Source organism: Cupressus sempervirens, chromosome 3 (genome assembly GCF_028749045.1).
Source record: "Cupressus sempervirens isolate cs-2001-9-10 chromosome 3, ASM2874904v1, whole genome shotgun sequence".
In the NCBI taxonomy this organism is placed as follows: Eukaryota; Viridiplantae; Streptophyta; class Pinopsida; order Cupressales; family Cupressaceae; genus Cupressus; species Cupressus sempervirens.
The window spans coordinates 549,600,197-549,744,375 of record NC_143120.1 but is presented as its reverse complement, the minus strand read 5'-3'; the positions used below and the strand labels follow the sequence as shown (position 1 = coordinate 549,744,375).

Below are 144,179 nucleotides of genomic sequence, written 5' to 3'. Positions count from 1 at the left end.
TAAATTGATTATTAGCAATTTGGTCTAGATAAATGATTAAATTAATTTAGCCAAAATGCTGAGAAGGGGGCTAATAGTCTAGATGACTATTTTTAGGTGATTACAGCACCTATGTCTAGCAGCCTCACTCCGTGCTCATTCATTCTACCATACATTTTCTAGCTTGGAATCACATGTTCTCCTTGTCTTGAGGACACAATTGCTTATCTTACCAGGGTTTTCTTGTGTATAGGGTTTATTTGGCAACTTCTATAAAATAGTGTTTCTCAAATACTTCTCCTCTTGGCATTGAGTGTTTCTCAACACTTTTTCTATACCATACCTAGAGTCTAGGATCCTAGCATATTTCTCACTATCAGATGTAAGTCTTAAGGAAATTTCCATGTGAATTACACACACATACACTTGAAATTTGTATTTTCTAAGACTTGATTGAACTTTGTTTTCTGATGTATGTTGTCCATGATGATTTCTTTGTTGAATGTTACCTCCCTAATAGTCTTTTAAGGATGTTATGGACTAGAAGAATGGGGACAATGGGGCATGTTTTACTTTTATCTTCTTGTGGGTATATTTTTTTATTCTAAGGTGTTGAGAGTATTTTATCTTGTCCTGCTTGACACTTTAGGCCTGTAATGTACCATCCTTGCATGTTTTTATAAGAACGCACTTGGGGGTTATCCTAATGCTTATGCCTTGATATAGGTGTAATCTATACTAAACTTAGGGAATATAACTACATTGGTCATCTTGACCTACATGTATTTTATTCTTAGGTTGGATTCCCACATACCTATCCAATATAGATCATATTCATATACTCATAGTCATACCAGTGAGAATTTTATGATCTTTTGATGTCCCTAATAAGGCTCAATGGTGAAATAAGAGTCTAAATGTTTTATGTCCCTTGCAAGTAAACCAATTTTCATACTAACTTGTGTTGTAGGATTATTGTAGCATAGTCTTGCATTATGGAGAGAGCTCTCTTCGTCTTCTATGAGCACATTAGCTAACAATTTTCATTCCCTCTCATTTCTTCCTCTTTATGATGTCCTTCATTCTTAACGAGGAGCTTCTTCACTCTAGAGCTTTCTTTCTCTTCCAAGGATACTCCTAGCCTACTTAGAGTTTTTATTACAAACCCCAACATAGAGGACTCCTTCCCAATCTCCTTTCACCTCGAAACACACTCAACAATTCAAGCATCCATCCTCTCTACCTTCAATTCACCAACTTTGCATTATCTGACCTAAAATGCCAATACTCCACCAAGTGCACCTAAAAGGAAAAAAATAAGTGTGAACCATCATTTTGAGTTTTTTGACATATTTCCTAGTAATCTACATCATTCTTTCAAGTTTCACACACATACATCTCCAAATTGCCTAGTTTGCCCTTGTAGCCCTAAGAGCCCTTATTAGCCCTCCTAGAAATAAGGGATGTGCAATAACTCACAAAAAAACTTAACAAGGCCATCTATTATCATTGGGACTTTTCTTCCTCGTTATGTACACTTGAATATTTTTCAAGTCTTAGGCTCCAGAGATGACCATATAGTACGGCTTCAAAAAATTCTCATTTTAAGGGTTTTAAAGGCAATGATATTAAATCCTTCTCCAATGGTTTCAAACTCCACTTCGAACCTCCTCCTCTGAGTTATGAACCCTCAACAACCTACTCCTTCATTTCTTAATCTAGATTGGCATGTGTTAATCATTTGTTCACCACAAAACTCCATTACAAGCATTCATTGCACCTTGCCAAGCCTTACTTGCTTGCCAAGGGCTTGCTTGCAAAATAGCTACTTGCCTTCCACAAACCCAAAAATAACTATCTACACTAAATAAAAAGTCTATTGCTTAATTTCCAAGAGCCATGGTGTTTTGACCATAGAAGTTCAAGCTATAGCCATTTTGGTACTGGAAGCACAAAATTAGACATCAAGAACACAAAACCTAAGCAATTTTTTAAACCTTGTAAAATGAATGCTTGGAATAAAAATAACTACATAAAGATTCAATAAATGAACCAAATCCACTATTCCAATCAAAATAGTAGATTACTCAATCAAATTTCTTCAACTAATCATTCAAAACACATTTACTATCTATAGAATTCTCCTTCAAACTGTGTTGTTTGTACAATTGAATATCTAACCCTTGGAAATGAGTTGGAAAATGTTTCAATATACTCCCTCCTCCATTCTATCCTTTGGTGCAAACCATAACTACTCAAATAGTTCATTCTTCCAAACTGGCCAAAAAGTTGCTTATGCAATTTTGCAAAAATTGCAAAGTTGTCAATGTAACTTTTTGACAACTTTTGCAATTTTTCACATTAAGCCCTCAAACTTTTCCAACCTATTTCCAAACCTTAGGAAATGACCTAAAAGACATAAAGGTCACTTTTGAACACATTTAGCCCATTTCTATGCCTTTTTCCACATTTTACATTCTTGAGTAATTTCAAAGCAAAATTTGACTATCAGGACCTAATTGACAAAACTTGACTCACATTCCACATCCTACCTATTCAAACTTCCTAAACTCACCTTTGGACTTTATTTCTAGTCCTTATTCCCTCAATGGTTGATTAGACCATTTACAAACCAAAACTTGGGTTAGGGCATTACCTTATCCTAGGTGCTCCTACACTAGTTCTGTGTCAATCACATCCACTCTCTTGCTTCTTCTATACCTGTCATCACATATATAACCTTTTGAACCCTGGCTAATTTCAATTTCCTAGATCCATTTTCTGGATCAAAATTGAAATCTGAGTTCATCTTGATAGTCAAATTTGCATTTTAAAATTTTGTCTTCTTCTATGCAGTTAGCAAACCTTTTGAGGTCTAATCTTTGAATCTTCATTGGGGCATCTTTATTTCTTCATGTCTTTATCATTTCTACATTTTTTACCTTCTTCAATTCACTCCAATTTACCTCATTTCAGCTTTCTACTTCATTGGTCTGATTTTCATACTATATCCTTCTTGGTCTACTCTAGAAAAACTAGGGCATTCTATCACTTCTTTATGGTCACTTTTTGGTTTTAAGCACCTATCTATTATCATGGACTTTGTTCTATCTCCATTTTATCATATCTTTCTCATTTTATTTATTCCATTACCTTATTTCAATTTTGATCCCAAGGGGTCAGGAATATTCTATCATTGCTTGCTTGCAATAGCTATCTATTTCTCATGAGCATATGCTTGACCTTTCCATTTTCTCTTGATCTATCTGCTTTTCTTGGTGTTAGTACTCTTCCTAAGTTATGGCATTTTCTCTTTCTCCCAATGTTCAGTACCGTCACTAGTAGGTTGTACATTTAGGACTTTCTATCTCGCTCTACATTTCATTCTTCAAAATCACATCTCTCTATTTGATGTTGCCTATTTGGATTCTCTATTATTTGATATAATGTGTTCCCAGATTGATCACACATTAGTCAAAAAGGGGAAAATCTAATCACCTAAAAATGGTCATATAGACTATTAGCCCTCTCTCAACATTTTGGCTAAATTATTTAATCATTTGTCTAGGCCAAATTGCTAAAAAATAATTTATTTGATTTTAACCTATAGGTTCACTATAATATCATAAGTCCATATTTAATTAAAATAACATGTCCCTTTTTAATTAAATAAAGACCCCATTCTTCGAACCCACTCAATGTACACATAAAGTCTTTTCCCCTATTTATAAATTGAAAGAAAAGACTTTGTCTCACATGAAAAGTCAACTCTCTCTCATTGGTTGAATTGATCTTGCATATGGATCATGTCAAAATTCAAAACCACCCTTTATTCTTCATTTCTTGATCTTGATCTCAACCTTCCATGCACCTTTAAAAGAGAGAGAGATCTCTCACTCCCTAAGCATCATGATTTTGAGCTATTGTCATGTTGCAAGTTTCTTGATAGGTTTTCTTGGAACTTTGTGGAGAAATTCTTACTTCCTATCTCATTCTTGCATTATCATCCTCATTTTATTCTAGATGCATTTTCAATAGCTTAGCTTTTTATTTCCATTAGAATAGATCACATAGGTTAATTTAAAATGGTTGTAACACTCTCATTTTTCTTAGTTTAGTTGCATTCTTTCATTTCACTCTAGCATAGTTCATTTCTTGCATTGCATGTTTGAGAGATCTTGACATTTGCACTCTTGCTCTTGTCTAAGGAATCTCTTATTACATGGGAGATTTTGCCACTTACTCAGCAAGGACAACATTTTCCAGTACTCTGATGGTCTACTGTCAGATTGTTTGATGAGTAGTTGTCAAAAACTAGTGCCAAGAATAGTATTGAGGTATTTGTAAGTAAGTAATGTTTTATAAAATTTAAGATTGGATTTTATCATGATAAATTTATTTTTGATATTATTCCTATCAATTGTTGTCATTTTTTTTGGGAAGGCCTTGGCAGTATGATAGACAAGCTATGTATAATGGTAGATTGAATAGGTCTACTATAGTGGGGAAAGGGATGAAGCAAGAAATATTGCCCTTAATTGGGAATCCTAAGAATGAAAATTACACCCCAATAGGGATTTTTTTGGTTGAAGGTAGGGAATTCTTAGATGGTATTAGAATGATAATAAAAGTTGTGTGAAGCTTTCAGCAAATCAAATTTTTCACAATCGATCTAAGCATATTGAGATACCTTATCATTATATTAGGCATATGATAGATCAAGATGTTTATCAAACTAGAGTACACAAGTACAAATGAGAAAATAGTGGATGTTCTTACCAAACCTCTTGCCAAGGTTAAATTGGAATATTTTAGAGGAAAACTTCATATGATCAAATTATAATTTTGGATATTGAACTTGAGTTTCAGTTTTTATATGTGTTTTTATGCTTCTAATTGAATAGTTACATTAGATATGTAAGAAAGATGGTGATCTTTCATAGACATATATATTCATAAGGTAGTCATTGTAAGGTTATGATCTTACAAATGATAGGCCTGTTATCATGACATATTGTGATATTATTTTGGATAAGCCAGAAGTCATTAATAAAAAATATGTTATGATCAATTTTGTTGTTGTTCTAGTGTGTTGCAGATCATAATACTTGTTATGATAGAGTTTATAACAATGTGGTTATAGTTATTTGAAAGGTCACTAATTTAGAGTGTTAAAATTTAGATAATATTTTTAAGTATCATTAATATTCATACAAATTGTATACTAGGTGTACTTGAGTAATACACTTATCCCTTCATAAGAGGGAGTGTTAAATATATAGCCTTGGGAGAAGTGTTTTTGTATACAACTCTCTCTTACATTCATTATGGCCACATAGAGTCATGCCCCTCTATGTATGTGTGTGTGAGAGAGAGAGAGACCCTACATGGCCATTGGCCACATAGAGTCATGCCCGTGTGTGTGTGTGTGTGTGTGTGTGTGTGTGTGTGTGTGTGTGTGTGTGTGTGTGTGTGTGTGTGTGTGTGTGTGTGTGTGTGTGTGTGTGTGTACATGTATGCATGTGTGTGTGTGTGTGTGTGTGTGTACATGTATGCATGTGTGTGTGTGTGCGTGTGTGCGTACATGTGTGTGTGTGTGCGCGCGCGCGTGCATGTGTGTGTGTGTGTGTGTGTGTGTGTGTAATGTCATAATAAAAAGTTAATCGATACTAAGAATCAATTAGCAAGTAATGTTTTTAGACTTTTCTAATTACATGTCCACATAAGTTCATGACCCTATGTGGCCATTGGCCATGTAGATTCATGCCCCTATAGGGGCATATAGTCATTTCTCTATTTATATCGATTATGCCGATGACCAAGGACATCAATTAAAGAAGCAATGTTCTAGTATTAATTGGTGGTCAACACTACTTCAAGATTGTTATATATGTTCATTATAACAGTGTATACTCACTATGTCCAGTCATTATATCAAACATCAATATACTAATCTAGTCTAATATTATTCATGAACTATTATATCAGACTTTCAATTTGTAACCATTATAATAGATATTCAGTTATTATCTATTAGATTAAAAGAATAAAAGCAATTAGAATCTCTATCAGAGATCCTTTATATTTACAATTGTCATGGGCATCTTGTTTAAACTCAAATCAATAAAATACATTCAAGATGTTTTGAGACTCAATGACAATGGAGATAAAACACTATGTCAACAAAGTGTCACAGTTTGTAAAGAGGGCATGAGATTGACCATGACAAATAACAATGCAAATTTGTAGAGCAAAAAATAATATGAAAATCATGATATATGACAGTTGCACAATGGAGTAAAAAGAGTGAAAACCCTTGAGACTATCAACGAAGGCACAGAGATAAGCTATGTAGTGATGTTAATAACATTCGACTCATTGTTGCCACATTTAAGAGACATTGGTTAATGTTGTATTTGAATAGAAGTGAGATCAACAGTTAAGACACTCATTGCATATAGACAGAGGATTAGGGGACAATGGTCACTAATGCAATCCTAACTATACAAAAGCAATGATCATACATGGGCAAGAATAGGGTTACAATGACACCAATCAATCCAAACCTTGTCATAAAGCAGTGATATCATGAGAAAAAGAAGATTTATTAAAATGTAATAAATATGTTGTTATATCAATTCATGAGCACATTGATGAGGTCATAATAACAAAGCTAGTTATAAAGTGATAAACTCTGCAATAGAGTAAAATAAAGTAGAAGATAGCAGTAAAAATAGGGCAAAACAAAGCATCACAAATCAGCAGAAACAAGATTAGTTATAGCAGAGATGCACACTAAAACTTCCATATATATTCACAAAAATACTTTCAATTTTTTTGTTCCATACATATGTGAGGTAAGGCTGGTGTATTTATAGATCTACGCAGCCTCTAGAGAATTTTATAGAAGCTTACGAAGATGAAGAATAGGTAATCTAGAGTCTTCTACTTTTAGATATTTCTAGAAATTACATTAAAAGCTCAACTACCAAGCACTATAAACAAGCATTATTCTAACACCCTCCCTTAATTTCTACCACTAATGGATCTATATGTAGAAGAAATTGATAAAAAATCAAATAGGATGGGTCCCAACATGAAGCCTTCTTAGGTACCCCTTTAAAACATAAAACTTTGGGTCCCCTTATCACTATCACTTTGTTCCTCTTGTCATTATACTTTGGGTTTTTAACTGGTTCACCCATAACCATTTGGGATTTTCCAACTAATATAGTTTCCTTTTGCTTTAGGTTTTTTACCCAGGCAAGTGATTTTGGATTACCAAAGACCCTTCAAGGACTTGGCACAGATATCATCTCAATGATGAGGAAACCATCTCTACGATTTTTTCCTTTATGAAATCTCATTCTTCGTGGATATCTTATTGGAAAATAATTCTGATTTTCTCAAACCATTTGTAATCCTTCTTGAGAATTCACACTTTGATGGATTTTTATTATTGTTTTAGATTAAGGTAAAAATAGGTTTTGAAGGGACCCAAAACCCTTAATAGAAAAGAAAAAGATATTCAAATGAGCACAACTAGGTTTTACAAGGACCTGAAACCTACAGTATAAAAGTTACAAAACCAAGTTTTACAGGGACCTAAAACCACAAAATAAGACCAGTAAATGAAACCAAGTTTTACAAGGACCTGGAACCTAGAGTTTGAACAAAAGGAACAAAAACTAGTTAAGAAACCCTGACTAGATACCAATTACTAGAACCATCACCAATAGCTATTGTAGCTCCTTGATCATTTTCACCACCTCCTTGCCTGCCTCCATAGTGTTTTTGATAATGTTAGCAATAGATCCCCCAGTTGCCTCAACCACCTTCTTCCTTGAACTCTGTCTTGTTCTTTTGCTTGGCCCGCTTGGAGACATGATCCATAGCTCCATCCAAAGTCCATTTTTAAGCACTTCTCCATTAAAAAAAAATTACACTCTCTATTCCAACATGTCTTTTCATTATGACTCTTTAAGCCACAATATTGCATGGATGTAGATCCCAACACTTGTCTTTCGTGTGTCCTTTCCTGTTACAATTTGAACATTGCATTTATTGTTTACTTTGAACAAAACTACTTAAACCAATAACATTATTTCTTTCATTTATTGTATATCCTAGTCCTTCATACTTTGGTCTCATTGTTGGTAGAATAGGTTCTATGATTCTTTGTTCATTTATTCCCAATCCTTTACCTTTGTAACTCATTTTCTTCATTATATTCCAACCAAGATTCTTATCATCACAACTAGTATTATTTGCGAACACGTTATCCTTTTTTTAAACATCCTTTATCATCTTTAAAAATGTATTTATCAAGTGATGATTCCAAATCTTTTGACTACACAAAATATCACATATTGATTTTGTCTTCAAGCATACATTCCTCAAAGTAACTGATTTAATTCATCTTTTAACAAGTGATTCTCTTCTTCTAATTTCTTTATTTCTCTCTCTAATTCTTCATTTATTTTCTTAACATCATCAAATGACTTTAATTTTTGTTCTAGCTCTCCATTTGCATCTATATAAACATTGATCTGATTTAAAAAGTTGCACTTTTCTACACTCATTTCATTTCTTAACTTTGTCAATTCTTCTTGCAAAAAACTCTTTTCACAAATTAAACCTATATTTTATTTCTTCGCCTTTATTAATTCTTGTTCTAAATTCTCTATTTCGGAAATTAACTTTGCATTTTCCTTTAACACTCTTTTACCTTGTTTTCCCACTATAATAGAAAAGTTAATCTACTCTCCTTCAAGAAACTTGGCATATTTTGTTTATAGTTTTAGATGTCCCCTTGTAATCTATAATACATTTAGCACCAATACTTTGCTCCACAATATGTTCAATGGAGAACTCTTTTCTTTAAAAAAAACATTCAATTTATTTTAAAGTAAATTTCTTACCAATTATAAATTCTATTAAGATTTTTTTTCATCAACAATTACATTCATTTATCACTCTTTCTAGCTAAAAACATTTAACACTTGTCAGAATCCTTCACTCCTTATCTCAAATTGCACTCCATTTTCATTTTACTCTACCTAATTAAGATCTTGAAAATTCAAAATTAAACTTTCCTTTTCTTTAACCTTGATTAATTAGCTACCTTCTTCTTGAGGCAATCTAGAAGCTTCTACACTTTTACACACAATTTGTTGTAGAATCCTTCCAACTAGTCAGATGCTTAACTATAGTCCATGGTGACAACAAACTCTAAATCAATTTTCTTAGAAGAGTTGGATTTATCTTCTCTAGTGGGGATGCTTCTTCATACTTAAAGCAGTAACTATTCTTTTCTATAGACCTTGCAATGATTTTTAACCATTTCTTGATCTTCTACAGCTTCACTTTGTAAACAAAAGTGCTAAGTTCCATTAGGTAGATGTCTCACAGCTAGTGAGCAGCTCTTTAAACTCTTCTTCATACCATGATAAAAATAGAGAAGAATAGAAAGAAGAAAAGTTTTAAATCAACTCAGAAATCAAAGTTTCACACACACAAAAAAACATGTCACAATCCAAGAATCTATTTTTGCTTTGATACCATGATAAGCTTTGTAATAGAGTAAAATAAAGCATGAGATAGCAAACAAAAGTCAAAAAGGGAGGAAATCACTCAAAGAACTAAGAGAGGTAGATGGTCAAGCAAAAGCACAAAAAAAGCTTGTCCAAATTCTAAAAGCTAGAAAGGGGAAGAGCCTTCCCATGTCAATATGAGGATTAGAACCTAGAATGCTAGAGGCCTAAATGCCCCTAGCAAAAAATACTTACTAAAGCGAAACATATCTGTATTTGAATTTGAAATCATATTAATACAAGAACTAAAACTTAATACAGAAGAGGGAAACAAATTAGAGAGAAAATTGGGAAGTTGGAGAATAGCACTAACACGAATCTAGAGGTGCATTAGGGGGGATAGGTATGATATGGAATCCAAGGAAAATAGCCCTAGAAAAGATAATCTCAAACCATAACTAAATGGGATGTAAAATTGAAAGTATCAAGAACAATCTCCAAATCATCCTAATTAATGTATATAGGCCAACACAAACCACAAATAAGAATCATTTATGGGAAGAAATAAGCATATTCATGAGAGACTATCACTACGAATATATACTTATAGGTGGGGATTTTAATGTTATCTTAAACCTAGATGAAAAGTATTGGGGAATGCAACACATCTCACAAGCGACTATTGAATTCAAAAGATGGGTAGAACAAAATAATTTATTAAATATTCCAATCAGCAATGGTACTTATACATGGAACAGTAGAAGGAAAATTTTCAACTACATTGTAGAAAAACTGGATATATTTTTTTCAAAGGAGAATTAAGAGATATAGACATGGTACTTCAGTTAAATATCTTGCCCATAGTAGGATCAGATTGTTATCTAGTAAGAACTAAACTAATTGAACCGAAAAGACCATCAAGAAACCCCTTTAAATGTGAAAAAAATGTGGTTTTTAGACACCATCTTTATGGAAAAGATAAAATAATGGTGGACAAAAGAAAACTTCCAAGGATCAAAAATGTATTGCTTTATTTCTAATATGAAAATAATCAAAGAAAATATTCTAAAATGGAACAACACACATTCTAATAACGTAAAAAAAAATGAGGTAATGAAGAAAATTTAAAAACACTAAACAATGATCTTATAAAAAAGAGAATGGACACTAAGAAATACCTAAAAGAAAAAGAATTACTCAAAAAATAGGAGGAAATTTTGGAAAAAGAAGAGATATTCTAGAGGTAAAAATCAAGAGATATGTGGTTAGTAGAAGGGGACCACAACACAAAAAGTTTCCACAACAGTACAATATTTAACAGAACTATAAACAAAATCATGAAGATCGAGGATAGGGAGAGAAACATCATTGAAAACCCAACAAATATTGCAGAAGTCTTTGTCGATTATTTTCAAAGCCTCCTAAACAACTTTGACTTCTCCAATAGGAAAGCATGAGAAAAGATGTTAGAATCAATCCCAAAACTGGTTTCAATAGAAGATAATAAATTACTTTAAAAACCTTTATCTTTAGAAGAGATCAAATTTGCACTATTCAACCTAAATCCTGATAAATCGCTAGGGCTAGATGGCTTTCATGCTTTCTTTTATCAAAATTGTTCGGACATAATTGGGATAGACCTATGGGAAGCTATAGAAGCATCTAGAAATGGTGGATCAATATTAACAGAGATCAATCATACCTTTTTTATTCTCATCCCCAAAAAAGCTTTGACAAAAGCACTTAGGGATTTTAGACCTATAGCACTATGAAATACTATATATAAAATCCTCTCAAAAGCGTTAGCTTGTCGCATCAAAATGATACTTCTTAAACTCATATCAGAGGAACAAACAGACTTTATACCAAAAAGATCCATTTTAGATGGTAAAAACAATATTGAAGAAATGATACATTCGGCAACTAGGAATAAAGAGGTGAACATGTTTATGAAACTGGACATATAGAAAGAATATGATATGGTTGATTGGAGATTCTTATGTAAAACATTAGAGGCCTTTATTTTTCTCGCCAATGGATCAACATCATCTTCAAATGTATATCAACACCAAAAATTTCACTCCTCATTAATGAACCCTGGAAGGCTATTTCAATATCTCAAGAGGTATTAGACAAGGATATCCATTATCACCATTCCTATTCATCATTATGGTAGAATCTTTTGAGAGATCAATAAAAAGAGTTGAAACGGAAGGTAAAATCAAAGGCATAATTGTTGCAAAAAATATCTCCCATATCACACACCAACAATTTGTAGATGATACAATACTATCAAGAGAAAGCTCTTTGGTAGAAGCCCAAAACTTTAAAGACATTGTGTATCAATATATGGAAGCATCAAGACAAAAAGTAAACACAAAAAAGTCTGAAATATTCTTCATTAACACAAAACCTGATCTAGAAAACCAGATATGTAACCTTATGGGATATAAAAAAGGAGGATTTCCATGCAAATACCTTGGTATAGAATTAGAAAAAGGAACAGGGCATAATAAAGGATGGAATAATATTTTAGAAAGAATTGACAAGAAAATAGGAAGTTGGAAAGGAAAATGGCTAACAAAAGTGAGAAAAGCTACAAAAATTAAAACAATCCCCAAATATCAAATGTCATGCCTCCCGCTATACAAAAAAGTGAATAAAATCCTAGAAGGAAAACTTAGAAGTTTCTTTTGGAATGATATGGACGAACAAAATAAAATGGCCTTTATAACATGGGACAATATTTGAAAACCCAAAGAGTTAGGGGGCTTAGGTATAAAAAACCTCAATTGAAAGAATGAAGCATTAGAAGCAAAACTGGTATGGTGAATATATCAAGAATAGGAACAACAATGGGAAAAAATCCTGTACAAAAAATGCTTAAATGAAGTAGATCCCTCATCCTTTTTAAGAATGCGAAATCTACCAAAAGGATTAGAAAGTTGGAACTTTTTGGTAAAATGTTGATCCCTTATTAGTAAATATGTAACTTGGGATATAGGTAAAGGAGAAGAAGCACTCTTCTAAGAAGATTCATGGGATGGACTTCCCCCCCTAGATAGCTTAAGCATCCCTGCCAATGTAAAAAAATACTTTAGTAAATATATGGGGTAATAAGGTAAGCAATTATAAACAAGTCCAGAAGGAAAATGGGAAAGATATATGGGAATGGAAATCGTTGGATAATATAGATCTAGAAGCTGAGGAAAAGAAAACTTTCGAGGAAATTCTTAAACAGTGAAAAGTCAATCATAAAGAAAGAAGAGACAAACTCATTTAGGGAGCTTCCAAATATGGAAGATACAATGTTAAAGGAGGATACAACCTAATAATACAATCAAAAAGATGGGAAGCTATTAATATGCCTCTCAAACTATGTTGGAACTCAGCATGCCTACCAAAGGTAGGAATTCTCCTCTAGGAAGCAATTCAAAAAAGGGATTCTAATAGCAGATAGACTAAGGAAGATAGGAATTGAGGGACCCTCTAGGTGCTATCTATGTAAACAAGACAACGAGACAATAAAACACCTATTATTCTAATGTTCATATGCAAAAGAATATCGGGAATGGCTCTGAAAAAAGCTTAATTGGACCTCTCCTATACCCAGGAATCTTGAGAGTCACTTGATAGGATGGCCAAATGGATGCTATTTTAAAATTTATTGAAAATATGGAACATAAGACCATCCATACTTATGTGGGAGATCTGGAAAGAAAGGAACAAGTGGATTTTTTGTGATTCAAAACTTAATACACCATCATTACTTAACAAAATAGAAGCTTGTATAATAGAAGTCATGAATAATCATTTAAGACAAACAGTAAAAGAGGAAGGATCCTTCATAGAATGGGATGAATAAATGAAATGAAATTGGATCAAACTTATTAATCCGTCACTAATATAGAATAAGAACAATTAGAAAGCTAGGATGGAATTCAAATGGGAACCTCCGCCAAAAGGATGGTCAAAATTGAATTTTGATAGAGCATCTAGGGGAAACCCTAGACTAGCAAGAATAGGATGTATTATTAATTTAGACTCTGGAAAATGGGTCATTAGAAGAGCTAAGCCTATGGGTATCATCACGAACAATTTAGCAAAATTAGAAGCCCTCCAAGACGAACTTCAACTGAGTTTAAATTTAGGAATTAAGAAGCTAATAATAGAATGGGACTCCCAAATCCTTCTTAATGCCTTAAGGAAAAGGAAAACCCCAAATTGGGTGTTGAATTTATAACTATAAGAAGTATTAAAACTATTAGACCTTTTAGAAGAAACCAAAATTCAGCATATATTCTGAGAAGGCAACATAAAGGCTAATTATCTTGCAAATAAAGGGAGCGGATGGAGAGGATTTTTTAATATATAAAGACAAATAAATACATGACTTAGTATTAAAAATTATTTATTCTAACTATAACTATCTCATATTCTATATCCTTTGAACATATCAACCTTTAAGCTTTTAATATTATTAAACATCGGTAATAAGTATCAAAAAATGGCAATCATGGTTGCGACGGATTGCAAACAATCATGTAGTGTACACATGATTATTAAAAAAATGGCAATCATGGTAGCAATAGATTGCAAACAATCATGTAGTTTACACATCAAAATTCCTAGATCCATCTAGATCCTTTGACTTTGGCATCCTTTTCAATCGCACGCTATCAGTCGCACTGGTCTCATGTTAAGTGTTATCAATCTTTGTGTCAAAATGGAAATGGTTGTAGTAGTCTTTCATGCCTTGGAAACTTGAACCATGGCATCTAGGGGTAATGTTAAACCGGAAAGGTGGGATAAAATCTTGAATCCAATGGATGATTTGTTAAGGGTATTATTAGCAGGGTCATTGGTGAGAAATTTTTCAATTACGACCTTACATGGCATACCAATAGCTTAGTCATAGGATCTTTCATTTCTTGTCTGGCTAGGGAAAATATTGGTCATGTAGAGATTATTAGCCTATGTTGTAACATCTTTGACCCTACATGGTTGGAGAGATTGGAGAATGCAGTACTTAGTATTAACCATCAGTTGAGGATTCCCCTTCCAAAGGTCTACAAGAGCCTCACTCCAGGTAGTTTAGGACAAGCTAATGTTCACAATCGTCCAATCCTGTCAATTACGGACAACATTTTGTTTTACCAAGAATGGATGAAGATGGAAGCCAATATAAACTTCCTTCTATGTTGGAGAGGGATCGTGGAGGAATAGAACACGGAATGGCTTCAGAAATACCTGAATATGTACTCTACATACATTAAACCAAGGGTGGATTTGGACAATCTTGATGATGTAGAATTCATTCTCCCAAATCTTTTCAAGTCTAGAAAAGAAAAGATAGCATATGTGTTTCCTCCAGGGTGTTTGGCGAAAAATATAAAGGAAGCATCAAAAATCATAATGGTATGCGTGAAGAAGGAGGAGGATTAGGTTTATTTGTTGGATGGCAGAAGGTTTGACATAGATAGAAATTTTATAGGTATTTGTGTTAACTTGGGTCCTCAACCAGTTTTCATATGTATTTGCGGGGACCTCAGTACTTATTGTTATAGTTCAGGGGATCTCTTGTTTCTACATAAAGCTATGTCAAATTTTAAAGATCTTTGGGTTTTCAGCAGTTCTATGACTCTTTCCCTTTTTTGCCCCACCCCTTTCTATTAAGGTTCTAATTTGGGGATATAATAGCATTGTGATGCTCATTTTAGCTTCTTTCTAATGTTTTCACTCATTTTGTAAATATCTAATGTTATATAATAATATTCTGAATTATTACTTGTCTTGAGTCATGATGAGGGAAAATTATTTGTATTTAGTCAATTCATCTCTTTGTTCCCCCTACGTTATGCTGAGATGAGTTGTTATCTATAAAATAGTTTTAAGCATTGGAATCTTTGAATCTTACATTTAGTGGTCATAAGCTCTACCTTCATCCTTTTTAGAAGTTTTAGAACAATAAGAATTAGTGAGAATCATCACTAATTAAGTATTCTAACCAGTGATAGTAAAGAAAAACACTAATAAAACTTATTAACTATAAGAAAATAGTCTACTAAGAAAGCATATTCTAAATTTACAATGGATCCTTCTATTATAAAAAATAAAAACTATGTCAAAATATATATTGGTCTTATTCACATAAAAGGATAATATCCATAATGAAAGAATAGACATAATCTTAGATTCGAAAGTGGCAACCTAGATTAAAGAGTGTCCTAGGAATCAGCTGCAATCTGATTATTAAATATTAAGATTATCCAACCTATCTTGAACACTAAAAACCAACCCTTATGGGAATAGAATCAGTGAAATTATTGAGCAGTTGTTAAGATGTATAACATTATGCATATTAACTAGAACACTTTTTACTAAACCTCATTCTTTTGAGACTTCCAACTTAACACAAGGGCATTCATTAATCGAGCTAACACTGATGTATAATATGTTTATATAGTTTTTTTTTTTATGTACTAATGTATAATACGGTTATATAGTTTTTTTTTAATGTACTAATGTTTCAAATGAGCTTTGAATCTATGGTAGCACACAGGGAGGGAGGAATTACAACATTCCAATTTCATATGGAATCCTCAAGATCAACAACTCTACTCAGAATTCACAACATAAAAGTAGACAAACTTGGATCTCTCTCAATATTGTTTAAGAGGAAGACTGATGTTACCATCAAAAATATGATATTGTAATATAGAGCTAGATATAAACAAACTAGGGTATGCCCCTTTTAATATGTAAAAGTGTATAGGACGAAAGTATAAAGCAAGACTGGAGGTTTTCTTCTCTATTCTTTCCTACCAATGCCCATTTGAACGAATTTACTTAACATTTGTAAAAAAAAATTAAAATTTATATAATCCAAAGGCTTCAGTAGTGTATAGATCAAAAAAATAGGAGATAGCAATAAAAACAAGGCAACACAGAGCATCACAGACCAGTAGAAACAAGATCAGATATAGCAAAGATGCACACTAAAACCTACAAATATATTCATAAAAATACTATCAATTTTTTTATTTCATACATCTGTAAGGTAAGGATGAATTATTTATAGATCTATGTAGCCTCTAGAGAATTTTGTAGAAGCTTATAGAGATGAAGAACTTTTAATCTAGAGTCTTCTACTTTTATATATTTCTAGAAATTACATTAAATGCTCAACTACTGAGCACTCTAAACAAGCATTATTCTAACACAGAGCATCAATTTTTTAAGAATAATAAGGGTCTCATGAATAAGGTGAAATCATATAAAGATCAGGGACAGGCATATGAGGTTATTTCACTATAACTACTTCAAATTATAATATCAAAGATTAGAGAAAGAGCATTCTAGTGAATATCAAATGACAAGATAGGATAATGTTCTTCAAACAACCCAAAAAGGTATCTCTCCAAAAAAAATATCCAAAGGGTATGTCTAGTTGTAGGAGATCAAAACAACAAGGAAAGAGCTCCAAAATACAAATGTGATCCTTCAACCCTGAAATGCTTTGTTCAGTGTTATTTCCAAAAAGGACCTACTACCCTTGAATGATCTCCCTTCCACCTCTTGGTGTTGCCCTTTCTCCCTCTTCTTCGTTGCATAATAAGAATGGACACCCACAAGAGATGAAAAAAACTATGCATGACACCTTATCCCATGGATAGATTATGATTTGTTTCTTGGCCCTAGGCCTTATCAAGCCTTATTGGGCACGCTTTTCTTTTTAAAAAAAACTTCCTGTGTTCGTCAAAATTTTGACTCCACATTTGCTTCAGAATTTTGACAAACATAGACAATATTTTTATTTTATTTTATAAAAGAAAATCATACAATGACACCTTCGTTTGAAAGTGCCATCGAAATTCAACACCAAATGTATTAGTGTTAAATCAAATAGGTTAGACAATTCCAATTATGTTACTTGGAAGTTCAAGATTTAATGGAAGGGCACAAAATATGGAAAAATGCAAATAGAAGGGTGCAATGTGTGAAACATTGTAATGGGCAAAACCTCCAAGACTCCAAGTTGGTTTCATTATTTAAAGGAAAAGAGAATTCAAGTGTGACCTTCTCTTGCGCATGTCAATAAAGGATTTTGTCACCTCTAATATAAGAAACAAAACAACTTCTACTAGTACATGGACACCTTTGAAACAATTACATGTGATTACAAAGCTAAATAAATTATTTATTTATTTCTAGGAGATAGTCACTTTCAACCAAAATCTAATTAAATAAAATTATAAATGATTATTTATCTAGAGTACTAGTAATCTAGTAATAGATATTTTAATAAAATTGTTAGTGACTATCATATTTTCATTACTAGTCTTGCTACAAGGAAAAAAACACCTTTTGAAATCTAAGTAGGTATCCTTCTATACGAAGAGGAGAGGAAGAAGCACATGGATAGAAAAGTTTAGACTACATATTCAATATTGATTGTGAAAGACAAGAAGTTGTCTTTTGGGAAGAAATGGATTTAAAATAAAGCAGGTAAATTAGACGACCAAAGGAATAAAGAGGACAAAAGGTATCATAATAAGACAACACCTAAATAAAATGTAGATAAAATAGAAGTTGTAATTAACGTGGTAAATTATATCATTGTACTTATGATGTTGAATAAGAAGTAGAAAGAGTCCAAAAACCAAAAAATATGAAGGCAATCATTTGAATGTTGTAGATGAGCTAAATGAAAACCTTCATAATTTATTGTAAAGACAATTAATTGTGATGGTTCTCCATTGGATAAACAACATAGAAATAAATTTACAATAAGGAAAAATCAAAGGCAAAGGAACATACTTGAATTAGTATGTTAGGATGTGTGTGCTCCCATGCAAACTCAAACACTTGTGGGAGCTTTTAACTTTCTTATATTTATTTGCAATAGATAAACTTGGATGTATTTATTAAGAAATAAGAGTAGAGTGCTTGAATATTTCAAAGTGTTTAAAATGATGTCAGAAATCAAATAGCTCACAATATTAAGATCAAATAAATGGATAATATACTTCAAAAAAAATTGTAAAATGTTGTAAAGCCCAATGGCTTTCTTAAGCATACAGAGTTTCCCATAGTCTGGAACAAAATGGTGCAGTTGAAAAAAAATAGAACAATTGTAAGTGTGTTAAGGTAATGTTGAAAGAAAAAAATCCCTAACAATTTGTGGATTGACACAATTAGTATAGTTGTTTATTTATTGAATATAAGATCTACCAAGTATAAAGAAAATAAAACTCCTTATGAGCTCTTGGTGGCACTAAACCTATTGTTAGTCATTTGATAATCTTTGGAAGTAAGGCCTACATGATGTATAACCCTACTACTCATAAGGTGTTTGCTAGTGGAAATGTTATATTTCAAGGATTTACATATAATGTTCAAGAAGAAGAAATGATGGACAATGTTCATTCAGAAAAACTAATTGAAGAAGACAATGAAAGTTTTGATATTGATCATAAAAATCAGGATCAAAGTGGGTATGATAACTCTCCCAAAATGAAGCATTAAGAAAATCAACAAGGCAAATCAAGGCACCAATTAGGTATAATAGTTATTTTCTGATGTGCTCAAGTGGTGATCATAGATGAACATCAAAGATTTGAAGAAGCTAAGAATCATAAGTAACAGATGAATTTGATGTGGTAAAATATGATTTGATTATACACAATGACACTTGGGAACTAATTGAATTACGTGCAAGAAAATTCCTATATGATTTAAATGATAGTTCAAAACTAAGTTTAAAGTGGATGGCATTATTGTTAATTTAAAAGCTATATTTGTTGCATAAAGGTATTAACTAAAGAAAGGAATTGATTATAAAGATAATTTATACATGTAGCTAAAATGAACACTATTAGACTTATGATTGCACTTGCTACTAAGTTTAATTGGGATCTTAATTAAATGAATGTTAAGTGAGAATTTCTAAATGGTGATCTAGAGAAAGAAATATATGTTGTTCAACTAAAAGGCTTTTAAAAGAAGGGGAAAGTACATTTGGTATGCAAGTTAAAGAAATCTTTATGTGGTCTCAAATAAGCAAGATGATCATGGCATGAAAAGATTGATAAATTCTTCTTTCAACAAGGGTATATGAAGAGTAAAAATTATATAAATTTGTACATAAAGAATGATGAACATAGGCATGTTAATTTGAATTTATTGTGTGTGGATTAAGTAATCATAACACAAAGTACTCTTGATTTGATAGATGAAGTCAAAGAAGATTTAACTCAAGCATTTGAAATGAAGGATCTTGGCAAAATGTGTTATTGGGAATTGAAGTGCAGAGACTATATGTTAATAAGACCTTCATTACTCAAAGTAATTATGCATGGAAGTTGATCCTAAGGTTGATTATTTCAATATTGTCAACCAATATGTACTCCATTTGAAAAGAATTTCAAGTTTTCTTGTGATATTAGCACTTCAAAAGTTAATGGACTTTTTATAGACAAATGTCAAGGAAAGTTTGAACTAAACAACTACTACTAGGCCTAGAAATTCATATGATATTAGCATACAAAGTTCATAGCTCATCCTCTTGAACCTCATTGGAAAGCTATAAAGAAAGTCACTTGATACCTATAGGGTACCCAAAAAAATGGCATTGAATATAGTAACCATTTAAATGTTGAGTTGCTAGGTTTTTCATATTCTAATTGGGTAGGTAATCCTAATGATTGTAAATCAACAACTAGCTATGCATTCAAAATAGGATCAGTTATTGTTTCTTGGAGTAGAAAGAAGCAACCAACTATTCCCCTTACATCTACTAAAGCCGGATACATAGCATTGTACAATGTTATCTGTAAAGCAACTTGACTAAGTGAATTCTTGAAAATATGGAATAAAAAGCAAAGACCAACTCCAATCAAGAGTGGCAATCAAAGTACAGTCAAGCTTGTAAATAAACGTGGTTATCATGCAAGACCAAAGCATATAGAAACTCAACATCATTTTGTAAGGGGGAAATTAAGTCTCAAGAGAGAATTATATTATTGCAATGCCAATGACAATGCAGCTAATAAATTTACTAAGTCGTTGGTCAAAATAAAGTTTGTAACATGTAGAAATATGTTAGGAGTCAAACAATTTTATATTATTCATTATGGGGGAGAATTCAAATAAGTCAAAAAAAAATTGTTTGAGTTATATGTATGTGTTAAAGAACTCTAGTTTCAAATAACATATAATTGTAAATATGTTCCTCATTTCCAATAAGTTGTCAAAAGTCAAGTCACCTATCCATCTTCATAATTGTGTTGTCCATCTATAGTTTGTGGTCAATATGCAACAATTCATGTTTTATTTTTGTTGCTCTATTTTTTATTCAATTTATCTTTTTTAAAGCAATAGAAAATCCATCTTAACTTAGGGGTTATTGTTTCCAAACACGGGCACCTAAAAAATATTTAAGTACATATTTTCTATATACAAAGTCATTTTTTTGTACAACATAATAATCAATCATTTTCATAACAATCCACTTGAAGAGACACTACATACGACCACTTAAGGTTATTTTATTAAAGACATATAATACTAGCTCAAAAGCTTCATTGGTTTGTGTTCAAGAATCACAAATGACATAAATGAGTCAATCCAAGTACTTTACACTATTGAAAAGGTTTACTTTAAATCATATTAAGGTTTGTACATAATAAGAATAATGTACTTAAAAACGATAAAAATAAAGCCTATATGGACTTTCCTAATTTATAAACCAAAGTCAAAAATTAAACCTTCTATGTCAAGGTAGCAAGTAGATACTAAAATGTGAATATTTGCGATGTGCATTGTAATGAGATGATTGGTGACACTCCCAAGAATCTGACAAGACCAAAACAACTTGCACAAAAGAGAATGGCTCGAACAACTTGCAAAAGCAATGCAAGGTTGAATGCTTGTGAATATAAAATATATAATGAGATGGTGTTGCTTATTAAAACATGAGTGGTAGGATTAGTCAAAGTGTTGGAAATGCTACAACTACCTCATTCAAATACAAAAAGATCTAAGAAACCAAAATTAAATAAAACACATAAAGACAAGATATCGTCTTACCTTGACAAATATCACTTCCTAGAAACAAAACCTATGACCTAAATGAACTTGTGTGAACAAGTCCCAACTAAGAGCTAATAAAAACACCAAAGGGAAGACCTTATGAAAGTATAGGACCTCATTCACACCAACCCCCCTTAAGTGCATCTTAGGGAGGAGACTCTTATGTAAAGATGTCAAAGTATTTTGATGATGGATCTCAACCACAAAATCATTTCTAGTATCCATGTATAATGCAAATCTCCAAAAACAAAGAAACGTAAACTCATTGGGACATCTTCTCCAAAGTAGAGAAAATCCCCATGGTTCTAGTCCAAGTAGGTATTAGTAGGAAGAAGAATCAAAATGTAGAATTATGTCTCTAAAATTTGCTCATTTGTTGCTAAGTCCTCAATAAATGAAGATGTTGAAACCAATCATGCATTCAATTACAGCAGCAAGTGACAAACAAAGGACAAGTGATTATAAATTTTGAACATGCTCCAAAGACAGATGAGGTGACAATAGTTGTGCCATGACTATCATCAAATAAGAAAGCTGATGTCTCAAGTATGTCCTCCAGATCTGATATGAGACTCCGTACATAATGAAGCAATGTTTAATAGATAGGAATCCCAATCAAGAAGACAATAGGATACCTATTGCAATGAGCCATTGGTAGCACTCAATGAATCATCAGCGAAAGACAGATTATCATGCTTAACAGGAATGAAAGTCTCAACCAATGAAGGTACAACTATTGGTGTAAAGGTATTAAGTGCATCTGTGTTTCCTGGAATTCTCTCAAATGCCAGTATATACTGCCCCCCTTTGAATTTGTATCTATGTTTGTAATCTGCACACCCATGTAAACATAATTGAATACAATACTACATATAAAATTTTACAGTTATCCTTCTTACAATCAAAATTTTCATTTGTCAAAAAAAGATTAAACTATACCAGATTGGTCTTTCTAAACTACATGCCATGCTTTATCTCATTTGGTCATGCTAATGCTGCGTGGTAAACCTTTTTTAATTACATGCATGTTCCCTTGTTTATGAGAACTATTTCTATGAAAATTCAACTATTTATTTTGCACATCATCCACATCCGTTGATATCAGAGAAAGGCTTCAGCGCTGCAAAATTTTCCTATTTTCTTTATCTAATTTCTCCACTACACATTTAGTTTGCTTATGATTTATTCTTTTACCTTTTTATAATCTTCTTTTCCTTGTAGCTTTCTATTCCTTTTGTGCTTTCTAATAAGAAATATGCAAAGATTATTTAGCTTATTTATTTTAGTATAGATTAGAATGGACAAGTCATATTTACAGAATTATGTTGTTCCCAGGTTTTTGACTATTCTAATATCAAGAAACATGCAAAGATACAAACTCGCCAAACACAAGTGAGCTGCCCCTCACAAACATGGAGAGAAGCCACTTTGTTGTCAATGTTTTTCCTTGCTGTTAAATAATTTGAGGCTGTCTATTGGACAAGTCACACTATTCAGCAAAAAAGTCAAGCATTTATTACTCTTAATTTCGTGTATAATTAAATGCAAAAACATTTCACAAATCAAGGAGGAAATTGAATGCTGAAGGTCCAATGCGCATAATTTAGATTCCAACACAATTTTATTCAAGTATGGTGATTGATGACATATTTTCAGAACTAGTTATAGTGACATTGAATATCACACAGAAAGATTGTGATAAGATTGATGCTAGGAATCTTATGACCTAATTGATCAATCATGCTTTAGCCATCTCTAACGTTCATTATTAGAAGGCACACTAATTGAAATTTAGAGGGGACAAAGATTCCAATCAATTAAACCTCAAGTGAGAGGAAGTTAAACAAACTTGTCAACAATGACTGCAAGGCTCAAGAGCATAATATGATCTGATCCATTCTTCTAAGGAGACATTATCATCAAAACCCACCAAATAGAGCTCCACCAAGAAGTAATACAAGGGAAAAATGCTTAAATCAGAGGGAAATAATTCCTATGATATACAATTAATATAATGGCGAGGGGCTACCTATGAAATTTTCTTAAAGCATACTCAGCAAACATGCTGCAAATATTTGATTTGGATTTATCATTTTTAGAATTCAATGAAAAAGGCAAATCTCTCGCAGCATTTTGGCTTTGATTTTGATTTCTGTCATCAAGATCAGTTGTAAGACTAAATCCATCTGGTATATCCTGACATTGGTTCATCAATTCAACATCATCAAGCTCATTTGTGACAGTAAAGCCTTCCTGCATATCAAGGTCTATGTCTTCAGCAACCAGCCCAAAATCTGAAGTACCATTTCGCTGTCCCATAGAAGAGACCTTGTCATTTGAATGTTTGGAAACAGAAGTTAAAGATTCCTTAGGGCAGATTGACTCTATATCTGAATCTACAACTTCCTTAATCTTAGCTGAAATTTTCTTTGGTTGTCTTTTCTTTGTTACGATTCCATTTTGAATGAAATCATCATCCCCGATAGCACCAACTCTGAAATCACCACCCATTTCTCGTCTCCGCTTTGCTGAAGGTGTAACATACTCATTTGCAATATTTGTATCAAGGGCAGATGCACCCTTTTGCGTCTTTTGGAATTCCTCAATTGTAGATAAAACGGTTTCAAGTATTCTTGCACCATATTTGTTAACCTTCACCCTGCACAGATATCATTACGCAATTATAAGGTCAGCCAATTTATAGGAAATAATTCAGAGACTTTGGAAAGGCCACAAGTACAATGATAAATAAAAGTAGAGAAACAGCATTTGCCATAAGTCAGGAGACTTACTTTCCAATACCGTTTATTTCCATTAATTCCTCTGTTGTCCTAGGTACCTTTTTACTGATCAGTTGCAAGGTGGCATTTCTACATTTGAGGTTTACAAAGAACATATATCAGTTGCATGGAACAACGTAATCTGTGTGTTCCTAAATAGATGATTAATTTACCCATTAAATTGCAATTTCACAACAGCTCATAAATGATTAGATGCAATACAATAGTATGTGATCTCAAACATGGAAGACAGCATCTTGTACAGAACTCACAAGTGACATCACTCTTATTAAAGAAGAAAATATCATTTCCCCAGTCTGTACAATACACACCCCAAAATATGATAAGGCATGACATTTCCCACAGATTCATTCATGAGCGTTATTCGAAGATGTCGCAATGCATCATAAAGTTTGCTTGACAGTGCCTGCAATGATGAGGAAGCAATAAATCTCCATGTTTCGATAACAAGGAGGATAAGCCAAACCCAAATTCTTAAAATGTTTTGCACAGCTAATACAAGCATACCCGATCAGCTTGTGCTTGAGGAGATGACCCTTCCTCAGAAGGAGAATTTATCTTTACTTTAGACTGTTCAACACTCTTTGCTGTAAAATGAAGTTTATCCTGTTTATCCACCTTCTTTGAGGCCGCCAATCTGTATCCCAAATTCAAAGTCTCTTCTCAGTACAATTAAAACAATTAGACACAAATGAGGGTTACTAAAACCAGTTGATATTATCTGGTCACTAATTATAACATAATAGATCCATACTTGCTATACAGCAGCTGAAATTAAGCAATAAGAACAAACTCAAATAGACTATAATGACAATATCCTCATTAGCACTGACTTATGAGACTAAATGAATTGAAAAACAATAAATTTTGATATGCCAAAAAGGTAAACACCAAGCGGCTATTACAAAGAAACAAATACCAGTTTAATTCATTTCGCCAGTCAAATGCATCAGAGAACATCCACAGACAAGGTCGCTATTCATATAAAAATGTTCATAAAATATAAATTTTTGCACACGTTGCCATTTAACTTGGTCAATCAATTTGCAGATTTAGTTCTATGTGACGTGAGAAAGTATTATTCATTTCAGTGGACCATATGTTAGACTGAGCACACAGATTTAAGTCAAGCTCCAGAGCACATCATTTAGTAGTAGCAACCTTAGTCTAGCTACAACAAAGCAATTTTACTTGATGCAAAAAAATCTTCCCTCAGAAGGTGCATGTCTAATATTTAGCAGTGGATCCACTCGAAAAAAAATCCTAAACACTTTTCTAGCATGTAGTCCTTCACTTGATAAATACAAGATTCATCTCAACAGGTTTGGCCCAGCTCAAAATAATTTGCAATGAGAATGAGAACATCTCTACAAGATTAAATGCCATGGGAAAACGATCATCAAATAAACTGGAGACTGCCAACTTCACACATGGTGAAATACTTTGTACAGCTTCTGCACAAGATCTAAGCTGAACCCGTCAGGGACAATGTTTTGATAAGTGGTTTAAGGACTACAAATTCCATAGATCCCTAGACAGGTAAACAAAATGGCGGCAATCCTCCGCCTTTGGGTCCTCTCTAGCTTTACAATTATGCATATAATCTAATGACAAGCACCTCAAGCAAGATTTCACTAGTGATGTATGGGACCCATTACCCTATATCTCAAATAAAGCAAATTCATTTGTATCTAAAATACAGAATAGATAACAATTAAGTCTACAAATAAGAAAAACACTTGAAGCCTAGGTTGCATCGATACGCGTACCCACACCCCTGGGACATGTACCCACGTAACCCAAGCACCGGGTACTCAGTGGAGAACATCATAGCTAAGGAGCTGGATTACTATTTCTGATTTTTGTTTCAGTTTTTTGGTTGCATATCAACTTGTTGATCAAGCCTAATTCAATGTGTAATCAATTTGAAACTTTGATATAATACTGATTGACATTAAATTTTATCAGAGTTCAAGTCAGAAATTTATCATTTGCAATATGTCATTTTTATATAAATTATGATCTTGTTCATGTTAAAAGTTTGCATTCTCTGTTATGCATCTAAACATTTATCATATATTATTATTAAAAACACATTGCAAATCTGAAACTGAAAACAATACATTACATTTGCAAACTTTATCACTGTACTTGTTTTGAAAAACTATTTGCATGACATATACTTTAAGATTTTTTATAAAAATTAAATTACATTAAAAAAAAGTTTGACATATCCAAGTATCCCTATTCCCTATTTTGAAAAATAACTGTACATGTACCCAACTACCCAAGTATCCCCATCCCCATGCAACCTTGCTTGAAACTATTGATTGTGATTTGAAGCTGTATCTATTATTAGATTGTTTGTCCTCCGTGCTGAACACCGACCAATCATCCAAAAATGCCGTGAAGTTTCCGACGGACATCTTATCAAAGATGTGCAATATGATTCGCTAGAATGTCACAGGCGCATTGCACAGACCGAACGGCATTCGATTATAGGCGTACACCCCATCTTCTACGACAAAAGTCAGCTTCAGCTTATCTATTATTAGATTGTTTGTCCTCCGTGCTAAACACCGACCAATCATCCAAAAATGCCGTGAAGTTTCTGACGGACATCTTATCAAAGATGTGCAGTATGATTCGCTGGAATGTCGCAAGCGCATTGCACAGACCGAACAACATTCGATTATAGGCGTACACCCCATCTTCTACGACAAAAGTCGTCTTCAGCTTATCCTCCTCTACGATTGAAATTTGATTGTATCCAGAAAAACCATCCATAAATGAGTAGATCTCGTGTCCCGCTACCTCCTCCAGGATGCTATCGGTGAATGGATTGGGAACGGATCCTTGATGGTGACTGCATTTAGGCATCTAAAATTGACGCATATCCAGATCTGAGTGGTATCCTTCTTCAAGGAGATCACTATCGGTGACACCCATTCGCTAGTTTGCACTTTGAAAATAATGCCAGCTTCCAACATCCGGTTGATTTCCTCCGTAACCCGTGCTGCATAGTTCTTGTTCATCCTGTAGGGCCGCTTTCGTACAGGTATTGCGCCTTCGATCAACGGGATGCGATGCACACACATTTCTGGGGGTACTCCTTTCAGGTCCTTGTATGTCCATGCAAACACATCATTGTATTCCAAATATATCCTGAATGTTGTTGCCTTCAGTACTGGCTCCCAGTTATCTCCCACCAGTATGTTTCGTGGTTCGGCTTCATCTCCTAAATTCATGGTCTGCAGCGTGGCTTCATTATATTTGATGGGTTCCCCTTCGGTGAACTTATGTGTGGGTGTCACACCCAGTGGCGCATCTCCTTCCTTCATCTTGGTGAATTTCCTTGGAAATTCATCAACACTGTGTCCTTCCTCTATCGTCAGTACGTTGCAACTGTGAAACAGTTCATAGTCCTCTATCTGCCAATGGTAAAGACCATTTACTGAATCCAAATCATAATCTCCTTCCAGTCTTAGAACTCCCTCCTGATCTAGTTCCATACTCTGCCTCTTTTCATCCTCTTCTCCTTCAGAATCTGACAATAGAGCTTCTTCCCCGACCATTTGAGTGTGTAGATCGATGACATACTTCCGGCCTTTTCTTTCAAGTGATAAAGTATTTTTCTTCAAATCGTGCTTTGCCTTGGCTTATATCAGCCACACCCGACCCAGAATAGCATCGTATCCTTTCCGCCTCAAGGGAATGATGTCGTCACGAAATAATGTAATGGGATGTACCCGTCGAGGTAACAGGATGTATGGTCAAGGTAATAGGATGTACCTGTCGAGGTAACGAGATGTATGCATCAAGGTAACGGGATGTATGCGTCAGGGTAACAGGATGTACCTGTCGAGGTATCAAGAGGTATGTTGTAAGGCCGACATGTATCGAGATGTATCCGGAAGGTTCTATTATTGTAGTCGACATGGTTCTATTATTGTAGTCGACATGTTGTATATGGCCGACGGATACCTTCAAGCCGAACCACGAAACATACTGGTGGGAGATAACTAGGACCCAGTATTGAAGGCAGCAGCATTCAGGATATTTTTGGAATACAATGATGTGTTTGCATGGACATACAACGACCTGAAAGGAGTAGAAATGCGTGTGCACTGCATCCCGTTGATCGAAGGCGCAGTACCTGTACGAAAGCGGCCCTACAGGATGAACAAGAACTATGCAGTACGGGTTACGAAGGAAATCAACCGAATGTTGGAAGCTGGCATTATCTTCAAAGTGCAAACTAGCGAATGGGTGTCACCGATAGTGATCTCCCTGAAGAAGGATACCACTCAGATCCAAATATGCGTCGATTTTAGATGCCTGAATACAGTGACCATCAAGGATCCATTCCCAATCCCATTCACCGATAGCATCCTGGAGGAGGTAGCGGGGCACGAGATCTACTCATTTATGGATGGTTTTTCTAGATACAATCAAATTTCAATCGCAGAGGAGGATAAGCTGAAGACAACTTTTGTTGTAGAAGATGAGGTGTACGCCTATAATCGAATGACGTTCGGTCTGTGCAATGCGCCTGCGACATTCCAGCAAATCATACTGCACATCTTTGATAAGATGTCCGTCGGAAACTTCACGGCATTTCTAGATGATTGGTCAGTGTTCAACACGAAGGAAAAACATTTGGCATCGTTACCCAATGGCCCTGGAAAGGCAGGAGAATGAAGAGTAATGCCAAATCAGCTGAACAAGAATAAGAACAAACTAAAGGACAAGGACAAATACGCACAACACACGGCGATCTGATTTTGGCGCAGCAAGACAAACGCAGAAAGAGATTCCAGAAGATTGTTGCAAACAGACGCAGAAGCGCAGAAGCATTGTTGGAGGAGATGCGACAGTAGGTGGAGTTGGTGGAAGAAGCACGCGAAGAGTTTTTGAATTGGTGTTCGCCGAGGGAAGACAATCTAGACGGAAGAGAATCGACTTGCACGGCTCAGAGTGCCGAAGGAGCAAGAGCGTGGAGTGAACTTTTCGTCCGGGATCCACTTCCAAAAGGAACAGATTCACTTAACGGAGACCCTTCTTCACCAAACACAACTGTCAAGATACCAAGTGTGAGCGTCGGCATACCAAGTGTGAGCGTCGAAATACCAGGCGTGAGCATCGGGATGGCGGGACCAAAGGAGAAGTTACCTAAATTTGATGGTGATGGAGCAGTTGATCCCATCCGACATTGTAAAACCTATGAAACGATTTGGAGAGCCAATGGCATAATGGATACAAATGAATGGATGAAGCAATTTCCGGCAACCCTACGGGGTGTTGTAATTGATTGGTTTACTAATACCGATCCACAAAAGTTAAATAGTTGGGATAACATTAAAAAGGAGTTCATCACCGAATTTCAACTCCTACGTGACAATAATGAAATTGTAGCGAAGATATTCAATACTAACCAGGGGAAGAATGAAACAGTCCGAGTCTTTGCAAAGAAATTGAAGGACTTGATCAATAAGATGGAGAATAAGCCAGCTGACGGGTTATAGAAAAGATGGTTCATTGAAGGCCTTCACCCAAAGCTGCGAAAGAAGATGAAGATTGTGCCACCATCGACATACATTGAAGCGTATAACTGGGCAATGAACCTGGAAAGTGAGCAGAAGACCAAGAAGAAGAAGAAGAATAGTTCATCCGATTCAGATGACGACGCCTCTTCAGGAGAAGATAGCAGTAATGATGAGGGTAGCAGCAAGAAGGTTCGTGCCCTTCAGAAAGACATGATTCGGATGATGAAGGAATTCAAGAGCATGAACAAAGAGACTAAGGGCAATGAACTGTGGTGCACAGAGTGCAAGAAGGAAGGCCATACGAAGGGATCCTGCCCGAAAGAACAATTTTGTGAGATCTGCCAGATTATGGGACACTCGGTAAAGGAATGCCCTTTCAATCTGAAAACAAGAACATCGCAGCAAGTGTTCCTGACACAGGAAGCGTCCGCATCCGGAGGGAGCGGGAACAACAGTACAGAGGGTGCCATGTCGGGAGGATATAGAAATAATCGGCGCGGTCAAAACAACAATAATAGTGGCAACAACAATAATGGCGGGAGGAGTCGAATCCAGTATGATGCGAATGGTCGACCGATAGTCCAATGCCGCGCATGCAATATGTGGGGTCACTTTGCTCGAGAGTGCACAACAGCGAACACACCAAAGTTGCTATGCCAATGGTGTGGACCTAGCGATCATGACGATGCTAAATGCCCGAAGTCTGGAGTAAACCTTATTACCGTCGAGACGGATGAGGAAGAAGTTCTAGCAATCACTCGAAAACAGGCGAAGCTCTACCCTGATCCGACAGAGGAAAAGAAGAGACTGGAGGACGCACGGGCAGAGATCCAAAGAGCGACACAGGCAAAAATGATACACCTGAAGGACACGCCTAGTACCTCCATACAGAACTGCGCAGAACAGAACATCGTACAGCAAATATTGTAGGTCGAGGTACCCGTCAGGATAAATGATCTGTTGCCCACTATGCCTCAACTCCGTACGGCACTCACGAATATAGTCCCGATTGCTAAGCAACCAGTACAACGAGAAACGGAGAAACAGGGGGACGCAAGTGCAGAAGACCCGATGCTGTTAGCTCTTTCATCCGGATGCTATCCAGCAGTTGTCGAAATGTGCATTCTCGGAACTGTGTTAACAGACAAGATCGTGGACGAAGGGTCTGGTGTCAATGTGCTGCCAGAGGATACCTGGAGGAAGTTGGGACAGCCGACATTGTGGCCACCTACCTTCCAATTGTTAATAGCCGATCAACATGGAATCAAGCCATTGGGAATACTCACAGCACAACCAATAATGATTGGAACACAACCATTCTTGTTGGACTTCGACATAGATGAGTTGCAAACTCACACATAAACGGCAATATGGTCAACATTACCTTTTTTATGTGTCTGTAGTATTGTAGATACACAATCTTCAACATTGATATTGAGGAGAGAAGGCTTTGACCAAAGTTCTCTTAGCAACACTCTTACCCACAAACTATTATACCCAGACAACCTTCATGATTCTGAACATCATTATAACATGGGATTGCTAGGAGACATTATGCAACGAATGCAACACTCTTCCCAGTAGCTGAAAAGCAAAGAAAGATGGGAATAGTCGTTGATGTAGTCTCCATCTATCTTCTTGATCTCTGTGATGCCAGTAGTTCTAAGCAACTGGGAAGCTGATCTGTCTAAAGCATAGACTGAAGCAAAAACCAAGAAAGTCTAACAAATCTTGGCAGGTACCCCAATTTCTTCAAAAATATCTGTTGATATTTCAAATAAAATCAAGACGAGTAGAAGTTAAAACAAACAAATCTTCTCCATTGAAACCCAGTCATCAAATGACATTAAGAACAGCATAAAAGACCAAAAGTCTGAAGAAACATGCAACTGAATCTCAATCATGGATTCTCTTGACACAGAATGACACAACATCAATTGACCTATATGAACAGTATTCTCCAGCCATGGAACTGAATCTCAATCAATAGGCAATTGGAAGGCCAACACTGTAAGCTTCTTTTGACCATATTTTTTTGTCAATAAATTAAAATTACCCCTTTCAATTCTTCATTTATGGATTTTATTTCAGCCTAAATGGTACCGATCCTTGAGATTTAATGTTTTTACATTGCTATCAATTTGACATTTTTTATTACTCACATATTACAAAATTTCTTCTATTTTAAGTTGCATATATACATGTATGCTTGCATGAATGTATCATGTATGTATGTATGTGTTTGTGTACGTATGTATGTGTGTATGAACTTTATTAGAAGATCTATTAAGAATGTAAACAACCAAATGGATGATACAAATGTGTAAGATCAAGTGATGAAACATTTTGAAAAAGGATTATCATGCAGCAGTATATTTACATGTATTGTTAGTTCATTGTGAGGGACAAATACCATTATAGAACTCTCTATAGTTGTTTTAACATGTAATAGGTTTCAATATACACACCATAGTAAAGTGGTAAAATTAATTCTCAATTATCACTGCCAATTATATTAAATATGGACATGTAATAGTATTCATGTATCAATTATCTTTATCACTATCAACTATGCTTTCAATTCTGTACTTCATTTTATTTACTTTTTGTATATGATGTGTGTGCTTTATATGTAGATAGATAGATATATGGTACAAGCACATCAAGCTATACTAAACTGGGGGGGAAATAATCATCATTCTAGTGAACTCAAACACCAACCCATACCTATATTGACAACTTAGTTGTATATCATTAGGTTACAATGTTCGGAATCTCTTATAATAATGGGACTTAGTTGTAGACTATTATGTTACACTATTCAACATCTCGTATAATAATGTGACAAGCAAGTACAAATTGGCACACACTACAAAGAAAATGGGTTAATGAATTAAGAATGAAATTATCACATACAATAATCTTAGAAAGATATGAACCCACATTTAGAGCTATTGACTGTCCAGGACTATATAAAACAGATCCACAATCTTGTGGTACATATTGTACTCTAGGCTACATGGAAGATTAAGACCAAAGCATAATAGGAAGATGCTCAATGACTTGGACTTAAATGTCAAATGACAAAACGTGAATAAAATTGAGGCTAACTAAATTCATACAACAATTTTGTATGATGCTACCAAAGACCTAAGACATAATCTATCAACTTAAATTAAAATATGAAAACATTGCTAGTTGCTATTGTTACATTCCATGAATAGTGATTTGCCTGACCTTACCACTTTTGTTACTTATTGCAAATCTAATAAAAGGAAAAATGGCTCATGACAAATTCACAAAAACCTACCTCACAATAACTCTCTCACACCCTAAGAAGAGATCTCTTGCCTTGCTTTCATTGACCTGTAAAGAAGGTTATCAATCGATTAAATTGTCTTCTATGCCAATGCCCATTGATAGAGCAAGATCATATGATAACAGACATGTACAACTCCCAAATGTAATGAATAGCTTAGTTTGGAAAAACTGACAAACATTACTTTAAGAATTGAAGACACTGATCCATATACATCATTCTTCATGACATCTTCTGTAAGGAAGTCTTGAAGAACTAAGCGATGCAAAATACGTGATGCATCTAGCTTACTGATATTTTTACCAGCTCCATGAAGATTAAGTGTTTCATGCTTTTGCCTCTTAATCTGAACAACAGACCATTTACAAAATGATTGTTTTGAAAAGGAAAAAATAATTAATTATAAAAACACATTGAATTCATGCATGTGTGATCTTGTACTTGTTGACTCATGGAGCCGCGAAAGACATCAAGAACATGAGATGATGAGTAGCGTTGACCCATTGTCTTTATTAACTCTACCTGTATGTTCAAATTAGCAACATACCCAAATAGTGAATATGAAGTGCCAGGTAATAACCAATCTTCATTACTGCAAGTATTGCAAACCAAACCAATAACAACAAGAATAGGTATAAAACTGATATTGTAGTGACATCAAGTCAAAGCAATACAAAACAACTTGTATCAACTAACCAGATGCCTTGCTGCATCAGTCACATCTTCCTCCACAAAATTTATCATTTTCCTACAATTGTCACAAGTATTTTGGCAGCTTGCAGCATCAAATTTTTCACCAAAATGAGCAAGTTGCAATACTCTTCGACAGTCCACATCATTTTCACAATAATTGACCTGGCATGCAAAGGAAACCCACATTCTGCATTAATTTAAGCTTTAATTAGAAAATCAAACATTCATTTGTGTGAAAAAAAATACCATTTTTAATAAATTCTCAAGGTTTGTCTCTAGTATACTCCTTGAATTTCCCAAAGCTCCAGGACCTGTTCTAGAGAGCGTTGAATTTTGTTCTGAAGCTCCTTGTACAAGCATGTGCTTTACTCGGATCTATTTCATCAAGAAAACTGTTAAACTTAATACTCAAGTTTGCAAGTAAGTTTTTAAAGAAGAATTTCCTTGTTCAAAGAACTTACATAATCAGCATAGTTGTAGTAAAGAATGCAAGATGAAGGAAGGTTATCCCGACCAGCTCGACCACATTCCTAAGGGAAATTCAACAATACAGTTGAAAGAGAAATATGCTTTCATTAATTATAAAAATGACAAATTTCCAAGTACTCCACATCATACAAAAAATCATTATTCTATGATTGCAAGTGAATATATGCCATTTATTTAGCAAGAAAAATAAATAGAAACTTGAAAAGACAAGAGACCTGATGATAACCTTCAATAGACTTTGGCAATGAATGGTGAATGACAAACCTCACATCTGGTTTGTTGATACCTGAGGCAGAGATAGACTTTAAATATATCTTTGAAGCAACAACAACAGCTCATTTTGCAAATAAAGAAATTTCATACCCATTCCAAAGGCGACAGTTGCACATATTATGTTTATTTCATCTTTGCTCCACTGCCTTTGGACAAAGGAGCGGTGTTCAGGATCCATGTTACCATGGTAAAATGCTACTTTGTGACCAAATTCCTGTCATCATTAATCAATATATGATACAAACTCTTAGTTGAGACACCACATTTTACCTCGCACAAATCAACCAAATAGACAAGTTTTTGATGTTGCAAGTATTTGTAATAATTAAATTAGCTGAAAGTCTTCCCTTCAAGAATAGAATAAAATTAATAAATAAATGATAACAATGTATAAAACCATAGTCCTATGAACCAAACCAACTTAATGCATCTATAAATTTTGCAGTCTATCAAAAATTTGCCTTCTACAACATTGTAAGCAGCAGATTTAGGTAGGCGTTGAGAAATAAATTGGACAAATACAACCTTGCTACACAAATAGTAAATAATCTGGAAACCTTCAGTCAAAGATATTAGAGGAAATCGGGAATCCTTTAGGGTCCTATCTATATTGTTCAGATGCCACTAGTAGAATGGAGATGGAGACTTGCACTAGGATCTATGTCAAATTTAATCCTGTTCTACCAAGTAGGCTGTCAGAATTTGATCTTCACTTGGCTCTTGGTCTCAAGAATTAGATTAACTGACAGCCCTTCAATTGATTCTCTTGCAGAAAGATTGGATATGTTGCATGTCAAAAGTAGGGAGGCTGTGAGAAACATGTTCAACCACTACCATTGCACCTTTATGCATTTTTATTTTCCCTTGGAAATAGTTTGGTACTCACAGCCTAACCAAGTTTTGGTGCTAAAACACACAGAACAGTGCATGAATGGAAAACCCACCAAACTATTTGCAGAGGCAAAGCAATAATAATAAGCCAAAATTCCATTAACAAAAATAAATCCTGCAAGACTGAGCTTGCAGAGCTCAACCCCTCCCAAAACTTGATGTGAAATGTTGCACTTCCATGAGCATTGCCTCAAGATTAATTCTTGTTTGTGCAGATCAGAGCATTATAGATCTTCTTATATTATACAAATTTACCAGTTCATGCAACACCTCAGCAAGCAATAACATACTTCCATTTTATCATAGTTTTCAAGTTCAAACATTCATCTCAAACTACAAGGCATACCCTAGAATATATACATGAACTATTTATCACATTATCTCCTTGTTCATACATACATTATAAAAAGACAGAATGGAAAACGCACCTGTATAATCCAATTTCATTTGAAAAAACATAAAATCAAATAATTATGCCATTTACTCTAACCTTGCAAAGTGCCCAAGTATCTCAAAAAGCACTTCCAAAAAAACAAGATATGCAGCAATATTTTCTAGAACATCAATTATTTTAAACTTCTTTAAACAGATCAAACTTTTATCCACTACTAAAAACTACCTGTAGCTTTTCAGTAATTTTTTCACAATCCATTCGAGATAAGCAATAAATTATCCCACACTCGTCCCGGTAATTTTCTTTGATGAATTTATCAATGTCCTCAACACATTTTTTTGTCTTTGGCAAAACAGCATACCTGCCAGACATAAAAAAGGCAATCAATCATTATATGTAATGCATATATAAAAGTCAAAACATTATCAAACTGTTGAGCAATGAGCATTTTACTTTAGATTTGGACGGTTGAAAGTTTGCCTAAAGACCAAACAGTCTGCAAGACCCAGTGCTTGTACAACATCCTCCTTTACACTTGCCGTAGCAGTTGCTGTTAGAGCCAGTAATGGCACTTGATGAAACCTTTGCTTCAAGACCCCAAGACCCTACAAGAATAAAAATACTATAAACTATCAAAGTGAAATCAACAACATACTGATCTGTGACACCAATGCTAATCACTTCAACCATCTCAAGGATCATATCATGTGAAATTGCTCTAGGACCTGATAGTCTGGTCGAAAGTCATGCCCCCATTGGCTGACGCAATGGGCCTCATCAATAACAATTCGAGCAAGTAGTTCCCTTTGATGCAAGCTTTCAAGATGCCTTAGCAAATGATCGCTTCTACAAGAATGAGTAAAAAACAACTATAAGTGAACATATAAAACCCTGCTTAGGTGCTAAAGTAGGTGAAATTAAAAGCAACATAGAAAGTATGTTACAGAGATAAGTAATGCCTTTCACAATTTGATATGCATAACCATCCCATATGAGATCAATCTACAAACTATTAATTTATGATATATGCTAAATAAAACAGCCAGCAAAATATATTGCCAAGAATCAAAATAGCTCCGACATCAATGCCTTAGAAATTATCAGAGATTCTAAGAAAAAAGTAAATGGTGCATAAAGCTTCAAATTAATGTAGACGACAAAATAATCCCAAGATGTTGATAAATGATAATAATCTCAACCTAAATATAATGCCAGATTTGAAATTTTCATTCAAAAAAAAGGGGAGAAAACATTTTTTTTTTACATTTAAAACCTAGAGCCATCTTAGCTGTACAGATTCTAGAAAGTGAGAAAGTGAAAATAAAAGAAAGTACACCATGAATTTTGATAGAGATTAAACAGTATACATAATCAACATCTTCAAAAAAGAATTTGATCGTGGATGTGGAATTCCTCCCCTTCCAATACGTTGGATGGTTTATTATGGATCACCATGCAAAGAAAAGCTCTAACACATCATGTGCTCAACAAAAAGTCAGACTCAACTATCAACAGTTATGTATTTTATTAATTGTCTTAGTTGTTGTTTACTTTATCCACTTTTTTAGTTTTTTTTACACTAATAATCACATTAGGCCGTAGAATTCAATTCTGAGTGCAAAAGCACTCAGGGAGCAATCATAGTCAAGCAATTCCACAGTTCTACCATGTCATCAAACAAGAGGGAACCCTAACTGTGATTATAACATTGTTTTTCATAAACATATAATAGTTGTTAAAGCTCACAAAACTAAGAAAGAGCATTCAAACATTGCTTGAAAAATGTAGGAAGCTTAGTGAACACAAAAATATAAATAAATAAACACAACATTCCAATTAAAAAACAATGTCGCTTACTACCATAGATGCAAAGACATTTGATAGAGCAAATCAATTGCCCCCAATAATAATAACATACAGTTTATGTTTGTCATATAGGTGATAATGTAGTACTGAACCAACATATTAAAGTGTTCAAGACATTGCTCATGAAGTTTCTTGCATGCCAACATACCAATTTTAAAAGGGTCAAAAAAGAGAGTAGACAGAATACAAACATCAGTGACTGTATCACTGACACAAAGACCAATTGTTAAGGGAGAATCAACCTGTTAGGTGATCTAACAATCAAATAGTTGCAAAAATGTAAAGCTCAAAGCAATAGGATTATAACTCAATATGACAATATGGTGAACATGTAAATGAGGTTGCACAACCACAGGATTGTTAGTGTACATTTTAAATTGAAGATTTTGGTATCAATGTTGATCAGCTTTGAGCCAATTGGGCAGTTCAAAGTCTAGTTGTTGGTTTTGATTTTATCAAAACAAATTCAAGGACAGCATCAACCAAATTTGAGAATGATAATGAAAAGTTTCAAAATGATATATATAAATAGTTTTCACACAATTGCAATGCTATTTTCAACAATTTTAAAGTTTTAAACTGTGTTATACAGGGATGCATCCCCAACCCTCAAACTTCCATACTCATCCCCTGAGGTATTTTGCCATCCTACCTTACCTACAAATATTAAAAATGTCCCAAAATGCATCCCCTAAATCAAGAACATCCAAGAATGCAAAGGAGGCGGCCAAGCGTCCCTCACAGCAAAGGAAAAAGTTGCACCATTTTATTAAAAAAACTATGTTATAATTTTCTTTAGGCTGTAAACTAGCGAGGAGGCCCACAAACTTATTTGATCATCAGTTTCTCATTTTGAAGGAAGTTGGGCATTCTAATGTAGTGCACATTGTGACAAATTCAGCTTGTGTTTGTAAATTAGCTGTTTTTAATGGTTGAGACTTGAGAGCACTTACAAACATATTTCTGGGACCCCACATTATGTACATTCTTTGAATAATGCTTTGAAAGACATTGGTAAAATAGATATGTTAGCTTTGCATTATTCCAATCTTATTCAACTGAAAAACTCCTAAAACAAGTTGAGACTACATTAGCTATTTATTTTATTCTGTTGAAAAGGATTGAGATAGAGTTAAACCAACCCAGAAAACTTTATGCAAAACTAATCTGAAAATTATTAAAACAGATTTGTTTGGAGAACTAAACAAAATTTGTTTATACCTAAGTTACCGGGTTCGGGTCACACTCAGTGAATCACCATCAGGGCAAGCAAGAGAGAGCACAAAGTGTGACCCAAAATGTTGGCTCAAAAATGGACCCACAATCAAAATCCAGAAACAATGAGAATAGTTTATGGATTGTGCAAAACTACTAGCAACAGTGATCTAATTTTTTTAAGGTCTACACCATTGGAATAAAAACCCATTAGATGGTGAAAAAATCATGGGAAGGCCACATTAAAGCTTTAAAAACTTGTTGTTCCTTTACTCTTGCAGATTACTAATTGCTCTACTACTACAGGGGGTTGGTCCACCTATGATTTTATCCACTCAATCAAAAAGAACACGATCACATCTAGATGGTAAAGACAGCTAGTTGTAGTTCATGTTGCCTTCTTCAGGATCAGCAAACTAATATTATATTGTTGTTGTTGCTATATATAAATTTTATTTATTAAAATCCATATATGTTGTGTGTTCCTTGTTTGACCCCCGTCCCCAAAATGCATGAAACATAGTTTAAACTTTAAACTACAGATAAAAAATGTTTCGTAGAGTTACAAGACCGCAAATAGCAGGATGTAATGGGACACATTTAAGGGTAGCAAATTGGCAAAATTTTTGGGAGCCTGACACAGGAGAGAGAAATATTAAAACTATATATAAATTAAATAATGATAAACTATGTTTTGACGTTTCTCTTTCTTATAAAAGCTTTTTCTTTTCAACATCTACAGCAGTCAGGGCACAGGCATGCTTTCCATACATGGAAACATTCAGAATATGAAAGAAAAGTTTCAAAATTATAAAAATAATAAAAACAAAAAAATTGCAATACTATCTTAAATTGTTTTAAATTTAAACTATAGCATACTCTTTCTTGTTTTTTTATTTGACATTTGGTGTTTGTTTTCAAGCATTGAATCGTCATTATTATGTGTGTGTCCAATCGTGAGGTAGTTGGAACTTCAAGTTACCAACCATCAAGACACGCAAATATTACACAAATCTGACAACAAGGCTGTCTAGTGGACAAATTGAGCTCCTTCCAAAAACTATGGTTGTCAAGTTATTGATCACATCTTCTCCTTTGTGGACTTCACTTCCAAGTTGAAAGGATCAATCTAAACATTGCATGAAAGTTCCTCATAACATCCTAACTTCCACCACACTTCAAAATTCTTATCCACTCACATACCTGAATAAATATATCTAAAATCAATAGAAAAGACTCCATTCTATAATATGACCATTTTTTAACCATCTTGTTCTACGAGTGTTGGCCGATTTTCAGGGTTTTTTGTAGGTTACCAGATGTGTTGGGAGAATTCCAATATCCTTGATGAGCTCAGTTCCTAGTTTCAAAGTATTTTAATAGTTGTTTCTATTTATAGTAAGTACTCATCTTGCATAGATCTTGCTAAGTTTTTGGGTTTGTTCTCCTTAGTCCTCAAAGAACACTACTATTTATAATAAGTACATGCATGGCACAAATTTTCTAGGTTTGTTCTTTCTGTTTCTTAAAGAGCACTGTTATTTATAATATGTTCTTATATTGTCACATCCTTTTGAATTGTTTTTTTTAACAATGAAATTATGATTGTGCCCTTCATGGTTCCTGGTTTTAACTTTTAATTAAACAGTGATTTCATATAATTGTGCTTGAGATGCTTTCTAGTTTAAATCAAACAATGGTTTAGCATAATTGTGCCCTAGATGGTTTTTGGTTTATGAAACAGTGTGTTCTCATGAAATGATGCCCTAGATGGTAACTGCTTTTATTCTTGTCATGGTGCTCTGATTCAGATAGCATGTATGGATGTCATGATAAACTTTATTTGTATCTAGAACAGATGTAATTGTTTATTTCGCATTATGCAAATTATTATTATAATGTCATGATTGATTGGCAAGTGGATGGATTGACTCTGAGGTAAGGGGGAAAAGGGCATCACTAGAACAGGGGGAAAAGAATATGGTTAAGATAAATAATAGACTAAATTGTAGAGGACTAGTAAGTACCATCATCTAGTGTTACCTTGTCAACCTAGGTCACTAGTAGGATCTTAGAAAAAGGAGTGTTCACTTACGCCTAAACCAATTTGGCAACAACCATGGACTCATAGATGGCAATGCCACCAACTTGCACCCAATAGGATTTTGTGAACCTTGGCATGTCATTGAAGTTTCATGTTGACATTTCCTTGGTAATACTGTAATAACTAATTTTATTGAGTGATCATATAAATATACATATGTACAGTCATGGTAAAAAAGTGATTTAAATGTGTAGGTAAACAAATTGAATACTTAAGTTGTATTATCTAGACATGTAAATACAGCATAGAGATGTCAATTAGGACTATACATACATGTGTGACCATATATTATTACTTGATACGAAATATTTTGAGCACTAAATTTATTCATTGTCCTTTAACCAATTGATATTCAAAAATAATAATTATCAAAATTCTAATATCTATTGAATTGGTTATGCAACTGTCTTTCTAGGTCAAGATTGTGTATAAAAAAATTAATTTTTTTTTAACCATCAACGTTTCGGATCATACTCCGTGATCAATCATTAGGATAAGAGGGTAAGAATGTCATTAAGAATAAGATTGTAGACCAAAGGAGTATAAGAAGAGGGGGAAAAGTGGGATAATAAGGGGGGGCACGCGGATTGAGAGAAGTGTGAGAAGCAAAGAAAAAGAAAAAGAGAAGAAGTAAACTAAAGAGAAAAAAGGAACAAATTAGCCCAAGGTCAAAATTGAAACCAACCAAAAGACATGAGGAAAGACCCAAGAGAAAAAGTTCAATTACCCAAACGAAATACTAATAAACAATGCATTTAGACCTAAGTTACTGGATTCGTGCATATACCCTCGGATCTGGATTCGGGTCCGATTCGGGTCCGGATCCGCACGTGGATCCGTGAGGATCTGGGCAGGATCCATAATCCTGCCTATGGATCCATCAAGATCCGCAGCCCGTGGATCCTAACAAATCCATAGGCAAGATTATGGATCCTGCCCGGATCCTCGAGGATCCATGTGCAAATCCGCGGCAGGGCCCAATAAAAAATGAAAAAAAGTGGGAACAAGTTTGTTTTCTTTTTTTTTTTTTTTTTCCTAAAAGCCCTAAACCCTAAAAACGACCCTCTAAGTCACAATGCAAGTTCATTTACTCTCTATTTTGCTCTCTCATACTTGCTAGTTTGAAGTAAAGTGCTTGGATTCGAAGGAGATCGGTTGTGGAGCTCCAAATACCTTGCAAGAAGTGTTTAAGGTATGCATTTCAACCATATTCTTGAGTTCTTTCATAGATTATTGATTTATTTTTAGCTTTTCAAATTTTCAAGTTTTTGTGTAAGTGTGAAGCATGGTTTTCTTTCTTCTTTTTTTCTAGATTGCAAGAATAGAACAATGAGTAGTCAAGGTTCAGTGGGTGGGGATGGGGCTGCATCACCAAGCTTCAAAATTGATAAGGGATCTCCTTTATGGAGACACACAACAAGAGTCACACAATGTCCTGGGGGTGCAGCATACATATGGAAATGTAATTATTGCAACATACAACATAGAATCTCCTATTCCCGACTACATTTTTTGGGCCCTATGGGTGAAGGAATTAACATGTATCAGGGAAGTGATAAGAAGGGATTACCAGCTGCACAAATAGCAGCGTTGGCAAAAGAGCAAGATGATGTTGATAGAGCAATTGCAAAAGCAAAACATGGTGCTTCCAAAAGAACAAATACACGAACACCATCATCTGATCAAACAAACACAAGAAGACATCCTTTTTTGCCAATGCCAACTACAAATGATGAAGATGAAGACCCATCTCCACTCACCCGCAAGAGAGGCCCACTAGATAGGGCATTCCAAAATGAAAAGAGAGACATTGCTGATCACAAAATTGGACGTTTTTTAATTGCAAATGGTGTTTCATTTAATTTTGTGAGATCACCTTATTTTAGGGAGATGATGGAAGCAATAAATGATGCACCCCATGGTTACAAACCGCCTAGTTATGAGAAGTTGCGCACTACCATATTACATGATGAGAGGAAATATGTAAAGGCTCAACTTCAACCAATAAGAGATTTTTGGGTTCAATCGGGTGTTTCTATTATTTCAGATGGGTGGAAAGATTGTAGAAACCGTCCATTAATCAATGTTATTGTTGTATGCCCTAAGGGGGCAATGTTCTTGAAGGCAGTTGATTGTGAAGGGCAAGTGAAAGATGCAAAATTTATTTCACGCATTCTCATTGATGCCATAGAGTCAGTGGGTCCTAATAATGTTGTCCAAGTGGTCACGGACAATGCAAAAGTTTGCAGGGCTGCAAGGATAATTGTAGAGTCTAGATATGATCATATCTTTTGGACACCATTCACCGTCCACTCTCTCAATTTAGTGATGAAAGCAATTGGCACCGAAATAGATTGGGTGAAAAGGATATATGAGAAAGCTGAAGAGATTCAAATGTTTGTGACAAATCACCACATATCACAAGCAATTTTTAGGAGTTTCTTGGACTTGGAATTATTGAAGGTAAATTTGTATATTTAATATATAATTGAATATTATTGGATTCCATAATCTTTGTTGTTGTTTACATTAACATGTTTTAATATTTAAATGTATTACTAACTTGAGTTTAACATGTTCTTAGGTTGCTAAAACCCACTTTGCCTCTCACACAATCATCTTGAGACGACTTGTGAAGGTAAAAGAAGCATTGAAACATATGGTCATTAGCCCCAATGGGGCGTTTGGAAGAATTCCAATACAGCAAGGGCCTTAAATGTGAGAAGAATGATACTAGATGAGGATTGGTGGGGACTTGTGAGTTATGTGTTGGAAATCACCAATCCAATAATGGCAATGCTTCGCTTCGCAGACAGTGATGAGCCATGCCTTGAGGATATTTATAATTCCATGGATAGTATGCTGGAAAAAATTAAAATGATAAGTTTTACGCTCTTCTACAACAATTTTTTATTTGAGAGATATCTAGATCCTAAAGTTTAAATTGACATATTCACTAATTATAATTATTATTCATATTTCATATCCTAGGTCATACAGAAGAGGAAGAATGATCCTGAGGACACCCTTTACAAGAAGGTGGAAAAAATTGTTCATCATCGATGGAACAAGATGACCACACCTTTGCACCTCCTTGCATATGCTCTATCCCCGAGGTACTATAGTTCTTATCAAATGCTTGTGTTTATTTTATCCAATGTTTGTGCTATTGATATTTGATAGTGTTCAATTGTCTTTTGTTATCCCCAAGTACTATAGTGCAGATGTACTTCGCTTCCAAGTAGAGTGCCACCATTTAGAGATGCAAAGGTTGCAGACAAGTATAAGAGGGCACTAGCAAAGATATTCCAAGATCCAAAGATTAGGGCAATTGTGAGGAGTGAATTTGTTGCCTTCAACTCAGGTGAGGATTTCGACCCTATTGCCGTAGCAGACCAAAGCAGGATGGGTGCCATCAAATGGTGGTACCTTCATGGGCAAGCCTTCATGTACCTCCAACCTAATGCCATAAAGGTCCTATCCCAAGTAAGTTTGTAAAATTAAGCTTAAGGTTAACACTCTCAATTCCTTGAATTTATTATTTAATTTATTTATCTTGATTGTTGTATTGATAATTTTTAATCTCTCTTTAGGTTGCTAGCTCTTGTGCAACTGAGCAGAATTGGAGTACTTGCTCCTTTATCCATTTAGTCAAACGCAACCGATTGGTTCCAAAAAAATCAAAAGACCTTGTGTTCATTCACAACAATTTGCACTTGTTGTCACAAAAAGATCCTAAGTACAAGAAGGGGCCCGAAAAGCTTTGGGATGTAGCACCCGAGACTCTTGATTTAGATATGACCATCCAGGATCTTACTAGATCCACTTTGATTGATGTGCATGATGAGGAGGAGGATTATGAGTTAACAATCCCCTCTATTACTAGTGGTTTGGGTTCCTCTACTGGTACAAATGCAGTACTTGCAACTCATAAGTACCCCTCTGATTTGGATTTTCTTGAAAATCCATTTGATGATTAAATCAAAAACTTTAGTCTTGACTCTTGACTCTTTTATGAGTAAATCATATTACAAACTTTAAGTTTAATGATTTATATTTTGAATGTTACAAACTTTCACTTTCAGTAATTCAATGTGAATGTGTTGATTTTCTTTATAATCATGAAAATAGATTAATTATCAATGTCATTGATCAAGTATACTAGATTCATAGATGCATACTAGAACCATAGATTCATACTATGAAATGATTTAGTTTTAGAATTATGTATATTTCTCTTATTTTTTAGTATATATAATGCATATATATATGTATGTATGTATGTATGTATGTATGTGCACGAATCCTCCACGAATCATAATTGGGGGAAAAAATATCCCAAATCCACGGATCTGATTCACGTGCCTGAATCGGATTCGTGTCATAAACCGACAACTAAGATTTAGAAACTAAAACGGAAAATTAAAATACATAAATATAAATATAAATGAAAATATAAAAAGAAAATAATAATAAAAATAATAATATATATGTATAAATATATGTGCGAGTATATATATTTATATTATACCTATATAATAGCATAAGATATAAAAATGCAATATCTAGACATGTATGCATAAAAATATAATAAACAAAAGAAAGCAGAAAGTATAAACATTGACAAATATATATCAACTGTATATACACATACATATATTCTATGCCCATATATATGTATATATGTGAGTGTATATATATATATATATATATATATATATATATATATAATTAAAAATGCAAATAGTACTCGTAATAATAATAATGATCCAAATTTGAAAAATATGAAAAATCAAAAAAAATTAAAAACTGTATATACACATAAAATAAATAAAAATATAAAATAAAACAATATGTATATAGATATAATAATAATAATAATAATAATAAAAATAAATAAAAATAAAAATGATAATAAAATAAACGCAACAACAATAAGAATAATAACAATAAGTTAAATTAAAAATAAAAGTTAGAAATTAAAAATAAAAGTTAACAATTAAAATTAGAAATAAAAGTAATAATAATAATAGTAAAAATAAGAAAAATCATAATAATAAGATAAAGACAACAAGAGAATACCACAAAAGCAAAAGAAACACGCAAAAAAATACTAAAAATCAAAACAAGTCAAAAAATAAAAATAAAAATCCCAATAGGAGAGAAAAATAAAATAAAAATAAGCAACACTAAATAAATAAGAAAGAATATATATATATATATATATATATATATATATATATATATATATATATATATATATATATATATATATATATATATATATATATATATATATATATATATAAACATGCATCAATTAATATATATACCAGTATATATGGACATATAATCATAAATGAATAAGGAAGAAAAAGAAGAAGAAAGAATGCCTAAAAACCTAACAAAGAAGACAAACCTCAAAACATGTACAAGGATGAGGAGGAGCAAGGAGGGCAAGAGTGAGGAAGCCAAAGAGACACCCACACCTAGTTAGAAAGAGGAAGGTCAGAGGTAAGGGGGCGGGGAGATGAACAAAGGGGGACCACCTATGGAGAAGAGAAGGGAAAAAACACAAGGCCAACACAAAGGGGAGAAATGGGGAGGAAGGACAAACACCAAGAAAGAGCAAGGGGAGGGGGGGAAGGGGGTCAGAAGGGGGGAGGATGGCAATCCTTGAGCAAGGATAAAAGAGGGTGCCATGAAAGGTTGAGAACCCACCCCTCATCACGATTAAGATTGGAGGGGTGATTGAAGATAGCAATCGCCTCTTTCATTTTTCTCTTAAAGAAATTATCTTCTTTGAGAAGAATTTGGGTGTTTTCCAAACAAATGTGATGTTTGGTGGAAGATGAGTGCTTAGCCAAAGCTGATTTGAGAACCTGCTCATGCCTGATGTCAGCACTATGCTCCTTAATTCTAGTAACAAATGAGCTACCTGTTTCACCAATATACGGTGATCCACAAGAGCAAGGAATCTTGTAGACACCCGAAGCAGAAAAGTTGCCTCTGGAGCCTTCAAGAGGGGGTAAACGTGATCTAATGGAGGATAGGGGTTTGAAGGTGCACCGGACTCCTTTTTTCATGAGAATCCTTGCAATTTTGTGAGAGATACCTTCAACGAAGGGGAGAAAGGCAATCAGGTGAGAAAGTGCCTGAGAATGGGTAGGTTTGGGGATGGAAAGGAAAGACCTGGCTTGCTTGAAAGCTTTGGAAATTTGCTTGTTGGAATACCCATTGAGTCTGAAGATGTGACGAAGATGGGACAGCTCTTGGTTGACATCGTCATCATCGCAAATACATAGGGCTCTCAAAGCTATAGTCTTTAGGACCCCAACTTTCTGGCCTAGGTGATGATGCGAGGAGGCATGCAAATAAAGGTCAATGTGAGTGGCCTTGTGAAAAACCCGACGCCCAAGGGAGCCATAAGGTTTTCGAAGGAACCACATATCAAGAAACAAAATACAACCATCAACTTCAACCTCCTTGGTGAAGGTAATGGAGTGGGACAAGTTGTTGAGGTGGGAATGGAACTCCTCCAACTTGTCAAGGCCATGAGGCCAACACATAGCATTTCCACCATTTACGAAAAGTCATGTCTTCAAAGTGCTCCATATAAAGATTGGCAATGACAGGAGAGAGTGGGGAAACCATTGCCACCCTGTCAACTTGCTCATAGATGACACCTTGGAAGGAGAAAAATGTGGATCTCAAGCACAACTCTACTGGAGAGGCGATCTCGTCATTGACTTTGTGCTTGATAGTCTCAATAGAGTCGAGAATTGGGACCTTGGTGAACGGAGAAACAACATCAAAGCTTACCAAAATGTCACCACTATCCACTTTGGCATCTTTGATGAAGTTAACAAAGTTGGTATTCTTTGATGGAAGAATCACTCTTACCAACTAGAGGCAAGATTAACTCAGAGAGAAAGGAAACTAAAGAATATGTGGGAGATCCCATGGTGTCGACGATGGGTCTAAGTGGAACATTGGCTTTATGAATTTTAGGGACCCCATAATTTTGAGGGGTGATCTCTTTGGAGGGGAGAAGACACCTCTTGGTAGTCTCATCAAATGAGGATCCGCCAATTGGCGCTCTAACCTGTTTAAGGATCTTCGAACAAGGATTGTGGGTGGCAATTCTGTAGCAACTAGACTTCGAGAGAAGAACGTGCATCTTAGATAAGTAATCTTGTCTATCCAAAATGACAGTTGCGTTGCCTTTGTCAACTTTAGAAACAATAATGTCATTGTGATTTACAAGATTTTTGAGGGCAAGAAACTCTGCCTTGGGGATGTTGCTTCTGAGAAGCTTAGCACGTCTGGGAGCCACCGCACAGTCTTGCTTGACCTCCTCGCTCATCCCAAAAGGAAGAGCACGAACAGCAATTTCAATTTATGTCAAGAAGTCAATCACAGAAATGTACCAAGGAGCAAGGGCAAAGTTGAGGCCCCTCTTCAGGAAATTGAAGGAGAGGGGGTCTAAGATAGCACCCGAGAGGTTGACAACCAATCTCGATTCCCAATTATTAACTAAGAGATTAGCGGAGGAAGGGGGAGGAATGAGCACAAAACTCCTAGCTCGAGGAATCGGAGAGGGAAACTGAACAAGTTAACCATGTGAGACCAAGCGAGAAGAGGTGAGGTCTAGCATGGATAGCGCTTGAGAAGGGGAGCCTAGAGAGAGGGGGAAGTAGGTGGACCCACCAAAGGAGAGAAGGGTTCTGACACAGAAGCATGGCATGGGAAGTGAGGGGGGGAAGAAGAGATTGCACCCACATCAGATGATCTATGCACCGCCTGAGGAGACATGCACGGTTGACTTGCACTGCAAGGAAGGAGACTAACGAAATTAATGTCATTAACAAGAAAGCAATCAAATTGAGTTGTACCTGGATGCTCAATTGGAGAGTAGCTGGAGACAAGACAATGAGATGTTGGTGGCAGGGGGACGTTGGAGACCATCTGTTGCATGCCCAAACTTTGTGCGAGAAGATTGTTGGACCCAACACCATGAACACCATGAGGGGCCTACAAGCACTCTAGTGGTACACCTAAGCAAGAGGAGTTAGGTCGTTGCAAGGGGGAGGAGCGACACGGATCAGATCGTGAGGGCGAGCTGCAATCGCAAAAAAAGCCACTGGTGGAAGAGCAGACCGTTGTACCGAAGGTGAGCGCCAATTAACATCGTAAGGAGGAGCCAAGTTGAGCCGAGATGAAGAAGGCTCTCGAGTTGCATCACCCGCAGATGATTCACCAAAGGACTGGAGCAGTCGGAGCTATGGTGACGAGATGACCAAGGAGAAGGGGGCCATGATTGGCGCTTCTTAAGAAGGGCAAGTAATTTCTTTTTTTGTCTCCTAATAGAGGCACACTGGAGACCCATCGCTCTTGCAAAGGAGGTGGTGTCAAGATGAATCCATAAGTTCAATCTAAGCAAGGAGGAAAGCTCCAAGTGTAGCGGTAGGAGTCTCGAGTTAAGAGCATCGATCTATCTTCTGGTTGAGTTGATGACTAACCTGAGAAGAGCTAGGCTAGCTTGGGAGAAAATGTGGTCAATGTGGGAGCTCCACAAGTGATGAGAAATTTTGGCAAAGGAAGGAATCACCTGCAAGTTTCTTCATCTTTTTAGAAATGTGAGGTCTGCAATTTGCTTTGAGAGCTTGATCCTTAACCCCTTAAATTGTTTACATTTGTTTCCCAATTCCCTCCCATGAAGGGCAAATATTGCAGTTAGGAGATTTCCACAGTCCATGAATTATGGAACTGTCTTTCTGGGCCAAGATTGTGTATAAATTTATACACAATCTTGGCCCAAAAAGACAGTTGCATAATTCATGGACAAACTGATTTTCATGGTGTCCAACAAAATCCAGCCCGAACAACCATGATGAGTTGATTATCAAGGTGTCTGGCAGAATCCGGCCCGAAGAACCAAGATAACGCTTGCTCCAACACATTTTGGTGTTAAGAGATAGGTCAGCTATTGATAAGATCGTCACCTTACAATAGTCACCTTCTATTCGTTATCATAACTTCCAACACTCCGAAACAACAACTTAATGTAGTCTGTTATGATAACAGGTCCAGCTATTGATAAGATCACCTTTCAATTTATACACAATCTTGGCCCATAAAGACAGTTGCATAATTCATGGACTTTGGAAATCTCCTACTGCAATATTGAATTGGTTGTTATTGCAACTTTTATATTTTAATAAAAACATGTTGGTTTCAATTATCAAATTAACATTTGAGGCTACTGCCACCTTAGCTCATTGATCGAGTTTATACCTCACTGGGCAAAGAACTTGGAATTGTAAATTATTCAATAGCTGTAATGTCCCCATTTCAAAGGGTTAACTAAAGAAGTACTATTAAACAATAATAAATAAATATATATTATAATTATTATTAAAAATAATACTTTAATAAGATATCAAATTATTGCTGATATAGTGGCAATATAAAAATGATATAATTACATAAACTATAATATAATTATAATATATAATTATATTATAATATGTCTACATTAATAACTAAATATATTTATTAAATCTTAAAAATGAAAAGTTTACCTATGATTATAATCTAAATTTAATAGAAAATATTCAAACAAATAATAACGTTATCAAATAAATGATAATATTAAATATGAGATATTAGTCCCATTAATCAATATAAATTCAAAATACAATAATAATCATAATAACAATAATTAATATCATTAGTAGATAGCAATTATCATTATTCATGATAATAGATTAACTCCTCAACATATGCTTGAAAGGTGAGTCTCTTCAACATTTAAGATTTGCAAGATATATTATGGGGTTCGGACTCTTTGGAAGGAGGATCACAGGAAAGAGAAAGAAGGAAGTATTCATCCACAGATTTCTGTATCTGCCATCATCTTCTTCAGCACACAAAATATAGTCACATAAATAGTGACATTCTCCGTGGAAGTTTATCATTAAGGAAATTAGAAGTATAAGTCTCATCCACAAAGCCACATACAACGTAATCATGAAGTACGGACATTACGCATAAGCGCGCTTTATCTAGCAGCGGATAAGGAGGCTCATATGATTCTTGTTGGCAGTTTGAATAGAAGGAAAGGACATTGATCGGAGTCATACCCACATCAAGGTTAGACACAGCAAAGTGTGAAAGTGCAGTCCAGCAACATCGGAGTCAACGAAGGGAGAGAAATAAGACATTGCATATTAAGAATCCCATGTTCCTAATCTCAAATAATCTAGGGAGAAGTCAGCAAAGAACTGTTGGATAAGTAGATCAACCATTTTGAAGCAGCAATAAGTTCAAGAGAACAATGACAAGTAAACGAGAAAGTGTCGGCTCATCACCTAATAAGAAGCATATGTCGAACAAACAACTTGGAGGGAATACATACAAGCAATCCTAAGAGAGTTGTGATTAAATTCTTGTAGTGATAATACACAGCAGCAATGTCTGGATAGGGAACAGTTCATGCAGAAGGAATAAATAGCGATGGGGAGGAGCCTTTGGGAAGTCTCGGGTCTGCATAACTAGAAAATAGTAGAACACCATCAGCAATATAATGGAGGGAGATCTCGCATCCTATTTGAGGAATGAAATCATACTTGTTGACTTATAATAAATGATACAGATCAGTATGTATATAAAATATAAATGCTTCAGGGATCTCTCCTATGCAGCAAATAGTCTTTGACAGGAACATTGCAGAATAAATCAACCAGAAATTTTCAATCAATAAATACAGTGGCAATTATGAACTGGACAAACATATAGCAGTCAGCGGAATGCTTGATTGACTTAGCACATAACATATTCCTCACACCAAGACAATCTACAGATGGAGATTGCAGAGACTTAACAGTTGGTCTACCGCTTATGAACATACGCTTGGTGCAACTATCCTTATGATTAGAGGGATACACAGATAAGCCACAGTTAAGCCTACGTAACATATAAAAAGGAAGAACATAAAACATACCCATTGGGAAGAGATAATATAAAAGTTAGGCTTTCTGCACTTAGTAGATAAAGAAGACAAACTATACGAGGAATCCCATTTTCAAATGTGACATATTTCACAATTACATTGACAGACAGTACGTAGAAAGAAATAGTGCCAGTGAAACATATAAATCCATCACCAGAAATAAAGAGGAGGATCTAATTACAGTGGCATACTCAGTCAAGGTTCAAGACTAATAAGAGATTATGAAAAATATATGGTGTTCAACATAAGGAAGAGAATTCTTCATATTTTATATATATTTACACTGGGACTTTGTAGAAGGGAACACCACTGAAAGTAGAACAATCAGATCACTACATTTTACACAGACACAATTTTTGGACACCCAAGTCTACGTGGCAGTAAGAGTAAAGAGAATTGTTATGGACACCCAAGTCTACATGGCAGTAAGAGTAAAGAGAATTGTTATTAACAGTAAGGACAATAAATTATATTTCATATACACTTAGAACTTGGCAATAAGGAGCATCTTCAGAAACAAAGCAAAAATAATATAACTATCAAGAACTAATTTAAAAATAAATAAACAAAAATATGTTATTCTCCTTTCCAAGTGTAAAGAAGTGAAGTAAAATACATAAGATCTGACTGTGATAATGTGGGAGTACATCCTAAATTGAGTCCATACTTAAAGATATAACATATCATAAATTGTCTCAATAGGAGGGACATTACAATAGCATCCATATTGTAGACTCCAACTAGGAACTTTCGACTCTATGGAAACATAGTGAATCATTAAAACAAGGAAACATTAGTAAATTTTATAATCCTATGCATATGGATATGCTGAAGGATCATTTTCTCATCAACCACGATGTATGAGTGGTGAGAATGTAGAGCCAACTCATCGAAACCGTGTAGGAGAATGTCTTGGGATATTTATTGGACAACAGTTTCTTGAAGTAGCTCTCTTTTCATTTTCTCAACTCACAAAAGAATGAAAATGACAAGACTTTCTTAACGACTGTGTATCTGATACAAGAACAGCAATGAGAGTCTAGGAAATATTTAACAGGGAAATCTGGACTCGTGCATTAGAAAGGAGAGGAAAGTTCACGTAAGTATTTGGAGACACGGAGGAATACATTAGTGAGAAAATTAGACAAAAGACACATGCTGGGATCTGGACCAGTCTCAGATAGAGGAATGAAAAGTAGTATAACTTCCAGGCAGCACTAATAAAAACAAGACTTCTTGTTATTCTTCCAACATCAGGCACGTGAAAATTCTTTCCAACCTTCTCCCTTATTAGTAAGCTTATTTTACAGCTGGAATCGCTTATGTAGAACTTTTAAATCTGGGATGAAATCTTAGTTTCAAGAAATATGTAATAGTTATTGCATGCAAGAAAGAACTAAGGATTCTTAGCTCAATTGTTGTCAAAAGAACTTTAATTAGTCTATATTAAATTGAAATTGGAAACTTAAATGCAAAAAAGGTTTTCCATACTGTCAAAGAAACTTTGACAAAGTAACACAGTTCACGATAGGAGTTAGATCATCTAATTTAATAATGCTGCTAACTAGATCTGTTTCAACAAAGAACTACATTACTGTCCTTTAGGAAGACCAAATTTCACGATAAGAGTTAACTCGTCTAATTTAATAATGCTGCTAACTAGACCTGTTTCAACAAAGAACTACATTACTGTATAAGCTTAATCGCTACAATGGAGTCTTGACTGAAAAGATTAATAAGAGACTGAATTAGACTATTAGTAGTTACATTTTAGAGCTGATATTGTGGTTTTAAATTTACTGATATTAAAGGTTCTCCGTGACTCCAACAGAACAGATAAAACACCATCTGTACTAATAGCTCAAGCACACGTACTTTGTTTGGTTCAGATGAGGAACCCAAAAGTGTACATGGGCTTGAGAGAGTGCAAAGTACAATCCATGCTGGAAAAGTTTACATGTATGAAATTGACTAATAAAATAACATCAATAAATAAGGAACCAGGATAGTCAGTCCAATGTTCATGTGTTAGACAAGTGTGTCAAAACAAATAAAGAACAAGGAAGAATGACCATCCTACCTTTGAGTTTACCATTAATCCCATATTGTGTCTCTTAGGGTGCAAGTCAGATAGGTTGAGAACTTGACAATGCGATAATCATGTAGAGTGAATACTTGGCCAGGGTGCACTAACCAGATGGTAGTGCTTGTCAGTTCTCAAGCTCCTGGATACAGACTTCGACAGAAGTCATACCAAGTTAGCAGTAGCTTTAGGGTGTAACCAAAGATGTAGGGCCTTAAACCAGTTCCAGATGACTTGACATTACTATATACCTTTCCTCTGCAGAGGGTCGGGCCCACTTTAGTGGGAAGTGACAAGGGGGGCTTAACTGTTATGATCTACAGTTGGGTGGTTAAACACCCCGGTGATATCTTTTTCCCCCTTAAGGTAGAAAGAGATTAAATATGCTCCAGTAACAGACTGTTGCTACATGTAAAGTAAGATTTCTTCCATTTTCTGTACTTTGAATACGATGTGTATAAAAAAATTTAAATTAAGATTTAGATCTAGATCCTATGTGAAATTACTTTATGAAATGTCGCAGTATTGTTTCTTTATATTGGATCTTAATGTTATTGTTCTATGTAGTTTTTAAATTCTGATTTCAAAATTTTTTTTAAAAAAAACTAGTCATTACTTTGTGTTAAGTTGAAGCATGCTACACATATCAACATCAATATCATCTTCTAGCTTAACTTATTCTCCAACATGATCGGATTTTTGTTTTCAATGTCTTGGTGGGATGATGTAAGGTGATAGATAGTATGTCCATATTTGTGCTAAAGATTCAAGTTATAAAATGAATTTAAATTATTCAGTTTGGTGTAAAATAAGAAAGTGCAAGGGTTGACCTGAAAGTTTGACGCCTAAGTCAAGGTGGAAATAAAATTAAAATTAATTATGTGATTTAAAAGAGAACTTGTAGAGGGAATAAAATATATGGATTTTTAAAAGTGTCCTAATTCCCAACAAAATTTATAAATTGGAATTTGGGCTCTTGCTTCTTCATTAAGATGTTGCACACAAAATAGGATGTTGGCATGTCACTGAAATGAACGGAGAATTTCTTCCCAGGTTGATTGAGGACCAAAAACTTCATCAAATAAACTAGTTTTGGAGGTGAACAATCCTCCCTAGCTGGTTTGATGTTTTCACACATTAATTTTCATAGATTTCTGGAATCTTGGTTCAAAGGAAATGAAAACATACATTGTATTTTAATTGCGAAACTGTGAGTTATCTTTTTTCATGATTAGCAAAGATTTTTGGACGTCTCTTGGTGGTGATTCAGGCATTCTCTATGCTGGTTCAACTGAGGGTTTGAGACAATGCCTTACTTATAGAACCTTATTTTGGTGCTAAAAGTCGATTCATTGTGGGGCCATTCTTGTTGTTGGGCACTGAGATTGTTGTTTTGCTGATTTTTTGAATAATAGACTTGCATTGTTTGGAAGTTGGAAAGCTGCCTTTGGATGTTGTGGCCAGCTGTTGGATAGCGTTCCAGATTGACTTATACTCTAATCATAGCTATATCAGACCCTGAGAAGTTACCTAGTTCGATGCTGGGTGCTATTTTCAACTACGCATGGATATTTGATTAAGTCTTCTTCAATTGGTTTGTTTCAAAATTGTAGCACAGCATGTGTAGTGGGAACAGAGTGCATTATTACTGTCAAACAGACCTTGAACAGCCCCTTTTCTGGCTTGGAAACAATCAGAAGAAATGTCTTAATGATCAACCCAGCAATCATGGTGTGTAATAATGGCAATTTGTGATCAATTGTTCGCCATACTGCAGCCACCTCGAATTGCTGATTTCAGTAGTTTGGACAGTATGATGATCATTTTCCCCTATCAAATAATTTATTTATGTTAAACAATGCTGTGCTATTTAAATCTTGAAAGGTACTTTCTTGTGTACACCAATCTTCTATGCTGTCATAAGAAGCAATGATGTTATCAGTCAAAACCTATTAGCAGAAACTTATGATTTCCCATCTTTTGACACTACAGTACCAAGTCTGTTGGCTATATATAGCATATTGTGTTTATGAGATATTCCAATGCTTCAATAGTTGGTCCAGTAGCGTTATCAGTTCATGTTGTTATGCTTGTGTGAATGTCAAAATCTTCAAGAATTTTGTAACAGAACACTGAAAGATGAAAAGATTCCAATCAGAGTTGTCCTAATTGGTAAAATTTAAAAAACAAAAATTAGGGGTGGTATGCTTCATCAAAGAATTAAGCTAATCTTTGGCTTTGGTTTTTGTTTCTGTGTGCAAGCAATGGATAAAAAGTCAAAATTTGTCCAATGATGGCTTGATGTCCACACAGCTTAGCCCTTTTTTTAAGATGTCTCAGATATCCCTAACAATCCCAAGGAAGACCAAATGTCTCAATGACAACCTATCCCACACGTCCCACAATATTTCACCAATTTCTTGTATACAAAGATGGCCCACAAGAAACCCTTGCCATTCTGTCATTTCACAAACGCATGGAGGGACAAGGGCACAAGATTCATGAGTATCTATGGGCAGGAGTTATTGTTATCAGCCATCAAGTTAACCCCTGGCATTAGTTACATCCAAAAGACTGATCAGCACAGAAGAAACAAATAGTTGACCACCTCACATGTGTTATTGTAGATCAACAATCAACTTAGGTATGCTGGATTGACATGGAAAAGCTTTGTTACAAACCAGCTTTGACATGTCCATCCAAAAGACTATATTGATGGCATTACATGCCTATGAAGCACAAACCATTCTAGTCATACTTCTATAGTTTAAAGGATTAGAACCAAGTATAGAAGGGAGAGATTATTGGGTGACTTTAAAAAATTTATCAAGGAAAGAAAATACAATGAATTGAAGACAAAAGTAAACACAAACCTATAATTTATAGAGAATCCTGAGAAAGGGTCACAATCCATACGAAAATTTCATTATATCAAGACTTTGGAGCTGATTTCGTTCAATGGTGACCACAGAATCTTCCTTTACATTACAGAGCAGAACATAGAAGAAAAAGAAGGTTTGACTAAATTCCTTTGGAGCAGTTATTTAACATATATGAACTGCACTTACATGGAGAGAGATGTTTGAACTACAATGAAGATCTAAGTTCACCAAAGGCACCACCTATCCTGCAGTCAAAAGCCAGAAGTAGGGAAGGATGCCTGATGCACTCAAACTCTGTTATATGTATCTATTATTGTACTTCATCATGCTTGAAATGCATGAAATAATTCTCATATTCAAGAAAGTCCACTTTGGTACATTTCATAGTTGACATGGCACTAAGCTTGCAAGAAGAAAATAGTTGCAGGAAAAGGTGAGGCTTTACCATTCTAGACTCCACAAAATATGTCTGAAGGATATCTCAATTAACTTCCCTACAACTTTGCACACATGGGCTTCATCTATCACTGCTCACACTACATTCTGTGGCCAAACCTACTCTATAGCATAAATGTACTACTGACGGAGTACTCTGTGAGTTGCAAAAACTGGTCGAGTTTTCTGGCCTGACGAGTTTTTACAACTTTTACTGGCACTAAAAACTCACTGATTTTTTGCCTAAAATTTGGCCAGTTTTTGTTAAAAACTAGGTTGTAGTTTTGTATTAGCACTTTAAAAAAGGCCCAGATTAATTTCATATCTCATTTCTTAATATTTTGATGAGGGGGGAGAATAGTCTTCTGAATACGTGCACACTGATTTGTATGGATCTGAAGCGGATTTGAGGTGGTTTTTGATGAGGATGAAATCAATGATTTGGAGAGGTAGGCTATGGAGGAGGGGGGTGGATTCGGTTTCACACTAGATGACAATGAGTTGAATGAGTAATCATTGCTAGTGTCAGGAGAAGCTAGAGACAGAGCTACATCCAGGATGGAGGTTGAGCCACAAACTGAGTCAGACATACCTAGTGAGGAGGCACAGTTACGCTAGTGCAGACTTCTAGGACTAGACCATCTAATTCTACCTCTCCAATGGTTTTTACTAGAGCTGCGAAGAGAAATATGTAAGTGTAATGATGTATTTACTTTAAGTTCTACATGAATTATTTACTATATTGCTTCCAGCCATTAGCATTCCTTGTGAAAATGCAATTTTGTACCCAATTTGTGTTTAAATATATGTAGACTAAACTTGTTTCTTTTGTGTTCTCATTTATTGACTCATTGGATGCATTTTCTCATTGAAGTTTGCAAAAAAATGCATTTCTAATTAAATTTAAACAATTTTTTGAGTTCCTAAATTTTTGCCATTAACTGGCCAAGTTTTTCCTGAATCTTATTTTCAGGCCTTTGTGAGTTTTTGGCTTTGGTGAGTTTTCCAACTATGCTCTATAGTATCTTTTTTTTCTTTATAGTATCTTTGAGAATTTTAAAATGAAAATAAGCATTCTTTATGATGCCCTAATCAATAGCCATAATAAATTAGAGATCACTTTACATTTAACCATAATATTGATGATTGGATGATGCCAAATGTCAATCCACCCATCCATGACTATGGTGCATCTACACATGATTCCTTCGTTTCCTCCATTAAAATACTTATCTTGTAATAGTGCTTATCCTCAATGTAGTCCAGTTGGTGGCAAATAAGAACTCGTCCTTATTTTCTTTATCTTAAACTCTTTATAATAAGGTGAGAAAAACACATGTAATGGAATACCCTTGGAAAATAAGAATTTTCTAATGGCATCATCTACCTCATCCTTCAGTTTCACATTGAATAAATCTCTTAGATGATTGTGACTATCACTACTCATCCTATTTTTCTCCTTAAATTGTATTATCCCTGAACTAGAAGAAATTTAAATATGTGTCTGGCCTTTGCAAAGTAGTAGAAGCAAAAATTTTGATGACTCCTCAATCGCATTGAAGCAAACATACGTACATTTTCTCCACAATCACGCCATAATCAAATTATCTCAGCCCTATATTTCACATTTTGTGTCAACTATTCACATACTTCAACCTCTTTGTCTCAAACACGGCAGAGGTAGGCATTAATTCTGGTAGCGCTACCCAAAGATTCAAGCTTACAAACATGGCATTTCCACAACCTAGTGCCCCAGATGCGCCAAGCTTTGTTAGTATCTAAGTTTCATAATGCTTAAAAAGAGGACTTCAGATGAAAGGGAACCTAAGCTTGTTTTTATAGCAATTTTAAGGGCTTCTAACATGTGCAATCCCAATGGAACAAGTGGTTTCACCTCTCTCTTTGATTGAACTTGCATCAAAGCATAATCAGATTTGGTTTCAACTTTTCAAACTCTTGAGGCTCAACATTATCCTTGCTCTTGCTGTGAGAAAATATTGTGACATTGCAAAAAGCAATATAAATTTACAAGTTTATAATTTAAAAATTCAGATTTTAAATCATGCATAATGCAAAGGACTAAGACACAAGGATTTTCTTGCAATGCTTCTGGATTAAACTGTGTAAAATTTATTTGCACAAATAAATCTTACCCAGTTTAATCCAGAAGCACTGCAAGATAATTATTATAGACTATGAAAATCTGAAGTCTCTGCCACAAGGATTATGTTTTTGCTTTTCCGACTTCAGGGCACACGATTTGCAGAAAAAAGGATACAAAAATAAGAATCGTTCTTTTTAACCTTTGCCAAAAAAAAATTTCACTTTGCTGTCTCCGTTCAGGTTGCATAAAAATAGAAAAAGTTAAAAACATAATTTGACAAAAATGCAAACATCTGACACATATAATATATCCCCTACAAAACAAGAAAAATTACAATATGATCATTATTCATTTGTAATTCTAAAATAACGAATTCAAATTCAGACTTGCAACAATACAAATCGTTAAGATCCAAGTTGTTGACTAGATTTGCCAACTAAGATTATTAATGACTGGCTAGTTACTACATTGAACAATAAAAACAAAAATGTATGTTCATGAAAGAAGCCTAACATGAGGTTTGAATAATGCTTCAAACCCCTGGATTCAATAATGGATTGTCACCAATCTTCCAATTGTACTTCCTCTCACTATTCCTCTTTCCTAATGCCTTAACATGCAAAAATATTTTGCTCTTGCAACTTGTTGATGCAACTTTCAACTTTGTTTCTGAAACTTTGGAGTAAATTGGAGTAAGGCTTACATGCCTATTGCATTTTCATTTTGAATATTTAGAGTCTGCTTGGATCCTATGGGTCATTAAGGTCAGGGCCTATGTCACACATTTCAAAACAAACAAAAAAGCTTTGCTAGTATATTTTGCAGAGATGCATTGGTATCTCCAGGACATTTGGAAGTCCCCTGGAAGTCTTCAAGTCCCCGAAAACAAGGAAAATCTTGAAATCATCTGCAGAACTCAAGTGGCTGTGGTGGGAGTCAGGATGATGGGGAAATGTCCCATTCAAATCCTTATCTCAGAAGGATGCAGACTTTTAAGGAGGAAAGGGAGCAAAATGTTGCTGTGGAACATTGAAAAGAACAAGTGTTTAATGAGTAAAATAAGAATCTCCAGTTGTTCATGATCTTTTCTAATTGCTTCAGAAGAATTTAATAAACTAAGTCAAAATAATTATTATTCACAGGCCATAAATATGAACAAAAGACTAAGTGGGTTTTCTCAGAACAATACAATGGTCAAAGTGTGTCAGACGTATGCCATAAAGTTTTGAAGACAAGCTGTGATAGTAGGTACGGACTTGAATGAAGAGGATATGTTGATCCAGTAGCTTGTCGATCTCCACCCTCATATCAAAAGAAGAACAGTCATCACCAACCCAGGAAGCTTGGATGAGGCATGTTGCCCAAGCTTATAATGTGGAAAGTGACGAAAAGAAACCATCCTTGTGGAGGAAAAGGTGGGGCTATCTTCTACTCACCCTAACTCTCACTAAGCTTAAGTTGGACTGAAAGCCTCTCTGTTAAGGGAGATTTGACTCAGATGCATCATAAAAATTCCCATAAACATGTGAAGACATGAAATTCTTGTGAGCAATAAAATGGATGCAAAAAGTAGACAAGATACAGAATAAAATCATGTACGTGCAAAATGTTAGCAACAGGTCCTTGATTGCATGTGTGTCTGGAACTTTTTATATTTGCAGTCATATCCACTGCCAATTACATGTGCCAGAACTTAAAATCTTAACTAAACGGCCACTGTTTTGACTTCCAGTATTGACAAAGCTTCTCGGATCCAGGAGATCTCTTTTATGCAAAAGGAATCTATAAAAATGTGATCACATTGGTTGTAAAGACATGGAAGGAAAAATAACATGTAATGAGAAAGAATAGAAGCTACAGTTGTTCATAGTTAATTCCATCAAGACTAAGACTGTAATAGCCATTACAAGCAATAAGGGCAACTTACATCCAAGCGTGCTATCGTCCTTTGTAAATTACCATGTTTGCACAAGATGGTAGGAATTCAGAGAGTTTCCAACAGAATATCTTGAGGTAATGGGGGATGCTTTTTACAATCAGTATGCTTATTTCCATTCTGTTCGACAATTCCTTCTATATAAATTTCAAAATTCAAACAACTTTCATTTAAAATTATATGTAGCATACTATATTAAATCTATATAAATTCTATAATAAGATTTTATAAATCAGTTCCCTCAAATAAATTGCATTGCATTTAATTCTCAATTTATAAGGACAATAAATGTCATAATTATTATTAATATCATGGAATAAGGAAAAGTTGTAAGTAAAATCAAGAACTCACTTCGCAATCTTTTCTGGTGTCACATACAACAATTTGAATTTACAGCAGCTTGAACTAAGCTCATTAAATATTTGTTGCTGTTCTTGCCACTCCAAGTTTGCACTAAGATAAGTTGCAGGTATATTTGCCTGGATGATATTTTCCATGTCACAATTAAACCAACAGACCAGGTTAATGTCAGATGTAAACTTAGATTGTATGCAAATTCAAATGGACAACACCTTAGTTATCATTTAGAGAAGATACTGACCTGGGAAAGATGCATGATCTGATCTTGAATGAGTGAGACAAGAGGAGAGACTACAAGAGTTACACCGGGACAAACAATAGCTGGTAGCTGCAAAGCAAAAAAATTAAGTCTAACTATAGACAATCATATACAGATCAATGATTTATCCATATGCAAAAACTTCAAGATATTAACTACGTAAAAGCATGCTTGGATTAATAATATATTGATTAGAATGCAGGGGAAATGGTTTTGAGTTCCCGTCTATTTTGATGCCCTTAATTAACTTAATGGTGTTTTTTAGTATAAATTGACACCGAATGGTGTCGAACAAGGCCGGTATCAATATTAAGTTATGTTTTCAGAAGTAATGTTATTCATCTCCACTACAGCGGCAAGAGGTTTCACTTGGATGCTATGTCAAATTTTATTTGCTTTTAATATTTTACACCATATGGTGAATGTCATTTTCTTGCTTGCTCAATTTGTGCTCAAGTCTATATTTTCCAAATTGTAAGTGAGTTTGCATTGTCCCAAAACTGAGACATCTTGGAAACTTGAAAACTTTCGGAAATCCATCACCTAGCTGACCCATAAAACCAATGTTTAATTTTTTATAATTTGTTTGACTTCCACTATTTGTTTGATAAATTTAACAAATATGTTATATGTTAAGGTTCTACAATGCATGTAAGCATGCTTTATCTATGTTTTCATACTTATAGTCAAAATTTCCCTACTTTTATATAGCTGCCCTCATTGTCATCCCTTGGTCCAGAAAACAATGTCCCAGAAACCCAAGGTAACATAGTTTATGAAAATCTTTTCATGTCATTCTTAAACCTATTACATTTCAATATAATTTCTTCTAAGAGATATCAAATGTATATGCTGCAATTAATAATTGATTATTGGTTATGGTTTATTTTACCCCTTCAAAACACAACACAAAGCAGCCTATAAGGATAAACATTCCTTCAATTTAGAATGGAAGCTCCCTTCTAACATAAACTAGTATCCTAAGTTGCCAATATGGGGCACAAGTACTCGATACATGGGAATGGTAAAAAAAATTGCCCTTGGGTACATGGGGTTGGAAACGTATGCATGTGTGTATATATACACACAAACAATAAAGAAACACACTGAATTATAAAACTAAATGATTTGATAGTATGATACTTCATTGCTGATCAATGCCAAATGCCAAAGATAATTATTAAATATCAATTGATAGTTCCGAATTTCAATATTAAGTCATATATCATATAATATATAGCATATATTTCTTATGATTCAAATGAAATTCATTAGAATTACAAGATTGACAATCAAAGATAATGATTGTCTTCTATTTTCGTCAACTATCAAAAGGATCTATATAAAACAACATTCTCCATTGCATATGCTTCTAGTTCAACATCATTTGAACCCAAAACAGTTCCACTCACACTAGCTACATCATCTACAAGTATCTCATCATCATTACCCATAGTAACTCTAGCAAGATCTTCAATGGATACGTCCAAATTGGTACACTAACGGGTCACATCCAATTTCTTCGCTGACCCATCCATGTATGTTCCTTATGTGATAAGAGATGTAAATTGAACTGCACATAAACCAAGTCTTCTACTCTCTTTGCAGCCAACCTTTTGCACTTCAATGTGTAAAGTTTCTGCAAATTCTGTTCTAAAACTCGGACTTTTCTAATATCCTTTAGATTGCTGAAGATGATCTTCTCAATGATCTGAAAGTAGGAGGAGTTATCACCTTTAATTCTATTCTGAATTTCTTTTATCTCTGGAATAAATTCATATAGGTAGTATTGCTTAAAGGAGCAAACTTAAGTTTATTGTGTGTCCTCAAACTACAATAACACCTACCCCTTATATCAAGACCAAAGGGCATGTCCCTTAAAGGGGCATGACCCTCTCTAGGTCGGCCCAAACACCACTTGTAGAAATCGGCGCCTTTAAGGAAATAATGAAATGTTTAACTAACATAACAATTTGTTATAGTTAGTACAAGATATATTTTCTGCCAAGGATCGCCTCCCATCCTACTGCCAAGTCTAGTGTATATATATATGCTTCCGTATGATGTAATGGGAGAAGATTTAAGGTGCGGTCTGCACTTCTTAGACTAGTATGAATATCATGGTTATAAACTTAACACTCCCTCTTAACTTGATAATCACACTGAGAGATAACATATCTAGCATCATCAATTACGATGAATAACCATAGATTGATATTTTATATCTATCTGAATCTTCTGAGTAAATGGCATCACGGAACTCATGATACTAAGTCATATAACCATCTTGTGATATGACTTGTCACTTATACTAGTGATGTCAGTATTGCATATAATGCAATACACACAAGATAAAATCCAAAGAATGATTAAATTCTTCATTTATCCAAATTGTGACTCATAGCAACTGGTAATCCTATATCACAACTTGATCTTGAGTTAAGATCTACGAGAAAACAGGATAAAGTCTGAAGAATAAATTCTTCCTTTATCCAAGTTGTGATTAATAGGCATAGAAATGCTTATGTCACAAATGATCTTGAACTCACCTAAATCTAACAGTAGTTCTATACTGTTCAATACATTTTCTGAGAGATCCTCATCTCTCGTAATGTCTTTTTATACAAGTATTCATTATCTCAGAGATTGTCACCTCTTAAATAATGAATACAAATGGTGGAGTCCATAACAGTCAATAGCACGACAATTAAATTATTTTATTAATAATATAAATAATACAAATGAATTACAATTCAACCATGCCAAGTCTTTTCCTGAAGTGATCTATCTTCACTCTAGAGAGAGGTTTGGTGAGAATGTTTGTTGTCTGATCTGCAGTGCAAATGTATTCTAATTTTACAGTATTCCTGTCTACCATATCTCTTACATAATAGTAAGGAATTTCGATATGCTTGGACTTGTCATGAAAAACTGGATTCACCAAAAGCTTGATGGAACTTTGATTATCACAATGAATAATCATAGGATTCATGGCTTGCCCAAATAATCCCACAAGTAACTTCCTCAAACAAACTGCTTCTCGAAAGGCCATCGCTACTGCAATTTATTCGGCTTCTATGGAACTTTGTGCTACTGAAGACTGTTTTCTCCATATCCAAGATATCATTGCTGATCCTAAATTGAAACAACATCCTGAAGTACTTTTCCTATCTTTCACACTTCCACCCCAATCTGAGTTAGTGAGTCCATGTAAATCTAAGATAACTTTCTCATATTTGAGCCCAAGATTAAGAGTGTCGTGTAAGTATCTCATAATGTGTTTTACTACAACTAGGTGAATATCCTTTGGCTCACACATAAACTGACTTAAGCATTAACAGCATAGAAAATATCAAGTCTTGTATTTACCAAGTACATAAGGGACCCAAAAATCTATCTGTAGAGACTAGAATCTATGAAAGGTGATTTTGTTGTTGCTTCTTTAACTTTATGTAAATTAGTCTCCATTGGAGAAGACATAGACTTGCAATTCCACATTCCAAATCTCTTCAAAATATCTGATGTATGCTTCCCTTGATTAAGTATAATGCTGTCAGAATTATGTCGTACTTCCAATCGTAGGAAGTAATGGAGTCCCAAGTCTTTAATCTCGAATTCTCTAATTAGATCTTTCTTGCATTTATCTATGAGATGATCATCACCTGTTATCACTAAATTATCACCATATCGTCTTTATCCCTTTTATAATATAAATTTGGATTGACTTCATTTTTGAAGAATCCTAAGCCGGTGAGATACTTATCAATTCTCTCATACCAAGCCCTTGGAGCCTGCTTAAGCCCCATAGAGAGCTTTCTTGAGCCTGTAAACAAAAACATTAGGATCATGAGTTTCTAATCCTTCAGGTTGCTCCAAATATACTTCTTCTGTAATCTTTCCATTTAGGAATGTTGTTTTTACATCCATCTGATGTACTTTCCATTCCTTCGATGCTGCAATGGCTAGGACTGCTCTTACAAAGGTGTATCTAGCAACAAGAGCAAAAGTTTCTTCATAATCAATCCCTTCTTTCTGAGAGAATCCTCTGGCTACAAATCTGGGTTTATATTTTTCAATGCTACCGTCAGCAACATGCTTTATTTTAAATATTTACTCGGACGAAACTACAAATTTTCCCTTAGGTCTTGGAACAATTTTCCAAACATCATTCTTCATAATAGATTGATATTCTTCTATCATAGCTTCTTTCCAAGCTATATGCCTAATAGCATCTGAAGTATTGGTTGGTTCTGATTTAGACAAATCATTCATGTTTGTTGTATAACTAGAAAATCTTTTGGGTCTTTTGTTTTCTCTAACTGTTCTAGAAGGTGCAACAAAGTCTTGTGCTTCCTCAACTGTTTTAATGGCCCAAAGTGGTCTTTTCTTTGAATTTTGAGTTTTTCCAAAATTAAGGTTTTGAATTTCATCTTCAATTTCTTCTATGTTCTCCCTCTGAGACTCAGATTCAATATTTCTTTCAAAACTAGGTAAAGGAGAGGGTTCTTCAGAACTTAGGGCTCTTTTTAATACTAGATCTTCTTCAAAAATTACATCCCTACTAAGTTCAATATTTTTCTATCCAGGTATGAAAATCCTATATGCTTTAGATGTTTCACTATACTCTACAAAAATGCCTTTCCTCCCAGAGGGTTCTAACTTAGTTCTTTTTTCTTTTAGAACATGGATATATACAGGGCACCCAAAAATCCTAAGATGACTTATATTGGGTTTAACCTTAGTAAAGACTTTTTCAAGAGTTTTACCTCTAAGGTAGGAGTGAGGGCTTTTGTTTTGAATATAGACAGCACTACAAGAGGCTTCTGCCCAAAGATAGTATTCTAGATTTTGATCAAATACCATAGCTCTAGCAACGTCTATAATTGTTCCATTCTTTCTTTTTGCTACGCCATTTCATTCTAGGTTATAAGGAACGGTATACTCCCTCTTAATTCTTGATTCTTTACAAAATCTTTTAAACAAATCTGCGGTGTATTCCCCTCCATTATCAGTTCTAAGAGTTTTAATTTTATGTCCTAATAAGTTTTCAGTTAATGTTTTAAATTCTTTAAATCTCTTTACGATTTCTTCTGATTCTTTGCATTTTAAGAAATAAATCCAAGTTTTCCTATAGAAGTCATCTATGAACAGAATATGGTACCAAAATCCTCCAAGAGAATAAATAGACATAGGTTCACATAAATCTAAATGGATTAATTCCAAAACATTGTTGGTTTTTCTAGTGCTATCATGAAATGGACTTTTGGTATTGTTGCCTAGAGCACACCCTTTGCATATGCTTGAGTGGTCTTTATTTAGTTTAAGTAAACCCATAACCATCTTCTCCATAGTTGATAAGGTTTTGAAATTTAAATGTCCTAACCTTTTGTGCCATATTTCATTTATGTCTGCAGCTTCATGAATTAAGGCTTGAATAGGTCGACTAGGTTCTGAATTTAATTCATACAAATACCCTTTTCTCTGACCAATCAATTTTGCTTTCTTAATTGAGGAGTTCTTAGCCCAGGTTATTACTTTACCGTCCATGAATGCAACATTATGTCCATCATCTTCAAGTGTTGTAACCGAGATTAGATTTTTTTTTGTTCTTGGTACGTAGAGCACTCTTTTGAGCAAAAGAGAATTTCCTGATTTTAGTTTCAAAGTGCAATTTCCAATTCCTTTAATGGAATGTGTTGAATTATCACCGATGGTGACTTCGCCATTATCTTTTTCTGATATAGAGTCTAGTGCTTCTTTGTATCCTATAATATGTCTAGATGGTCCACTATCAATCACCCATGCTTTACTTGAGACTTCATTTGATAGTGACGAATACAATATACGATTCTCAGGATCATAGTTATCTTCTTCCCTAGTAATGTTTTTACAATTCACTTGTTTAGAATTATTCACGTAATTAGATCTGTAGTGTCCAAACTTTCCACATCTGAAGCAATATATTTTGGATAGATCTTTCTTGGGTTTGTCATTCTTTTGATCACCCCTTTTCTTCTTGAAATGCTTCTTTTTACCTTTATAGGAATTTGTATTAAGAACATGAAGTTCTTCATCTTTTGTTTTTAGTTTCATCATTTCTTAAGTTTTCTAGATTCTTCCTAAAGGCAATCTTCTTTAAGTCTATTAAAGTCAGGAAGTTTGTCTCTGGCACTTACTCCTTGTGTAAATGTTTCCCATGAATCTGGTAATCTGTCTATAGCCATTAATGTTAGTTCTGTGTCACTAATGATGGTTCCTATACTTGCAAGTTCATCTTTTACACTAGCAACCCTTAGGAAGAAAGAATTCATTGATTCTCCTTTCTTTATTTGTATGTGATTTAATTGCCTTTTCAGTGCAAGAACTATAGTTGCATTGTTAACCTCATATGCATTTAGTAGTGCATTCATCATAGCAAATGTTGTTTGATGTTTTGTCAGCATAGGTACGATATCATTTTTCACTCCATCTAATATGATTTGAATGGCTTTCCTATTTACTTTAATCTAGAAGGATTTATGAGGTTCAACTGTAGGTTGTCTGGATACTGATTGAACAAATTGTTTTACATCCTTTTCTTCAAGAATCATCATGATTCTAAATTTCCAAGCATCAAAGTGTTCTTTCTGATCAAATCTATCCTCGGGTCTAATTGTGTATGTCATTGAAGATAGGAGAATGATGCTAGATATATATAAGGTCTGATTACTTAATTTGCAGAGCCTAAGTTCGACTACCAGAGCTCTAATACCATGTAAAATTTCTGCAAATTCTGTTCTAAAACTCAGACTTTTCTAATATCCTTTAGATTGCTGAAGATGATCTTCTTAACATTCTGAAAGTAGGAGTTATCACCTTTAATTTTGTTCTGAATTTCTTTTATCTCTGCAATAAATTCGTATAGGTAGTATTGCTTGAAGGAGCAGACTTAAGTTGTGTCCTCAAACTACAATAACGCCTACCCCTTATATAAAGACCAAAGGGCATGTCCCTTGGAGGGACATGACCCTCTCTAGGTCGGCCCAAACACCACTTTCAGAAATCAGCGTCTTTAAGGAAATGATAAAATGTTTAACTAACATAACAATTTTTTATAGTTAGTACAAGATATATTTTCTACCAAGGATCGTCACCCATCGTATTGCCAAGTCTAGTGTATATATATGCTTTCTTATGATATAATGGGAGAAGATTTAAGGTGTGGTCTCCACTTCTCAAACCAGCATAAATATCATGGTTATAAACTTAACACAATGGGTGGATAGAGAAGTATGCATTCCAATTCTTATCAGCAACAGAACTTGCAACCTATTCAAATAGGAGAGAAAAACAAAAGAACTTTAAAAAAGAACACAAAATAAATTAACAAGTGTTGAGTAATTAATTCTACAATACAAATGGTAAAATACAAAACAAATAGAACTTACTTGTGATAGAAGCTTGATTGCAAGAGGTTGGAGGAACAAATAATCTTGACTGTGGAAGTACCATCATGTACAAGCATCATATTGGATTGGTCATCAACAACATAAGTGTAAATTGTTCTTGAGACAAACATGCCAAATTGTCTCCTAACATTTTCCACCACTTCCAAATTTGAGAAGAGTATGGCAAAAGCTCGCTTGTGCCCAATAGCAACTTCAGAATTTCTATATGGTGGAGTTCTCCTTGGCAATAAAAGTACTTCGGATTTATAGTACCCTGTAGATAGTGCATATCCAAGGAGTTGCAATTGTGTGGTCATGATCCAATGATGAAGAATGATTGATTTCTCTTATAAAAAAACAGTTCTTAGGGGTTTTTCTCATTTTTGCTATTATGGTTTTTTGTTTGCTCTATCACTATGCTCATCATAGACTTACCTCAAGCATGTTGCTTCTAAATCAACAGACTTAAGCAAACCCCATGATAGGCTCCATGATGATTACTTTAATCCTTAAAAAAACTTTTACCTCCATCCACATGGCTCTTGTTGTCATTTCGGATTGTGGGTATGCTCTTGTTCAAAGGGTTCTTTCCTCTTCAATTTTGACATCTACAAGAAATGTTATTGCAATCTTTGTTGTGGTAAATAGATCTATGTAAAACAAGCCTAAAGTTGAAGGTGCAGAATTTCAGGCAGGCGGGTTTCACAATTCAATGTGTGGTTTGCCTAGAGTGGGGACTAGGGCTTTCTCCCTCCCCAGAAATAATGTCAAAATCTCCTACCCACTCCACTTAGCCCAACCATGTCTAACTTTGAAGCTATATGGAGCTCCAGAGGTTTCAAGGAAAATGGCTCCAAGTTGTTGGCTCACATGTAACAATGGGAGGTATGCTTCGAAAAGAGAGGCACCTCCCATCATGTGGCTTGCAAATTGTTTTGCCCAAAAAGAATAGGGGAATTCTGGAGGACACGGAAAGCTGTGGGGGATCATTTGGCTACAGAACCCCATTCTGATATGATGGTAGCATCAGATGCTCTGCAAAAGGCTAGAGATGATGTTGTTGACCCAATTGTTTGGGCTCGCAATGCACAAAATGATGTCAAAATGGAAAGGATCATGGAGTTCCAAACACATGTTCCTTTGAAATCTGTAAAGAAACAATCAGGGTTCAACCAACAGATGGGTTTAACGAGAGGGAGGTCTTTGCCAATATCTACCAAAAGGATCTTTGTAGCTTTGGACAAGAGGCAAATATGGAAGTGGTTCACAACTTAGCAATCTTTTCCAAGTTGGGTTTAATCAGGTGATTTAGAAGCGCTTCTACCCAAGTCTAGAGAAGTTGCAAGCATGAATATCTTATAACTAGGAGCTCATTCTCTCTAGCTAAGTTCAGATCTACCCTACAGCCAAAGGGTTCTTCACTAATTTTTTTTTAAAAGATGCAAGACAAAAAACATAGTTCTTTGCAACCAAGTCTAATGTTGGGAGGATAAGTATGCATTAATGTTGAAGCCTTGACACCTAAATGTCAACCTATGTACATAAGTGTTTGACAAAATCCCAATCTAGGAGAGGCTTCCTTATCTCCCTCTCCATTTATGGTTTGGTTCTTGCCTTGAGGCGATTGGTGACTCGCTGGGGACTTTCTAGATGGTGAACAAGAGCTCCTAGAAATTGTATCATTCTACCATTGTGTGTATCTTAGTGGGAATGGATAATGTTGAAGGGCTTCCTGTGGGAACCAAAACCAATACTTCTAAAGGTTGTTGGGTTTTAACATTGGATGATGAAGGAATCTCTTTCAGATGTCAAAAATGCTTCCAAATAGCTCATATAGTTGCGGAATGTGACAAAGGGAAATCAAAGAAGGAAGCTTCATGTGGAAAGGTGTTTCTCAACATCACTATGTGGTGGAAAAAAGGGGAGAAACAAAAAATCTTTTCTTAGGTTGTTTTGGGGGAGCAAACACAAAAGTCTACAGTGCTCACTATGTAGGATGTGCAACTAGAAACACACCAATACCTCTTGCTTGCCAAGGGATGATGAAGTGGTTAGGGAGTTACAACTAGGTAGTGTTGCTACTCCTAAGGCTAAAGAGAAATGTAAGCAACCGGATTCTCATTCATCAAAAGTGTCTATGGTGAGGGAAGATCAAAGCCAACACGAAGTTTCAAAGCCAGAGGATCAAGTGTGACTTCCCAACAATAAATATGTACGTTGGCAGATTGAAGCTGCTAGAGTTGAAGATGGATGGAATAATGTGAAAAGGAAAAAGGAGAGGAAGTTGAAGGATGCATTGTTTGATATGGTTCTTCGATCTCATACCAAGGAAAGGGACAAAGTTTAGGAATCATAGGTGCACTTTCCTTAGATCTTGTATTGTTGTTTTTTGTGATCTACTAATGGATCTATTATTTCTACTACTTAAGGGTGGTATCCTTCTTGTTTCCACACTTGGACTAGGCCAAGCACTTCCCAGGTAATTGTTATTAATAAAATAAACATTTTACAAATCAAAAAAATGATAGGCTCCATAAAATTCAAGACATTACACACGAGCCCACCAATCATCATTCATGATCAATGACATTGCTTTCTGGACCCTCTCTCAATTTGATTGTAAAACAACAAATTGGTTGCTAATATCCATTGCACCCAATGCCTCTCGCACCTTCGAAAATTGTGTCAGAACAAATGTATGTGTTACAAATTAGGTCAACTTGTTATCATGTTAATAGCACATTACAAAATAATATATAGATAGTGAACATGCAATATATAATATCAAATAAATAAATAAAAAATACCTTCAACAATTCAACCTCGAGAAAATCTTGAAAGGCCTTGCGACATATGTCGTTTTGTCACAAACATCTAGATCTCGTCACCCTCTTAGTATATTTCTCTCACCGACTTTGTTTGAGTGTCAATTGCTTGCTTCATCAAATTAAGGGAGTGTACAATGCATGGTGTCCAAGAAATGTGCTTACATCTTTGTTCAACCGAAATACCTATAGCCCTAATATTTTTTGCATTGTCCATAATGCCGTGGACCACACTTTCATGACCTATCATCTCTATGTACTCAATGAGGATTTTGTATATAAAATTCACATCTTTTATTTGCCCCTCACATAAAACCACCCTCAAAAGCATTGCCCTATTGGAGTACATTGCAATAACATTAATTAATGGATAATTTTTACAATCCTTTCATCCATTGGAAACTATAGCTCTCTTACCAATAAGGTGGTGTGCACCTTTTCATACCCAAGACTTGCAAAGCTAGAAGATGCATTATTGATTGCCAATACCATTTCCCACTAATATAGTGATCTCACCAAGTTTAAAGGAAAATCAATGGCTTAGATGCATTGTGCAATATTTTCTGCTGGAATATCTTATGCTTCCATTATATATGCCTTGTCCAACAGACCCTTTCATTGGAAAGAATGGAGATTTGTACTTTATCTTACATAGAGAGTATTTGAAAGAAGGGATATTGAGAAGCCATTACTAAATCTACAAGTAAAATCTTTGTTTATTTCTTTATGGAAGGATGAGCTCTTAGTCTTGTAATTTCAACCATATTATTGATTTCTTCTCTTTTGCCAAGGAATCCATCTATTTATTTAATAGACAACCCGCTCTCGTCTAGCTCTTTAAACATTTGAACCCCTATCCCAAAAGGGCCAAAAAAATGAAATTGCACTTGGCAATACAAGCTCTTTAAATTGACTCAACACTCATTACAATTCCAAAGATATATCCCACCTTTTGGAAGTTGTTCAATCATTTTGGTATGTCTTTGTAAAGGAAATACTTTATCAATTTTAAATTTATGGTTTACATTCAAACACAGTGAACTTGAACCACTAGCCTATCTCGCAATCTGATTTCGCTATTTTAAAGAATCGAACAATTTTAAATTAGAAAAAGAATGCAATGATAGCAATTCAAAAAAGTTACAACAAATGGTTATACTTGTTTCTTTTTTCTTAAGAAAAAATTAAAAACAAAAAAAATCATTAAATTCTTTTTTATAAAATGTTAAAAGGCTAGAGAATAGGGTTAAATGCTTACCTTAGATGCTTAAATTTCCTTTGTGCGAGCTATTTGGCACTCTTCAATTGATCTCCCCTTTGAAAAAAACCAACTACCCTTCAAAATGCAAAAATAAGACGAGAGTGGAGAGCAAAAATAAGAGTCAAAATGATTCACTTGTAGGGCAAAATTGCCTCATATAGTTTGCTGTAGGGGTTTGGGAAAAAAGTTATAAAAATATTGAGTTTGGGCACTTTTTCTGACTAAGGCCTATAGATATGACCAGGTACACATAGGGTGTGTCCTAGATACCATAGAACATAGTCGCAACCTTTCTTATCTGGTGCAAATTCAATTTTTTGTTCCAAGAGAAGCCAGTTCTGATATCTATTATAGATTCCAACACACAATAGGTCTGATAATTCTATACGCTGTAATGATCCTTGTGGCTCCCTAATAATTTTTGTTTATTACTGTTTGAGTCATGCTATCAACTTACTTGCACAAGGGGGTCATTGGTATTATTGCGTCAAGACCTTGATGGGAGCAATATGAGTACAGAAAATCAATGATTATTTTGGAATGTGTAAACCAATACCTTCTTAAATGCATAGAAGAGTAATAACTGATTTAGTGTATGAAATTTGCCAATAGAAGGTCTAATGGGACCTCTAAAAGGTGTATAAATCTGCTCAAAAGTAACTGAATCGTTGTGTTCTTCCTAAATATCACAAGTGCTGTGAATTTTATAAAGATTAGTATAACCGAATATCTGATCTGCAGAGTAAATGTGGACAGTTAAGAGACTGGAACTTGCTTAATATATGAAAGGTCAGAGGTCCTGATTCTCACAACAATCTGATCACTTTTCCTGAATGCTATCTTTATAACCATGGGTTTGAGCAGCAAAGTACCTGATTGTATATGAAAGAATAGAAATATTTATATGTGATCGCCCTTCCGGACTTTATTCCTTATAATCATGCAGTTTCTTGACCCTGTCTCTGATCAACATACTCTTTGTTCATGTGTCCATAGCAATGCAAATGGTGATAATAAACAACCAATTTACCTGGTAGATCAAAGGCTCTATGAACACTCTTGATCTGAGTTATAATATTATTGTTTAGGTGAAAAATGGAAGTGGAGGGGGGGGGGAATGAGACCTAGGCCTCCACTTTTCACTAACATTGAAATGTAATGTAAGGGGAGAAGGATTTTCAAGCTTAACCCTCTTTATTATTCGAATTAGACAAGCAAGACCCAAAGATATAGAGGGATGCCAAAGCTAAACTCAAATTGTATTAAGGATGTAAGCGAGGGAATATGCTTTCCCATGTGTGATGATGTGTAAATGTGAATGCAAGACTGAACTAATTGACTAAGCATGAAATAGAATGTGAATTTAAATGCTAAATATATGCAATGAGCTCAACTAAGATATGTAATTATGTTTAAACTGAAAGTTGAAATGAATGATAGAGTACTCACCTTGAAATGTGTAGAGGAAAGTGTCTTTTTGCTCCAAAAAGTGTGGATTTGGGCCTGATTTTGAAATTTTGTCCGCAAATCAAAAAAACTAGAAATGGTTTTTCTTGTCAAGGCTCTAGGAACAGCTCAACTTGGAGAAAAAGTGTTCGGACACCATTCCACAAAGTCACCATGTTCTTGGGACCTTGTAAGCAAGTCAACATGATTGTTTCTGAAAGGTCTCCTGGAGTTATTTCCAGATCTACAACCACAATTTTGCCAACCTGCTCCTACACACAATAGATCTGATTTTTGTTTTTGGGTGGATGAGGGTTTGCCTTGGTCAAGCCCTAGATTGAGGAATCAAATTTCAAATTGAGATGTAATGACAAAGGAAACGCTAACATGTAGCAGGATCGAATATATCAAATGAAAGATACAATTACATTTGTAAATGCCATTGAATTTGATATGTAATCAAATATGCAAATGTAATAGCTTTGACTCAAAGAAACCAAAAGGAAATCAAAGAAGTCAAAACCTCATGTATGGGAATGCATGTGACAAGCCATGATGAAGGATAGAAGAACTTGAATGAACTAGAATGGTAGATCTCCTCCTTTGAAGCCAAACTCCACTACCACCTTGGAGGAAGAAGTTTGATGCAAGGAGGAAATGTTTGAACTTTGATGAATTCTTGGAGATGCTCTCATGAACACATGTATGCTTGCTTGTGTAAAAATGCTTGATTGCTTGTAGATGTTGGATGCCTTGTGTGCGTATTGATTGATAATGGATGTGAAAATGAAGAGCCCAAGCCTCCTTAAATGCTAGTTTTCGGGGTCAAAAACAAAGCAAGCCAACTTGAGAGAAAAAAAAATTAATTGGAAACCTCAAAGCACTTCGGGACCCAAAATCAAGGATCCTCAAGAAAGAAGTCAACCTATTCCCGAGGAGGGTCTCAAAAAGAGGTCTAGAGGCCTTGAAGAAGGTGCAGAACTAATTGGGAAATAATGAATCCGCGGGAAGTTATGGCCAAAAATGTGAGAATGCAACACCTAAAGGACCACATAGGAAGATGAAAGATGATCTAGAAATGTGAGCCAAATTGGGGAGGAAAAAGAGAAACTAAAACCACACTAAGGAGGGCCAAAAGGTCTCAAAAATGATGTGCTTTCATTTTTAAGATGGTGCAGTTATTATTTGTCAAGTCTTTGATGCCTTTGGTAGAAATTGTGACCATCCTTAAATACCCTCTAATGAGATATGCTTGAGAAGATGTCTGAAGAATAATAACCCTTACAAATAAACTGAAATAATTATGCACCAATTTGTGTCTCTTCCTCATAAATAACAATGTCATTAGTTAGTTAACTAAATTCAGATTATATCAATTCCTTCCTTGGGAAGCAATAGTGTATGAGATGTCTTATGCCTTTGTTCGGGCTCATTTTCCCTCTCTATATAGAGATTAACTCATTTCTTGGGCAGCAATTATACTATCCACTATATGAAACATCGTTGGGTTGTATGCATTTGCACAATAACCTCGTCTTTGGGTGATTTATTTTAACAATCGAATGGGGTTTGTTGTCCTCACTTTTGACTTCACAAAAATGTTGCAACCCTCCAAAATTTTCTCATGGATTTGTTAGTGCATCCTCTTTGTTTTAACATATTAGTAAAGCGTCATGAAGACAATTCATCATCCTCGAATTGTGTTTTATGTAGCTTTATTTGTGCATTCTTTATGAAGGGTTCTCTCAAGTTAAATTCCCAAATGCTTGTTAGTAAGAGTTTTTCTTCTCTGACTGCAAGCACTTGATTTTTGGTAACTTTTGTGTCTTTTCTTTGTTTTTTTTTTTTTTTTTGTGTAAATAGTTTTTAATCTTGTCTTCCCTTTATGGTAATAGCCTTTGGAATTTCATTTGTTGCAAGCTAACTTAGACCTCAAACGGAGTTGTCTAGCTCAAGTGATAAAAGAAAAAGTGGAGTTTTTCAAGGTGACAACCCGTCTTATAAAAAAATCCTCCAAAAGTAGGTTTTTTTATTGACAATTGCACACAAAAAAAATTAATATCTAAAGTAGCTTTTCACATCCATTTTAAAATTCAACTCATTTTGAGTTGATTTGACCATAATTTTTAAAATGAAAATTACCTTTTTTTAATCTATTTTCATGTTTCTTTATTGAAAACTATAGTTTTTTATTAAATTTAGTTGCATGAGACACTTTAAATGCATAAAGGTGGGGATTTTATCACTCATTGCATATCATCTACATAAAAATTATCTTATAAAACTCATTACCAATAAAATATAAGTCCTAAATACATCTAGGTGGGCTTTTTATATGCAATAACACATTTTAATATCATTTAATATGTGTAAGTGGGGTTTTTATGTGTTTTTGAGTATTTAAATCTTATTGTTATAGACATTTATTAATGTAAAGGCTTATAAGTGGGGAATTTCAACCCCATTACACATGTTATTGCATTCCAGAAGTCTACAAACATGTATTTCAACTTAAGTTATAACTTAAATACATAATGGTGGCGAATTTGAACCCAAAAACATATTTTTTTGAACTGTTATATGTTATTCCATTTCTAAAACCCCTCATTACATCTCCTATTGAGGCGTTTTCACTTGCAAATGCACATGGTTGGATTTTCAAATTGATAAGCACAGTTTATTGCTCTTTAGAAACTCATTTTTCTTCTCCAAGCTAATGCCAATGACTAAACAAGCTAAGAGTGGTGATTTGGAGGGCAAAATCACATGCTTTTGTACATGAATATCACATCTTTACTCGTATTGAAAGCAATGTTAACTAAAAAACAATACGGGCAATGTTTTGGCATTGAAAAAGCATGTCTTCATTGAGTTTATAACTGTTTGGGTCTTAGGCAACGGTTTGCAAGTGAAAAGCACATGTTTTGAGTTAAAATAACACATTGTTCTTGGGCATTTTTGGAGAACAAATGCATGAAATTCATCAACAAAAACTTGAGATTTGTTTCTCTAATAGGGGCATTTTTTCCTCAAATCCCTCCAATTTCATTCTTAACTCATCAAACTTGCAGATTTGAATGTGTTTCGCTCTCAACACAAACCGTTTAGGGCACATTCTTGCTCAAAAATGCCCACTGTTTGAGCAATTTTCTTCACCAAATCTTCAATTTGTTGCCTCAAGGTAAGATGTATTTCTTTTCCATCTTGTTTACCACTCTTTTCAAGTTGCATTTGCATTTGATGCCTTGGACACTATTTTTGATATGAACTGCATATTGCATATGATTTGGTCAAAAGGGTTGCCACAATTGGCAAGCAATGGATTTTGACTCAAGAATTCATTCATTTTGCAAGGATTGAGTCAAAATTTGAAGTCTAATTTATACAGGCTTCATGTAATCAAATTGCAATTGCATTAGGCATGCAACTTTGAATAACTCAAAGTTAATAAGGATTTTGTTAAGAATAAGTCAAGGTGGTTGAGGGTTTCCCCTTTCTTCTCCACCTTTCTCTCTCTTCTTTTTCTATATAAAGGGGAGAGTTTATTGTAAATAATCATCTTTTGCTTTATGCAAGGAGACTATGATGAAGTTGCTTATTTCTAAAATGAATAGAAGCATGTTCTCTCAAACTTTGTGTTGTGATGCTTAAAATTGATCATAGTATTCTTATGTTGCATTGATCAATTTATCTGGAGCATTTGAGTATTTGGTTCGGTTTCTTGAAGACTTTGAACTTCTAGAAAATAAATTGTTATAGTTACAGAGTGGCTGCAAATACTCGGAACTAAAGACATTGTGCTTTAATTTGGAGCATATTATTTCAATTTGGATAGTTGGCAAGAAACTTTGCGCCTTGCTATCTATTTGGTTTCCTCATCAAAACAAATTAATCATAGGAGACTTTGGGTCCTTATTGTTAATCAACCAAATATAAATATAACTATTGTCTTAGGACTTGTTCTTACGTTAATTACTTTGCCACCAATATTACCATATTAGAAGGTACTCTTTGCTAAATTGCAAGTAGATGTTTTTCCCATACAATCATTCCTGAAAAAAGAGGAGTTAATTTAGAGAACAAACCATTTTGTCAAATTCAATTAGGTCTCTATTCAAGCCACCTGCGGTATGAAGGAAGCCTCCCCTATTCCTGAAAGGAGAGATTAATCTCACTATATTATAGCTTAAAGTCATAACTTTGTAATTTGTCTTTTGTGACTTACAAAAAATCTATCCACTTAGATGCTTAAATCTCCTTTGTGCAAATTATTTGTCACTCCTCCATCTATCCCCTTCAAAAATAACTAGTTGCCCTTCAAAATGCCACAATGAGACAAGAGAGTAGAGAGCAAAAATAAAAGTCAAAATGATTCACTTTTAGAGTAAAATTGCCTCATATGGGTTGTTTTAGGGTTTCAGCCAAACAAAAGTTTTAAGTAAAATGATTTTACTAAGGCCCATGGATAACCTATGGGTAAGCCCTAGGTGCGCACAAGATATGTTGTGGGTAGATGGGCACGCACCCTAACATAACCTAGGGTGAACCCAATGCAAGGTTCCCTACCAACATACCCTGTTTCTAAGATTAAAACTGTTATAACCGGCATTACCGGGAGACCCATCTCCATACCCCTGGGACGCGTCTCGGGTACTGGGACTCATCTCCGGTCTCCGAAACGTTTCAGGAGACTTAATGGGTGCTCAAGAAGCGAGCAATGAAGTCTCTTGCAGTCTCCTACAATCTCTCATTGATTTTTCGTCTCCAACAAAATCAAAGCCAAAAAACGAAAATAAAAAGTCAATGACCTAAAAAGCGTGATAGTTTTGTCTTTTGCGAATTGCGGACAAGAAAAAAAATATACTTTATTGTAATAACTCATAAGTTATTACTATGAGTTTTGACCTAAAACCCCATCGTTCATTCTACAGTAGCGGCCAAAAGCGATGTTTTTGCAGTAGACGACGCACAAACAACGGCTGGCATACGAATTTCCTCAGGAAAGTTGCAAACGACGCGTGGTCGTGGACGATAAACATTGCAGTGACGTCGCAGACGATAAACATTGGAGTGACGTCGCAAACGAATTTGTTTATAATCGCAGACGATAAAGTTATAAACATTGCAGTGACATAGGACGAGTTGCAGACGAGCACCACGAATTTGGAGACGCGAGTTGCAGACGAGAAGGAAAAGGTAGAAGTTCTTGTGCGGTGGCTCTTAAATTAAAAAATTAAAAGTTTATTAGGTTTATAACTTTATTACTAAATAATAGATATACATTGTAAAATTATACCAAAACTATGTAGTATTTATTTATATTATTATAAATATAGTTTTAAAAAATTATAAGTTAAACTTATTAAACTATAAAACTAACTATTAAGTTTAATAATTTTTATTTTGAAGCGCTAAAGGCTAAGAATTTTAAATTGATTTTAATTTTAATATATATATACGTTAAAATTATTAAATTTGTAAAAGCTATATAGTTAAAATTAAAAACTATTATTGCAATTTTTAAGAGATCTAAATATATATTTTAAATTTATATTATAAATATAAATTCAAAAAATGAGATTATAAAATAAAAATAAAAATTTACAGAGTTAACAATTTGAATTTAACTGTCAAATAGGATATTTATTATTTATATATTTTTAAAGCAATTTAAACAGTCATGTATGAAATGAAATTTCAAATTATAAATGTCATTACAGTCTGATTATTTATAAATTATAATTTTTTAAAGCAATTAAAACAGTCAAGAATGAAACGAAATTTGAATTTCAAATCATGAATGTCATTAGTCTCACATTTCCTATTATAAAACAAAGTTTCAACATCTTTTTTGCTATTGGTTGTCATTTGCCATAACTAAAACTCAGAAAACAAAAGCTAAAGCCTAAAATAATCAAACATGCTGACATAGGTTTTTTATTTTAATTTTTAATGTTTACTGTGTAGAATGTCGGGTGGGGGAAGACAAGGCTTGTATCCACTGTGGAAGTATGTCAACCGTGTTCCGGGACCAAAAGGTTCAGGTGGAACAGCAACAATCAAATGCAAACTTTGTACAATGGCATGGCTAGGTTCTTACACGAGGGTGAAGGCTCATTTCCTTCACCAACCTGGAAAAGGTGTTAATCCTTGTGTGAATGAAATAGAACGATATGAGGCTGTGAGGGAGCAAGAAAGGGCTGAAGGAAAAGTTTATTATATGAGCTCCTCTCATGCTTCAACAACAGGGGCAAGTGTTGCAACTGCTGATCAGAATTGAGAGAGAGAGGTGGATGTGTCTTCTACAGTTGGAGATATAGCAGCACAACAATCTAACAAGAGACCACGTATTGGCAATTCAAACCCCATTGGCAGGCTATTTGATGTGCAAGGTCGAGAAGCAGTTGATGCAGCTACCGCACAGTTCTTTTATGCAAATGGAATACCATTTAATGTCGCTCACTCACCGTTCTATGGAGAGATGGTCCAAGCTATCAATAATGGACCAGCTGGTTATAAACCCCCTAGATCTGAAAAGCTTGGCACAACTCTAATTGATAAAGAAAAAATTCGTTTAGAGCAACTAACTGCACCAATGAAAAGAGTGTGGTCTACAGAAGGATGTAGTATTGTGATGGATGGGTGGACAGATGCAAGAAATCGTCCATTCCTTAATGTGATGGTGACATGCAGCAAAGGGCCTTATTTTTTGAAGGCAATAGACTGTTCAGGGCAAGAAAAAAATGCAGAATTTCTTTATAGTCAGCTATGTGACAGCATTGAGGAGGTGGGCGCATCACATGTTGTCCAAGTTGTCACTGATGCTGCCCCTGTTTGTAAAGCAGCAGGAATGATGGTGCAAAATAAGTACAAGCATATATTTTGGACACCATGTTGTGTGCATTCATTGAATAATGCACTCAAAGATATTGGAAAGTTTGAATGTATTTCAGACCTCATTGAGAAGGGCAGAAAAATACAGATGTTCATTTGCAACCATCACCATACACAAGCTATTTACCGTAAATTTGCGAAGGTGGAACTTCTCAAACCTGCTGATACACGGTTTGCTTCCTACTTTATTCTTCTTGAGCATCTTTGTGAAGTTAAAGGAGCTTTGTGTTCTATAGTTGTTAGTGATGAATGGGCAAGTTGGAGACAATCTACCTCGGATACTGCAATTGAGGTGAGAGCTTTGGTCCTTGATGACCATTTTTGGGCTGATGTTCGATTTGTTGTGGACTTCATTCGGCCCATATGTGAGGTGATTAAATTTGTAGATTCAGACAAGCCATGTTTGGGTGAAATTTATGAGGAAATAGATTCTATGTGTGAAAGAGTCAAGAAAATAGCAGATGCAAAAGACATTGCTTTGTATCCTTCGATAAAAGAAAAATTACATGGAAGGTGGAACAAACTAAACACATCCCTTCATTGTGCTGCATATGCCTTGAATCCTAAATGGCATAATACAGAACAGACCAATAAGAGGGCTCCACATGATGATAGAGAGGTAATGAAGGGATTTTGGGCTGCAGTTAAAAAGATATATGGTCAAGGTGAGAATGCCTCAATCATAAGGACTCAATGGAATAAGTTTTCACGTGGGCAAGGTGATTTTGCTTCAATAGAGGCTTTATATGATATGCAAGCAAAGAAAGACCCTTTAGAATGGGGGTGGAACCATGGAGATGGAACACCTGAATTGCAATCGCTTGCAATCAGATTGCTGTCACAAGTAGCTAGCTCTTCATCTTGTGAAAGAAACTGGAGTACTTATGGTTTTATTCATTCACAAAAGAGGAACCGATTAGGGTCAAAGAAAGCAAAGAATTTGGTCTACATTCATAGTGCTCTGCGTCTTCTCTCTCGTGTTGATCCAAAATACATAGAAGGTCCTTCAGCAAACTGGGACCAAATTGCACATGATGGAGAATTTCCAAGCATAGGGGATGAATGGTTGAACCAGATGGCCTTAATGAATTGCCTCCAATTGTACTACCATCAGAGGAACCTGAGTTAGAGAGTGATGAGTATCTGGATAGCATCCTAGTTGAGGATTTTGATGAGGATGATCAAAACATAGCAGCATAGATGATAGATATCTGAATTTTGTGCTGAGAAAATTTATGTGGTTGATCAAAACATAGCAGCATAGATGATGGATTTCTGATTTTTGTTTTGGTTTGTGTATCAGCATTTGCCATTAGCATTAAAACTATCGATATTTTTGGATTTCAATATGTAACAAACTACAGTAGTAGTAGTACTAATGACAGTCAAATATGAAACATTGAAATATGTGGTATGAGTTTGGACTTTGGAGTCTTGGACTCTTTGACACAATATCATTTGACATTTGTGTATTAAAATTTAAAACTTATTGTTATTTGGCATATTTGCTGTTCTTTCTTTCAATGTTCTGTCATGTTACTTATTGTCTAAAAATTAATAAAATGTTAATTTTAAAAAAAAAATTGACGTCTCCAAGTACCCCCATCTCCTTTTTTTGAATATTTGACATACAAGTACCAGTACCGTCTCCCAAGTCTCCAAGTACCCCTGTCTCCTAGTAACCTTGGTTATAACTCTAAACCATGACAATAATTCATTATTTAAGTTCTCAACATGAGCACAAGGCTAAACATTTCTTATACACAAGATAGACTATAGTTTTACAAACAAGTAGGCATGCAATTACCCTTGCCTAAAAATCCATGTATAAAGCACTTATAAATTCTTACAAAGATATGCATGCCCTTACAAATCAATTAGTCGCACATTTTGTACAAAAATCCAACTTCTTGAAAATATATACAAAAACTAATTCACTAAGCTTTTGTCCAAAATAATTTGCTTCAAACCAAAATATTTCTAACTAAAAGTTGTGGAAATAGATATCCATCAACTCCTTTGATGACTCTTAACTCAGGAAAAAGATTATATGCATAAAGCACTAACTAGTTCTTACAAAGATATGCATGTTTGTGCAAATGACTTAGTTGTATATTTTGCACACCTTTGTAATTTATTGGAAATATATACAAAAATTAATTGGCTAAGCTTTTCTCCAAAATAAGTTTCAACACTAAATAGTTTCTAATTACAAAATACTCTATAAAAATATGTTTTAGCGAAAATGGCAGGAAAAGAGTGAAAGACGAATTTGGAAAAAAAGCAGAGATACCAAAGCAAATCAAATAATGCGGATTCGAAACCGTATTACAAAGCACTAAACAAAGGACACCAAACGGCAGTCGTAAACAATCCAAACCCTAACAACAGAGCAGAAAACCATAGACATCAAGCAAACATCAGCCATATCAATCACAGAAATACGCAAGGGCAAGAAGAAACAAGAGTAAATGGGAATCGCATTGATACATTCAATCAGTTTCAAATTCTAACAGATAATAAGGCTAGACTAATTAACTCTTTCAAGGAAACTGTCGAGGCATATGATAACAGAAGGCTTGAGATCTTAAACAAAGGAAAAAACAAAGAATGTCCATCGAAGGCAGAGGAAGGATGGCAAATCGTTCAAAGGAAGAAAAAGATATCAAAACAACGCCAGAACCATCAGTTGCTGCAGAAAAAGCAAAATTGGCAAAATCAAAAAAAAGACCTAAGATTTAAGATCCAAAATAGAGGAGATGGAGACGGCACAGAATGTAAAAAGCAAAAGAAGGAAGGTAATACAATACCACCAACACTTTATATATCTGAAGCTAACCATACGGCATTAGGGCAGCGGCAAATTTTAAAGGAAAAAATGGAACTTGAGCCTTCGAAGGATAAATCGTATATCCCTCCACATAAGAGGAACATGGAATCTCCGAAACAAAACCAGCTGCTAGATAAAAGCTTTGCCAATACTCTGATCATTAGTGACATATTCACAGAAGAAAGTTGGCGAATGGCCCTAGCAAATATATCCCAAACCTAAAAAGGAGAATAGAAAAATACTGTCAGGACCAGGTAAGTATAAGTTTCTTTGCAAAAAGCTCATTATTTATTCTTTGTAAATCAATGCGAACTAGGAATTTATTAGCCAAATTGGCAAATTGTTTTTATAAAGGTTTTTTAGTTAAATTTTTACTATGGGAACCTAACTGGTTTGAAGGTAAACCTAATAAAACTGCCTACTGGTTAAAATGCAAAAATTTCCCTCCGAAAATTAAACATATTAAAACCCTAACAAGAATCGGGAATTTCTTAGGTAAGCTAATTGGTATAGAATCTGATTATTACAAAGAAAGTACCATCAAATTCTTGATAGAATCAGATTGTAAGCCAACAAAACCTATAATCAAAAAATTAATTACGAATAGATCAATTTATAACCTAGAATTTTTAACCTGTGAGGGAGAATGAGCTGGCATAATCATTCCGAGCACCGAAATTGGATTTAAAGCTACAAACATTAAAGACATGCTCAGCGGTATCAATCAGAGAAAAGGATGTAATAATGGAGTAGCAGATTAGAAATTATACAAAAAATCAGTAATAGACGAACAGTGTATAGAGGAGCCTAAGGACTCTCACGAAGGGATAACAAATAATGATCACGAAGAACACGAGACAATAGAACGAGATATCTTACCAGCTATTAATCAATGCACTAAATGCAAAAATAATGTTGAGGAATTGGAGACTAATAAGAACAAACTCAAGGCACTAAAATATGAAATTGCAATCACCTAGAGCGATATTGAAGATTTGTTAATCATCACAGAACAAATGCACAAAGAACATTGCAAAACGGGGGAGAATTGTCAGACTTTAAACCCCCTAACCCATAAAGAGAATAGTCAGGAACCATTGGATATTGAGGACCTACAAGTAGAAACGGAAGAATACATAGAATCTCTAAAAAGCACAGATACTCCTATTCAGAAATCAGCTAAAATCCCAGCAGCGGATGATGAACAATGGAACAATATAACAATTCTCAAAAAACATAAGAAAAAGAGTTACAAATTTTGGCAAACCCCAATGGATGGCTTAGATTTATTTGAAGAAGTTGGGAAAAGTCAAACCACGGGCATGGAAATGCAAGCAACAATGGAATTACCTGAAGTAACTGAGATTTTAAAAGAAGCAGGCCTATCAGAAAGAGAGGTAAACGAAATAAAAGGAGGACTTAAATCCAATATACATGAGAAGGAAGGAATGAATAACACCGGAACCAATAATAGTCCTAACCAGGCAGGAAAAGAAGAAATAGAAGATATAGAAGAAGGAGATTGGAACTATGAGACAAAAGAGGATGATTTAACTGATTTTCTTATTAATGATCTACTAATGGATGAACCAGAAAGCAATGAAGATGAAAACAAACAGATCACTTCTGAGTTGCTGGGAATAGCTACCAATGAAGAAGGATGTAAACAATCTAAATGTGGCAAAATTAAAAACAGAAGGGGGAGAAAGTCTCTTAAAGAATTAAGAGAAGTAGCGGGACAAGCCAAAGAACAACAGAAAATCAGTGATTTATTAAATGCAGGGAAGGGGAAGAGCCTTCCCAGTGTACAATGAAGATCACTTCCTGGAATGCTAGAGGGTTAAATGCCCCTAGCAAAAAAAGGCTATTAAAACAAAATTTAATAGCTTTTGAGTTAGAAATTATAATCATTCAGGAAACTAAATTAGATATTGCAGAAAGTATTAAACTGGGGAAAAGATTAAATCAATGGCAGTCAGACTTCAAAGAATCTCTGGGAACTTCAGGAGGACTAGGAATAATTTGGAATCCTCGAAAGGTCAATCTCACTATAATAAACAAAAATTCTAATTGGATAAGCAGTAGAGTGACAAGTCTCAAAAACAATGTAAAATTTCTACTACTTAACATCTATGGTCCCATCTCTTCTAGGGACAAAGCTACAGTATGGCAAGAGATCACTGGTTTTCTCGCTAATCATCCAGCTATGACAGTATTTCTAGGAGGAGACTTCAATGCAATAATGAGGATGGAAGAAAAGTATGGTGGAAAGCAAATGTTATCACAGATAAACAGGGACTTTAAAAGATGGGCAGAAAAAAAATATGTTGACAAATATACCAACTAAAAATGGAATATTCACATGGAATAACAAAAGAAAAGACTTCAATTACATCGCAGAGAGATTAGACAGATTCCTAGTTAAAGGAGATTTAAGCAGCCTGGGCTTGGATATTATGGCAGAAATTCTCCCAATATCAGGATCTAATCACTTTCCTATTACTCTTAATATCTTAGAACCCAACAAACCAATAAGAAATGCCTTTAAATGTGAAAAAATGTGGTTTCTAGATCCAAATTTTATGACTCAAATTAAGAATTGGTGGAAAACAGATAAACCGTCAGGATCAAAAATGTTTTGCTTGACAACAAAAATGAAAAACCTAAAAAACAAAATAAAAGAATGGAATAAAGAGCACTTCCAAAATATTTTCTCAACAAAACTTCAAATAGAAGAAGAATTAAAAAACCTCAATAATGAAGTAATTAGGGAAGGCATGGACAATAATAAATACATAAAAGAAAAAGAATTAATGATTAAACAAGAAGAAATATTAGCAAAAGAAGAAATCTTCTAGCGCCAAAAATCAAGAGACAAATGGCTAGAAGCAGGGGACAGAAATACAAAATTCTTTCATAACAGTACTCTCCATAATCGTAATCTTAGACTCATAACTCATATTAAAAACTCTGAAGGTAACCTAACCTCGGAACCTCCTAAGATCTCTGAGGAAATAATAAAGTATTTTCAAGATTGTCTCAATAATTATGAAATATCTCATATCACTGCCCAGCAGGAAATGCTCAAAAATATCCCCAAAATTATCTCAGATGAAGACAACAAATTCTTAAATAAACCATTTACGTTAGAAGAAATAAGGACAGCCCTCTTCAGCATGAACCCAGATAAATCCCCCGGTTCGGATGGATTCCAAGCATTTTTTTTATCAAAAATGCTGGGATATCGTCAAGGAAGAGTTTTGGGCTGCCATAGAAGCGACTAGAAATGGGGGACATATACTCAAAGAAATTAATCATACTTTCTTGACATTAATTCCCAAAAATAGTAATACTGAAACCCCAGGGGACTACAGACCGATACCTCTCTGTAATACTATATACAAAATCCTATCAAAAGCCCTAGCTGCCCGGCTCAAGACTCTGTTATCTAAAATTATATCGGAAGAACAAACAGGCTTTATGCCTGGAAAATCCATAATTGATGGAATATCTATTATACAAGAAACAATTCACTCAGCAAAGACTAACAAAGAAACTTGCATGTTCCTCAAACTAGATATTCAAAAAGCATATGATAAAGTAGACTAGCGATTTTTATGCAAGACTATGGAGAAATTTGGATTCTCAAAAAGATGGATAAACCTCATCTACCAGTGTATAGCTACACCAAAATTTTCAATACTCGTCAATGGAACCCCTGAAGGTTTCTTCAGTGCTTCAAGAGGCATACGACAGGGTGACCCAATTTCACCCTTTCTTTTTATAATGATGGCTGAAACCTTGGGTAGAACTATCAAACAAGCTCAAATCCTATCCAAAATTCAAAGCATTCCGGTAACAGAAAATGTTGAAAATATAACTCATGAGCAATTTGCAGACGACATTATTATGGCTGGACTTGGCACTATCAATGAAGCAAAAAACTACAAAACCATCTTAAGATAATTACACCAAAGCATCAGGACAAAAAATTAATGCTGAAAAATCAGAAATTTTCTTTATGAACACAAAAAATAACCAGGAAGAACAAATATGTAATTTACTAGGGTATAAAAAAGAAAAATTTCCTTGTAAATACTTAGGAATATACATAGGAGAAGGTATAAATCAAAATCCAAACTGGCAAGACGTCCTCTCTAAAATAAATAAAGACACAGACAGCTGGAATGGGAAATGGCTAACAAAAGCCGGTAGAACTACCAAAATTAAAGCAGTCCTATCAGCACTTCCGACATATCAGTTATCCTGTCTTCAAATTCCTAAAAATATCAGTAAAAAAATTCAAGCCAAACTCAGAAACTTCTTTTGGAACGGGACTGAAAATAAAAAGAAAGCGGCTCTATTAAATGGGAAAATATATGCCGAACAAAGAAGATGGGAGGATTAGGCATAAAAAAACCTAGAATGGCAAAACGAAGCATTAGGGGCTAAACTGGCATGGCGCATGTTTCAGGACAAAGATAGTAAATGGTCCAAAATCCTATACAATAAATACCTAAATCCTGATGATCCAACATCCTTATTTAGAATTAATAACCCTCCCCGACGATCAGAATTTTGGAATTTTCTGACAAAATGTCGTCATACCATCTCTAAATATGCAACTTGGGACATTGGAAATGGCAGTAATGCCCTCTTTTGGGAAGATTCCTGGAATGGGCTTCCTCGTCTTGAAACATATAACATTTCCAATCAAACAGTGAACCTCCTCAAAGAGAGATGGGGGACAGAAGTAAAAGATTATGTGGATCATGATCCAGCCAGTGAGGATACTCCGTGGAAATGGAAACCCCTATCCAATACTAACATATCAATTATCGATCAATCCAAGCTAAAAGGTATCCTCCAAGACCGGAAAATTCATCTTACTAACAGAGAAGATAAATTAAGATGGGCTCTATCTAATGACGGAACATATAAAGTTAAAGAAGGATACAATGCGATCCTCAACTCCCAAAGATGGGAGGAAATCAACATCCCTATGAACCTCTGTTAGGATCCTGCCATTTTGCCCAAAGCAGGAATCTTCTTATGGGCGGCTTTCCAAAACCGTATTCTCACCGCTGATAGAATTATTAAAATGGGTTTCCAAGGTCCCTCTAGATGTTCTCTGTGCAAAAACAATAAAGAAACAGTAAATCATTTACTCTTCCAATACAGCTTCTCCAATGAATGTTGGCATAGGATCAAGAGAAAACTCAGCTGGACATCGCCACTTCCTGAGACCTGGAAGGATCATATAAATGGATGGCCTAAAAGCAGAGAGATCAGCATTTATGATAAAATCTGAAATGTCACTCCTGCAATTGTAACTTGGGAATTATGGAAAGAGAGAAATAGAAGAATTTTCAATAACATTGGAATGCACTTTTACAACTTGGGATGCAGAAATCAAAAAACACTGGCCTCAATTAATTAATCCCCCATTAGTTTACAATTCGAAGAATACATTAGCACGCAAAGAATGCAAATGGGAACCGCCCCCTCAAGGATGGAAAAAACTTAATTTTGATGGAGCCTCCCGCGGAAACCCAGTGGTATCTGGATTAGGGTTTATCCTAAGAGACCATTTGGGACAATGGATTGTCAAAAAAGCAAAACCCCTAGGTATTACAACCAATAACTTGGCAGAATTAGAAGCAGTAAACGAAGGACTTTCATTCTGCAATAAATACAAAATTAAAAAATTAATAATCGAAGAAGATTCCCAAATCATCCTAAATGCCCTTAGGAAAAGATACACTTTGAATTGGAAAATCAATTCTAAATTAGAAGAAGTAAATAAAAAATTAGACAGAATAGAAGAAGTTATCATTCAACATATCTACCGTGAAGGAAATTGTGAGGCGGATAAGTTGGCGAATGAAGGAGCGAATGGCAACGACATCCTTTTACTCAATCAAACAATAAACTAACAAATTAATATTTTTTAGGAATCCCATCAAAAATACTCAACTTCAGGACATATAAACATAGATTCAAATAAATTCTATTTAGATAAGTTATTATATTTATAACGGGCTATATGAAATTTAATTAGATCCTCTCGTCCTTATGATAAGAGACTAAAACCATAGATTAGTCCTTAACCGCTCGAATAAGAACTAGAATGGTAGGGATAACATAGTGTCTTCGGAACTTTTAACTTAAGATTAAAATTTGGCTTTAGGTTTCGATATTAACCCCACGAATAACTTTGAATACTTCGAACCTCTAAACCAATAGAACTGAAGTAGGCTGCTGAATTCTTAGAAAGATCGAAGGGAACTTTCTAGAACCTCTAGAAGCTCCTCAAATTCTCTAGAACCTTCGACGTCTATACTTAGCTTTATCTACATCTCCTGTCTCTTTCTACCTCACCTCAACCGGAACAATGGAAACTTTCATCAGCCTGTATCATGTTAATGAAAACCAAACTATGGCATTCAGGGGGAACATTACACCGAAACGATGGACTCGGATCCTTAATCTAGTTGATAATATGACAAGAATTGCGGTTAGCAGGGCAATTGGTGAAAGCGTTTTCAGGTATGAATACACATGGAGAACAAACAATGATATTATAGGATCATTTATAGGCTGCATGATAAGGGCAAAAATTGATAAATGGGTTACTATTCGTCTTTGTTATAATATTTTCAATCCTGTATGGCTAGTAGGGTTGGAAGAGGCAATTATGAGTATCGATAACAAAAATAGAATTCCTCTTCCTGAGCTTTACATGGCCCTACCCCCAGGAATTCTTGATACCACCTTACACCCCACTCAACCTGTAATCCTTATCCGCGACCCTCCCACCTTCAACAAAGAATGGGCAAATATGGAGACTAGCATCCACTTTCTGCTGTGATGGAGAGGAATCCTTGAAGATAATAGCCAGGAATGGCTTCTAAACTATCTCACATCCACCAAAGCTTACATAGAACCGGGTTCATATTTTGATAATCTTCCTTCACTCTCCTTTTGCACGTCCAATTTGGACAAATCCAGCAAAGTCGAAACAGCTTATGTGTTTCCCCCCAACTTCCAGATGGAAGACTCAATGGATATTTCAGAAATTATCATGGTGTTCAAAGAGAAAATTGTAGAAGCAGAGTAAATTTGTTTGCACTCAATATGAAGCTCTCAGAACAGACTAAATGAGAGCAATTTTTGATTAAAATATAGCAGGTCTCTCTTAAGTATCAGCTCTTTGAAACTCTGTAGTATTTAGGTTGTTGTAAGTAGGGTTTAAATATATGTATATGGATAAATTTGTATAGGTAAACAGTATATGTTAGAGATGACAAACTCATAGAAAATTCTCTCTTTTTGTGGCTTCCCTCTCTGCACCATATTATAGTAAAACAATATTATGGGATACATAAATAACAGCAGGATTAATTGATTAATCTTATGTTTAAGCTGAACCATTGAGGCATATATTGACCAAGCTGGTTTTTATCTCTTTTCCTGTATAAGCTTTTTCTCACTCCTATTCACCTTCATGATGACAGTAATGGCTGGAAGATTTATATGAGGATAAAGATGCTAAATCTGTGAAAATTCACTCATAGCTTATTATAGCCCTTCTATGTCTTTATTTGTTATTAACATATAGGATTTTCAGCACTTAGACGCTACTTAAGATGGTTTTTAATGTATAACAAATGGTAAGGATTGGGTAATAACTTTACAGTCTAGAAAGAGGAACATATGTTATTATATGTGGGGCATTGATATATATATGTTAGCATGAGTAAGCATGTATATATGAGTGTCAACATAGATAAAAGGAAGTTCTGTTAAATATAGGATGTGAAGTATTAAAAATTCCCACCATAAATATCCCCTCTTTCGTTGATCTAGTGACATCTAAATGCATCTCAATCCGAAGCTTGGAAGATCAAATAATTCACAGAAAAATATTAAAATGTTCCAATATCAAATGATTGTGATATTAGCATGAGATACTAATCTAAAACTTATATGGAATTCTAACAATACTAACTCCCTCTCTTTGGAAGCATCTCTTGTTTGATTTTGTTGTGAAGCAAACAGGTTAAAAGCAAGTTACTCAGCGATTGTCAAAGATATTTTCCCTAGTTCTCGCCCTTTATATCAGCGGCCCATGAAATTCATTGGAAACTACCATTTGTAAATTGTATGATAAATGATTCAAAGTGATAATTGTAAAAGTGATATTAAAACATGATGTAATTGCTGGGGTATGCCCCTAAGATACATATAAAATAAAGGACATTTCTCCCAAGCAAGACTGGAGGTTTTCTCCCCGTTCTTTCCTACCAGTGCCTGCTTGAACAGTGGATTTGTAAAAAAACTTATATTAATAAATAAAATCAAGGCTTTTGCCGTTTATTGATCAAAAAAAAAAAAATTACAAAATACTCCAAATAAATTTCTTGCAAAATTTAAAAATGAAATAGAAATAGAAATCTACGGCTCGTCTAATGATTTTAATGAAGTTCTCGCAAAGATATGCATGCTCATGCAAATCAATTTGTAGCACATTGATTATTTTTTTCAAAGAGGGGTAAATACTTTTGATATGTAGCTATGAATCGGCTAGGTCACAAATGGGGGACCTCATCCCTATTTAAAAAACAATAACACCCCTACAGGATTCAAACCTTGATGGCAAGAATAACACCAAAGCTTAACCATCACAACATACCAATAAATATATACAAAAATTATATTAACTATGCTTTTGTCCAAAATAAATTGAATGAAAACTAATAGTCCCTAAATAACAAAGTGCTTGAAATAAATTGTTTGAAAATACATAAATCAATTAAAAAATACAATCCGTCAACTTCTCTAAAAATTCTAACCTTAGTTACCGGCTTCGCACATCCGTGCAGGGTCCAGATTTGATCCTGTGGATTTGTCCAGATTCGTAGTCTGCAAATCCAAATGAACCCACAAAATCAAATCCAGACCCTATACAAATCCACGCAGACCCATGAGAATTCGTCAAGAATTTATGTGGACCCAAGAGAATCCGACACGAATCTGCATGAATTCCCAAGGACCCACAGGCCGAACTTGGAATAATAAGACATGAATCAATATATATATTTGTATGTATGTATGTATATATACATATATATACTCGGGAATCCACAAATCGGATTCTTGAACCCAAATCCGATCCCAAACCTGAATTGGCAACTAAGATTCTAACTCTTCAAAAAGGTTTATGTATCTTAGAACCTCAGGCTAAAAGTGTGATTCATTTTATTTTCTAACCAAATGCCATTTTTTACTACTAAAAGCAAAACTATTGTGTTCACAAGGGTTTATCGATTTATGGTATGAAAAGCATAGTTTTGTTTCAATTCATTTCACAATTTATTCGGTGTTCAAAATAGAAACCTTTTGTTTCAGCTTTTTTGTCTTTTTAAAACTGAAGTACCCAGTTTTTTGCAGAAAACCGCTGGATATAGGTATAATGCAACAGGAGACACTAACATGAACCTGCATTTTCTGTGAGTGAATTCACGTTAAACCCAATTGAATTTCCAAGAATGTGTAGAAAATCTGAGTTCAGTTTGACATTTATTAAATGTTTTGTTTTTGGCTTTTCCCTGCAATGAAGCCTCGTCACTGTAAAATATCCTTTATGCAAAAACAGTATGAATGCAACATAACATTAAGACATCAATATTATTAAAGATTAGTTTAAGCAAGAATCTTCGGGAGGGATGGGCAACATGTATGTATAACACCAGCACCAAAAAAGTTAGGCAAAATGAAGCTACTGGAGGGATAGAATTATAGAGATCTCAAGTGATATTTATTGACAGCTGATTTTTTGAGGGTTTATATTTTATTTTTATTTTGATAAAAATGTGCAAGGAAAGATAAATTGAAAATAATAAATACTGAAATCCTCACAATTTCCTAATTTCTAATGCCAAACTGGAAGTAGGCAAAATAATTTGTTCATTTTCAATTCCTCCAAACAGTGCACAAAGAGACAAAGAGACCATACAAAGGAAATATATCTGATGTCATATGCTATCAACCTTTACAAATTTATTCAATATTCATTTTCAGAGTTCGCTGGTAATGATGAAATGATGAAGCCGCCTGATTATTGGACTGATTTCATGGTGCTGTTTTCTGACTGTGTCCCATAAGCCCCTGATAAGTTTGATCCTAGTTTGACATAATGCCGTACAGCCCGCTACGGTCATTCCACTATCAACAAACCACTGAAAACCACTCCTGAACCTCTGCTAAGGGCCGATCTGCAGTAGCATTAGGAGACTATACAAAATCTGCCCAATTCACTGTTAGGCGTCAAGCTGGGAGCTACCAAATTGATTATTTATTGTTGTATGGCTCACCTAGTAATAGAAATATGATAAATGATGTTCCAAGAACTCTAATATGCCAACAACTCACTGATATCTGTCCTTCTCCAACTCAGATATATACATTTGCTTCACAATTTTGGCCAACAAGGAATATCGTGCCTATAACACTTTTCCTGTAGAAAACCTTAGGTAATCACCCACACCTACAGGCTTCATTCTCAGAGACAAATCAGCTGAAAAAGTCCATTCATAGAGCTCTCCACAATATTGTTGGTGTGAAAAATGATTTCTGGATATGGAAAATGGCTCTTCAACTTCTTTGTATTTGTTTACATTTTCCCTCCACATGCAATTTTGAAAGTAGTCACCCTTTTAAGTTTTAATCATAAAATAATGTTTTATTTTATTTAATTCCCTGGCCGAGGGATTTAAACTTCATGAGGGGTCATTATTCATTATAATATTGGCGCCATTTAAGTTTCAAACTGAATTTTCAAATATTATCATACTCTATTATATCATTAGTAATTAAAATTATCACTTTTATTACTATTTAATTATGCCCATAAAATATTTCCCAATGATTCTTAGCTCGCTCATCTAGACCCCAAGCTAGATTCGATTTGATGCTCCTTCCATGTTGATGTCGAATGACCACTGTGAGCTAAATGAAAATCCCCTCCTAAGATTTAAAAACTTCCTAAAAATTAGTAGTTGTGCTAGAATTGTCGAGGATGATCATGGAGGTCTCCTAGTGTGTCTTGCTAACTCCCAGTTCATCTCTAAAAAATAGGGATTCATCTTAAAATCTAGGGGACTGTTCAAACTGACTCTCCAAGCCCTGATATATCATCACAAGCCCCTGAAAGAGTTCCATATCCATCTTAATAGCTTACGAGACTCCACTAATAGGCCAGTCCTGCTAGCTGGTACTGACACTAAGGTAGGCTTAAAAATGGGGAAATTACAGTTTCTTATTTATGAAATTACTAGTACATTATTCTATCATATATTAACTTTGTTATATACTGGATAAAGCTCAAAAATATTCTTGTATACAATCAACAATCATAAATCCCAGTGTGGCAAATAAAACAAAGGTAGATATGACAAAAAAATGTTGGCTACAATTGTGGTCCATAGGTTTTCGACGCATCCACTTTATCTAGCTTGAACAAAGCCCTATCACAAGGGTTTTTACTCTTTAAAACACAAATGAATCACAAACTCCCATTGGTCCATGTATTTGTGGCACATGCACTTATATTAAATCAATCGAAATCCAATCACAAGGATTTTGTGTTCATCACAACACCCCTGCCTTGCATTCATTTCCTTCACTTGAAAATATAACATGGAACAAGGATAGGCGCAAAGGTGCAAAAATGGCTTATACTTCAATATAATGAAGAGCCTTTGTCAAAAGAATATGATCACAACATTAATAGTTGCAAACAAAGGGTACAAAGGAGCCCCTCCAAATAACGTAAATAAGTTGTTGCTCTAAAATGTAGCCTCAAATGCAAAAGTAATATTTGAAGACTAAATGAAGTGATAGTGAAAATATAGACACAACATACTTCAAATGCATGGGCAGATGGAACTACATTGTTTTTAACACTTTGTGTTAATCTTATGTTAGTTAATCTTGTATTAATCTTTTGTGAGTCAATCTTGTGCTAATCTTATAGATGGAACTAGATTGCTTAGTTTTTTAGCTTCCCAAGCATTATATTCTTGTGCTGTCATGTTTTCAGCAAAAAAAGGGCAAGTAAAGACAATTAGGTTTTGGCAAAAATACTCACCATGCAAAAAACCTCATGAGTTTTTGGCGAGTTTTGCAACTATGGTCTCATCTATTGGCAATGTCATTAGATATGCTAATATGAACTCTCCTAATCTAAGAGAGACCTAAGAGAAATATGACAACGTGATTGGACAAATGAAGTGACTAATTAATGAAAGGGATCCTGACAAGAGGTTATATGAGCATCATACCATACATAAACTAATGCAACAAAGCAATACTATGAACACAATGCTTCATTTGGAAGTCTTAGCTCTAAATCCCAAGTCCTATGCACCAAATGTTGGGAAAGCTACCTCATTGTGATGATGAGGAGGTGAAGAAAAAGATAAATACATTTGAGGAGCCAACTTTACTTTGCTAGTCTTTCCAATCCAACATTCAACAAACCAAAATTAAAGATAAATAGAGCCATATTGGCTCAAACCAATGCTATTGAATAATGAACGTCACATACACCGGAGTTGAGGATGAATTTCATTTGTCTCCTTTTGTAAGTTGTTAGTGTTGAAAAACAAGGTGAAGAAAGCTTGCAATATTAACTTATTTGAAGAGATTACAAATCTGAAATATAAAAGTGACTGAAACATTCAACATAACATTAAAAAAAGTAACCAAATGAATCACCAAATTTATGTGGAGAAACCCTCTTGGGCAAAGAGTCCAACAAAAAAAGAAGTCAAGCATATTATTAATCTTTAAAAGTGACATATATAGGACAATACATTTCACTTCACTACTCCAACCAAAACCAATAGAAACTCGATATTGCAAATGCATCATACAAAATTAATAGGTCATGGGTCTAATGTAAAGCAACTAAAAAGGAAAAAACAAAATGGTAACCCAAACAAAAGGCAAAAAACCACTTGCACAAACTCGCATCTAGAAAAGTGGATAACCACGAGACATAATAAAATATTAGTTTCCTGAATAGTATAAAATTTGCATGGTTGATGTCAACTTATCCTAGCATTCTCCCACTTGACATTATACATATTAGTTATATCAAAGGGATACATAAAATAATACAATTAAGTATAGAGATCAAGGCCAAAGGTCTTCCTACAACAAGAGAAGTTTTTCGTGGTATCGGCATCATAAGAGAATCTACACTGTTGTCGAAAGTATCAAGCTTCTTTATCAAGACCCTAGTATTCTCAACCATTCCTCAAACAAAGTTATACTAAACATTAGCATCCTTAGTATCAGCATGATACATGGGATTTTTGGCCAAACAAATAGTACTATAAAAGTCACATCCAATCCTATAATCAAAAACATTGCCTATACCAAGACTCTCCATACCACCTCCTCATACCCCCAAAACGGTTCCATACATATATAGATGCAAACCTATCAATTCACATTTTGTTTGTAAGAACTTTTTGTAATCATATATTTTGTACCAAAGCAATTAGCCCAACTGGCAGTAAGACTTACTTGCAGTGAGCAAACCAGTAGTGAGCCTTTGTAAAAATCACCTTAAATGGTGTTTATATTCATTAGAATTAGTTTCTTTATGTTTTTTTCCCATCTTGGATTTCCACGTTAATTTTGGTGTTATGATGTTTTATGTTTTTACACTTTCAAGTTATCATCAGTTTTAAAAATCTGAATGGTTCAAGTTTGTACTCGATTAATTAAGTTGTGAAAATAACTAATTCCCCCCCTCAATTATTTGACCTACTCAACATCTTGCTCCCCCTCAATCTTTGTCTCAAAGTGCACTATCTTTGTCTCCTCCTTTGGTTGTTTTTTACCTAAGAAAGGTCTAAACTCCTTGAATTGCAAGTTACAGGACTCCTAATTTTATGATCATTATATTCTCACTATATCACACAAAAACCCATTTCTAATCTTTTGGATCCAATTTACATTACTTCTCCTAAGGCACATGACTAAAAGCTTCATAACCAAAGACTTTTTAAGTGTGAAATTGAAGAATTTGGACCTATCCATGCTTCCTAAGGAGTTTTGTCGATAAATTTTGAACAAGATCAATTTATTACATAACAAGTAGTACAAACAGCTTCCGCCTAAAAGCATCTATCAAGATTAACACCACTTAACATGCTCCTAGCTATTTCCATTAAGGTTTGGCCATTCTTTCTGTCATCTCATTTTGCTGGAAAGCATATGCTTAAAAAATTGATCAAATTTCCAAGAACAGTATTCACCCTCCTTGTTAGATCTCAACATTTTTATCTTATAATCTGATTGTTTTTCAACTAACACATTAATTTCCTTAAAACCTAGTGAAAACTTCAGATTTAGAACACATAAAATAGATCCAATTATCTCTTGAGACGTCATCAATTAAGGAAACATAATACTGAAATCTATGCAAAGAATCAACATCCACTAGACCACAGATATGTGAATGAATTATTTCTAAATGGTCTCTTTGCCTTGAAAACTCTTTTAGGAAATGGTGATCTACATACCATTTACCAAACACAATGCTCACAAAATTCATTTTAACCAGCAGATTAATCAAAAACACGTTGCCAACTTTTTTATTTAAAATGGTTTTAAGACCTTTTTCACCAATTTGTCCCAATCAATGGTGTAATAACACACATGCATTTTCAATGCCAATTACATTGCCAAAATTACAAACGGTAACGGTATTTAGCCTATACATAGTACCTAACCATGATCCTTTAGCTATCAACAAACTCCCTCTCACCACCCTACAATCAAAATTGTCAAATGTCGCATTCCAAAATCAATCAACTTGGATACAAAAGGTATATTCTCCCAAGTCCTGTAATATGCAAAAATATTATCAAGAATATTTGTCTTCCTATTGCTTAAACACAACTTTACCTTTCCCTTACAAACAATCCTTATTGTCTTGTTGGCAATAAGGAAAACTCTCTCCTACATCATATGCATTGTATTAGATATATTGTTCCTTGTGAGGAGTTGCGGTAGGATCAACCTCAATCAATAAGTCATTGTCACCAACAGTGCTAGCTAAGACAAACAAAGCATCACAATAATCATCATAGGACTTTTTCGTGGAAAAATCAACATTCTTTTTCGTGGAAAAATCAACATTCTTTTTCTTAAATATGCATTCCTTCTTTGCATGCCCTCTTTTACGACAATTTCAACACATCACTCTTTCAATGGGTCTTAGAGCATCCATCAAACTTGTCCTTTTGTTTATCCCTTTTAGGCAATTTCTTTTTGGACCTACCCTACATATGTGAGGCATCTTGGGAGTCAACATTTATAGACTTTCACCGCATCTCCTCTGAAATAAGTATTGAAATCAAGCTACCTATATTTGGCTTTGTGTTGTCATTGCTAATGGAAACAATTAGATGTTCTCAAGATTTTGGCAAAGAGAAAACAAACAAGAGGCATTTATCGTCATCCTCCAATTTAACATCTATTGATACAAGCTGACTTATAATCACATTAAATGCATTTAAATGTTTTGCAATAGAATCACCATCTACCCTTCTCTTGAGATATAACTTACTAGACATTTTTTTAGTTGTAAAACATCACCTATCCTTTTCCACAACTTGGATACAGAGTCTTTAGTGGAGATTTTCAAGTGGACAAAATTCATAAGACACAACCAAATGGTTCTTCATGACTTCTTCTCCAACTTTGACAAATGTTCATTTGTCATTATAGATGGCTTTGTTTCTTGTGAAGCCAATCCTGCATATTCAATTTTTACATGTCGTAGTGAACGCCACTAAATTTTTCAAAGTTGTGCAAGAAGTAGAACCCATGGTCTACAATCCTATCATAAAATCTGCAATATAGCACACAACACTGAAAAAAACTTTAAAATTTAATAGGAACAATATCCCCTTCTCAACAAAAACATTATCTTTGATACCAAATGTTCAAAAATAAGCAGAAGAAAGTTTACGATATTAAGTTCTTTATGTCATTACAAACCTGAAAATTAGATACAAATCTGAAATATTCAAGTGATTGCGACAATCAACACGAGATAAAAAGCAGAAACCAAATGAGACCCCAAATTAATGTTAGAAACCTTTTTGAAAGAGAATCTCTCCTAGGGAAAGAGGGAAAGTATATTATAAATCTTCAAGAATGAGATCTCTAGAACAGTGCATTATACTTCTCCAACCAAACCTTGAAGCACCTGGTATCTGCAAAATAAAATTATTTCCTTTCAAATGGCTCCAACAGGGACACCTCACCCATAGCCACTCAAATCTTTAGCTTCCTGAATGATCCATAACTCCTCAATGACTCCTCAAATTACCAACGAATAACCTTTCACCTTCTAATCATAGGCACCCAAAGCAATACTCTTCATTTTCCCAAAGTGGATGTCTAAAAGAGGAAATTTTATTCATTTTGTCTTATTCTTATCACCCTTACATAATCACCTCTTCAAATAGCAATCATAATTATTAATTTTCCATAAAGTAAAAATTTTGAATATTCGTCTAGTGTCTTTGGGAACGCTTTCAAAAGAGCACGGAGACTCATTAATGACATGCGATTTAGAATGTTAATGTCAATTATCCCACTTTGAGATTATATGAACACCACATCATGCTCATACTGATGTAACAACAGATCACTATCAGCAAACCACTTCATATAGAGATCTTTGTTCTAGATCCCAAACGCTACGCACCAAATCTTGGGAGGCTAGTTCCTTGTGATGATGAAGAGGTGAAAGAATTGTTAATAAAGGTCCTTCAAAAGATGTCTTCAATGAAGGAGTCTACTTTACTTTGTAATAAGTGGTTTACACAAGAGGTGAAAGAATCGTTAATAAAGGTACTTCAAAAGATGTCTTCAATTAAGGAGTCTACTTTACTTTGTAATAAGTGGTTTACCTTTCCTAATCTTCAAAATCCAACATTCAAGAAATCAAAAGTGATGATAAATAGGGCTACATTAGCTCAAACCAACCCTATTCAACAGCAGGCGTCATAGAAACCAAAATCAAGGATGCTTGTCATTTGTCTTTGTTTTGCAAGTTGTTAGTTCCCCTACTAGAAATGAGAATTTGTTAACTCACTCATCCATTCTATTGAAAAGAACAAGCTTAACTCTGGACAAGTGTAGTCAATGGTTATACCCATAGATGTGAGTATCGCCGATTAATCGGCGATACGAGATAAAATCGCGATTTTTTGGGGCCGGCGATTTAGTCGCCCCAAAAATCGCGATTTTTTTTTGCAGATTTTTTCCAAAAAATCGCAGATTAATCGCCTAAAAAATCGCCTAAAAATCGCGATTTTTTTGCAAAAAATCGCTCGCGCCCGGCAGTCACATAAAGTGACAAAAAAACACGTTTTTTTCATTATGTTTTTACATTGCTTAGGGTGTTTTGGAGAGGAGAGGATAGAGAAGGAGTTCTTGGCAAGAAATAGGCAGAATCAAGTGCATTTGGAGGCCTTTTGATTCGATTTCTTCGTTACTAGGTAAGTGATTTGAATCTTTGTTTTTTGTTTTTGCAAGAGATTGTATTTTTTTTTCTTGCATGTAAATGGATAAAAATACATTCCTAATTAGTTAGGAATGCATTTGATGAATGTAAGCAAGATTAAATGCATTCATTTGCATTTTTTTCCATTCTAGATCGAATTTATGCTAAAAATTTGCCCTTTCTAAAAAAATTTGAAACCCTAGCAGCTAGTTTGTTTGAATGTTATTTGGATTTCAATTTATTGGTGCTGTTATTGGAATGTTGCTTGAATTCTTTGTTTAACTGTTAATTTTGATCTTGTTATAATTTATTTATAGTTTTTTTTAAAAATTTGTATGTGTAGGCAGCCCGCAGCAGTTTTAAATGGCAGACAAATGGCCATTGACTCCATGCCCCTCAGGCTACATTGGCACCAGGCCAAAGAATGCGAGAGATCAAGCATGGAAATATGCCTATGAAGCACCTGATGAACCAACCAAAGTGATTTGCATTCGATGTGAAAAAGTAATATCCGGGGGCATTTACCGGTTCAAATATCACATCGCAGGGATCTCAAAACATGATACAAATCCTTGTGAGAATACAACAGAAGAAATAAAAAGGTTTGCAAATGCCTTGCTCGCAGCTGGAGAGCAAAAAAAATTGCAAAGAGAGCGGAATAAATTGCATGTCAGGGCAGCCATAGCAGAGACCCAGGGCAGTTTCGTTGATGTTCAGGAGGAGGAGGCAGCCATTGAGAGCATGGCTGGCTCTTATCGTGGGCCGCGTGTCCGCAAACAGGGTGTTTTTTCTTTCACGAGTTCCACTCCTACACCTCCTAGCACTTCCGCACCATCAGGATCAGCAGGTGCTTCTGGGATAGGGAGCTATTTTGTGACGAGGCACACACCTGGTGCACAACCTTCATTAGAGGCCACTAGATGGAATAAGGAGGTCCATGACCAGTTGGACAATGCACTAGCAGATTTCTGGGTTTTCAACAACCTTCCTATTAGTGTTGTTGACAGTCCCTATTGGGAGGCTTTGGCCACAGGGTTGACAGTTGCAGGAAAGGGGTACAAGTCCCCTTCTCGTTTTGTGTTGGGTGGCAGGTAAGCGAATAATTTTATTACACTCGATTTCCTTTTAATTTTTAACTTTTTACTTAGTTCTAAATTTTAATTAATTTATCTAGAAATTAGAATGTTGATTACTAAAGTCTAAATCAATTTTAAATTACTAAGAATCTAAGACATAACTAAATTTTGTTTTTGTAGGCTTATTGGAAATGTTGTTGAGAGGGCCAAAGCATTTGTTGAGGAACAGAAACAAGAATGGACAAAATTTGGTTGCACCATTCTTTCTGACGGGTGGACGGATGGGAAGAGCAGGACCATAATTAATTTTTTGGCCTGCTGTAATGATAATGTGGTGTTCCTGAAATCAATCGATGCCTCCAACAAGGTAAAAAATGCTCAGACATTAGCATTGATGTTGGAGAATATGGTCTTAGAGATTGGCATTGAAAATGTGGTGCAAATCATCACAGACAATGCTGCTGCATATGTATCAGCAGGTAAACCGTAATTTTATGTTGCATGTGCATTGTGAATTTCACAACAAGAATTTTTAATAGTTTGATATATTTGAAAAGTTGGAAACTAATTAGTATTTGCTTTTACAATTGGCAGGAAAACTCCTACAGCAGAGGCACCCCACTCTCTCTTGGACCCCGTGTGCAGCACATGTCCTTGACCTTCTTTTGGAGGACATGGGCAAACTTGAGTGGGTCACTCCAATTGTGGAGGATGCAAGGCGGGTGACAAAATACATATACAATCACCCATGGGTCCTTAGCCTGATGAGAGAGCACACTGATGGCAAAGAAATTGTCAGGCCTGCCGTCACAAGGTTTGCAACGATTTTTTTGACATTGCAAAGCATTCTCGATAATTTGGCTTCTTTGAAGCAAATGTTTGTTTCCAAAAAATGGCTTTCTTCCACATTTTCAAAGAAGAGTGAAGGAGAGAATGTTGTGCGGATTGTGTTTAATAAATATTTTGAAGATAAGGCTGATGAAATAGTAAAGGTAACTACAAAACTTTAAGTTTTAGTTTGCACTTTACAACTTTATAACATACTAAGTTTGTAACTCAAGTAAATAATAATTTTGTAACTTGTCAACTAATTTCAAATTTATATTGCAGGTGTCTAAGCCTTTAGTCGGAGTTTTGCGTTTGGTTGATGGAGACCAAACGCCAATGGGTGAACTATATGAGGCCATGGACAAGGCCAAAGAATCTGTCAAAAATTACTACAAGGGGGAAAGCATCAAATATGAACCCATTTGGCAGATCATTGATAGAAGGTGGAATAATCAGCTTCACCAACCCATTCATGCAGCAGGATATTTCCTCAACCCACGTTTTAGGTATACTGTAAGCTCATTCTTACTCAAATTTAAGTTAACAAAGACTTGAGTTCATTTTGCTTTCGTAGGGTGTTGGGTGTGTACTAAAATTGGAAGACTTATTTGTTTTTGGTTTTCGGTTTTAGGGCTGATGGTACATATGCAGATCCTGATGGAGAGGTCATCAGAGGCCTAAGTGAGTGCGTCGAAAAGATGGTAACCAGCGAGGAAACAAGAGATAAAATCATCGCTGAGCAGGAGATCTTCACTTCAGCAGGAGGCAAGGTGTTCTCCACTTCTCTCTGCAAGAGAGCAAGGCTTACACAAACCCCAGGTAATACATTTGCAAACTTCTGAATCTCAAATGCTAAATTAATATTTATGTTTCATTTTTTGTTGTCTATTAGTATTTTCTAACTTGTACAATTTTTGTGATGCAGTGGCTTGGTGGACCACTTGGGGTGCAAGCACTCCAAATCTTGCAAAATTTGCTCTCAGAATCCTATCACAGCCTTGTAGCGCATCACATTGTGAGCGCAACTGGAGTTTGTTTGAGGCCATCCACACAAAAAAGAGAAACAGGTTGTCCCAAAATAGGATGAATGACATGGTCTATGTGCAATATAATCTTAAATTGCGCATGAAAAAGGCGCAACAAGATCCGCCTGGGCCAATCGATTTGGATGAGATAGATCCTTATTATGATTGGACGGCACAAGAGCAGGCTCCCTTATTTACACAGGAGGACATCTCCAATTTGGAGAGGGAGGCCGCGAAGGAGGCTACGAAGGAGGAAGGGGGTGGAACTAGATATGACATCGATTTGGATGACATCGAGGAGGGCGATGATGAGGATGATGACATTGAGCTTACTGCAGAGGACCTTGACATCTTGCGCGCAGCGAATGTGGAGATACCGACATCTAGTTCTATAGCTACACCATCTCCTGCATTGGCACAGACACAGACACGGGCACAAACCCTGCGGGGTTCTAGTTCTAGATCTTTACCCTCTCCCGCACTCGCTAGTAAAGTGACTAGGAAGAGGAAGATGTAGTCCTGTATTTGACATTTGTACTTATTTGTAGTCATGTTGATGTGCTTATTTGAACTCTTTACATTTGACACTTTATTTATGAGAATACTTCTCACGTGTTGTGAACTTGTTAGTTGTTAGTAATTTACAACTTGTCACTACTTACTTGTTAGTAATTTACCAATTAATAACTCTTTTTGCATTGATATATATCTAAACATGATTGTTTCTTATGTATTGTTAGTAATTAAGTCATTAGATGCAAAAAAAATTGAATTCTGTAAAAAAATCGCATTTTTTTATTAAAATTTAGTGGTTTTTTAGTTCCCGATTTTTTCCCCGATTTTTTCCTGATTTTTCCCGATTAAACTTTTTCAGGCCTAGGCGATTAATCTCCTCAGGCGATTTTTACATCTATGGTTATACCTAATGTCTTGCAACTTCAAAATCAACAAACATCTAAGTGTCAACTCATCCCAACTTAACGATGGGATGGTGATTTCAAAAACATCATCCAAATTGATGGGAAGGCACAAGAGGGATTGGTTGGAGTTCCAATGAATGAGGCAATCCCTCGTAGTGGCAAATCAACCTCAAACTAGTATCCTTTAAGCATTTTGTTAGAACTAGCCTTTTAGCATTTTTGTGGTTTGGTAGTTAAAACAAGCATCCTTTAAGCATTTTGTTTTAATTCTTATATAAAATAAATGCATATTGACAATGAAAAAAATTCAAGATGTTAATTGCTTGTTGACCCCGTGTGAACTTCTAATTCAACTCTAATGTTTTGTGTTAAGTATATCTAATGTATATGGCAATTGTTTTATCAATGCTATCACATGAATATTTAAAATTTCTAGTATTTTTAAGTTAATCCCTATTTTAATGGTTGTCCCTTGTTATCCCTTGAAAATGGTCCCTATTGTTGAAGATAGTAGCTGCGATAGAGATCTTTATCTCTAGAAATCTAGACGTTATTATTGTTATTGTCATATTCAGCTGAAAAGGACACTTAAGTTTAATTTGTAATTATAAATGTAAATGACATGTGTCATTCACATGCATTGAGGCATGAATATTCAAAGAGTCATATTTAAATTATAGGAGTTATGAAACTCAAGAGATCTTCGGTTAGAATATGAAGAGTCTCTTCTATTTATGTGAATCAGTTTCTGGATTAGATTGTGTGGTGATTTTTACCATCAACGTTTCGAATCACACTACGTGATCCATCATCAAGATGAGAGAGCAAGAGATGTCACAAAAAGTAAGTAGCAGATTTAGGAAAGACTCACCATATAAAGGAGAACAAGAGAGATGAATGCACCAACCCTAAAGCTAAACCAAAAAATAATGATTAAATAAAAATATATAAAAATAAAACAAGACTATAGGGGTGAATGACTAAAACAGGAACAACACACAAGAAAAAGGTTAATAAGAAAAATAATAAAATAAAAGTAAAAAATTAAACCAAAAATAAAAATAAAAGCAAAAAATTTAAAAAAAAATTTAATTAAAAAGAATTAAAATAAAGACCAAGAATTTCAATAGCTGCAAAGGTTTATATAAATAAATATTTATCCAGGCAGAAAAACGAGCAAATATCATAATTAATAATAAATACTTTGTGTATATATGTAATACACGTATTACATATGTAAATAAGCATATTATATATATATATATATATATATATATATATATATATATATATATATATATATATACGCACACGTACATACAAACGTACACGAATAAAATATGAATGCTAATAATACATATATAGATAAGAACTAATAACATAAAAGCAGAGTAGGCTTATATGCTAACTAGATGAATATAAATACAAATCTACCTATCTAAATAACCGAAAAAAAGATAATGAAAAGTAAGAGGAATAAACCAATAAATGTAATACACCTAACACATGCAAATAAGCATCTAATATATTTATAATATATACTAGATGTATATATGTAAAGGGCAAATTACATATAAATAAGCATATATATGTATATATATATATATATATATATATATATATATACACACACACACACACACACAACAAATATATGTCTATATTACCTATCTATAAGAATTTGTTATATGTAAGTGGTATAGACATATATTTTAACAAGATATATATACCTATCTACTAACATATATACTAACAAGTATAAGCAAAAATAAGTAAATGTTAAACATATAAGCGGACAGGAATAAAATCTACACGAAAAAGAGTGAAAATACGAAGTAAGCAAGAATGAATAAAAATAAAAATATGCCAAGGAAACCGAAGAGAGAAGACACAAGAAGGAGAGGACGAGCACTAAAAAGAAGAACCTATGACAAAAGAGCAACGTAGAGAAAGAAAGGGAGACGCGGCAGGAGCAACACACCTAGCAAGAGGAGGAGGGGGGAGAAGCCCGGAAACAAGGCACGGGAGAGCGACCAAGATGGAAGAAAAGGAGGGAAGAGGACAAGAAACAAGGCGGGGGGGAACAGCCAAGCAAGAGGGAAGGAGGGAAAGGGGACAGACCCACATATCAAAGGTGTATGTTCCTGGAGAACAACATGGGAAGCCACATGGGGTTGAGGATCCAGCCATCATCCCGATTAAGGTTGATGGGGTGGTTGTTGATTTCAATGGCTTCTTTAAGCTTTCTTTTGAAATAGTTGTCCTCATTGGAAATGATTTGCGTATTCTCCAAACATATGTGATGTTTGGTAGACAAAGAGTGTTCAACTAAAGCAAATTTGTGAATCCTATCGTGCCTAATGTCCGCCACATGCTCTTTGATACGAGTGTGGAAGGAGCGACCCATTTCCCCTATATAGGGTGTGCCACAAGAGCAAACCACCTTGTAGACCCCTGAGTTAGAATACATACCTCTGGGGTCTTTGATAGCTGGGACATGATTCTTGATCTTGGAGAGGGGTCTGAAGGCAACACGCAGACCATTTTTAGATAAGATCTTGGCAATTTTTTGGGATATGCCTTCCACAAAAGGGAGGGAGGCATGCAAGCTACGAGGGGTGAGAAGTAAAGGGGACAGATTCAAGGGGGCTAGGTGGAGGGACCTGGCTTGCTTGAGGGCTCTAGAAATTTGCCTTGAAGAATAGCCATTAAGCCGAAAGACTTGGCGGAGATGGTTGAGCTCAAGGTTTAAGTGATCGTCATCACAGATCCTGTGGGCCCTCAAAGCTAGGGTCTTAAGAATGCCCAATTTATGGCTAGGATGATGGTGGGAGGATGAGTGAATGTACAGGTCGGTATGGGTGGCCTTTCTAAACACACAGCCTCTCTTCTATTGTTATATATTCGCATCAAGCGATAAGCATTGTACAATTGAACTTTCATTATCAATAAAGATATATTTTAATGTCTGGCTGGGTTTTTCCCTTCACTCTAGAAGGGTTTTCCCAAGATAGTTTTGGTGTTCTTTGTTTCTGCTTTTCTCTCTTTCTTATTGCTGGTTATATCTTCATGCATTTCTGGGCTCTAGTTTCAACACCTATAAGATCCATCTTCAAAACACGTCCTATCCCCTACTGTCCACATTCCTGAAATTTGGTATAGCATAGGATTTTTTCTTTTTGAGAACATTGATATAAGAACACTGCTGGCTTGCACTATAGGAATGCTGAAGATTGTGTTGCTTTTACTTCGCAGGTTTTTTATTTTCTTGTTTTTTGAAATATATGAATTTTTTGGAATTTCCATAGTATAAATGCTCATAAAAATAACACAATCTCCAACTACTAACAATGCCAAGATGGGTTTATTTATTTGCAATTACAACACTTGCTAATTATTACAAACAATTCACATGAAAGAACAATTTAAACATGGAACCTGAATATCTGCTAGCATCCTATATATATTGCAGCTAAGTCTCAAAAAATTCCACGCCAAACTTGTTTGCAGCAGCCCTATGCAAAACAATGCTTAGAAAAGGTAAATCACAGCTCTGTATGTGTAGACACAGCTCCTAGGAACCCACGCTATCTTCACTAAATATGGCACCAAAGATAGATAAATAATTGCAGACCATAAACACCCATTTGCAGCTACTAATTGCCCTCATAGCAACAATATGTAACAGGATTTGAAGGCTGAATGTGTAGCGTTCAAATCAATAACCTCTCTGATAAAAATTGCAGCAACTAAACACCAAAATCGGTATACTTCAGCACCGATTTACCAGACCAGAATTCAGAGATGATCTTCAGAATTTCATACAATTCACCATGTATTTTAATGGCTCAAAGTGTAACAGCAGATGGAGGAATCAGTCCTCAAAAAAACCTAAGGTAGAAACTCTCAGCAATTCACAAAATGAGATAAAATCAAATGGCAAAGGAATGAATAATCTTCATAAGTCTTTTTTATACCATTAGATGGAGTGTGGCTTCATCCACACACCAAATGCCAAGAGCTTCATGAATACACTTTTCACTTAAATCCCCTTTGCTTTATACTCGGGCACATATTTGAACAATATAATTTATTAACTCCCTTTGGCTCTGAAAATGACATTTTCATCAATATCATGATATTATGACACACAAGGTCATTGTTTCCAATGCCCACGATTTAAAACTTTCCAACCCAGTTCCAATGGGCTATGACATTATGGTGGCCAATATACAATACCAACAAACATAGCAACCTTAGCATATTTAATTAAATAATAATTATAATTCACCTGTCTTGCGAAAATGACTAAAGATGCATCAAAATCAAAATCTGACAACACATGAGTGATCCTGATGACGAAAGATGATAAATGAACTTGATGGGGTGACTTACGAAAAACAGATGCTCCCTCCAAGATTCTTGGAGCCCAAACCAAAAGTCAAAAATAAAAACTGAGAGCATCACTCAACTCCTCTAAGCTCATCAGAACCAACTATTGACTTACTATAAATAGTAAGACCCAGTTAGGCCATTGGAGAGCTTCAACAAGGTCTTCTAAACACAAGTATCAGCCTACAAGGACCCAGTGATACACTAAATTCATCAAATCTGCCATAACTCAAAAATGGGGACATTACAATTGAAAATTTGGACACATTGCCCCACCATACTTCTTATATTGGGCAATTTATTACAATTCAAAATTATTCTTTATATTGGACAATTCAATCTTTAACTTGTCATCACACAATATTTTTTAGCTGTAGCAATCACTATTGCAAGTAAACAAGAAACAAACTCATATATCATGGTAAGTCAAGTCAATCAACAGATCACAGAGGTGGGTATTACAATATGTCACGTCAATGTGTAAATAGGATTTTAATGAGAAAGTCTACAAGCCTCAAGGTAAGATTTGGCTGCTGGCATGGTTTCCTACTATGAAAGGAACAGCAACAGGAATTTAACTTATTCATTGGTGTATTCTTTCTAAAACTCCATTCTGGCAAGATGCAACTTTCACAGCCTTCAGTCAAAAGTATTTAGCATATGGTGCCTGAGGATTCATTTCAATTACTTGAAGGACCATTTGTAAGAAGTTCTCATCTCAATGTTTTGACAGCATCATAACAACAAACAGATTCTGATAAAAGAGACAAGAACGATCTTATAAAGCAAGAACAAAAAAGATAGCTCCCTCAACAATAAATTGTCTATGCCCCTTTTCTTATCTGTTTATGCAAGAAAAAAGAATACAGATATTCAAAGCCTACTGTGCACCAGATTCAAAACCCAGACAAGAATTCTCTTGTTGGAAAAGGTCTTCTCATATTCCAGCCCTCCAATAGCAAGAGAAATTCTTGCAGGTGGACCGGCTACCACCGAATTCTCTCTCGTTGCCACATTGAAGAGGAGAAATGTATAGTAGCAAGTATAAAAAATAAAAAAGGTGATCTGGAAAGTGTTATTACTCCATCGCGTATGGAAGAAAAGGCCCAGGAGCATTACAAGAGCTGTGCCCTATACAAGAATCACAGAAACCTCAACATTTGATGGCAAACTCCAAGGAGAGCCAATATGTCTGATGTTGCTTGCCTTTTTTAACAGGGTAAAAGTCGTGATATTCTTGAAGTATAAAGCTACTTTATTGAACAGTCATGAATCTCTGTTTCATGTTCTTTCCTTTCTGCAGTACTGAGGAATATCTACTTTCAGAAACCACAAAAAGACATCAGATGTTTTTCGATTTGGTTTTTCAAGTATTTGACTTCTTAAAGCTAGCTACACGAGCTACGGAAAATCAGCAAATAACTAGAATGTTTTTATATGTTATTTATCTCTAATGGTTCCAAAACAAAATTTACTAATTTCACATGTACGAAATAAATCTATCTATACAAATAGTTTATGGACTTATTTGGTTGGAATCAACTGTTCACCTCAACCCATTCCTATCCTACAATCAAAGTTGAAACTGACAAAATGGGTACAAAATTACAAATACCTGACTATAAGTTTACAACATGGAAGCAAAACTAATTTTAAGAACAAATGGATGATAAACTCCCAAGCCTTTTTACAATACACACAAACAAAACTTTTTATTCAGAGATCATACAACAACATTATAAGATCTAGTAAAAGAAAATTTTCATATTGCTTGTGTACAAATCTGTAAAATCAAATCTTCCAATAATTTTTTTTTTTTAGCTTTTCAAATGAAATAAACTTTCCATTAAATCTTTTTCTTGAAACATATGCTGTGAGCTTTACATCAAAAAAAAAATGAAAATCTATTGCAGAAGCTACCTGATAAGTAAGGCTTTTTCCACCACCAGTAGGCATTAAAACAAATACATCATGTCCACTCATTGTTGCATTGATCACTTCTCTTTGATTTGGTCGAAAAGAGTGATTGCCAAAAACTTTTCTGTTGTTTACCTGAAACATGATATGACAATGTCAGTAAAATTATCATTACCCAGTAGTAATTCCATCATATATACTTAAAACTACCAAATGCCATTTTAAGTGTAAATACCTCTATCTCTCGGGTCCAAGGAAAGTCTTTTCTCATCCACTTCCTATCACCAGACCCTTCAGTGTAGTTAACTTCAGTGAACCTAGGTATGCACTGTTCTCTCCCAATATGTTGTATTTGGCTTCTTTGATTATCAAAAAGCCCGTTTGAAGCACAAGAAGTAGGTATTTTACATGAACCTATATTTTCCCCATATGACTGATTGCAATACCTGGTCTTCGAATCAAAGATTTCATGGTTTGAGCTTGAAGTACTAGGATTTTGGCATACAAAAGGTGAACCCACAACAGTCTCGTGTGTCCTTCCTCCCTCGCCACTGACCTGCTGATGACAAGGAGTTGCAGAAAAAATGGTTGAAGGTGCTCCAAAGGAGCAACTTGGTGATTCTCTAGAAGTGAAAGAATGAAATTCGTGCCTCTTCTGATCTAAAGAAGGGCACTGAAGTTGCTGCTCTAGATAGCGAACTTTCTTGCTCAAGTGAGATCTACACATTCAAGCTCTTAAAGGAACATTAGATATCATCCACAATTAATGATGCTATAGCATTATAAATAAAAAGAAAATTCAAAGTTAACTCTCTTCACTAACCGTTCTAGACGAAGCTTTTCAGCATTTTGAGGACTCAATTCAGCAACATTATCAAGTAGCTCATTTGATATTGAGATTAACTGATCTTTCAGCTCCTGCAAATGTATTGTGGCTTCCATACAAACAGCGACCTGAAGCTTGGAAATATCAGAGCTTCAATGGAAATAATTAATAAACAAACTTATTGATGAGTTTTTAAGCAATATCTGCATATTACTAATGAGAAATCAGTTTTACCGGAACACCATGATCACATGTATAGTTTATCTGATTGTCTAATGAGCTTTCGGGCATACAAGTTCCTTGAATAAATGGTTGCTTATTAGAAGAAGCAACGTTACAGCTTGTTCTTGACAATTTTGAAGCTGAAGCCTCTGGCGTGAAGGTTGATTGATAATGATTGGATACAATTTGATCAATATCAATGCTCTGTAATTAAACAAGAAAATGAGTAAGTACGCATAACAAGCTAAGCAAGCATCCTAAAAGAATACGTAATCATTTCCAACAAAAGAATTAAACGATCATTGTAATTCCTTGATATTTATGAAAATTTCCACAACCTTCAGTATGTCATCATCCTCCCCCAGATCCATAAATGTCTGGTCTGCTTCAGCACAACTTTGCCTGCCTGGTTCTTGACAAAATCTTGAGATTGCTTCCTTATCATATGTATTGCTGAAATGAGTACCATGCTCATCAACGGGCAAAACATTCGCTCTCAAACCTTTACTGTTATTAGTGCCGCATCCATTACCGTACATGCTATTAGCAGAATTATTTTTATTCTGCATAGAGCTCAAGGCAATGTTTTTATCTGGTTGCAATTTCCCACCACTTTTACTAGAAGTGGAAAACTGTTTTGATGATTGTACTTTGTCATTTTTCTCAAGTGGTGCAGTAATCCCAGGCCTAAGATATTCTCTGAAATTACTACGACAACTTGATATAGTTTGTAATACCTGGTAAAAGGAAGCAATCGTGATTACCTTAAAGAAAGGTACATAAAATGCAAAATGCATTTTAATAATTACTCTTAGTCTTACATTTTCTGACAAATGCTGAAGTTTCTTTTATTACAAAAGTGAAAACTATACTGTTAGAAATAACATTGAAAATTAAAACTTTCAACAAAAAATTATCAGAGATTCATATAGAAGATCAGTTGCTGTGAAAGTTATCTGTAATACTGATAGATTTCCACCTAAGAAAGTCTAAAATTGCTCAATAAACAAACCTTTATGATTTTTCTACAATAAAGTTAGATTAAAACCTTTTTAGCAAATAACGACTGTGAAGGATCAAAAGGAATCCTAGTGGAAGCCATCAACCTGAAAATGTGCGGAAAGAGACAAAGCTTATAAGATCCTGACATAATATCAATTGCTCACAAATCCATAATTATATATAACAAATAGCTGAACAGGTGAAAACAATGTTTGATACTTTTCCCAAACAAAGATAATGTAACAAATTAAATGAAAACCCCCAATGCATTGGTATCATACTAGATTCCTTACATAGGAAAAGCATTAGTCAGAAAATATGAGCAAAGACTCAAATATTTATAAGCTTTCTACAGGGTAAAACTGAAATTTAAGGAAAATTGATTTGAAGCAAAGAGACACAGAGCCCAAAACAGAATTCCCTCATCTTTACAGGCAAGCCAGCATAAAAACTCACTCTGTATGTTTTTGAGGAATGCCAGAAGCACTACAATTTTGCAATGGTAAAGATAATATAAAATTAGAATTCAGGAACATTTTCCGACTGGAAAAGGACTCAATCTTTTGTAAATGATGGGACCAATTAGTCTGACATAAATTCTTTTTTCCCTTGGAATCCCAATTTGAATCTGCATTTCTGAAAGATAATATGAAAACATTTTAGTTGAAGGAATAAATTTAAAATTTTAAAACATTGAAATACAAAAGCTATTACTAGTTCTCTTATATTAAAGCACTCTAGAAAGTTAAGATCTACCTCATAGAATTGTGTGTAGACATGGATCAGCATTATTTATGCTCATCCAATCTCTCATAGCATCAAACTGCATTAACCTGCTTGCAGCCAAATCTATTCAAACCTACAGAAATCATGTAGATATGAGACAAGACCACCCCCATCTGTTATGAATGGATATAACATATAAATAAAGACCCACTAAACAATGAAACATTTCCCAAAAATAACAGAGAGCAATAACATGAAACCAGGCAAAAAATAAGGTTAGCAAGATAGTGCAAGACCCTTCAAAACAAGGTATTGCAACATCAGTTCTGAAAATTACCTCAATTACGGAAAAAGAAATCCCAAAGACTATTTTAGACTAGAACAGGGATAAGCTTTTCACTAAACCTAGTTCAGCATGGCCATTTGCTTCAACCCCAATTACACAGTCTTACAGATTATGTGGCCAATCTTAGGATCATAACCAAAACTACAATAACATAACTAACCTTAACCCAGAGAAAATGCACTAATCTGGTTCAAAACCTTAGGATGTATAGCTATTTCGTTCAAGTCTTTGAAATTTCATTGATTTGTTAGGCTCCTAGATAGCAATGAGGTCCTTTATTTTGTATTATAAGGTGCCCATGTAAATATTAAAAATGGTGTATGAAAATATATGAAAGGTCATATACAGAATATGAAGCAAATTTGTGCCTAAAATGTAGACTTAAAGCTTTTTTCAAGAAAGATGTGAGATAAGATGTGTACATCGTACTGCATTGGGAATTGAATTTATGCATTTGATTTGTGCTTGTAACCAAAGTTGCTTAGACATGAATACGGATACAAATACAGATATAGTATTGGATACAGATATGGCCATTTCAGACCATCAATATGGATACAGCTGGGTATGTCATTAATATAATTCACATCACATATTTAACTCAATTTTCTAAGTTATTTGAGGAGAATTTTCCTGCTTTTAAAGCAATATAAACACATAAGTGGTGCATAAATAATTATAAGTTAATTTAACACTTCACAATATGCAAAAACAGCAGAGTTGTACTGGAAGATAACCAAAAAAAAATGGGTTACTGAAATAGAAAAACACTACGTTTGTCTTTCTCATTTGGTGCAGGTAAGAAAACTGCATGAATGAAGTATTTTAAACTGAATTTGGAAATATTTACGCATTTTTTATAGAAAATTATGTACAATAGTCAGTGCGATTGGAAAATCAAGGTTTTTTTAGTGCGTATCGGTACAATATTCAATGTGTATCCAAGCTATTTCAGATAAGTATCCAAATCAAATATTGGGATATGCATGCCAAGGAGGGGACATGGAATTTCCAGCTACTCTTTCTGTATCCCATTTTTATTCTCTTAAAAGACCATCAAACTCTTGTTAGGTGAAGAAACAATATTTGCCATCATAGGAATTGACAAAGTGCTGCAATACACAGACACTTCAAAACCCAGTTGCTCTGTGTCTCTGTCCCAACCCACTAGCTCTACATCCCCATTCCCACCTGTCCGAAGGATGGCAAGGGATAATTATGATAGAGAAGTGCATACTTGTGTTTTACAGCACTTGTAACTAATGATTATGATATAAAAATGGAATGGGTAGGCAGAGACCAAGACAAAACAAGCCAATATGGAGGAGGATGTGGTGTTCTGAGGTTTTTTTGTTACATATTAGACACATAAATTTTGTCCCCATGTTTTTACTGTCATCAATTATGGGGACTTTACCAATCCTAAACTTGAAGAGATATACAGTGCATCACTTGCATGGTTAACTAGACGAAATTTGTGATTTCTGATAGAGGCTGCTTGAAGTTTATCATGGTTAAATTCAACCCATCATCCACCAGACATGGAAGAAGATAGACACCCCCTTTACACACAATCAAGTATGCATTAAATCTCAAATAATTTACACTTCCATGACCTAGGCATGGGTGGTCTGTTTATTATTGCTTCCAAGGGTTAGGATTCTGGTGACTTACAAATTTTGGTTGATCATAAAAAAATTTAATTAATGATGCTCAACTAAGATATATTTGTGCTCTTTACGTAATATAGAAAAATGAATCCCAGATGGTAGGCAGACAGATCTAACAAAGTCTTTCTTATTGATGACGATGACATGAAGGACTTGATGAAGACCCTCAAAACAATTACAATGTGTACATTGGTGCAATAATCAAGACGACAAATTTAACCTCTCAAAGGCTACAAGACTTTGGCTAAAATAGATAGATGCAAGAAGACTATGTAAACAAGTGAAAGCTCTATAGAAATGCATCGTTACTATTAACAGTACTCCATTGCCTCCTTTCACAAGTTTCCAGTTCCTTTGCTAACAAGAGTAATTGATAAACAGATAGCTTCCTCTACTCAGTTTAATGGAACCTTACATCAGAAAATGAGGCGAAGATTGTTGCTATACATAGTTCCTTGTGTCTCATTGATCAGAATACAAATGAAGATAGGACAGTGTAGCACCACATTGAGACTTGGGATCTAAGGAAACAATGCATGTTCATCAGAACCAATATGTGCAACGAAGATTGCTTGAGGCCCATCACAAGAATCAACTGTGTCTAGTAATTACAATGCAAGAGGAATTAAGGGGATTTCCTTGTACTTGTGACTTCAACCATTGAGCTTCTTGCTCAATACAGATAAGCATTATCATTTTAGCAATTTAATTTTCATTATTCCATTTTAAACTTTGAGCATTCAGTTGATAACTTGATAATGAGTCGTCATTTCACTTCAAACATCATTATTATTCATCAGCAAATAAAAAAAATTTTTTTGAAAAAAAACATATAAAACGCAAATATAGAGCTTGATGATTCATTTTAATTAGGAAATCAACTCTGCTGTTTAAAGCAGCAATTAAGAGACTAGATCTGTCTATGATGTATAATACCTGATAGCTTCCACTTACATGGATCACCACCATCAGGTTTGCTGCTGCAATGAGCCATACATGTTTTCCAACTGTCTCTAGAATATTATCCTCAACCGAGTTTCCATAAGCCCAGTAACCGACTAGCGCTACAGGGAAGTAACAGAGAGCAACGATGATGTATGCAACAACTGCTTGCCATATTGGAACCTTTGATGTTCTCTCTGGTTTAAGGGTATAGTGGCTTGGATCTCTAGCACCACATTGTGCCCAGCATAAGCAAAGGCCTCGTCTCCCAAAGCATTAAACACATTAAACAATGTATCTGCAGTGGATGAGCTTTTTATACCATAGTCCACATCGGCCACTTGCCCCTGATGGACTGAGGCTCCCCAAGCAATTGTGGAATAGCTGAGGGACATTACTGCTGCAGCCAGGGAAATTCCAGCTACTGAATTGAAATTGGACAGCTGGGCCAGAACGAAGTGAACTGAACCAAAAATTGCAATTAAGTATGACAATTTAATTTCCTTGCAAGTTGTACAAACAAGGTCATGAAACCTCTTCAGAGATCTCCCCCCAGTAACCATATACGCTATGACTACTCCCACTTCTACTATCAATTGCTGTGGAACAACTATCCATAAACCAAGCTTTTCTCCAAAAGTATGCTGTCCTAGTTCATGATATCTATCAAAACGTTTTCCTGGAACCATCTCATGCATTTCAACCATCTGCCAGAGTGTGTATAGGGTAATTATCCAAGATAGCACAAGCACGGCAACTCCTGGACTCCATCCCAAGGCTGATATTGCATAGGGCAAGCTGAGGACTCCAGCACCGACCATAGCAGTAACATTGTGGGATGCTGTGTACCACCATTTTACATTACAAGATGATGTGATTGGAAGCCAATCTTCATAAGCCCTTGCTTCTTTCTAATTGGTAAAATTAAAACTATAGTGCTTATATTTAAATCTCACTTCAACTGTTCATACATTTTGCAGTGTGACAACATCAGTAATTGCTTGATCAAGCATACTATTTAACTGTTAGCTGCTTCTAGTTTGATTATATTATGTCATAATTGGATCAAGGAAGTTACTTAGATTCAACTTCTTCTAGTTTTTTAATAAATGTCAATGTTGAACTTTAAAGTTGTTTGACTTCAGCTTCTTTCAGTTTGTTTATCATATGACATTATCATTTTTTTTAAATGTTTTCAAACTATTTATTTTATTTATTTGCCAATTTGTAGTGCTAACCTTCAAAACCCAATTATATTTTTTCTGCCTCTAAAACACCTCCCCCAATCCAAAAAGTTGGAAAACATTGCTCAAATTATAAAATTGATTAATCGACTTTGTCCAAAAATTGCCACTGTTCCTTCGGCTTCCCATTTCAATCTAAAACTTCTAGAATCACTCCAGAGACAGCTTTCAAATGTTTTACCTTGTTTTGTTCTTTATTCGTTCTTCACATGGTGATATTGTTACATTAAGGCTTGAAATAACGAGCTATCTATGTCCATCTTTCGTGTACAGCAACGGACAATTACTGAGGAATAATGTGTTGTTGTATCTATATCTACTTTCATTGAAATGAAATTAAATGAAAGATTTCTTAATGATGTCCACGAGGCCATAAGCCTAAGGGACCACCAACGAACTCCCTATTCAGACTAATGCAATTTCTCCAGGCTATCCCTTTTGTTGTGGATCTGCATAAGTAAGATGGCCCCCTTGAGGAGTCTTGGTCCTTCGAAAAGGTCTTTTATGCTGTTCACCTTTAAAATTTCTTTGTGCTGGTTGCGAATGTCCTCGTATGCAGTGCAATCCTTCACATAGTGTCACTTCGTTTCCACCACTCCCTCTTTGCAAAATCTACAAATTATGTCCTCCCACTCTTCCTTAGGGACCTTCCATCTGCCAATTTCACACCTCAAACAGTCAAACAGTGTGATCCACATCTCAGTTGGGCAATTAAGATTTTTGCCTTTCCTTTGATCTCGGCCCCTAAATACTTTTTGTCGTCATGCTCCCATGTGGGATTAAATTCTTTGACATGATATGTTTTTGTTCTACCTAACTGATTTGCCCACATGGCAGATCTGATTTTTTCTGCCATCCATTTTTTTAATTTCTAAGTTGTTTTCCGAGCACTCTTGGTAGTCAATGTTCCACTTGTTGAACAATTTAACATTTTGTTTTTTCCATGTCTTCTTCCAACAGACCAGCTCTCTGTCAACTACCTTACTAGGCCAGCGATGTGCATCCATTTTATCCACTTTTTTTAGATAGCTCAACAATCTAACAATTGTCGAGGCCTCCACCAGGAGCATGCCTGTCTCCGCCAAACTAATCTCATAGTGAACTGTTGATTTGATTTTGAGATTAGTTGTAATGAAATGCTTCTGAATTCTTTCAATTTGCCGTCATTTATAGTTTGACACACTGCTCCCCCATAACTCGCTGTCATACAAAATAACCGTGATCCCCAACAACCCAAAAATGCTTTTCTTATTGTTCCAATCCCATAACTCCACTGTCCTGCACCATAAGTGACATCTTGTGAGTATCTCCAACAGGTGGGTTTAGTCCCACATAGTATAGCAGTCACGCTCCTCTACCATTTCGTAGCATGGCCTTGGTGATTGTGGCCGGATTTCTTGTCCTTCATATTGTTCCTTGGCTTGTATGTCGTCATACTGACTCACGTTGTCGGCAAATTTTAAATTGAAAACCAAGGCAGACTTTATGAGCTTCGGTCAAAACCTATTCCAAGGCTATCAATTTTCTGCCGTCACAATATCGGTATAATACGAACATATATGTACCTAGTTGTAATGTTTCTCTTTAGATGCATAAGTGTTATGAGCCAACACAAAGACCTCAATTCGCTATCCTAAATCTCGTAAAATTTGAAATTCAAAACGAAATAGATATCAGAACTGAATGGAAAACCTGAAGCAGGCATAGAAATCTAGAATCGCAGCGCTAAATAACCAAGCGAATGTAATGTCCGAACTCTGTTAGAAAACTGAGATGGGAAACTGTTGGAAATCACAATCTGAAACTTCCAGAAAATAGAAACAAAATACTGAAGAGAACTCGAAACTTGCTAGTAATAATAGTAAAAATGGAGCCGGCAAAATCAGACGACGAGCATCGCAATGAACAATGCAATATTTAACTAAAGAAGAATCCATGTTCATAAAAAAAAGGACGCATTGTGCTGTAAGTAAAAACAGGAATAAAATGTAAGCGAAACCTGGACGGGCATGCTACAATTCGAAAGCTGAAACACTTGATGGCGAAGCGACGAATGATAGAACTGTTTCCTTGCTTAGCTCACGCTCAGCATTGAGTTGGATTTTGGCAGGCGGACTGGGGAGGAGAAGAGAAAGGAGGAAACAGAGCTCTGGAAGTCACTGGCGGGAATTGGAGAAAAAGTTGAATTGGTTTCCCACGGGGACTTGTAACATCAACATTTTGAATTCCCTAAGGCAACTTACCTCTCACGATATGGTCCTCTATGCTCGCGTAATTTTTTCGCAGTCTAAAATTGTATGTCTCCAATTTGGCTTATGTCAATGTAATTTTAAATCTTTAATGTGGCAATTTAGAGTCCTCTCTTTCTTCATCTATCCATGTGCATTTCAAATAAGATCTCTTGTAGGTCTTGATAATTTTATATTTCTTTTTTTTTTAAAGGGAGATAAAAGTTGATAAGTAGGAAAGGTAGATAAAAGTTATTATATGATTTTTTCATTTTTTTTATTTTTTTGTGTACGTAATTTTAATTTTAGGGAGTAGAAATAAAGATTTATATTGTTTAGGCAATACAAGCTTGTTATAGTTCTGAACATCTTAAAACTAAGTCACAATAACTATTCCTCCAAGCCCCATAAACATTTGACAAAATAGGCATGAGCACCCGACACAAACAACTTGCATCCTTACATTCATTCTCATCACCTACAGCAAAGGAAAGATGACACAGCAAAACCAAAAATAAGGAACAACAAGCTCAGACCAATTTCAAAACCACTTAGCTCATCTTCTTTGGTGAAATTTGGGATGCTATAATCAACCCCCATCACCTGCACCTTGCCCTTGCTTCTAGGTCCCCGAGGGCGCTTTGAACCTGTTGTGGTAGCATTACCCTCAACCTCCATCGTCGAATCGATCCACATGCCCACCATTGTTCCTTCCCTTGTGGTTGCCAGTGCAATCTATTGTTTCAGAGGTTCCCCTATCATCCTCACGCTCTTACGTGGAGTTGACTTCATAAAGTCCCTTTGAACTTCCTCCTCGTACTACAACATTTCCTCTTGGAACGTGATCACCTTCCTCCACCCTCGCTCTGCTTTTGGAACATGCACTTCTTGAGGGGAGGCCCAAATTTTCCAACTTGTCTACCAAGTTGTTGGTCTCTCGATAGATATGGGATACCCTGAAATCTTCAAACTCTTGTAGTAGTCTCTTAATCTGACTTATGTGCTTGTCAAGATATAGTGACTCCATTCTCCCTTGCTTGATTCCATTAACTATGATCTCAGAGTCTCCTTCCAAGTGCACTCTTCTAATGCCAAGCTTTGCTCCTAAGGTGATAGCCTCTTTGGCTACTTCACATTTAGCCACATTATTGGTGTCATCCCTTAGTCATTTTACCACGAAAGCTAAGATGTTTCCCTCATAGTCCTAGGCTATGCACCCACATCCCGATGAACCAGGGTTTCCTCTTGCTACCTCATCAAAATTTATCTTTATCCACCCCTCCTCTAGCAATAGCCATCAACCCTTAGGAGCCCATTAACAAGCCGATTATTTTATCATTTTTAATAATATTTATTTATGATAATAATATTGTAGATGTTAGTTTAAAATTTGTTCAAATATTATAATTGAAAAGTAGTTGTAATTTTTCATTAGTCAATTAAAAAATGGCAAAATCTCTAAAAAAATTAGACTATGCAAAAAAGCAGGGAATCCCTTATTTTGCTTCCAAAACACAAAAACTCTAAGCAAATCCCACCTCGACAATGGTAATCCAAAAAAGCAAAAGCATATAAGAACACAAAAGTACAGTAGAAATAAACGAACTACTCCCCTTCCTCTTCAAATATGCAATAGATTTTAGATTCTAGCATCTGTGCAAGCTAAAGATGAGGAAAAACCCACAGAAAAAAGAAAAGATAACTTCTCCTCTCTGGTCAAATTGCACAAAGCTAGGAACAGAGATATATACAAATCATGGACCAACCTAAAAAAGGAAATCAAAGAAGTGGACGAAATTGAAAAAGGAAGCAAAACCTAAGATAGGGTAGAAGAAAGACCTATGACTAAAGCAACAGAAGGCCTTTTTCAATTATACAAAGTATGCAAGAAACTTCAAACCCTATAAGCCAATGGAAGTAAAGAATAACGACATAGTTCACAATCTTATCCCTTGGCCAAAAAATATATCTAAAGTTAGCAAGATTCTAGTAGGCCCTAAATCATCTAGCATCTCTCTAATCTCAAACCAAAACAACGTAGGAAGAAATCTCGATTCCCTAGCCAAAATCTATAATGCATACATCCTTCCTCATAGAATTATTGTTGGTACAAGAAAAAACCTAGCAGCCCCCATTAAGTCACCAGAATCAAAAACCCTAGTTGCCCACCAGATTCATCATAAAGACACTCAAAAAATAAGTAATGAATTTAGTGAAGAGAGATGGGAGGAATGTGAAGAACTTGGAGTCTATGCATTCTGGTGGAGATCATAGGAACTAATTATGAAATCGATAAGAAGATTAAAGAAGATATGCGAGAACCAAGTAAGTATCTCAACTTATTCCAATAGTTTTTTATATTTATGTTGTTCAAATAATAAAATTAGGAATGAATTGGTTTCAATTTTGAAGTACTTATTTAAGGGACATTCATTAAAATTTATAGCATAGGAACCTAGTTGTAACTAACAAAAGTTAGGAAAGCACCATGCCCCCATCTGGTATTTATGTCAAAACATTCTCCTAGAATCAAACCATATTCAAATCCTCTACAAAATAGGCAATAATTTAGGAAGCCTTATGGGGGTAGATTTGGGACATAACACATCAAGCAATATCAAGTTCCTCTTGGATACAAAGCAGGGCAGAAGGACTTCAACAAAAAGAAGATTATAACTAACAGGTCTATTTATGAGCTTACATTCACAAGATTTCATGGGGAAATCAAGGGTATTACCAAAAAGAATTGAAGAGGTGAGATCTATCAAACAACGAAGAAGGAAGTGTATAGACTAAAAACTCCTAAAAGGGTGAAGGGTACCAAGGAAGAAACAATGAAAGAAAGGGATTCTAGAAAGCATATTCCTTCAATGGAAAAGGAGACATCAGGACACCAGAAGGAAACTTTGTAAGGATTGGAAGAAACAAGAATTATGAATAAGGGAAATATGAAAACGGTACATAAAATTTTTGAGTTTAATCAATGCATCATATGTCACGAAGAGAATGGTTTCATAGAAGACTAGAGTGCCAACATGAAAAACTATAATAGACTACATCATGACATCTTACTCACACAAAATGACATTTATGATCAAATAATTCTAGGAGATCATCTACATACATTACATTCAAATTTCCCAGCTTAGAATCTAAAAATAAATACTATAAAAGATCAAGTATACGAAGAAGAACCAGAAAATTTTAAAGAGAAAAGAGGAAAATTGGGGATAAGGAAAAGTACAAGACAAGAGACTCAACATAATGAGGAAAGAAAAATGGCAAATAAAAACTATGAAGAACCACTATCCCAAGAGGAGGTCTATATAATAGAAAATCAGAAGATAACATGTCAAAGAATGAAGATTAATACTGGTGACATTGAAGGACAACGTCTACAAATGACTAACAAAGAATTACTAGAACTAACAAAAGAGAACAGACAAATAAGAGATCCCTGTTAGAGTAAATAACTATTATTTACACTTTTACTTAGGTTTAATGCATTTATTTATTAGTTGTAGTCTAGGAGTTGTTGACAACAAGGGAATTTGTTCCTAACTAAGTCATACTTATCTTCTCACCTTGATCGAGGATATTCCACCTTTTGTGGACATATGCTTAGTTGTCAACCTTATCTCCTAGCATTTTCTAGCTTGTTCTACAAGCTTGCTAGAGGCCTTTATATTCGGGCTCTCCTATTTTAATTTCATATCTTTTGCATATCAATATTGTATAGCAATTCTTTTTATTGTTGCAATATCTTCTCTCTTAGTCCGTTTAGTTTCTCCAAGCTCCACCCTTCCTTTTTGGTTTCCTTTCAGTAGGTTATTTGCATGCAGGTGATATTGGCAAGCTATGAAGTTGGTTTTCATCAACTTCTACATGGTATCAGAGCCTCCCTACTGCTTCCTGGGTGAAGGATTTTTGAAGCTGTGATTTGGAGACACAAACCCTAGTTTGTTTGTGATTTTTTTCTTCAATCGGGAGGAAGAGCATTTTTTCAAAGCACTTTCGCCTAAATGGACATTACCATTGAGTTTAGAAGGCACATTACAATTAGGATCCATATAAAATTTGTCCATTTTAGACACAGTTGATCCAAGAGGCAAAGAAATTTTGTCTGGGAGGTCGTATGGACTTGTACGAATGCTTTTTTGGCAAAAAATTAAAATTAAAATTTGCAGCACTGCCACCATGCAATTGCGAGGCCATTGTCGTGCCACCAGAGCTCAGCTTAGATGCCACTGCAACTGTCGTGCCACTCCAGCACCCCCACCACTAGCCATGCCACCTCTACAGCAGCAACTCCATCGGGTTCTCCAGCCATCGCGCCACCCCTGATAGCCACTCAGCCACTTGCGGCCACCCACACTCTGCTCACCTGCAACCCTGCAAAGCATCGACACTTGGTGCAATCTGGGAGTGCCACGTGGCACAGGTACCACGTGGCCCCTGCCACATCATCCGCATAGTATTTTTTGCCACGATGACCATCAAGCCATTAATTTTAATCCAATGATTTGTTGACATCAATATGATGTCATCACTACATCATCAGCCTCACTTGCAAGCACTCCAGGTCCCTTTTTGACCTATTCACGATTTTTTGGCCATAACTTGAGCATACAAAGGTATTTTTCTGATTTGAAAGAATACTAAAAAGTTGATTCCAAGACAAAGACATTGGTGTAGGTATTTTTAGGTTTTGATGTAGTTTTATTACTCATTTTTGTAGTCAAAGTCTAAAATTCTATTTTTCACTCTGGCAAGCAATTTCTTTTGCATCCCATATATGTTTTTTGAAAACATTATATTTTTGGAAAGCTGGTTTTGTCATCTTTTCAAAAAATACTATCATTTCCTTTAGATTCTGCCCATGCACTTTCTATCATGTTTTTGGCATTTTTGCTCTATGGTAGATATCTTGGGTGTTCCAAGTCTGAGAATCACTTTCATGGCATGGGATCTTTTATTTTGAGTTATATTATTTGTTGTATTAGCTTTTTTCCCTTTATGATCATTGTTGATATCATTTGTAAGTATCTTTATGCAAACACACAGAGATAAAGTGCAACTCTTGCATTTCGAGTTCATGAACGTTGTTTTGAGATAGTTGTACCAACACTATTTTATAAAGCACCATGGGGGGGTTAGTTGTTGCCATTTTTGTGCCCTATTCCTTTGTCAAGTGAGTGTCCCTTCCATGACATTAGCCCCATGATGTGTCAGTGACACATGCCTTTATAGGTGTTTGTACCTCTTCCACTCTCGCTGTTCTTGGTTCTTTGTGTAGAGGATTTTGGCCCACTTTTTCAGTTGTTTGTCATCTAACCCCATCTGCATTAAGGGGGGGTTATTCTATTGTTTCTAATACTTCCTTGGTTTGATGCTTTGATAGTGTGAGCTATGTATTCAGTATTTGATCCTATATACTAGGTGATTGCAGTGGCTGGCTACCTATGCATTTCGGTGAGATGGATCATCTAACACATAGACACTCTTGATTCGTGCCTTCTATTGTTTGTGGATGTTCTTCAGATCAGCAGTTTCTTTCTAACGAAGTTGTGGCTTCTTCATGCTTCAGTGATGCTCTTCATGATCTTCTCTTTGTTCCTGTTTTCTGGGACATTCCTCTAATTGGAAGCTTCTTCAATCCTTCGCTAGATTTTCTTACCTCTTTTTGGGGGAGGGTTTTCCCCATGAGGTTTTCTCTCTTTCTCCGTTTTCAGAGGTTGCATCCCTTTGCATTTGTATATGGGTACCTAGCATGGCTTAGTTGTTAGGACCCATTATGCTTTTCATCTTAGTTTTTGTGAGCTTAAGTGCATTCCCCTGAGTTGCACTTAAGGGGGGGTGTTAGAGTAAATTATTATTATTTACGCTTTTACTTAAGTTTACTTAGGTTTAATGCATTTTTTCATTAGTTGCAGTCTAGGAGTTGTTGACAACATGGGAGTTTGTTCCTATCTAAGTCATACTTATCTTCTTACCTTGATCGAGGATATTCCACCTTTTGTGGACGCATGCTTAGTTGTCAACCTTATCTCCTAGCACTTTCTAGCTTGTTCTACAAGCTTCCTAGAGGCCTTTATATTTGGGCTCTCCTATTGTAATTTCATATCTTTTGCATATCAATATTGTATAACAATTATTTTTATTGTTGCAATATCTTCTCTCTTAGTCCATTTAGTTTCTCCAAGCTCCACCCTTCCTTTTTTGGTTTCCCTTCAATAGGTTATTTGCATGCAAGTGATATTGGCGAGCTGTAAAGTTGGCTTTCATCAACTTCTACAATCCCAACAACAAGGAAAACATGATAGCTAAAATACTAAATGCATAACAACAGGCAAATGAAAGTAGCATTCCACCAATTTCATTAGAACATTGGGATAATGTTACAATCTAAAACAAAGAAAAGAAGAGACCACACAAATTCTGGAAAACTCCAGATAATGGAAAAGATCCCTTTGAAAATAATGACAATGAAATATAGAATGGCCAAGGGGAACTAAAATAGAATGAGGATATTCAAATACCTACTGAAGTATCAGCCTTCCTTAACAAAATTGAAGCAGCCAGTACAAAGGATTAAAAAATCTAAATGGAACTAAGGATAGGAAACAATAACCAGACAAAAAAATTAGTATGTCATGGAAAGAATTTTGAATTTTAAAAGAGGTAGACCAAATATGTGAGAAGGAGAAATTTGAAAGTATGGACCAAGAGCCTGAAGAAGGAAGGGAAATAGACATGGATGAAATGGACATAGGGGAACATATATTGCAGGAAATAGAAGAAGAAGAAGAAGGGGCTTCAGAGGGAGTATTGACACCAAATAGTATCATTAAGGATCAAAAGAATTTGGATAATCTAGGAATAGCAATCAATCGGGAAGGTTTTAAAAACCCAAAATGTGGTAAGTTAAAAACGAAGCAGGGAAGAAAATTACAGAAGGAATTGAGAACAACAATAGGGAAAGCAAAGAACTAGAAAAAGATCATCAAAATCTTGAATGCAGGGAAGGGGAAGAACCTTCCCATTCGACAATGAGGATTACTACATGGAATGTTATAGGTTTAAATGCCTCTAGCAAAAAATGCTTGCTAAAGCATAAATTGACTTTAATTGAATTAGAAATAACACTAATCCAAGAAACTAAACTGGACAATGAAGAAAGCAGCAAATTGGAAAAGAAACTAGGTAACTAGAGATTGCATCTCGTGGATTCAAATGGAGCCTCAAGAGGGATAGGTATTATCTGGAATCCTCAAAAAAATAGAATATATTAAAATAATCTCAAACAATAATTAGATGGGGAGTAGAATTAAAAGTTTCAAACACAACCTCCAACTAATCCTTATAAATATATATGGGCCCACTCCAACAACAGATAAAAAAGAAGTGTGGAATGAAATTAGTGCTTTTATGGAAGCAAATCACAGGGAGAACTTCATCATAGGAGGTGATTTCAATGCAAACTTAAATCTAGAAGAAAAGTTTGGTGGATCTCAAATGATAATATAGGTGATTACAAATTTTAGAGAATGGGTGGGGGAAAATGACTTAACAGATATACCTACCAGCAATGGATTCTATACCTGGAATAACAGAAGGAAAGGTTTTTGTCGTATAGTAGAGATATTAGACATATTTTTCTGTAAAGGTGATTTAAGTGACATAGGTCAAGCAGTACACTCTTCTATCCTACCATGCGTAGGCTCATATCATTATCTGGTCAAAATATAACTTGTTAAACCTGTCAAACCTTTACGAAACCCCTTCAAATGTGAAAAATTTGTGCTTTTTAACAAATTTCATGGAAAACATCAAACAATGGTGACAAGAAGGAAATTTCCAAGGATCCAAAATGTACCCTTTAGTATCCAAACTTAAAATCTCATAAGAAGACATTTTAAAATGGAAAAATGCACACTTTAGTACTATATTTAAAGAAAAGATAGATAATGAAGAAGAGCTCAAGAAACTAAATTAATAATTAATTAAAAAATGAATAAATAATGAAAATTATAATAAAGAGAGAGAACTACTACCAAAACAGAAAATATACTTGCAAAAGAGGAAATATTCTAGAAACAAAAATCAAGGGAACACTAGCTTACAGAAGGAGATAGAAACACAAAATATTTCCATAACAACACAATATGAAATATGTACATAAATAGAGTAGAAAAAACAAAAATAAAGAATGAAGTACAAAAGAAGACCCTGATAAAATAGAGGAGGTATTTGTAGATTATTACAAAACAATTCTTAATAACTATGAATCTTTATATTGAATTAACACATGAGAAGATACTAAAAGTAATCCCAAAACTAGATTCAGTATTTGATAATCAATATCTTTGTAAACCCTCTTCCCTAGAGGAAATTAAAACTGCTCTCTTTAGTCTAAACCCAGATAAATCACCAGGACCAGATGCTTTTCAACTTTTTTTCTTTTAAATATGTTGGGACATTATAGGAATAGATATTTGGAAGGCTGTAGGAGCATTAAGAAATACACGAACACTATTAACTAAAATTAATAACACCTTCTTAACACTAATTACCAAAAAAGTAATCCATGAAGAAACTGGATACTTTAGATCAATAGAATTATGTAATACCATTTACAAGATCTTTTCTAAAGCATTAGCCACTAGACTCAAAAGCATCCTTCCCAAACTTATTTCAAAAGAGCAAATTGGATTTGTACCTGGTAGATCTATTTTAAATGACAGCTTTATTATTCAGGAAACTATCCATTTGACTTCTAGAAATAAAGAGGCATGCATGTTCATGAAATTAGATATCCAAAAAGCTTATGATATGGTAGACTGGAGATTCCTATGCAATACTCTTGAAGCCTTTGGGTTCTCCAACCAATGGATTAACATCATATTTAAATGTATAGCAACATGAAAAAATCTCACTTCTTATAAATTGCTATCCAAAAGGTTTTTTTTGTATTTCTAGAGGAATTAGACAAGGAGACCCCATTTCACCCTTCTTTTTCATTATAATGGTTGAAGCTTTTGGTAGAGCAATCAAACGAGCTCAAATTGAAGGAAAAAACAAAGGAGTAATTGTAACAGAAAACACTGAGAAGGTAACACACCAACAATTTGCTAATGATACTATTCTACCGGGAGAAACTACAATCAAAGAAGTACAAAATTTCAAACAAATAATACAAGATTATATGGAAGCTTCAAATCAAAAGGTGAATGCTCATAAATCATAAATCTTCTTCTTTAACATTGAAAGTATTATCGAAGATATCATATGCAATAATATGGGTTACAAAAAGTGATCTTTCCCTTGTAAGTATCTATGTATCAATCTAGAAAAATAAGGTAGGAAAACTAATGGTTGGAATTCTATACTAGAAAGAGTAAACAAGCATATTGATAATTGGAAAGGAAAATGGCTAACCAAAGCAGGAAGATCTTTGAAAATCAAAGCTTCCCTATCAACCATCCCTGTATATCAAATGTCATATTTACCCCTACCTACAAATATCAATAAGAAATTAGAAGGAAAACTAAGGAACTTCTTTTGGAAAGGAATAGAAGAAAAGAAGAGATTAGCTTTAATTAAGTGGGAAAATATTTGTAAACCCAAAGAGTTAGGAGGTATAGGTATTAACAATTTTAGCAAACCAAACAAAGCACTTGGAGAACAATAAGTATGGCGTATGTATCAAGAAAGAAACGGCAAGAGGGGTAGAATTCTATATCACAAATACTTGAACATAGCATACTTGACATCCTTATTCAGAATTAGAGTGCCTCCAAAAGGGTCGAGGTCATGGAATTTTATACTCAAATGTCATATGCTAATAAGTAAGTATGTCACCTGGGATATTGGGAATGGGGAAGCAACATTATTCTGGGAAGATTCCTGGGATGGGCACCCCCTATAGATAGATTCAACTTTCCCACAAATATTAAAAACACTTTAGTCAATCTATGGGGAAAATAGGTAGCTAACTATAAGAAACTCATAAGTAAGGATGGTTTGATGTATGGGTTTGGAAATATTTAGAACCTATAAACCTTACAACGGAAGAAAAATAAACCCACAAGCATCTACTCACTCAGAGGCAGGTCAATCACAAGAATAGAGAGGATAAACTAATATGGGGGGCCTCACGGGAAGGGAAACACAATGTTAAAAAAGAATATGGTATTATAATATATTCACAAAGATGACAGAATATTGAAATGCACTGTAAATTTATGTTGGGATTTAGCTTGTTTGCGAAAAGTAGGAATTCTTTTATGGGTCATCATCCAAAAAAGAATATTAACATCCAAAAGATTTATAAAAATGGGGTTTGAGGGACAGTTAAGATGCTCATTGTGTAAAGAAATATTTGAGATAGTAGATCATTTACTATATCAATGCTCTTACACAAAGGAATGTTGGAATTGGATATGCTAAAAGATAAATTGGTCTTCTCCTCTCCCTGAGCACCTTGATAGTCATTTCATTAGTTGACCAAATGGTAGTAAATTTAAAATATACAATAAAGTTTAGAATATCTCTCCCTCAATCCTCATGTGGGAGATTTGGAAAGAAAGGAATATACATATTTTCTACAATTTGGAACTCAATATCCTATTCTTTCTCAACAAATTAGAAGCTTGTATTACAGAGGTAATGAGTAGTCATTTAAGAGGCATAGTCAAGGAAGAAGAATCCTTCTCTTCTTGGGATGAAGTGATGAAAAAAATTGGACCAATCTTATCAATCCTCCATCAGTTCACCATAAGGAAAATCTTCAAGCAAGAAAATAATGTACTACCAATTGGGTGGAAAAAATTAAACTTTGACAATACATCAAGGGGGAACCCTGAGAAAGATGGAATAGGATGCATCATCCAGTTAAACTCTAGAGAATGGCTAATAAAGAGAGCTAAGTCTATAAGTACTGCAACAAACAATATAACAGAAGTAGAGGCTTGATGGGAATGACTTACACTTAGCTCATAATTGGGAATTAAGATAGTCATTGTTGAAGGGGATTATGAATTTATTTTGAATGCATTAAGAAAAAGAACAACACCAAAATGGATTATCAATTCAAAACTCGAATCTATACTTAACCTCTTAGATAAATTTGAGGAGACCAGGATCCTCCATTTCTATCGAGAAGGTAATAAAGAAGTAGATTACCTAGCAAATAGGGGAGTGGATAGTGAAGATATACTCATCCAAGTAACAGAGACCTTTCAGTAACCTAGGATCTTTAGTTACCTTATTTTGGTCTCTACTCGTTATTGCGCTTTAATCTTATCCTTGTTTTATAATACTCTTCCTTGGTAACCTAACCTATCGAGACTTTATCCACAATTACTTTAAAACCTCTAAATTATAATTTAGTTAGACTTTATGCTCTAAACTTAGACTTAGTTTATCATATCATTAATCTCTTACGTCTTTAACTGCATTTCTTATTATGATGACACCTCCATAGGTGGCCATCATAGTTTTTTATGTTTTTTTCCTTTGCTGATTTAGTCCTTATGTGTCCTTCTAGATCCCTCCAGGCCTTTCTTGAATGTAGTATAGGTGATTCTTTTGGTCTATAAATTTAATACTATTTTGCTACCTGTTATTTTCATTAGGTTTGAATCTTTTAGAGATCTATCAATCTTCATGGAGTTTTTTTATCTCTTTGTTTCATGCCTCTGAGGTTAGAACCATGGCTTTTAGGGGCTTTGTAAAACCATAGCGCTAGAATAGGCTTTTGAACCTATGGATGATATGTCCAGGGTTTCCATTAGTAGGGCTCTTGGGGAGAACTCCTTTAGTTATGACTTTACTTGGCAGACTAATAGCTCTAGATCATAGGGTCTTTCGTAGCCTGTCTTGCTAGGGCTCAAGTGAGGTGGGTCATTGGGTAATCATCCATCTTTGTTACAATGTCTTTGACTCTACCTAGTTGGAGGGTCTTAAGGAAATAGTCCTGAGTATTAACAAGTAGCTTTAGATCCCTTTGGCAAAAGTTTATATGTCCAACCTGCTAGGAAACTTGGGGCAAGTCAATGTATATAGACACCCTATCCTTTGCATTAGAGATAGCAACAAGTTCTTCAAAGAATGGCCATAGATTATGACTACCATTACATTTTTGCTTCAACGAAGGGGCATTATAATCGACCAAGATAAGAATTGGCTCATCCACTATCTTTGTACCTTTGACTCGTATATTGAGCTAGGAGTAGATTTTAGTGATCTACACAAAATCAATTTATCTCTCCCCAATCTATTCAAATCCAACAGGGAGAAGACAACTTATATCCTAGCCTTGGGCTTGATTGTAATGGAGTTGAAGGAAATTGAAGACCTAATTATGGTGTATTGGAAGAGAAAGGCAGAGTATTAACCCAGTGAGTGTATGCAATATCCTTTGTCTTTTGGGCTCTTTTTTGTGGTCTTAGAACATGTTAGTCTTTTATTTTTGGTTTAGCATGTTATCCTGGGTCCATTTATAACATATCTTTGTTATCCTTTCAATGCTAATTTTAGACCTCTATTTAGAATTTGTTCGACCTTTTGTCTTCTTTAGATCTACTTGGATGGTAGTTTGATGCCTCATTCATTTGTGTCATTTCCTTCTCAATTAATCTGCTTTAGATTATTTTTTGGTTTGGTAGCTATGTCCCTATTTTTTGATCAAAACTCAATGTATGTAATATGTATATACATATATCAATAGAAAAAAGGAACAATATGATATTTATTAAATGACGTATCATGAATATTGGATTTATTAGTAATTAACTAATAAGCTAGATTTATTTTCCCTAAGCAATTGTTAATGGGGGAAATACTCTAACATTCAAATCTATATTCTAGGAGTCTACTAATGACAGTAGTAAATATGATATGCGTAATATTGATATAGTGGATATATTATAGATTAGATAAAATATTGGCCCCTATTATTAGATCGATTAAGCTTCTTATGAAAATTATAATCAAGATCAATATAAATCTCACAAGCTCTCGTCATCTAGCCTGGGTCCTATTCCTTAATAGAAACTCTAAGATTATTAGAAGCTAGTTGAATTTGAAGCATTAAAACTTGCTCCATTTTCATATTTCATATTATGTAGAAATTCTAGTAAAAGGGTATCCTATAGAATACACGGTCTAGGGACACTCAGAATCTAATCCTAAACTTCAAATACAATAAATTTAACCTAAGAAAGTACAAGTAAAAGTTAAAACTCATAATTTATAATCAAAATAATAGAAGACAATATTTTCAGAATATCTATAAATTATAAAATTGTTTACAACTTCCATAGTTTAATAGTGTAAATATGATCCAATGATTAGGAACCAAAAGATGTATTGAGCTAATAGATTTTTTGTAACACTAACATGGTCAGTTAGTATGTAGTTTTTTGGGTGATGTAGATAGCCTATGCCATTTTTTGAGCACAACGAGAGATATCCTAATACTAATTATAACCTTTTACAATAGGTAGTTGAGGCTGAAAAATTATGTAAAGACTTACAAAATATCCTCATAGAAATTTCAAAATGAAAAGGGATAGATGTAAATCTTCTTCTAAGTATGTATTGTATACAACAGACAAGATTTTAAAGCACAATATTGGGGTATGCCCCTCTTAAGATGTAATATGTATAGGACAAATGTCCTGGGCAAGACTAGAGGTTTTCTTCTTCATTCTTTCCTACTAGTGCCTGCTTGAATAGAGTTTTGCAAACTATGCTTTAATTTAAGTTAATAAAATATTCATGGCCTTGGCCTTTTACTGATCAAAAAAATAATTTATTGTAGATGTTAGTTGTAAAAATTTGGAATTTTATTTTTAGTTTACAATGAATTATATAATTAATAGAATTGATTAGTAGGTTAATTTGAGAAATTAGGAGTGTTTGTGGGAAAAGTTTTGTAATATCTCTTTATCATTTAGTTAAATTTAGAAGTTAGGGGTGTTTGTGGGAAAAGTTTATTTAATATTTATTTGTTTGATCATAAATCATAATTCTTTGTGAGTGGAATCTTCAAATTTTTCTTCTAATATGGATGGCAATCGATGGCTATCAAGTTAATGTGATAAGCAATGCAATTACACTCTTTTGATTCATGGAAACATTGTCACTTTGGCAATTCATCAAGCAAACAAAAATTGGTTAGTGTATTGATGTTTCTCTATCAATATTTTTTTTTTTGTCAATGTACTTAATTGTATCCTCTCAAACGTTTCTTTAACTATTTGGACTAAGCACACTAAAATACCTGTGGCATTAAGCTTACTCTGGTCTAGAACTTTGTTAAAGTTTTTTTCAATCACTTTCAAAGACCCTTTCAAAACCTATTTTTAAGCTAAAGAGGGACGCTCTTTAGCATTGTCTCATTAGAATAATGTAGGTTTCTAAATAAAGTTTCATATAAGGTTTATATGTAGGTCTGGCTTTAGAGTTGATCATCTCTTGGATAAAATTTGTTGGAGAAAATCATCCAACCTCTAGAGTGATCTATCAATGGAAAAGATCTATTTGCATCATCCATGTTAGTGAATATCTAGTGAGATGGAAATCAATCTAACCTTCATCATTTTTTGTGTGGAAACTAATACATAATGAAGAATATAAGGTATTTAGACTCCATGCGTTGAAATTTTTGGATGAGAGGCAATAAATTGCATTAGTTCACCTACAATATTATCCAAATTATCTCCATCATAGCTATAACAACAAAATAGAGCATCCAAACTCGTGAATGAGTGTTTTGGGGTTGATCCCCCCCTCCTTTCTACTTGAGGTTATCCAATGGGAAAGACCTCAAGAATATTAGAGGAATTGTAACTTTAATGGGACTTTTAAAGAAAACCTTGGTTGTTTTGGGGCATGATCCATAATCACAGTGTCAAAAGGGCATTTTATTGCTTGCAGACGAAAATGTCTTCTGGATGGCACAAATAATGTAGTGGAAGTTGAAGTGGTACTCTTGGAAATTAGAGCTTCAAAAAAGTTAGGAGCCAAAAAAGTACATGTGGAGAGTGATTCCTAAATAATCCTCAAGGCCATTAAAAAAATGGCATGGAGAGATGGCATCTCTAGAACTACGTCCTTGAAATAAGTTATGAGTTGGCATTATTTGAGGCCTATAAGTTACCACACATCAAAATCCAGGGGAACAAACCGGCTAACATGTTATTCAATTGAGCTTTAAACCTTAACTTATTTGAAATTAGTAGTGTGAATTTCATCAATGTTGGATGGGAGGAATGAAATCATTCCAAAATTTATTCCCCTATGCTTTGAGCTTGCCGCCATTCCCCTTCCCATTAATGTGCCATGTAACTAATGGAGTTGAGGGTTGTCCTTTTTTGAAGCACCACCGTGGATGTGATGAGTCTTTAATTGCATTTCCATCAGTAATCACCTTAAGTGATTGGGGTGTGTGCCAACAAAACTAAAAAACATTTTTAATTTTTATAGAATTTGCAAAGAAATAGTAGCTTGAGTTTGTGTAAAGTGGAAATTGCATTCGTACTCTAATGTCAAAAATAACAAACTCCTTTTCTTAGGCAAAGTAGGAAAATTTGTTTGGATGAAAAATATTTAATTTTGTTCACCACAAACTTACAAAGATGGTTGATTGGCTATTAGGAGAGATGTTATACCAAGTCAAAAGTTATCATCACATCAACACATACATGTATTTGATAATCATTGCGTGGGAATCATAACTAGGTGAAGGTAAAGACATAGTAAGATTCATGATTGGGAAGTTAGTTCCTACCGAAGTATTATTGGTTGTAAATAAAATTTTGGAGGCCTCCTTTTCTTGCATAGGAATCAACTTGGGTGATAAGAAAAGTGGTCTTGGAAATATTTTAGGCACTGAGTACACTCCATTTTTTTGGAAGTTTGATGAAAGGTTGAGGCACAAAAGATTCAAAGGAAGCAAGGAAGGCCTGAGCTTCCCTAAAGTTATTAGTTATGCAATAAATTATTGACAATGATGTAACACATATGAAGGTTTGTGTGGGATGGACTGTAGTTGATAGAGAGAGATTGATAGAGCTAAGCCATGTAAGGGAGGAAACAAAGAAGGTGGAGGGAGATTGATTTGAGACCCACATCAATACCATAGTTAGAGCAAGAATCCAGGGTTGTCTCTCATGGCCTCATATGAATTTTGGGTGATCTTTCTTTTCCCCCTGCTGTTCTAGTGTTTGTTTTGGTTCAATTGATATCTTGCATTTTGATGTTCTTTGAAGTTTTTTTGGAAAAACTATCAAATTAGTGGTGGTCTGGATTGTAATTAGGGTGTACGATTGGCCTATTTTTTTGAAGACTACTCTTCATGGCAAAAAGTTGATTTCCAATTTTATTTTGAGATTAAATGGGCTACTATTTTCACAAAGTTCTGGATAGGGCAAATTCAGAGCAAAATTTTGGTTTATTTTTTATAATGGCAAATAGCAAGACATTTAGGAAGAAATGAGAATGGTGTTAATTGCAAGTCTAAGGGTTTCAAGGCAAAAAATCTTCTTTGACAAAGCTGTGGCTATTGAGTTTTTGTAATGGTTGTTCTTCTTATGCTTTGTTTTTTGGGTTGTTAGGGATTTATGCAATGCCCAATTTTGTGGTCATGATGTCACATTGTAAAATTTGTTGCAATTGTAGAGGTAGAACTCATGGTATTAGTTTGTGATGAAATTCAATAATTAGTTTTTGGATGGATTGTTCATAGCTATGTCAAAATGGTTGTAAGTTGGTCTTCAAAAACTCTTCTAATTTATGTAATGTTTATTTATATTTTAATAAAATCAAAATTATTATTGAGAAAAAAATAAAAGTAAAGCATCTATAACTTAGGCCTCAATGAAAACGAGAAGAAACAATAGGTCAAAGAAAATCCAAACAATTTTGAGCTCAACCGTCTAGGACCTTAATAGTCATTATAACATATGGGTTAGGTGCATATCAACTTGACACATCTAAACCTAAGATGCTTTCAAAGCTATTCAATAGCATACACCTTTGCAAGTACTATGTGTGATCTTATAAAAAAGAATAAAAATTAAAAATTACCATGAAGAAATACTTAAAAATAAATAAAAATTAACCCAAAAAAAAAAACCATCACTTTGATGAAAACTAGGCAAATAAACATCTTGTATGACATTTTTTTTTAAGTAGAATAAAAATAATTCACCTTATAGTTATAACCTACCTAAAAGCACTTTGGTCAAGTACCATAGTTATTAATTGATAGACGGGCATCATATATAGCAGGTCATTGCTCCTCCCTCTACTCTCACTCTACCTTATCCCCACTCATTTGAATAAAAAATATCCCCATCTCTAATAACACCAATTAGCCATTAGTGGTATGAGATGAGTTGATGTTTAGTGTCATGTATTTGGCCTCATGCCCTCAAGTTAGTCTTCCTTCTATTTTATAATAGGTAGTCTCGGTTGGAAGTGAGGGTAATCTTTACCATAGCTAAAAGATTGGACCATTTTGCAAACATATTGGAGGAGACAACATGAATATACAAGTTCCCTACGAAATCTATACTTTTTTCAAAATATCTTGCATTTAAAAAAAATAGAAAAAGATTTAGAAAATCCATAAATAATATAAAATATCTTGAAAAGTGTCTTTAAAAAAATCCATAAATTTTGAAAATGTCATAAAAATCCTTCAAAATTAAAAAACTTATTTAAAGAGATTTAACAACATTGTAAATAATGGAAAAATAAAATAAAATAATTTACTAGAGTTATTAACCATGCTAGATCATGGGTCTCCTCCAAGCAAGGCGATGACACGTCTTCCCACCCTTCCTCCTCATCCCTTCCCTCGGCTAAGATCTTTTATATTGAAGGTCTTTCTAACCAGATTTGTAAGATCCTATTTTCAAGAAAGGCTTGTGGTGCACCTTCAAGCTCATCCACACTATTAGATGTTTCATTCCCTCTTCCAAGGACCCTACGAACCCTTTCCATAATTATGGTGTGTATAAGGTGGTTTATTCGTGAAACCTCTCCTATATCGATAAAATAGGGTGTTCTATTGAGACTATAATTAAAGAACACAATGTAAACATCAAGCATGGGCATGTCCCAAAATTAGCTCTCGACGAACACTCCACCGTGACCAAACACCACATCCTTCTTGACAACACTCAATTTTGGTTAATGAGAACAACTACTTTAAGAGGAAACTCCATGAGGTTATTAAAATTGTCAACCACCCCTCTAATTTTAATCGCGATAGTGGTTGGAATTTGACAGTCACTTGGCAACCCTTGTTAAATCACCACAGTATTCAACCTATCACTTTTTCCCTCTTTTTTGTTTCTCTTCTCCTTTCTTTCTTAACTTTCTCTTAGCCCTTATTTGTCTTTTATCTTTGTTTTGTTTTTGTTTTTGTTTTCCTTCATATATGTATGTGTGTGTACGTATATTTGTATGTCTATATGTTTGTCATTGTTATGTTTATGATTTTTGTTATTATTTTTATCTTTCTTTCATTACTTCATTGGATTCTTTTGGGCATCTTTATTTTTGTGTCTGTGTGTGTTTCTTTCTTTATTTTTGCATGTTTTTTGGGCATCTTGATTTTTGTGTGTGTGTGTATCTTTCTTTCTTTATTTTTGTTAGTTCTCTTAGGTTTTTTTTTAAATTTATATTCTGTAGGGCCCATTTTTCGTTGCACCAAAAGCCATGACTGTTAGTGAACATGGAACACCACATAATTAACCACCTATGGGCAGGGGAGTGCGTCACATCACCCAACAATCTCCCCCTCGACGCGCATACCGGGTGCTTACGCGTGTCGGGAAGGCACCGGGGAGATTTGAACCCATGACCAAGCCAAAACCATGCTCTGATACTAATTGTAGGGCCCATTTTCCATTGCACCAAAAGCCATGACTGTTAGTGAACATGGAACACCACATAATTAACCACCTATGGGCAGGGGAGCGCGTCACATCACCCAACATATTCTTCCTCTCTTATGTTATTTTCATATCTTTTATATTGAATATATTTATTCTTCTTATTTTATTTATTGACTTTTTTATATTATTCTTATTTGTTTTATTTATAATAGTTTATTTCTTTTAATCTCTCATTTTTCTTCAATTTTTTTAAAAAATTTCGACTCTTATATTCCATTATTATTATTTTCTTTTTCTTGCATTTATTTGTTTTTATTAGCTTTTTTATTTTTTCACTATATATATATATATATATATATATATATATATATATATATATATATATATATATATATATATATATATATATATATATATATATATATATATATATATATATATATATATATATATATATATATATATAACTTTTTTTTCTGTTTTATATTTTTTCTTCCTTTTAGTCTTTCATTATTCTTTAACCCTTTCTTTTAATTTGCACCCTCATGTGCATTTATTTCTTTTCTTGACGCTTATTTATTTTTGTGCCAAAGTTGTTTCTTTATTTGAGAAGAGTAACCTAAAATTGTAGATTTGTAATGCCTACTCCTAGTTGGCTTTTCTGATTGTATTGTCAAATTATTTGAGACCTATTTTATGTTTATGTTTATGATTATCAGTACTTGGTTACTAGATTAGATTAAATGTATTTCATATTCAATTGATTTATGTGAAGAGTTATTTAGTTATTTCACTTATTTTAGGATTATTTCTATAATGATATATGTATGTTCATACATCAACTTCAGTTATTGTATGATGTTAGTTAGATGAATGATTTATATGTAGTTTTATGGTTACTTACCCCATAATTGCATGTGTATGGTGTACTTGTTTGCTTTACTTTATGACTGATGTTCTTGATGTGGTTGAGGGAGGGAGCTATAGTCAGCTGCTAGTCAGGATCTACACAATGTACCACTTCTCGCCGTTGCCTACTTAGTTTAGAATATATGACTATGTGCATGGGTGGATTTTATGCAAATCACAGGTACTGGGTATTGACTTCCCTGAATTGCCAGGATGAGCGTACCCTATCGCAGTATCTCAATGGTATAAGTGGGAAGATAATTCTTGAGTCCAAATCCTAACCTAAGCCAATTGTCTTAGAAAGTAGGACAAGTATCTAAGTGGTTTACCCATCCGAATTCGTCAAGTGACGTGAATTTGCTATTCTAACCCTTGAGTTTGATTTTGTTCTTGGTCTTTAGTGGAGTTGTCATATTTGGTTTTGTGGGTCTGTTGTGTTTTTCAATTATAATTAAATCATATTAAAGGATAATTTATTGATTTAATTTAATGGAAATTTTATAAAGAAAATTCAATATTTAATTATATTTAATTAATAGAAAGATTAATTAAATAAAATAAATAATTTTTTTTTTTTTAATTAAAGTTCTAATTTTGGCATTTTATATTTATTTAATTTAATAATAATTTATTTAGGAGTTTTATTTAATTATGGTTATGTGGTTATAATAATTTCCCTAATGCTAAAACAACAAACACACAAAACACACAAGAATTTTCCTTTTCCTTTGAAAAACTTCTTCCAAAATAATGAAACCCATATGTTGGTTATGACTTGTGTTTTGATATCCGTATGGGACTTGAGTTTATCTCCTCCATGTGGTGGGAGTGGGCCATTTAGGTTCCATGAGGTTAGGTGGCAGTGCATTTTTCTTATACCATTGAGATTCAACCGTTTGATGTCATTGCTGGATGTATCTATGTAGTTGATCATTTCTTTCTAATCTTGTATCTCTATTGGATGATTATTCTCTGTTCTATTATTCTTGATTATAAAAGATCTTATGAGATGTTGTATATTATTGATGATGTATATTCTTTAAGCTTATCATACCTTGTGACTTGTACATTGGATGATTAAGCATTTCTAATTATTTCCAAGTGGAATCTTATATAATTGTATATGGTTTAAATGGATTTGTACTTGTAATAATTCTATGATGTGGATTTTGGTTATGTGCTAGATTTAATATTATTAAACTTAAATGTGATTCTACATCATGGGATCCTTAGGAGATGTGATCTATTTGTGATGGTTGTATGTATGTGAGTTATTGCTTTTGTTGTTTTATCTCTCGTTGTTATTGTTTCTGCTATATTATATATGTTGTTGTTTATTATCTTTCAAAAAAAAAATGTTTGACAAACTTAGTGAAACTTTAGGTTAATTTCTTTTGGGTTCCCTAGCAGAGCATTACAAGATCAATAGTTTAGAACATACTAAAGTCATGGACGACTATTACAACATTTATAATCATCATATATTTGTTTTGTTTTTATTTCATGGAGTTTTCATTTGCCCTCGTCTCCACTCACTTTTTCACTTTTTATTGTCTGTTATTTTTATTTGTGTGCTAACCTCATAATTGTGTAGTTGTGTGGGGGCCTAGGCCCCTTAAATCTGGATCTGTTTTTTTCCCTAATAATTGTTAATTTTTGTTTTCATTTATAGTTGCTATTAGAGATTTATTGTCCATTTTTGTAAGGAATTGACTGCATAAATCAAATAATTGATGCTTGAAACCTTTAGTGAGAGTGCACACTTGGATGTTTGACTGTACCTATTATTGTTTGCTCAGTTCACATGAATACACCAATTCAATTTTGCTATGTTGGTACTTCATATTAGTGCAGGAGGAATGACAATATTGGTCTATAAAAAATGAGCAAATGAAGACTGTATTGAGAAAAAGTGTATGTCATTTGGAAGGTCCACATCACCTCTTCTAGGTTGCAATAAACTACCTCTATCTTGAAAAAATTATGTCGAGAGACAATTTCTCATTCTAAATATTCATTCACTTAAGATCCAATTCAAATTTAAAGAAAAACAATAGTCAAATGAACTTAGTCTTTTACATAACCTATGTTGATCTCATTTTGGTTTTGAAAAGGCAATGACAAAGCACTTAAGTCATTTACTTAACAAAACTCTGTATGTTACCTAGTAAGTAGTGTATGTCGAGCAATATACAGAGTAAGTGTCGAGCACTAGTACGTGTCGAGCAAATTGTATGTGAGGAGTCACTCAAGTGTCAAGTAAGTCATATATGCCAAGTGATTTGTATGTCAAGTAAAATAGTAGATGCCAAATTATTTAGGAACCGAGTTACAACATTAAGGAAACAGTGAATGCCAAGCATTAGAGCTTTCAAGTGTTGAGTGAACAATTTTGGGCATAATTGTTTGTAATGACACAAACTCCTATGTAAACCATTTTA

At 34.7% G+C, this 144,179-nt stretch overlaps 3 protein-coding genes and 1 pseudogene across 3 annotated transcripts; 2 read left to right on the top strand and 2 right to left on the bottom strand.

Moving 5' to 3' along the window:
- Nucleotides 1-23,395: 23,395 nt before the first annotated feature.
- LOC149567597 (ATP-dependent DNA helicase Q-like 4A) lies at nucleotides 23,396-121,807 on the bottom strand. The gene is made up of 26 exons (XM_089820842.1): nucleotides 121,687-121,807; nucleotides 115,516-115,618; nucleotides 115,216-115,395; nucleotides 114,806-114,863; nucleotides 114,096-114,494; nucleotides 113,770-113,961; nucleotides 113,533-113,663; nucleotides 112,945-113,428; nucleotides 112,713-112,844; nucleotides 62,252-62,338; nucleotides 62,002-62,129; nucleotides 36,737-36,857; nucleotides 36,465-36,616; nucleotides 36,237-36,372; nucleotides 34,817-34,940; nucleotides 34,669-34,739; nucleotides 34,426-34,494; nucleotides 34,211-34,339; nucleotides 33,968-34,126; nucleotides 33,713-33,793; nucleotides 33,456-33,617; nucleotides 33,263-33,318; nucleotides 24,914-25,043; nucleotides 24,718-24,812; nucleotides 24,398-24,475; nucleotides 23,396-24,264 (listed from the first exon to the last, which is right to left on the bottom strand). The coding sequence occupies exons 2-26, from the start codon at nucleotides 115,536-115,538 to the stop codon at nucleotides 23,631-23,633; spliced, it is 4,011 nt and encodes a 1,336-aa protein (XP_089676968.1). The 5' UTR covers nucleotides 115,539-115,618; nucleotides 121,687-121,807; the 3' UTR covers nucleotides 23,396-23,630.
- On the top strand, nucleotides 102,915-104,753 carry LOC149567600 (uncharacterized). The gene is made up of 5 exons (XM_089823387.1): nucleotides 102,915-103,153; nucleotides 103,226-103,642; nucleotides 103,808-104,106; nucleotides 104,222-104,576; nucleotides 104,738-104,753. Exons 1-5 carry the CDS (start codon nucleotides 102,915-102,917, stop codon nucleotides 104,751-104,753), a joined length of 1,326 nt encoding a protein of 441 aa, XP_089679513.1.
- LOC149567599 (uncharacterized) lies at nucleotides 104,696-106,089 on the top strand. The gene is made up of 3 exons (XM_089817499.1): nucleotides 104,696-104,961; nucleotides 105,087-105,274; nucleotides 105,381-106,089. The coding sequence occupies exons 1-3, from the start codon at nucleotides 104,792-104,794 to the stop codon at nucleotides 105,995-105,997; spliced, it is 975 nt and encodes a 324-aa protein (XP_089673625.1). The 5' UTR covers nucleotides 104,696-104,791; the 3' UTR covers nucleotides 105,998-106,089.
- LOC149567598 (lysine histidine transporter 1 pseudogene) lies at nucleotides 116,877-119,331 on the bottom strand (annotated as a pseudogene).
- Nucleotides 121,808-144,179: the final 22,372 nt, after the last annotated feature.

Coding starts and splice junctions, on each gene's coding strand:
- LOC149567600 (XM_089823387.1), top strand. CDS start 102,915: ATGGCAGACAAATGGCCATTGACTCCATGCCCCTCAGGCTACATTGGC. Junction 103,154..103,225: donor ACAACAGAAGAAATAAAAAG/GTTTGCAAATGC, acceptor ATTGCATGTCAG/GGCAGCCATAGCAGAGACCC. Junction 104,107..104,221: donor TGCTGCATATGTATCAGCAG/GTAAACCGTAAT, acceptor TACAATTGGCAG/GAAAACTCCTACAGCAGAGG.
- LOC149567599 (XM_089817499.1), top strand. CDS start 104,792: ATGGGTGAACTATATGAGGCCATGGACAAGGCCAAAGAATCTGTCAAA. Junction 104,962..105,086: donor TTCCTCAACCCACGTTTTAG/GTATACTGTAAG, acceptor TTTCGGTTTTAG/GGCTGATGGTACATATGCAG. Junction 105,275..105,380: donor AAGGCTTACACAAACCCCAG/GTAATACATTTG, acceptor TTTGTGATGCAG/TGGCTTGGTGGACCACTTGG.
- LOC149567597 (XM_089820842.1), bottom strand. CDS start 115,538: ATGTCTACACACAATTCTATGAG. Junction 112,845..112,944: donor CTTGGACCCGAGAGATAGAG/GTATTTACACTT, acceptor ATCATGTTTCAG/GTAAACAACAGAAAAGTTTT. Junction 33,618..33,712: donor GCGGCTCCATGAGTCAACAA/GTACAAGATCAC, acceptor TCTGTTGTTCAG/ATTAAGAGGCAAAAGCATGA.